Raw genomic sequence first — 144,179 nt, 5'->3', positions numbered from 1 at the left:
CGCCTGAACCTGCCCAGGGCTCAGCTTCAGAAATTGTGTTAATCCATCTCCTGAAACACAAAAGGGAAAAAAGCAATACAGTCAGTCCAATGTAGCATTACACCAGCCTTCCCCACATGGTACTCCAGGTGAATCTAGTCAACTTTTCAACTAGGTAGGTACATCTACAGTAGTTTAGGAGGAAGCGTTACCGCATGCGGGAAAGAAACACGCTTACTAGCTACTTAGAAAGAACAACTGCCCTCAAGTGTTAAGTATTACAGCTCAAGCAAACTCCTCCTTTTTTACTTCCTGGTGTAACTCATTCATTCCAGTATGAACAGAGCAGCAGGTGGGCACTTTGGCATATTTTATGGCCGTAAATCGTTTGCCTAGTAAGCTTTGGGCTGCTGCTCTGGCTCATTGTGAACAAGGAGGGTGGGGCACCTGTTTTCTCCCCTCTCAGCATTGACACAAACAATCAAGGAAGTTTCAATCAATGGAATGATTAACCTCATGTTTGAACAAGTCTTTTAAGATTTATATGAGTTCATTTTTGAAAGGATTAGTGAACTACCACATATCTGGGTGGCATACATTAAAAATAATCATACAATATATTTTTAAACACCGATAGACAACCAATGAAAGGCAATCAAACATACCAAGACCAACCTCTTATTCGAACCAAAAGCCTGGAAAAAGAGTCATGTTTTCAGAACTCTTTGGAACATGGGAATGGTGGGAGCCAGATAACTCTTGGGTGGGTGGGTGGGAACAGCTCAGGAACAGGCAGCATATACTTCCTAGGTCTTATCAGACCTAGTTTATCTGTTTTGTGGATGGGATCTTCAGCATGGCAAATGTGTCCAATCATACAGGCTGGGCAGAGGTCACCAAGGCAGATGGTCTTTAGATAACAAGTCTCTATGCCATGGAGGGTTTATAGCACGGGTGAAATGCTCCCAGTTTGGACCGGATCACCTGATCCGGTAGCGATGGCGGCGGGTGGTTTGGAGAACTGGTAGCAAAAATCCCTGCCCACCCCCACCCCAGCTGAGCCGTGCGATCATCAGAGGTTTTTTTTTTTACTTTTAATAGCATTTTTTCTTTGGCCGAAAAAATGCTTTTAAAAGTAAAAAAAACTCTGATGATCGTGCGGCTCAGCTGGGATCGTCAGAACCCTTTAAAGGCATGTTTTCTACAAGCTCTTTGGCGGAGGAGGTTGTAAAAAAATGCTTTTAAAAGGTTCTGGTGATCAGGCAACTCAGCCGGGATCGTCAGAACCCTTTAAAAGTTTTTTTTTTCCTCAGCGATCCCAGCTGAGTTGCTTGATCATCACAGGCTTTTAAAAGCATTTTTTAAGAACCTCTTCGGCCAAAGAGCTTGTAACAAAAATGCTTTTAAAAGTAAAAAAAAAAAAAAAATTGGCCATGCCCACCCAGTCACATTACCCTCCCATCAAGCCACACCCACAAAACCGCTAGTAACAAATTCTACATTTTACCCCTGCTTCTTAGCCATGGTTTCTACTTGCTCAACACACACAATGTTGAGCAGGAGGCCCACAAGACCCCCAACTTGCATACCAGTCCCAAAAGAAAACCCCATTTAGATTAAAAACAAACCATCCCCTGCCCTGGGGGTAGGGGGTGGAGGGTTTCCAAAAGGCCACAGTAACTCAGTCTTGTCAGGGTTGAGATTAAGCCTACAGTAGCAGTATTGTTCTAGGATCTACAGCACAAATTTGCATGGGAGATAAGATTAAGCTAGTGTTAAAATTTGAGTTCCAATCATCAAGGACTATAGTTAAACATTAATGGCAGTTAAGTACTACACCATACCAATTCATGGTTGGAATCTCCTGCTTTTAGAGATCAAGACTTTCCTTGGTTTTGCCTATCTATTTCAATCTTTAATCTCTTCACATATGTTGTTGTAAGATTATTTTTTGCATCTTCTACCAGCTGTTAAGTTTGTTCTGAAATACAGTAATGTATTTATTGGCTTTGACTTCTTGTGAGTTTTACTGTTTTAGAACTGGTTTCTTCTGTTTTTGGTCTTTGGCAGCTTCTTTTCACATTTATCCCAGTAACTTACTTGATTTCATTCCACAGCTTCCCTAGTTCCCTATCAGTGAAGGTCCAGTACATCAAAGAGATTCCTGAGATTCTTGAAAATGATGAGCTTATGTTCAAGAACATATCATAGAAACCAGTTGGCTTTGTTCTTCCATTTAAGCTTACTTGAATTTTAAACATGAGCAGTTCACAATCTGTTTCAGTCAGCCTCTGGCCATGTCTTTGCTGCTATAACTGACCTCTTTCACCTTTTTGTCTCAAAAATATAATCAATTTAATTATTTCTGCTGTGTAGCATGTTGAATGGCATTTGGCCTGAGGAGCCCATCTTCCAGGGCTATATTATCTATCACTTGTCTAGCCATGTGGTTTTCTTGTTAAAAAATACAGGAGTGATTTATTATTACTTTCTCCTGCATACTGTAATATGAAATGATGCCTTTGTTGTTGTCCTAAAGTTTCCATCTGTCTTCATCAACACTCCAATATAGGTGTCTATTTATTTATTTATTTGTGCCCAATTCCCAGCTGTAAGTTCAGGGCAACCCCTACATAGCACAACAGTCTTGTGAAAGTACAACCTCATCTAAGACCAAGGCTAATTGATCTGTGTCAGGATTGACAGTAAGTCTGTTCCTCCCCATTCAGTTCCAGCCTTCAGACACTCAGTCAGGATTTTGATATTATCTCTTGGGTAATGGGCATGACCACTATGTCTTGGGTGATCCTCCTGGAAGAAAATATCCCTGGTACATTCCAGTATTTTTTAGTCATCCCTCCCAGAAACATCCTGCCATAAAGGGGCTATATAACAAGACTTGCTATGACAATTACAGCTAACTATAAAAATGCTAAGGTCTATTACATGAGAACAGGACGAAACAGAATGTTTGTTCTTATCTTCAGACTCTGCCTTGTTATGGGGCAACTAATCACAAACCTTAACTATGATGTAATGCTAAAATAAATTAGGAGTGAAGATTCCTGGGTACACTTTGTTATTCCTGAGGTGGGAACAAGCCAAGATGCATCAGATTATTAGCAATCGTGCTCATTTATAATAATCCAAACCTCCGGCTTTTTTGAGATATACAAATGTCAGCATTAATTTCATCGCTCTGGACAGGACAATTGTTTATGTAATAGACATGTTCATATTTAAATGTATTCTTACATACATTACATATCAGTTCAGGAAAGACATAAGACTGATCCTGAGCACCCTGTATTTGGAAACTGACTCTGCTGAACCCAATGGACCTTTCATATTGGAAAAAGCCTCCCCCCATCCCCCCCCAAAGTGCATTTATGATGAGGGCAAACAGACACCAATGTAGCATTCTCAACCATATAATTCAGAGGTCTCCAACTTGGCAACTTTAAGACTTGTGGACTTCAACTTCCAGAGTTCCTCAGCCAGGTCTCCAACCTTGGCAAAGCTGGCTGAGGAACTCTGGGAGTTGAAGTTCACAAGTCTTAAAGTTGCCAAGGTTGGAGACCCCTGATATAATTGGTCAGCAATATATCTTTCAAAAGAAAAGCATTCATGATGTCAGTAAGGAAGCTTGTAGGGAGGAGGAAAAAAGGCTTTTTCTTCTCCCAGTTTAGCATAAAGTTATAAAAAATTGACAGCCAGAGAGGGCCATGGATTTATCAATGGTATGCGAGGCCACCCCAAAAGCTCCCAAAAGGCGATTTGGGAATACTTAGCAGCAAACTTAAATTGCTTGACTTGGGTTTCTCTCAAAAAAAGGACCCAGGATTGAACTGTTGAAGAAAGGGCAGTCAGGAAGATGAATAGTATCTCAAAAGAAGCTCATGAAGAAAAGCTTTCACCTTGTCATTATGAAAACCACATGAGCATCTTCTGATCGCTAGGAGTTCCATTTTACTTCTTTGAAGAAACTAGTGAGATAGCCTCCTGAATGAATATGAACAATATTTATGCTGTATTGCTAGTCTAAGGTTAAAAAAAAAAGTAGGGATGAAACCAGATTGGCCTTTGCTGCAAAAAAGCAGATTGTTCCTCCACACTGATTTCTACTCAGTAGTGATCCAGTTTAAGCAAACATTTAATATCTCAATCCTTCCTTTGCTTACTTGGAAGACAATCCCACAACATTTGAAAGGGGAACTAAAGTAAGAATAGGACTATGTTGCATATCCTGTTAAGACCGCAGCGTGCTTAGCCTCTTCTGCTAACTTCCATCTTTTTTTCCTCACTATGTCAATAACCTGGTCACTTACCAGCCAATCCAAAGGATATAAGAAACTGCCCTATAATTCGAGCCACAACAGATAAGGCCGAGGAGATTCCAGAGGAAACTATCCAAAGCATGGCAGACATTTTCTGCAAGGAAAACAAATACACACAGAATTCTTCTACAGGACTTATTATCAAACATTCTAAAAATATATGTCAATTTACCATAAAGGGGATGGTCTTTCACCTGAGCCACATAGCAAATGGTAGGGCTGCAGCTCCCTCCAGTGCTGAAATGAGTTGGGATTAAATCGAGCAGTGATAATAAGGTGCAGATTTAACCGCTGACTAAAACTGTAAACCAAATGGAAAGCATAAAAGCACATGCACTCTGAACGGCAAAAAGTGTTAGGAATCATACGTAAAACTAAGAGACTGCTTGGCTGATATAGTAGCAGATTTGAAGATACCTGTGACTAAAAATATCAGAGCCACTGGAGAATGAAATAGAAGTAGGCTGAATTCCAATGGAAACCTTTCCAGGATGAGACTTCCATCCTGGCCAGCATACTTTTAAAAAGTATAGACTGCTTTTACAAAGTTATGGGCATGGCAATGCTTTCACCCACAGTCTCATCCTCCCACCATCCATGCATTGAAAGTGTCTGTGAAAGACGAATGATCATCAGTACAAACTTTTACACTTAAAAGATTCTGCAGAACCGAGGCCTTATTCCCACAGAACTCCATCTGCATTCGTTTCTCCCCTGTAAACTCCACGTCATTCTCAAACAAAGGAGGGTCAAAGAAGCCAGGAGGTTTTTGTGATATTATTCTAAGGTTATGAGAAAAAAGCGCTCCATGGCTTAGGGCCTGGGTACTTACGGGACCGCCTGCTGTTACCATATGCCTCCCACCGACCCGTACGCTCTCACAGAGAGGGACTTCTCAGGGTGCCGTCCGCCAAGCAATGTCGGCTGGCGGCCCCCAGGGGAAGGTCCTTCTCTGTGGGGGCTCCCACACTCTGGAACGAACTTCCCCCGGGTTTACGCCAAATACCTGACCTTCGGACCTTTCGCCGCGAACTGAAGACACATCTTTTTATTCGCGCGGGGCTGGCTTAAATTTTATGGATTTTATAGTTTTTATTATTAATTTTAAACGGGGTTTTAGTTTCTATACATTTTAAATCTTTAGGCAAATTATAATAAGTTTTTTAATTTTACATTTTATATAATAGTGTCTTGTCTGTTTTTACTTGCCTGTACACCGCCCTGAGTCCTTCGGGAGAAGGGCGGTATAAAAATCAAATAAATGAAATGAAATGAAATAAATGAAAATCTTTTCATGTAATTTAAACAAAATAAGGACACCAGCTATGGCACTATTTCTGAACTTTGGAATAGCTTACATTGAATTGGGAACATACATTGGCATAATCAGGAGTCTGATGTTTGAAAACTTAGCTACGAATCTCTTCTTTAAAAAATCAGATTTGGACTTGACATTCAGAAAATGGTTTATATCTGAAACTTGTAGGAATTTGTAATTGTCATTCATGTGAGGAAACAAATCAATTTATATTTTCTTTCCATACGTTAGTTTCTCATTTATAATATATTACACTGAATAAGCTGTTTAGAATCCCTTTGAATAGAGAAGAAACCACTTCTGAAATCTTTCCAAGCAAATTGCAGGGACTTCTCCAGGCAGTCTCCAGAGGTCAAGACTGACACAAAAGCGCATGCGCGCACACATACACAAAAGATTTCTAGGAGAGTCTAGCTATTCTCCATCTCTAGGAGATGGAGAGTAATTTTTCTTCTACATCTAGGGTATCCTGCATTCACAAAATGTGTCCTTGATGGAATTGATGGACACTTGTGGAGGAATTATGAGAGAAGAGACTCAAGGAAAAGATTTGATGGTGGGACGGAAAGAGAAAAGAATTGCAGGAGAAGAAGAATCTGATTGCACAAATAAGATTTTTAATTTATATACTGCAACTTATATTAAAATTGATGATGGTTATATTAACTCTTTGCAAATATAATATTGAGTTGAATATTATTTGCAAGCTAATACTTGGGGGGGGGGACATGGAGGAGGGAAGACATCAAGAATTTTCATAGACTGCAATCAGCTAACCAAAACTGCAATACAAGACATTTCCTAGGTCCTTTTGTGTGTTTGTGTAAAGAAAAGGTGGGCTGTTTTGAGCCAAAAATCCTATTTAAAAAAATACAAGGGATGTAAATCAATCCTGAATAGTGCTCAGGAGATAATGTATTGGAATACTTCTTCCTGTGAAAAACTGAAAAGACTAGAAAATCAGCTTGAAGGTTATGGAGGTCTTACATACTAGCTATTGGTAGACAAAGTTCTTGTTTAAACAGCATGACTGAGTGTTCTATCTCTGGATAATTTCCTGGCAAACTATATAATTATATATTTTCCCAAATTGTGTCACTCAATTCATAAGTATGTGACTTATTTTCCAAGGATAGCACTGTTGTCATACCTCATTCAGCACCAGAAAGTTCTCTTTACCAACCAAATTCTCCAGTGTCTTCCTTACAGTACGAGTCACTTCAGATAAAAAGTCAGGTTCCACACGCTTCTTTTCCCAAGACGAACTTTGGTGGTGCTGGGCATTGGCAAAACAGGTGTTCACGAGAGAGAGCAATACAATGATGCCCAAAGATGAGGCATATAAGTTAAGTTTCCCTCCGACCATCCTTCCAGTGTTTGTCTTCACACCCAATCTTTCTGCAAGTATGATAAAAAAAAATGAGCAGATTCATTAAGATAAAAGTATATTTTTCTCCATGGAAACATTCAGGTCTCCACACATGGACAGGCTTGTAACAGGAGATGCTTTGGACTATGAGGTCCTACACTGCTTGGGAGTTCAAAGTTAATACTGACACCTTCAACTGCACCTAATAAACAATTGGCCGCTAGCTGTAATCATTCCGCTTCACTGTCATAACACTAGTTAGCAACCAAGCTGCAACTATTTACACTCATTGGAAATTCCAAACAATTTTAAACATTAGTTCCACAGAGTGCTTTACAGTCAGTATGCTGTTACTAAGGCATGGACAATGTAGGTTCCTACTTATTGCTTAGAGAAGATGAAATTACATAACCAGTGATAAATTCAAATGCTGATTGTATTATCATTTTCTACTGCTCCACAAGTATGGCATCTCCCCAGCAAAACTCCCACACAGATTCTTATTAGAAAAAATGAGGATTCAAAGGATGTGAAACTGTTGGCATTCACAATCAAGTTCAGCCTGTACTCAGAAGCACTCCACACTGCAACCTATGTTCCCTTACATTAACTGCTGCTTTGCTTTAAAGCCTCAGTAGCCAGAATTTCCAGATTCATCCAGAAAACAAACCAGATCTCATAAGTCTGAAGTCTGCTTTGGAAAAGCCTACAACTCTACAAATAGAATTTACCTACTCTAGGCAAACTACCGAATATAGATTTATTTAAAAAACCTCTGCTCCAAATAAAGAGGCGGGTACAAGCCAAATTCATCTTCTACACTCTTGGTGTCTCTGTCTCATATATCCTGTTTCCAGAAACGTTAAAACAAATATAACCAATCTCAGGATGTGTATAATCCACGCCGTTTCCACCGCCACAATTTTTCCAGCAAGTTGAAGAAGACCCGATTCTCTTTTTCTAAATTCATATCTCGGCTCAACCAACAACCTACGGGAAAGCCCGAAAATTTTCTGCAAGAGCCTTCGTGAACTGTAGGAAGTGATCCCTCCCCATCTCATTGTCTGAAAGTGAGAAGCTACTTTCGCCCTCCGAAAACTTTAGGTGAGCCGCCTTAAAGGAAGATCCCGTGCGGGAGGGAAGGGCGAGGCGACCCGCAACTTCGGGAATCGGACGCAGCCGCCGAGAAAAGCTGGGTGCATACTTAACCTTGTCCCGAGCTCGAAGAAAAGAAGTGGAATGGCAGCTCCAGCTGTATGGACAATTAATTTCTCTCTCTCTCTCTCTCTTCCTCGGGGGAAATTCAAAAATAGCCTCCAAGTCCAGCTACTTTCTGGGAAATGCAGTCCAAGCAGCGTCGGAAGGCGCTTTAAATCCTACTCCGGAGCATGCTCAGAATTGTACTCCAGAAGTTATTTATTTTGGAATGTATATAATACACGCAATCTTTTTTAAGCTTACCTGCGGAAACGCTCCTCCCACGGAATGCCTTCTCTTCAGAAATTAAGATCTGCGCCTTCCCTCTCGTTATGGAAAACTTGTGAAAACTTGCCCGAAGGGCGGATAGCGGGAAAGTGACCGGAGCTCCATAGGTTTTGATTATTGTATCTGGTACTTGATGGTTCTTTTTATTATTATTTGTATTTGCTTGCGATTATTATAATATGCGTACTGCATACTGCATGATATCGGAATGATTGAAGTGGCATGAGGCACTGTAGTAAATGAAAAACAGCAACAGAAAAATAAAATATCTCTGCACACTGGGCGCTCACAACATGCAAATGTTTCCAAATGTTTCTAAGGCAGCGATGAAAGGTGAACATGGTCAGCCTCTGAAATGTTGTCACCTAACTATTCAACTATATATGGAAATTTCTGTCTCCGATATTGGGCATACAATGGAAATTATTTATTTATTTGTCATAACACCATACATAAGCATAAGCATGAAGCAATAGTAGGACAGGAATGGTAGGCAAGTTTGTGCTCTTATGCACGCCCCTTACAGACCTCTTAGGAAAGGGGTGAGGTCAATAGTAGACATTTTTTTGTTAAAGCTTTGGGGATTCTGAGAAGAGACCACAGAGTTAGGTAGTGTATTCCAAGCATTAACAACTGTTACAAAAGTCATATTTTCTGCAATCAAGATTGAAGCGGTTAACATTAAGTTTAAATCTATTGTTTGCTCTTGTATTGTTGTGATTGAAGCTGAAGTAGTCTTCAACAGGAAGGACATTGCAATAGATGATTCTATAAGTTTTGTTGGTCTATCATCAGCAATCCTTTTCCAACACAACGAAGGGCTATGATTCCAGTCTTTCGAAATCAACTAAAGTTCATATGAGAAGTAATTTGGTTACTTTTGCTGTTTTCCAAGGCTGATTAGATACATTACATAGGTACGGTTTGTTTTTTGTATTCTCCATTATTTCCTGTTCCCTGAGCATGGCAAGTATAAATCTACTTTTCAACCACATTTCGAGACCCACGTTATGCCCAGCAAGTGCATGACGGGAATGGTAGTTTTTCCCCCTCCCCTAGGGTCCTCCGGATCCGGAAATAGATCGTGTTCGCCGGGCGGTTAGGTCACGTGGCGGGGGTTGTGCTTCTAACGGGGCGTGAGCGAGTGGAGAGATTCCGCTTCCGGCCTCTTGCTGGAGGTTCGCGCGCGATTCGTGGCCTGTGGCGTGGTGGCGTTTAAAAAGCTGAACCGAACTACCGAAAGCCGAATCTTCCTCCTCCTCCTCCTCCTCGGCCTTCGTGGCCCCGAAGCCGCCACCAGGGTTAAACCCGGAGGGATTATTATACCATTACAGTAGTCATAGGGGGATTATCCTGCGCGCCATGTCCCTCATATGCTCCAGTGAGTGACCCGTTTTCTCCTCGGCTCTCGTTCTTCCCGCACAGCTGCGGCCTCGCACGGAGGGAGGAGGCTCGAGAGAGGGGCCGCAACCGTTTGGCGGTTAACTGACAGTTCCCAATATTGAGATGTCTGAGGGGTTGTAACGTTTACAGTCGGTGAGAGAGGATTATGGTCACTGTTGTAGACTGCAGGCAGAGAGGTAGGAGACAAGCTGAGAGGTTGTCACAGGAGAAGGAAAGCCCTTTTCTCTCCCTTTCTCCAGAAGGCAGGACCCCAAACAATGGCTTCAATAGTCCATTTAAATGTTAGGGAAAATCGTTCTTCACAATTTGGTACCTGGTCTCTGAACAGTTTATTTCATTTTATTTTTATTTATTTATTTATTTATTTTGTCACAACAGTGTATATAAGCATAAGCGTGAAAGTAACTATATAATATATAAGCATATATATAAGCATAAGTATGCAATAACTATATTAATTGGATATAATGAAAGGAAACAATAGGACAGGAACAGTAGGCAAGTTTGTGCTCTTATGCACGCCCCTTACAGACCTCTTAGGAATGGGGTGAGGTCAATAGTAGACAGTTTTTGGTTAAAGCTTTGGGGATTTTGAGAAGAGACCACAGAGTCAGGTAGTGTGTTCCAAGTATTAACAACTCTGTTACAGAAGTCATATTTTCTGCAATCAAGATTGAATGAATATATGAAGATAATATATATAAATATATATAAAATATATATATATATATATTTTATAATATAATATATATATTATATATATATATATTATATATATATATTTTATAATATATATTTATAATATAATATATATTTTATAATATATATATATATAAATATATATAAAATATATATATATATATAAATATAATAATATAAAATAGATGAAGGTAAAGTTTACACTTCTCAATTGTACATCTTAGGGAGCGTTTTTTTAAAAAAATTGATCACATTTTTTCATAAATAGTGGAGTTTGTTAGAAACAGAAACAGTTTGGTTATAATGAACCATGCAATTGCCTAATCCGTTTAGAGGTGTGAGACAAGGCCAAGCATCTGCTTAGTACAGGAATTTTATATTCATCACATTTTTTGAACCACTCATCTCCCTCACAGAGAATGCAAATTAGTCATCAATTACAAATTACAATCCAGCCTTGCTCTAATATAGATCCAGTGAAGAGGAGCCAGTACCTCGCTAGATAATTAGTTCAAGTGTTCATCTGCTCTGCTAGAATCTGCCTTTCTGCAATGAAGACCATTATTCTTTGTCCTGCATTTTGGAATGATTGGCATCAGTTCTTGACTTGTATTAAAACTATTTCAGATACTTGAAAAATGCTATCTTATTCCATTCATTTATTCTCCCCCGCCCCCAAAAGCTAAACACATCCAGTTCCTTCAGTTTCTCATAAGCATTTATGGTCCTCTGATTTCCTTTTTGACCTTCTCCATACCCATGTAATTTACTTTGAATCTTTTGTTTTTGGGGTCTACAAACAGACAATATTTTAGAGCTACCTGAATCAGAATGTAATGACCTAATTTGAAACTACCATCAAAACAGACTTGCATTTAGTTTTTGGCAACTATATGATTTTTCCTTGGTCATATTTAGCTTACGATTAACAGGTCTTTTTCAAGAATACTGCTATCAACTAGATATCCCACATTCTATAACTTTTTTTCCAATGAAGACATTTGCATTTGTCACTATCACATTTCATCTCTTATTTTCTTCTTAATTTTTTTCTCTATCTTGTTAAATAGAACATTTCTAAATTTTCCTTCCAATTACCTTCTCAGTTTGTTGGATTACATTTATAATTGTATAAAATACAGATTGTGATGTGGGAATACATGGTATTTACACCTTAAGGTCTTGAGAATTGCCTGTGAGTCTGATCTGCATAAATAACATATCCAACAGTAGGTTTTTTTAGATATTATTAAATAATCATTTTGGTTATCTTCTTTTGGGACTTGATATAACCATGTTGTGAAGGTCCAGATTGTGGGAAGTCCTGCTGTTATTACTATATATCTTTAAACCCAAAGACAGTTTAACTTGATTTACAGAAGATGTTTATTTTAGTGATTCTTTTCCTATCCCCGCCTTTTTTCTTGCAGTTTCTAATGAGGTACCAGAGCATCCCTGTCTGTCTCCAGTCTCAAACCATGTTTATGAGCGAAGACTGATTGAAAAGTATATTGCAGAGAATGGGACTGATCCAGTGAACAACCAGCCACTGTCTGAGGAACAGCTGCTAGATATCAAAGGTAAGGAAGATCAGGATAATTAGTTTCTCTCTTACAACTTTGTCTGGAAGTCTTGAAAATATTTGTTAGTTTATAGTAAAAGGTATAAACTAAAGTGATTCCAGGTTTATAGAGAGGATTGTTAAACAGATCCGTTTAGAACAATATTTCAGAAAAGTGCTACATTTATAAATCTTTATTAAATTATATGCTGCCCATCTCCCTAACCAAAACAATGCTTGACTAAAATGTATATCTGGCACTTCTCCCTAATCAGAAATTCCACCTAATGTTTATGTTTGCACTTTTGCATCTTGTACTTTGTCCATTGTTTCCATGTTGCTCTTTCAATCCGATTTGCCAGAACATCTGTCTCTGACTATAATTACATGAATGTCTGGTCACATTTTTATAAAACGTGTCCCTTCTGCAGCTTTTTTCAGCTCCTTGGGTTTTAAAATAGCAATGCATGAATACAGCCTCTTTGCTTTTCCAGTGCCATCCATAGTCTTCAATTCTACCCGCACCTGGAACACACTACAAACCCCCCCACAAAAATAGGCAAAATTAAACAATTCACTAAAATTAAAGCTGTCAAAACTGTCATAGCCACAGTTTAAAGGCTTGTGAGGGTAAATATTGGGGTTCTCTAGAATTAATGCTTGTATATATTTCATTCACAGTTGCTCATCCAATTCGGCCTAAGCCTCCTTCTGCTACCAGTATTCCAGCTATCCTGAAGGCACTACAAGATGAATGGGTATATATATATATATATATATATCTTAATACAATAATCCAGAATTTTTATTTTATCGTGAGCAAGTAAGTTCTACCACTCATGTAACATCAACAATCAGATTTTGTGCTCGTAGAAAAAAGAGTTGTAAAAATCAATAGGCTGGTTTCAAATGTCATGAAAACGATCCATTTTCACTTTATTTTTCCTGTTCACAAGAGTGGGAAGACCAAGGCAGAAATTAATGGACTGCATATGCTGTCATGCTGTCACTAAGCCAGCATGTCCCGATATCATCACATACAATATTAATGTACTGAATTACTTCCTTCAGGATGCTGTCATGCTACACAGCTTCACTTTGCGCCAGCAGCTTCAGACTACACGCCAGGAACTTTCTCACTCTACCAACACGATGCTGCCTGCCGTGTCATTGCTCGTCTCACCAAAGAGGTGACTGCTGCAAGAGAAGGTATAGCACAGAATTTTTATTTTTATTTTTTTTATGGGATGCAAGAAGAGTTTAACTGGGTTAAACCTGCCAAATCATCTCTTTCTTCACAGCTTTGGCAACTCTGAAACCCCAGGCTGGCCTCATTGTTCCCCAAGCTATGCCCTCTTCACAACCAAATCCTATGGTATGTTCCACATACTTTTGTAATTCCCTTCATGCTCTGTCTTCTTTCTCTGTACTAAAATGCTGTATTTGCACTTTTTTCCAGGGTGCTGGTGAACCAATGGATCTAGGAGAGTTGGCAGGAATGACACCAGAAATTATCCAGAAAGTAAGAAATGTTTTACGTTCAGAACTACAGATAAACAGTTATAATACATTGGCCTGAGCTGTTAAATATATAAATCATTGTGACATTTCTGTAGTAGGAATGCACAAAAACATGTGCTTTGAACCACTTTTGAGTATGCAACTTTGCAAAACATCTAATTTCGGGCACTATCACAGCATAGTTTTTCTAATGTTTCTGTTTTTCTGTCTTGCAGCTTCAAGACAAAGCCACAGTGCTGACCACAGAGCGCAAAAAGGCAAGTGCCCCTTTTTACTAAACTGGGCTGGGAATCTGAGGTGATTCTGGGATGTGCACAGCTCTCAGCAGAAGAACCGAGAGATCCAATGTCCTGTCCTAGATAGTTTGTTTCTTGGTGGATGAATTTTGTTTTCTTCTTTTTGCAGAGAGGGAAGACTGTGCCAGAGGAACTGGTGAAACCGGAAGAACTTAATAGATACCGGCAGGTGGCTTCACATGTGGTAAATATACGATTGATTGAGAAGGTTATCCTAAGAATCCAGAAAATTCCTAAATTTCTTTAACAATGCTAGTGAATTTCCTGATTGCTGCCTGATGGGAGGACACTTAAATTAATGATAATTCTCTGTATTTTAGATTTTCTGTACTCTGGAATGTCTGAGAGATTATATACTCTTGGGCCTTTCAAAAAAAAGGAATTTCTGGTATGCACATGCTTCCCCTGCATCTTCAATGTAGCCATACATTTTGGTCTTTACTATCAAACATCCAACAGCAAACAAAATATGGACTATGTACACACATCAACACACCTCACACACAAAAGGAGGATATACCCTCCTTTTGTAAAAAAAAAAAACAACTCCTCCTCCTCTTACATTGCTCGCTGGGCAGTGAATAAAATGAGAAGATTTGGAATGCTAATTGCCATACTTTTTGTGTTTTTAAACAGGGATTGCACAGTGCCAGTATCCCTGGCATACTTGCTCTTGACCTGTGTCCTTCTGACACCAACAAGATCCTCACAGGTATGTTAAGACTTCTGCGTCCTTTAGTTCCCCAGAACGCTATAATAATAATAATAATAATATTTTAATTTGTATACCGCCCTTCTCCCGAAGGACTCAGGGCGGTGAACAGGCAGATAAAATATAAATACACACAATAATTAAAAACATCCCTTAAAAAACTAATTTAAATGCCCAAAATGTTAAAAAACATACTCCCCCATAAAATCACAAAATTTTAAAAACCCATCCAATAAAAATAAAAATCAGGCTAGTCCAGCCATACGAAATAAATAAGTTTTAAGTTCGCGGCGAAAGGTCCTAAGGTCAGGTAATTGTCGAAGTCCGAGGGGAAGTTCGTTCCACAGGGTCGGAGCCCCCACAGTGAAGGCCCTCCCCCTGGGGGCCGCCAGTCGACACTGTTTGGCTGACGGCACCCTGAGGAGTCCCTCTCTGTGGGAACGTACTGGACGATGGGAGATAGAAGCCGGCAGTAGACGGTCCCGTAGATAGCCCGGTCCTAAGCCATGGAGCGCTTTAAAGGTGGTAACCAATACCTTGAAGCGCACCCGGAAAACAACAGGTAGCCAGTGCAGTCTGCGCAGGATAGGTGTTATGTGGGAGCTCCGAGCCGCTCCCTCAATAACCCGCGCAGCTGCGTTCTGAACTAGCTGAAGTCTCCGGGTGCTCTTCAAGGGGAGCCCCATGTAGAGAGCATTGCAGTAGTCCAGGCGAGAGGTAACGAGAGCATGAGTGACTGTGCATAAGGCATCCCGGTCCAGGAAGGGACGCAACTGGCGGACCAGGCGAACCTGGTAAAAAGCCCTCCTGGCGACGGTCGTCAAATGATCTTCGAAAGACAACCGTCCATCCAGGAGGACGCCCAAGTTGCGCACCCTTTCCACTGGGGCCAATGATTCACCCCCAACAGTCAGCCGCGGCTGCAGCTGACTGTACCGGGGTGCCGGCATCCACAGCCACTCCGTCTTGGAGGGATTAAGTTTGAGCCTGTTCCTCCCCATCCAGACCCGTACGGCTTCCAGACACCGGGACAGCACTTCGACAGCTTCATTGGGGTGGCCCGGGGTGGAAAAGTACAGCTGGGTATCATCAGCGTACAGTTGGTATCTCACCCCAAAGCCACTGATGATCTCACCCAGCGGCTTCATATAGATGTTGAACAGGAGGGGTGAGAGAATCGACCCCTGCGGCACCCCACACATGAGGCACCTTGGAGTCGATCTCTGCCCCCTGTCAACACCGTCTGCGTCCGATCAGAAAGGTAGGAGGAGAACCACCGATAAACGGTGCCTCCCACTCCCAACCCCTCCAACCGGCGCAGCAGGATACCATGGTCGATGGTATCAAAAGCCGCTGAGAGGTCTAATAGGACCAGGGCAGAGGAGTAACCCCTATCCCTGGCCCTCCAGAGATCATCCACCAGTGCGACCAAAGCTGTCTCCGTACTGTATCCGGGCGGGCGGACTGGAACGGGTCTAGATAGACAGCTTCATCCAGGTACTGGGGTAGCTGACATGCCACCACACTCTCTACAACCTTCGCCGTGAAGCGAAGATTGGAGACTGGCCGGTAGTTCCCTAAAACAGCTGGGTCCAGGGAAGGCTTCTTGAGGAGGGGTCTCACCACCGCCTCTTTCAAGGCCGCGGGAAAGACCCCCTCCCGCAAAGAAGCATTTGTAATCCCCTGGAGCCAGCCTCGTGTCACCTCCTGAGTAGCCAGTACTAACCAGGAGGGGCACGGATCCAGTAAACATGTGGTGGCGTTCAGCCTACCCAGCAACCTGTCCATGTCCTCGGGAGTTTTTGCTCCATGTTTATATTTGAAAGGATCATAGTTTGCACTTCATTTTCATGTTGCTGAAGTCTGTTTCCATGAAGCTGCAGTAGTAATATTACTGCAATATTACGCCACTAATATGTATTTTAAGTCAACCACTGAAGAATGCTTTCTGTTAATAGATTCTATTGCTGAGCTGCTCTGGTTTCTGGGTTTTATCTTGTTTGCAGGTGGAGCTGATAAAAATGTTGTTGTCTTTGACAAGAGCTCAGAACAGATCCTGGCCACCCTGAAAGGTCACACAAAGAAGGTCACCAGCGTAGTGTTCCATCCATCTCAGGTAAGAGTTCTGGATTTTCTGCAGTCTTTTTCTATGAGAGAATCTCTTACAAGGTTTTCTCATTTATTGAAGGAATCAGGTTTATATGTAGTCTTACAGAATTGGTATTTAAGGAGATGGACTTTTCTTTGCCCTCCAGGAACTGGTGTTCTCAGCATCTCCAGATGCTGCTATCCGGATTTGGTCAGTCTCTGGCGCTTCCTGTGTGCAGGTTGTACGAGCCCATGAAAGTGCTGTCACAGGGCTGAGTCTTCATGCAACTGGCGATTATCTTCTGAGCTCTTCTGATGACCAGGTAAGAGTGAATCCAGAGTATCTTTTAGCTTAGATTTAAAAGTAAAATAAGAATTCAACATATCAGTAAAGAAAGTCACGATCTTCTGGCACCAACGGCTTATGTACCACCTCAATCTTTGCTTTTTATAGTATTGGGCTTTCTCCGACATCCAGACTGGCCGTGTTCTCACCAAGGTCACAGACGAAACTTCTGGCTGCGGTATAGATTTTGCATTTAGAATCTAACTTGAGTATTCTGTGAGACATACTTGAATGAGTGTGGTCTCAATGTGTTGGACACGTGGGAGGGAAGAAGCTGGTTGGAGCTCCCTCACTTATGCGGTGATCCAATATTCTTTCCTGCAGCGCTCACCTGTGCTCAGTTCCATCCTGATGGACTTATTTTTGGGACAGGAACAATGGACTCCCAGATTAAAATCTGGGACTTAAAGGTAAGAATTGGCTTGCATTATGCCAAATAATATAATGCAAGAATGTGGGAAACTTACTTTGTGACCTTGATTATTACGGATTTGCTGACACTGACCATGTTCTAAATATCCTTTTAGAACTTTGAATAAGAAATGCTCTAATGCTATTAACTAGAGCTTGGAGATTTAGAATATTCCAGAAGTCTAGTAAATATATCGGTCATACTTTTATTTGTTGTTTACCTGCTGTTTTAAATTCATAGGATTATCTGCTGCTTTAAGTTCAGCATTATATTTTATCTCAAGGGTACTTAATGTTTTAAAGCCTTGCGATGCATACTGTTTGGAACACCCATAATTAATCTTAATAAATTGAAATATCAACTTAAATATCACTATTGACTATTTAGATTGCTGCTTATTGCTTTTGTGAATTACTAGGTATGGTCCTGTTATGTACTGTTATTTAGAAAGATTTGATGGTGAAATTATAAAAACATGGAACTCTCCTTGGCTTCTTCCTTGTTGCAGGACAAGAATGAGGGCAATATCTAATATGTCTCTTCCCTGGAAGAGATCAATTCAAAGATGGGGATAATTTGAAATAAATCCTCTCTTCATGAGTTATAACCGCCATTCTTTTGAATCAAAATATAGTTGAAACAATTATGTTTATATTTTTATTGCTGTTTTCAATACAAAGATTTAAGGTGTCTAAATGGTTATGTAAAGTGTCTTGAGAAAATGTTTTCTTTCAGAGGTAGCATAAGAGGTTTTTTAATTATCACTGTTGTATCACCTAAGTGTGTAAAAGACTTTGGTGATGTACTATCTTATTTCATTCTCTTTCAAACAGTTTTTTAATCTCTTAAAATCTGGTCTATCTGAAATATCATATTTTTCAGACTATAAGATGCACCTTAGTTTTTCGGGAGGAAAATAAGAAAAAGGCTGATTGGCGGGTGGATGGCCTCCAGGAAAACCCCCAATCAGCTGTTCTCAGAGGTGAACTTTAGCAACAGGTTTGGTTGTGAGCTCTGTGCCTTCCTTTTTTTTTCAGTCTCAAAGCCTCCCTTTAAGGGGTTATTTTTAGCTTCTGAAACCTCCGTTTCAGAGGCTGGGCGGGGCTACATTCGGTGTATAAGACACACCCAAATTTTCACCCTCTTTTAGGGGGAAAAAGGTGTGTCTTATATTTCGAAAAATACGGTATCTTTCCTAGGTATTGCTGTGATTGTTACGTTGAGCTCCAAACATACAGGAATATTATGGAACGGAGAATGAATGCTCACATCTCTGTTCATGTGAAGGCAGAGAAGAGACATGAGTTGCATTTCTTTGGAGAATACAACATCACTCTTAATATCCACTAATTACTTGCCTTCCTCAGGAACGGACTAACGTTGCAAACTTCCCTGGACACTCTGGTCCCATTACTAGCATTGCCTTCTCCGAGAATGGCTACTACTTGGCCACTGCTGCTGATGACTCCTCAGTCAAACTCTGGGATCTCCGCAAACTGAAGAATTTCAAGACGCTGCAGCTGGATAATAACTTTGAGGTTTGCCTAGTTGCATTTTCTTTGTCAGTTCTGTATTTTTTATTCCTCTTTGTTTTAATATAGCCACTGAAATCTCTTCCTTGGAATGGGACAAAACCTATTGTCTCTGTGCTATACAAGAGCTTGGTTTCTTTTGAAATGTGTGCACCCTCCCGCTACAGGTGGCTTACATTATAGCACAATACAAAAACCGTCCAAACGGTAACGAATAGTCAGTAGTTCCCAAATAATCACTGGCTAGGTTCAGTCATGACATAGAATAACATTCCATTGATGAACATTGATAGGGAAGGCATCATCCCTGACATTGGGAAGGCAAACTGGTTCAGTATGTAGGATTCATAGCAGAGACGGTTATTTCAGGGATCCCTTTTCCCTTAAAGTGGGGATTTATGGCATGTTCTCTTGTTTGTATTGGATGGGTAGATTTAATCAAAGTAGATGGTCTCAGAGATGTCCTAGAGCAGAGTTCCCCAACCTTTCCAGGTTGGTGGCACGGGGAGGGGAGATGATTTTATGAGAGGGACAGGCGCAGGTGTGCATAGGAATGCCTGTGACATTCGCAGCAACGCTCGTGCGAGTGGGGCCACAATCACCTGTAACACGGTTTGCATGAGGGGATTGCATGAACAATCGCAGCAATGCTAATGCAACCTGGTGGCAATTGGGCCACCGCTCAGTAGTGGGCCACACCTCATAGGTCAGGGGGCTCTGTCCTAGAGCATATGAACATATCATGCTTTGCTTCTAGAAACCTATTTTCTGTGCCTTTCCTCTTTAGGTGAAGTCTCTCATCTTTGATCAGAGTGGTACCTATCTGGCCCTGGGTGGTACTGATGTCCAAGTATTCATCTGTAAGCAATGGACAGAAGTTCTTCATTTCACAGGTATATGATTGTTGCCTCTGTATCATTCTCCAGAGGCACTGTACAACACTGTCTTTAGTATTGATGGCTAGCATCAGTATTTTGGCTGTTTCTGCTGCCTTCTGTTTCTCTGAAGTGATAATCATAGAGTGAAAATATTTTGTCTGACTGTCCTTCCTTTTTTCTACAGAGCACAGTGGGCTGACTACAGGTGTAGCCTTTGGGCACCATGCTAAGTTTCTCGCTTCCACAGGCATGGACAGAAGCCTGAAATTCTACAGCTTGTAACTTCTGTTTCTAGGATCCAAAGCCGCTGGATCCTGTTCTTTGCTGTAATGAAAAACTATGGGGTAAACATGGGGTGTTGGACTGACGGAACATCGTGTACATTAACTGTCAGTTTTCTGTAGCATGGAAAATTGCCTTCAGTTTTAAATATATTTGTTTTTTTTCATATGGATCTGTAACTGTAAGAATACATAGTCAAAACCCATCCACTGTTCACTCTCTAGTAGGAATAGTGGCAGAGGTGAGGATGAAAGGAAGGGAGGGGGAGATGTGCAAATTTTTGTATGGTGCTCTCTAGTTTCATTAAAGAAAACTTGAACTATAATAATGTCCTTTTGGGTGGTATCTCACATTTCAAACATTTGAATTTTGAACTACATTTTGCCAACACACAAGTTGGCTATATCTCTTACGAATGTTTATGCATCAGAAGATATCACAGTTCAGCAATTTTGATGATGAGTTCCTTAAAGATAGTATTCAATTTATAGGCACATTCTGAAGGCAGAATATTCATTAAAATGGAATTTTTGAAATACAACCTTAAATAGGGAGCATGCATACTTCTTTGAGATATGAAATCTGGTCCTTGTTTTATTAGAATAGACAGTAGTATGCTATGTGGGTCAGGACCTGATAAAGGCCCCTTTCTGTGTCTAGATATCTGTGGTTTTGATCAGCCTTTTTTTCTGGGTCTCATTTCCAAATATTTTCATTTTAATTTCCTTTCATTTCTTTCATAAATATATAAATGTGTACGTTTTATTCCATATAAACATTGTTTTAAGCATCACTTGGTTATATTGGTATAAAACGAAGGCCATAAAGTAGTTAACCATGTTTTAATCTAACATCTGAGGTGAATCCATCCTCTGTTTATGGATCATTGTGTTAGGCCAGAAGATGGAAATAATTCAGCAAACTGGTTAAATTAATCCTGGGAAGTGTATTACATTACTACAGCTCCAGCACTTCAAGAAAAACATACCTTCAGAATTTTTCTGAGAAATTGCATACAGGAACTGTCATGAGACATTAAAACATGTAGTACATTTTAGATATCAATATCAGAGATAGCCATATTTGTCTGTAAATTTGTCATTATATTTAGTCAGAAAAGCTAGATAGAATTTTTTTTACAACTTCTTCATTGAAAACATGGAGCTGCAAGAGTTTCAGTTTTACCTGTATCATATTTTCAGTTCTGAACTGGAAGACAAAATGTTTTCACAGCTCTCACAAGTTGATAGTAAGGTTGCCTCTTATATTCCTGGTGCAAGTAAACAGAAGAGGTTAAGCATATCTCAGTGTAACAGTATCAGAGGGCACAGTCCTATTTTCACTTTATCTCCCCTTTCAAATTTCACTTTATCTCCCCTTTCAAATTTTGTGGGATTGTCTTCCAAGTAAGGAAATGAAGGATTGCAATATTAAATCTTTGCCTAAACTGGTGCAGAGTGCGGCCGCGCGGGGGATTGAGGGAGCCCCTCGTAGCTCCCATGTAACACCTCCTGCGCAGGCTGCACTGGTTGCCGGTGGTCTTCTGGGTGCGTTTCAAGGTGTTGGTTATCACCTTTAAAGCGCTCCATGGCATTGGACCAGGATATTTACGGGACCGCCTGCTGCCGCCAGTTACCTCCCATTGTCCGGTACGTCCAGTGCGCGCTCACAGGGAGGGCCTTCTTAAGGTGCCGTCGGCTAGCCAATGTTGGTTGGCGGCCCCCAGGGGAAGAGCGTTCTCTGTGGGAGCCCCGGCTCTATGGAATGAGCTGCCGGTGGGACTCCGTCTCCTCCCTGATCTCCGGATCTTTAAACGCGAGCTCAAGACTTTCTTTTTTCACCAAGCGGGGCTGGCCTGATTGATTTTAATATGGGGGGTTTTAGCGGATTTTTAATAGTTTTTTAGCTTCTGAAAAATTTTAGCTAATATTTTAAGTATACAGCGGTTGAATCAGATTTTTAAACTTGTTATAGTATTTTAATTTGTTTAGGATTTCTGTTGTTTTATTGGCTGTACACCACCCTGAGTCTTCGGAGAAGGGCGGTATAAAAATATGAATAAATAAATAAAATAAATTATGGTTTTCCTTTATATATGACTGGTCACTTAATGGCTGTTCAAAGTTACAACAGACCACCAGCACCAAGCTACTTATAAACCCATTTCAAAGTTATGATTGCTGCAATGCCCTGGGGGTCATTCACCCTGATGACCGACTGCAGGGACAGAAGCAATGTCATTTTCACTATGCCTGCAAACCTCGGGTGCACCAAAGTGGCAAACATGATGCCACAAAGTCCAGGGACAAACATCTTCATTTTGCTGCCTGTGCAAACTGCATTAAGGCAACAAAATGGAGTGGTTTTCCCTCGTCCATGTGGCAGCGGCCCAGTTATCACTTTGTACACTTTTGCAAAAGCTAAAAGTTCAATTTCATGGAAGTGTATGGTAGCTTCTGTGTTCAGAGATATGTTTCGGTAATCCAAAATAAGAGCACCAGAATGCCTACCGTTCCTGTCCTGTCCACAATTGGTTGTATTCATTTTGTGTGGTTATTTCATGCTTATACTTACATATATTGTTATGTTTGACAAAATAAATAAATAAATCCAGCTCAAAAGAAGCAGCAGTAACTGCATTATAAAGTAGATAGCCTTAATTGTGCTGTTAATCCTTGCCTTATCACAATTTTTGAAAGATTCAGAACAGAATACAACAGAGGCAGTTGATGAGAATACAGCACCCTCCAAAGTCCAGTTTGGACTTTGACATTTGGAAAATAGTTTATATTACAATTTGAAAGTTGTAGGAATGTATAACTTTTTCATGCAAGGAAACAAATCACTTTCTTGCCATCCATTAGATACTAATTATAATAAGCTGTTTAGAATCCCTTTGAATATAGAAGGAATTTTCCGAAGAAAAGTGTAGGGACTTCTCCAGGCAGCTTCCAGGGGTCAAGTCATCTAAATTTCATATGAGAAGTAAATTTGGTTACTTTCGCTGTTTTCCAAAGCTGATTAGATACATTACATAGGTGCGGTTTGTTTTTTGTATTTTCCATTATTGCCTGTTCCCTGAGCACGGCAAGTATAAATCTACAACTCCTCCACTGCAAAAACATGGACTACCAACCTTGATCAAGGAAAAACAATAGATGCAATCTACATAGACTTCTGCAAAGCTTTTGATTCAGTAGTACATGATAAACTACTACTCAAACTAAAATCCTACAGCATTTCGGGAGCTCTTCACAATTGGATAAACGCCTTCCTGTCAAATAGACAACAAGTTGTCAAAATTGGCAACGCTATATCAAATCCTGTTCCTGTCAAAAGTGGCGTTCCCCAAGGTAGTGTTCTTGGACCAACACTCTTCATACTATACATAAATGATCTCTGTGACCTCATCTCAAGCTATTGTGTTCTCTTTGCTGATGATGTCAAACTATTTAATACCACTAATAATACTTCTACCCTTCAAGAAGATCTCGACTTAATTTCCGATTGGTCTAAAACTTGGCAACTCCAAATCTCAACCAGCAAATGCTCAGTCTTACATATTGGAAAAAAGAACCCTAATATCAAGTACAAACTTAATGGACATTACCTAACTGACGACCCCCACCCTGTTAAAGATCTTGGAGTTCTCATATCAAATGACAATGCCAAAGCCCACTGCAACTACATAGCAAAAAAGGCTCTAAGAGTTTTACGCAGCTTCTTTTTTAATTTTACCTAATTTTACGCAGCTTCTTTTCCAAAAATTACACTACTAACTAGAGCATACAAAACATTTGCCAGACCTATTCTTGAATACAGCTCATCCGTCTGGAAACCATACCACATCTCTGACATAAATACAATAGAACGAGTCCAGAAATATTTCACTAGAAGAGTTCTTCACTCCTCCGAAAATAACAAAATACCTTATACCAACAGACTTGAAATCCTGGGATTAGAAAACTTACAACTCCGTCGACTTCGACATGACCTGTGTTTAGCACACAAAATCATCTATTGCAATATCCTTCCTATAAAAGACTACTTCAGCTTCAATCGCAATATTACAAGAGCAAAAAATAGATTCAAACTTAATGTCAACCGCTTCAAACTGGATTGCAGAAAATATGACTTCTGTAACAGAGTTGTTAATGCTTGGAACTCATTACCTGACTCCATAGTCTCTACTCAAAATCCCAAAATCTTCAACCAAAAACTGTCTGCTATTGACCTCACCCCATTCCTAAGAGGACTATAAGGGGCGTGCATAAGAGCACAATAGTGCCTACTGTTCCTGTCCTATTGTTCCCTTCATTATATCAAATTAATATAGTTGATGCATATTTTTACTTATATATTTTCTTCAAGACATGTTGTTTTATCTATGACAATTGTTTGTGTATACTGTTGTGACAAAAGAAATAATAAATAAATAAATAAATAAATGAAAACCACATTTCGAGACCCACGTTATGCCCAGCAAGTGCATGACGGGAATGGTAGTTTTTCCCCCTCCCCTAGGGTCCTCCGGATCCGGAAATAAATCGTGTTCGCCGGGCGGTTAGGTCACGTGGCGGGGGTTGTGCTTCTAACGGGGCGTGAGCGAGTGGAGAGATTCCGCTTCCGGCCTCTTGCTGGAGGTTCGCGCGCGATTCGTGGCCTGTGGCGTGGTGGCGTTTAAAAAGCTGAACCGAACTACCGAAAGCCGAATCTTCCTCCTCCTCCTCCTCGGCCTTCGTGGCCCCGAAGCCGCCACCAGGGTTAAACCCGGAGGGATTATTATACCATTACAGTAGGCATAGGGGGATTATCCTGCGCGCCATGTCCCTCATATGCTCCAGTGAGTGACCCGTTTTCTCCTCGGCTCTCGTTCTTCCCGCACAGCTGCGGCCTCGCACGGAGGGAGGAGGCTCGAGAGAGGGGCCGCAACCGTTTGGCGGTTAACTGACAGTTCCCAATATTGAGATGTCTGAGGGGTTGTAACTTTTACAGTCGGTGAGAGAGGATTATGGTCACTGTTGTAGACTGCAGGCAGAGAGGTAGGAGACAAGCTGAGAGGTTGTCACAGGAGAAGGAAAGCCCTTTTCTCTCCCTCTCTTCAGAAGGCAGGACCCCAAACAATGGCTTCAATAGTCCATTCAGAATAGAATAGAATTCTTTATTGGCCAAGTGTGATTGGACACACAAGGAATTTATCTTGGTGCATATGCTCTCAGTGTACATAAAAGAAAAGATACGTTTGTCAAGAATTATAAGGTACAACATTTAATGATAGAGGGTACAAATAAGCAATCAAATCATACTAGTAAACAATATAAATCGTAAGGATACTGCAACAAGTTACAGTCATAAGTGGGAGGAGATGGGTGATAGGAATGATGACAAGATTAATAGTAATAGTAATGCAGACTTAGTGAATAGTTTGACAGTGTTGAGGGAGTTATTTCTTTAGCAGAGCGATGCGTTTGGGAAAAATTGTTCTTGTGGCTAGTAGTTCTGGTGTGCAGTGCTCTATAGTGTCATTTTGAGGGTAGGAGTTGAAACAATTGATGTCCAGGATGCAAGGGGTCTAGATATTTTCTTTTTGATTCGTGCAGTATACAGGTCCTCAATGGAAGGCAGGTTGGCAGTAATTATTTTTTTCTGCAGTTCTAATTATCCCCTGAAGTCTGTGTCTCTCTTGTTGGGTTGCAGAATTTAAATGTTGGTGGGGGGATCCTTCACAACTTGGTACCTGGTCTCCAAACAGTTATTAGATGAAGATAAAGCTTACACTTCTCAACTGTACATCTTAGGGAGCCTTTTTTAGTTGATCACATTTTTTCATACATAGTGGAATCTGCTGGAAGCAGTATCCCCCCCCCCCCGAAAACTGTTATCCACTATTGTAAGCATCCCACATCTCTAGCCTTTCATTTTGTTTTTCTTCAGTGAATTTGCTTCTGTCATATGTCACCTCTTATTTTCTTACTTTCCCTTTAGCTTGTTAAAGAGAAAGTTTGTATATTTTTATTCCAGTCGTATTCTCATTTGTTTTGACTACATTTTGATTATATAATTTATACATTCAGTGGTGTGGACATAGGCTGCATTTGCATCTTAAGGCTTTAAGAAATGCCTGAGTCTGATTTGCATAGATGTATTTCCAATAGTAGCTTTTTAAAATATATTATTAAATCAATTTTTTACTTCTCTTGATTTGGGACTTAATATTCTAACTGAATATTATGGTTTGTAATCATCTTTTGAAAGCAAATGTTGTGCAAGGTCCTGTTCTATATAGCTTTATATAAAAAGACAATTTAACATGGTTTACAGAATATGTTTGTTTTATTCCCAATTGCTAATCTTGTTTAAAGCTTCATGTCTTCCATTTAATCTTTGGCTTTCCACAAAGGGAAAAATATCTACATATTTTTTTGGAATAGATCAATTATCTAGCTCTATTTGGGCCTAATTAAGGGACTTATTTTAGTTACCTTCATTCTATATGTTGAGATGGGGGGGGAATGGACTCATACATCTGTTTTCTTGATGATTTTCAGTACTAGTATCTGTCAAAAGAGATGATGAAGTTGGTCACTGTTTCTTGATGTGTCCTGCATTTAGACTCCTGTTTGGTGGCTTTAGCATGACTTTATGGCTTTCTTCAGTATCTCGTCTTGTCCTCCATGCTATTTAATATATGTATCAAATTACTGACATCTGGAATTTGGGGAACAAGTATTAGCAATAATTAGTGATACCAAATCCTGTCTCTTTCCAATGAAATTCAAAGAACCTTGCTATTCATCAAGGCTTAATCAAGACAAAACAAAGATATTCCTGATCAGTCAAAATACAGATTGAGCATTAGGGATTTAATCTTGTTTTGAGGATTCGGGTCTGCAGTTTTCATGTATCCGTCGGTGGGGATAGCATCCACATCAGCTCGGGAGTTCATGGCTTCCATGACGGCCTTGAACCTGACCCAATTAGTGAACGACCCCACTCACATCGGGGGAAACACTCTGGATTTGATTTTTGTCTCTGGACAGTGGTTGAATGATCTGGAATTAGGGGAGTTAGTTATTAGACCCTTGTCATGGTCAGATCATTCGCTCCTTCAGCTGGACTTTCGAACCGCCGATCCCCGCCGCAGGGAGACGGAACCGACTCGCTGGTTCCGTCCCAGGCGCCTGATGGACCCTGAAAGGTTCCAGACGGAGCTTGGGCTATTCCCTGAGGATTTGGCCCACAACTCGGCTGGAGCTCTGGTTGCCGCCTGGGATCGGGCGGCGGCTGGCGCTCTAGATCGAGTTGTGCCTTTGCGGCCTCTGACCCGGTGCCGATCTCGTTTAGCCCCTTGGTACTCCGAGGGGCTGAGGGAGATGAAGCGCCGGAAAAGACGCCTAGAGAGTATCTGGAGGGCCAGCCGATCCGAATCTGACGGACACTAGTTAGGTCTCAAATTCAGACCTATCTTGTGGCGATGAGGCTGGCAAAGCGGGAGTATTTTTCCAACCTCATTGCATCAGCAGATAACGCCCAGCCGCCCTGTTTAGGGTGACCGCTCGCTCCTCCATCAGGAGCGGTAGAAGATCCCTTAAAGGGTCGAGCTGAGGAATTTGGACAATATCTGTTTGATAAAATCGCTCAGATTCGGGAAGGGTTGGACACAGACTGGGTGGATCCGGACGGGGTGAGGAGGCAGGTCTTGATGTTATTATCTGGGATGAGTTTGATCCTGTGATCCCTGAGGACATGGACAGGTTAATGGGGAGATTGAATGCGACCACATGTTTATTGGACCCGTGTCCCTCCTGGTTGGTATTGGCCACCGGAGGTGACACGAGGCTGGCTCAGAAAATCGTGAACGCTTCTTTGATGGAGGTGTTTTCCTGCCGCCTTGAAAGAGGCGGTGGTGAGGCCCTCCTCAAGAAGCCTTCCTTGACCCAGCTAGTTTAGCAAATTATCGTCCGGTCTCCAACCTTCGCTTTTGGCAAAGGTTGTCGAGAGTGGTTGCACGACAGTTGCCCCAGTACCTGGATGAAACTGTCTATCTTGATCCATTCCAGTCCGGTTTCCGCCTGGTCACAGCACGGAAACAGCCTTGGTCGCTGGTTGATGATCTCTTGAGGGCTCGGGACAGAGGTTGTTCCTCTGTCTTGGTCCTATTAGATCTCTCAGCGGCTTTTGATACCATCGATCATGGTATCCTGCTGCGCCGACTCGAGGACTTGGAGTGAGTGGCACTGTTCATCGGTGGTTCTCCTCCTACCTCTCCGACCGGTCGCAGACGGTGTTGACCGGGGGACAGAGATCGACCCCAAGGCGCCTCTTATGTGGGGTGCCGCAGGGATCGGTTCTCTCGCCCCTTCTGTTCAACATCTATATGAAGCCGCTGGGTGAGATCATCCGTGGTCTTGGGGTGAGTTGTCATCTATCGCTGATGATACTCAGCTCTATATTTCCACCCCTAACCACCCCAACGAGGCTGTTGAAGTGATGTCCCAGTGCCTGGAGGCCGTACGGGTCTGGATGGGGAGGAACAGACTCAGACTCAATCCCACCAAGACCGAGTGGCTGTGGATGCCGGCGGCCCGGTACAGTCAGCTAATTCCATCACTGACCATTGGGGGCGAACTATTGGCCCCCACGGAAAGGGCTCGTAATCTGGGCGTCCTCCTGGATGCACGGCTGTCTTTAGAAGATCATATGATAGCCGTCACCAGGGGGGCCTTTCATCAGGTTCGCCTGATACGCCAGTTACGCCCCTTTCTGGATCGGGCTTCCTTATGCACGGTCGCTCATGCCCTTGTTACATCCCGCCTGGACTACTGTAATGCTCTCTACATGGGGCTCCCCTTGAAGTGTGCCCGGAGACTCCAACTGGTCCAGAATGCAGCTGCGCGGGTGATAGAGGGAGCACCTTTTGGCTCCCATGTAACACCCCTCCTGCGTAACCTGCACTGGCTCCCAGTGGTCTTCCGGGTTCACTTTAAGGTACTTGTCATCACCTTTAAAACGCTCCATGGCCTAGGGCCGGGATATTTACGGGACCGCCTACTGCCACCATTAGCCTCTCACCGACCAGTGCGCTCTCACAGAGAGGGACTCCTCCGGATACCGTCAGCTAAACAATGTCGGCTGGCGACCTCTAGGGGGAGGGCCTTCTCTGTGGGGGCCCCTACCCTCTGGAACGAGCTCCCTCTGGGGCTTCGTCAACTCCCCGATCTCAAGTCCTTCCGCCGCGAGCTGAAGACGTTGCTGTTTCGAAGAGCAGGACTAGCCTGAATGTAGTTTTTTTAAATTGGGATTTTTAAAAAAGGGGTTTAAATGAGGTTTTAAATTTGTATTCAAAAGTTAGAGCATCAATTGAATTCAACTATCTATTCTTTAGCTGTTTTTAATCTATTATATGTTTTCTGTTGTTTTTGTCTGTGAACCGCCCTGAGTCCTTCGGGAGAAGGGCGGTATACAAATATAATAAATAAATAAATAAATAAATAAAATAATCCCAGATTCAGACTTGAATGTAAATGTCTACAATTTAGTGGTATCCAGAAATGCATTTGCACAACTGAACTTAATACACAAACTGTGCTATTTTTCAGAGTGCCCTGTTTACTAATAGTAACATATATTTTAATTTTATCCCCTTGTTAATATGTGCTCAACGTAGGAATGCTTTGAACAATGCTTGGTAATTTCAGCTATGCTGCACCCACCCCACATTGGGATGGACTTCTAAACATCTAATTCCCTTATTACAGCAATTTTACTGGTCAAGATTCCCATCGCTCAAAAGTCGTCCCTGTAAATGTACTGACCTTGAAACTGTGGGTCATATTTTACTGCACTGTGATTTTTGCAATAATTTTTGGCAGGATATAAATACATATTTTAAAATTGAAACCACAGAGATATATTTTTGAATATGTTAAAATTTTGCTCTCAAAGAAAATTTCTAAAATTACAATGGCAACAGGCAAATTTTTAACTCTGCTAGAAAAATAAGTATCAATAAATTAATAAAATTAAATTTTAAAATGTTTTATGTAATACCTATCAACTTAACTGTTAAACTGTTGTCTTACATCAAACTTTTAAATTATACCTTTACTTGGGTGTTATGGCCACAATAAACATTATTTACTAGTAGCATATTGGTATACATAACAGGTTTTTAATGGGTTTAAAAGTCTTTAACTTTTTATGTGTATTTTATTTTGTCTGAATACCGTGATGGTGAACCATTAGGGCTTGGTATGTCAAAAATTCAAAAAATGCCTAACTTGACTCTCCTGTGTGTCCCCACTCCCAATGAACAAAAGACAAACAATTCTATATCTCTCTTGCCAATCATCTAGGCCACCCTGAACAGGGATAGTTGGCAGCAGTGCTGAGGCTTGGCCAGAAGCACCAAGGATCCCATAGCACAATTTGTTACATATTCATATTTTAAAAAAGAATAGAAAGATACATATTAATATTGTTGATAGAAGACATGCTTGTCAAAAGTTGATATTGTTGTCTGTAAATTACTAAATATAGTATTTTCCCCCCTACCTCCACCTTTTTTCTTGCAGTTTCTAATGAGGTACCAGAGCATCCCTGTCTGTCTCCAGTCTCAAACCATGTTTATGAGCGAAGATTGATTGAAAAGTATATTGCAGAGAATGGGACTGATCCAGTGAACAACCAGCCACTGTCTGAGGAACAACTGCTAGATATCAAAGGTAAGGAAGATCAGGAAAATTAGTTTGTTGAATGCAGAATACCTAATCTGACTGGTCTCCTACAACCTTGTATGGAAGTCTTGAAAATATTTCTAGTTTATAGTAAAAGGTATAAACTAAAGGGATTCCAGAATATCATGGCTACGTTTACAGAGAGGATTGTTAAACAGATCCATTTAGAACAATATTTCAGAAAAGTGCTACATGTATAAATCTTATTTATTAAATTATATGCTGCCCATCTCCCTAACCAAAACAATGCTTGACTAAAATGTATATTTGGCACTTCTCCTTAATCAGAAATCTCACCTATGTTTATGTTTGCATTTTTTCACTTTGTATTTTGTCCATCATTTCCATGTTGCCTTTCAATCCGATTTGCCTGAACATCTGTCTCCAACTATAATTATATGAATGTCTGGACAGATTTTTATAAAACATATGTCCCTTCTGCAGCTTTTTTCAGCTCCTTGGGTTTTAAAATAGCAAGGCATGAATACAGCCTCTTTGCTTTTCCAGTGCCACCCATAGGCTTCAATTCTACCTGCATCTACAACCCCCCCCCCCATAAAAATAGGCAAAATTAAACAATTCACTAAAATTAAAGCTGTCAAAACTGTCATAGCCACAGTTTAAAGGCTTGTGAGGGTAAATATTGGGGTTCTCTAGAATTAATGCTTGTATATATTTCATTCACAGTTGCTCACCCAATTCGGCCTAAGCCTCCTTCTGCTACCAGTATTCCAGCTATCCTGAAGGCACTACAAGATGAATGGGTATATATATATCTATATCTTAATACAATAATCCAGAATTTTTATTTTATCGTGAGCAAGTAAGTTCTACCACTCATGTAACATCAACAATCAGATTTTGTGCTCGTAGAAAAAAGAGTTGTAAAAATCAATAGGCTGGTTTCAAATGTCATGAAAACGATCCATTTTCACTTTATTTTTCCTGTTCACAAGAGTGGGAAGACCAAGGCAGAAATTAATGGACTGCATATGCTGTCATGCTGTCACTAAGCCAGCATGTCCCGATATCATCACATACAATATTAATGTACTGAATTACTTCCTTCAGGATGCTGTCATGCTACACAGCTTCACTTTGCGCCAGCAGCTTCAGACTACACGCCAGGAACTTTCTCACGCACTCTACCAACACGATGCTGCCTGCCGTGTCATTGCTCGTCTCACCAAAGAGGTGACTGCTGCAAGAGAAGGTATAGCACAGAATTTTTATTTTTATTTTTTTTATGGGATGCAAGAAGAGTCCCTGTTTTGCCAACTGGGTTAAACCTGCCAAATCATCTCTTTCTTCACAGCTTTGGCAACTCTGAAACCCCAGGCTGGCCTCATTGTTCCCCAAGCTATGCCCTCTTCACAACCAAATCCTATGGTATGTTCCACATACTTTTGTAATTCCCTTCATGCTCTGTCTTCTTTCTCTGTACTAAAATGCTGTATTTGCACTTTTTTCCAGGGTGCTGGTGAACCAATGGATCTAGGAGAGTTGGCAGGAATGACACCAGAAATTATCCAGAAAGTAAGAAATGTTTTACGTTCAGAACTACAGATAAACAGTTATAATACATTGGCCTGAGCTGTTAAATATATAAATCATTGTGACATTTCTGTAGTAGGAATGCACAAAAACATGTGCTTTGAACCACTTTGAGTATGCAACTTTGCAAAACATCTAATTTCGGGCACTATCACAGCATAGTTTTTCTAATGTTTCTGTTTTTCTGTCTTGCAGCTTCAAGACAAAGCCACAGTGCTGACCACAGAGCGCAAAAAGGCAAGTGCCCCTTTTTATTAAATTGGGCTAGGAATCTGAGGTGATTCTGGGATGTGCACAGCAATTCTCTCAGCAGAAAAACCGAGAGATCCAATGACCTGTCCTAGATAGTTTATTCTTGGTGGATGAATTTTGTTTTCTTCTTTTTGCAGAGAGGGAAGACTGTGCCAGAGGAACTGGTGAAACCGGAAGAACTTAATAGATACCGGCAGGTGGCTTCACATGTGGTAAATATACGATTGATTGAGAAGGTTATCCTAAGAATCCAGAAAATTCCTAAATTTCTTTAACAATGCTAGTGAATTTCCTGATTGCTGCCTGATGGGAGGACACTTAAATTAATGATAATTCTCTGTATTTTAGATTTCCTGTACTCTGGAATGTCTGAGAGATTATATACTCTTGGGCCTTTCAAAAAAAAGGAATTTCTGGTATGCACATGCTTCTCCTGCATCTTCAATGTAGCCATACATTTTGGTCTTTACTATCAAACATCCAACAGCAAACAAAATATGGACTATGTACACACATCAACACACCTCACACACAAAAGGAGGATATACCCTCCTTTTGTAAAAAAAAAAAACAACTCCTCCTCCTCTTACATTGCTCGCTGGGCAGTGAATAAAATGAGAAGATTTGGAATGCTAATTGCCATACTTTTTGTGTTTTTAAACAGGGATTGCACAGTGCCAGTATCCCTGGCATACTTGCTCTTGACCTGTGTCCTTCTGACACCAACAAGATCCTCACAGGTATGTTAAGACTTCTGCGTCCTTTAGTTCCCCAGAACGCTGTTTTTTTGCTCCATGTTTATATTTGAAAGGATCATAGTTTGCACTTCATTTTCATGTTGCTGAAGTCTGTTTCCATGAAGCTGCAGTAGTAATATTACTGCAATATTACGCCACTAATATGTATTTTAAGTCAACCACTGAAGAATGCTTTCTGTTAATAGATTCTATTGCTGAGCTGCTCTGGTTTCTGGGTTTTATCTTGTTTGCAGGTGGAGCTGATAAAAATGTTGTTGTCTTTGACAAGAGCTCAGAACAGATCCTGGCCACCCTGAAAGGTCACACAAAGAAGGTCACCAGCGTAGTGTTCCATCCATCCCAGGTAAGAGTTCTGGATTTTCTGCAGTCTTTTTCTATGAGAGAATCTCTTACAAGGTTTTCTCATTTATTGAAGGAATCAGGTTTATATGTAGTCTTACAGAATTGGTATTTAAGGAGATGGACTTTTCTTTGCCCTCCAGGAACTGGTGTTCTCAGCATCTCCAGATGCTGCTATCCGGATTTGGTCAGTCTCTGGCGCTTCCTGTGTGCAGGTTGTACGAGCCCATGAAAGTGCTGTCACAGGGCTGAGTCTTCATGCAACTGGCGATTATCTTCTGAGCTCTTCTGATGACCAGGTAAGAGTGAATCCAGAGTATCTTTTAGCTTAGATTTAAAAGTAAAATAAGAATTCAACATATCAGTAAAGAAAGTCACGATCTTCTGGCACCAACGGCTTATGTACCACCTCAATCTTTGCTTTTTATAGTATTGGGCTTTCTCCGACATCCAGACTGGCCGTGTTCTCACCAAGGTCACAGACGAAACTTCTGGCTGCGGTATAGATTTTGCATTTAGAATCTAACTTGAGTATTCTGTGAGACATACTTGAATGAGTGTGGTCTCAATGTGTTGGACACGTGGGAGGGAAGAAGCTGGTTGGAGCTCCCTCACTTATGCGGTGATCCAATATTCTTTCCTGCAGCGCTCACCTGTGCTCAGTTCCATCCTGATGGACTTATTTTTGGGACAGGAACAATGGACTCCCAGATTAAAATCTGGGACTTAAAGGTAAGAATTGGCTTGCATTATGCCAAATAATATAATGCAAGAATGTGGGAAACTTACTTTGTGACCTTGATTATTACGGATTTGTTGACACTGACCATGTTCTAAATATCCTTTTAGAACTTTGAATAAGAAATGCTCTAATGCTATTAACTAGAGCTTGGAGATTTAGAATATTCCAGAAGTCTAGTAAATATATCGGTCATACTTTTATTTGTTGTTTACCTGCTGTTTTAAATTCATAGGATTATCTGCTGCTTTAAGTTCAGCATTATATTTTATCTCAAGGGTACTTAATGTTTTAAAGCCTTGCGATGCATACTGTTTGGAACACCATAATTAATCTTAATAAATTGAAATATCAACTTAAATATCACTATTGACTATTTAGATTGCTGCTTATTGCTTTTGTGAATTACTAGGTATGGTCCTGTTATGTACTGTTATTTAGAAAGATTTGATGGTGAAATTATAAAAACATGGAACTCTCCTTGGCTTCTTCCTTGTTGCAGGACAAGAATGAGGGCAATATCTAATATGTCTCTTCCCTGGAAGAGATCAATTCAAAGATGGGGATAATTTGAAATAAATCCTCTCTTCATGAGTTATAACCGCCATTCTTTTGAATCAAAATATAGTTGAAACAATTATGTTTATATTTTTATTGCTGTTTTCAATACAAAGATTTAAGGTGTCTAAATGGTTATGTAAAGTGTCTTGAGAAAATGTTTTCATTCAGAGGTAGCATAAGAGGTTTTTTAATTATCACTGTTGTATCACCTAGGTGTGTAAAAGACTTTGGTGATGTAATAAGGCCTTATTTCATTCTCTTTCAAACAGTTTTTTAATCTCTTAAAATCTGGTCTATCTGAAATACAATATTTTTCGGACTATAACTTAGTTTTTGAGGAGGAAAATAAGAAAAAACCTGATTGGCGGGTGGATGGCCTCCAGGAATACCCCCAATCAGCTGTTCTCAGAGGTGAACTTTAACAACAGGTTTGTTGGTTGTGAGCTCTGTGCCTTCCTTTTTTTTTAGTCTCAAAGCCTCCCTTTAAGGGGCTATTTTTAGCTTCTGAAACCTCTGTTTCAGAGGCTGAGCGGGGCTACATTTGGTGTATAAGACACACCCAAATTTTCACCCTCTTTTAGGGGGAAAAAGGTGTGTCTTATATTTCGAAAAATACGGTATCTTTCCTAGGTATTGCTGTGATTGTTACGTTGAGCTCCAAACATTATACAGGAATATTATGGAATGGAGAATGAATGCTCACATCTCTGTTCATGTGAAGGCAGAGAAGAGACATGAGTTGCATTTCTTTGGAGAATACAACATCACTCTTAATATCCACTAATTACTTGCCTTCCTCAGGAACGGACTAACGTTGCAAACTTCCCTGGACACTCTGGTCCCATTACTAGCATTGCCTTCTCCGAGAATGGCTACTACTTGGCCACTGCTGCTGATGACTCCTCAGTCAAACTCTGGGATCTCCGCAAACTGAAGAATTTCAAGACGCTGCAGCTGGATAATAACTTTGAGGTTTGCCTAGTTGCATTTTCTTTGTCAGTTCTGTATTTTTTATTCCTCTTTGTTTTAATATAGCCACTGAAATCTCTTCCTTGGAATGGGACAAAACCTATTGTCTCTGTGCTATACAAGAGCTTGGTTTCTTTTGAAATGTGTGCACCCTCCCGCTACAGGTGGCTTACATTATAGCACAATACAAAAACCGTCCAAACGGTAACGAATAGTCAGTAGTTCCCAAATAATCACTGGCTAGGTTCAGTCATGACATAGAATAACATTCCATTGATGAACATTGATAGGGAAGGCATCATCCCTGACATTGGGAAGGCAAACTGGTTCAGTATGTAGGATTCATAGCAGAGACGGTTATTTCAGGGATCCCTTTTCCCTTAAAGTGGGGATTTATGGCATGTTCTCTTGTTTGTATTGGATGGGTAGATTTAATCAAAGTAGATGGTCTCAGAGATGTCCTAGAGCAGAGTTCCCCAACCTTTCCAGGTTGGTGGCACGGGGAGGGGAGATGATTTTATGAGAGGGACAGGCGCAGGTGTGCATAGGAATGCCTGTGACATTCGCAGCAACGCTCGTGCGAGTGGGGCCACAATCACCTGTAACACGGTTTGCATGAGGGGATTGCATGAACAATCGCAGCAATGCTAATGCAACCTGGTGGCAATTGGGCCACCGCTCAGTAGTGGGCCACACCTCATAGGTCAGGGGGCTCTGTCCTAGAGCATATGAACATATCATGCTTTGCTTCTAGAAACCTATTTTCTGTGCCTTTCCTCTTTAGGTGAAGTCTCTCATCTTTGATCAGAGTGGTACCTATCTGGCCCTGGGTGGTACTGATGTCCAAGTATTCATCTGTAAGCAATGGACAGAAGTTCTTCATTTCACAGGTATATGATTGTTGCCTCTGTATCATTCTCCAGAGGCACTGTACAACACTGTCTTTAGTATTGATGGCTAGCATCAGTATTTTGGCTGTTTCTGCTGCCTTCTGTTTCTCTGAAGTGATAATCATAGAGTGAAAAATATTTTGTCTGACTGTCCTTCCTTTTTTCTACAGAGCACAGTGGGCTGACTACAGGTGTAGCCTTTGGGCACCATGCTAAGTTTCTCGCTTCCACAGGCATGGACAGAAGCCTGAAATTCTACAGCTTGTAACTTCTGTTTCTAGGATCCAAAGCCGCTGGATCCTGTTCTTTGCTGTAATGAAAAACTATGGGGTAAACATGGGGTGTTGGACTGACGGAACATCGTGTACATTAACTGTCAGTTTTCTGTAGCATGGAAAATTGCCTTCAGTTTTAAATATATTTGTTTTTTTTCATATGGATCTGTAACTGTAAGAATACATAGTCAAAACCCATCCACTGTTCACTCTCTAGTAGGAATAGTGGCAGAGGTGAGGATGAAAGGAAGGGAGGGGGAGATGTGCAAATTTTTGTATGGTGCTCTCTAGTTTCATTAAAGAAAACTTGAACTATAATAATGTCCTTTTGGGTGGTATCTCACATTTCAAACATTTGAATTTTGAACTACATTTTGCCAACACACAAGTTGGCTATATCTCTTACGAATGTTTATGCATCAGATGCTATCACAATTCAGCAATTTTGATGATGAATTCCTTAAAGATAGTATTCAATTTGTATAGATGCAAATGTATACTACTTGGAGATGTGAAATCTAGTACTTGTTTGATTAGAATAGATGGTAGTATGCTATGTGAGCCAGGACCTGATTTGTATAAGGCACCTTTCTGTGTCTAGATATCAGTGTGGTTATGATCATCCTTTTTCTCTGGGTTTCTTATTTCCAAAGACTTTCATTTTAGTTTCATTTCATTTATTTCGTAAATATATAAAAATGTATATTTTATTCTGTATTGTTTTAAGCATCACCTGGCTATATTGGGATAAAACAGGCCACAAAGTAGTAAATCTATCATTTTAAGTGAATTCATTTTGTCTGGTTAGTTTATGGATCATTGTGTTAGAAGTTTGAAATTACTGAGCAAACTGTTTAAATTAATCCTGGCAAGTGTGTTATATATAGCATATAGCAAGTAAAACATACTGTCAGGATTTTTGGGGGGACTTAAAGGAATTGTCACAGGACATTAAAACACCTAGTGCATTTTAGATATCAATACCAGAGGCAGACCATATTTGTCTATAAGCTTGTCATCACATTCAGAAACATTAGGAAAAAAATCATAACTTCATTTAAAGAATGAACTTCATTGAACTACAAAGGCTTCACTTGTATTGCCTCACAGACTCTGAACAGCGACTGCAAAGCAATAGCTAAGATTGAACAGATCAAAGCAAGAGCATGTAAGTCCCATGAAAACAGAATGCTGTTTCAAAAATGCTAGGTGCTTACAAGGTCATTGGAGGATGCTACATTTTCATCACCTGCCACTTTATGGCATTGTGTTGTAAATCTTTCAACAGTTGTGATAAGACCAGGATTAAAACATACCAATTAAGGCTAGCTGCTTCATAATGCAGTTACTGCTGCTTCTGTTAGATTCCCTAAGCAGAAACTAATATACTTTTCCATGAAATTGAACTTTCATCTTTTGCCAAAGAGTGTATAAATCAGCCAATGAAATCATTAATTCATTCTGGATAAAGATCTCAGTAAAATAAGATAATAGCAGAGCATTCATAGTCTTTCTAGGAGCAGAAAAGTTTATTGATAGGTTGATGTAGGGTTGTGAGCTTCACCAATTTGAATATCTGATATAGTTAATTCTATGGAAAAATAGAAGCCGTCAGATGAGCAACGCTGAAAAGTTCAGCATAAATCTGGATAATAGCACAAATATTGCACATTTTGTAGGACTGATTTGATGCTCTTTGACTATCAATCTTCATTGATACAATACTATTGTACATTGACAAGGAACAGAGGACAAAACTTAACAGCTCTTCAAAAGGTAGTTTTTGTTTTGAACCAGAAATAGGGAAGCTACTTGTCATCAGAAAAAATGATAAAAATAGCACTGACCATTTTGGCAACATCTTGTACATCAGAAAGTGCATTCTCATGCCTCTATAGAATAAAATTCTTTTTATACTCAAGCATGAAGTAAGCCAGATTCATTCTTGGGCCTCTTCTGCATAGACATGAATCCCAAAACAGTCTTAAGAGAGTGATTTCATAACCAGTATGTTCTTCTCATTCAGCAAGCATTTTGGTGTGCAGGGGACATCCTAGGTTTCCTTCAGGTGTTGTGTCCCCCACTTCTCTGTACAGCATTAAAATAATGAAATTCAATTTCTACTGTTTTGTATTTTTACCATCAGGTTTTGTTTTTCTCTGACTGCAGCCAACCCACCTACACCCCTACTATTAGAAACAGAAAATTATGCCCCTAGAACAGGCAATTTGCCTTGTAACGCAGAATATTTGGAGTGGGATTGTAAATATCCCAAGTGTGAAACTGACACCCAAGTTTAGTATAACTTAATGTTATTAAGTATTGCTTACTGGTAATATATCCTACTGATACACACTTTAACTCATAAACCAGAAGAGGTCTTGTAGGCCATGATGATTTCTTGGCATAATAGCAGGATGAGTCCTGAAAGAAAGGACTTTTCATACAGAAATAAAATGTTCAGCTTATGAAATAACAAAATTTGAGAGGGGTAGACAATAGAAATAAACAAAAGACATTTACTTACATCTGGGCATTAGGCAACAGATCTTGCTGAGAAAACAGTCATTACAACTTGCTGTGCTCGCCCAGCATGTATAATACTCCCTAGCAAAAATTCAGAAAAAGTAAATTTTCACAATGATCACACTGTCCAAGGGGCACAGCAAACGAGGAACAACAATGTATATTGGTACAAAATCTATGGGACCTGCCTCATGGCTATCTAATTTTTATTTCATTTTCTTACAGTACAGTTAAATCAAACTCAGGTTCATTATTCTCCAAAGCAAGCAGCATTCTAGAGTAGGGGTCCCCAATCTTCCGGACCTCAGGGACCATTAAATTCATAATTTTAAATCCCGTGGACCACTAATATGATCTGCTTAATGACCAGCTGGGTGGGTGTGGTGACTGGGTGGCTACGACCAACTTGATGCCACCCACGTCGAGGGGCACCTCACTGGCCTCTACTCACTCCTCCTCTCCTACCCACTCCTCCCCTGCCTGCCCGGGCTCTTTAGGGCCCCAACAGGAAGCAGTTGTTGGAGCTAAGCAGCCACCATGAGAAACAGTTGGCAAAACAGCTGGCTCAGTTCAAATTGGATCTGACCGAGAAGGAGGCTCAGCAGAAGCACCTCACTGAGGACTACGAGCATAGGCTTTCCAAGCAGAGGGAAGACCTCCAGGAGTGCAAGGCCAGATACCGGCGTCTGGAAGCTCAGCAGGCTGAAATGGTCAGCCAATTCCAGGCCACGATGCAGTCCCATTAGAACAAGGCCCTCCGGCTCTTCGCCACCAGCAGCATTTCCCTCCAGCCTTTGCCCAAAGCCCCACACCAGGAGGCTGAAGCAGACTGCAACCCACACAAAAAGACCCTGAAGGCTGAGACCCTCTGCAGCAACACAAGCATTCATTGCATGTATCCAGTCCAGGGGCCATAGTTTGAGGACCCCTGATTTAGTGCAATATAAAAAATACAAATAATTTTTCTGGGGACCACCAAAATTTTCTTGCAGACCACCAGTTGGTGACTGCTGTTCTAGAGCTCTATATGCAAGCTAGGCAAACTGCTGAGCAATTTTATCCTTTAGGGATAAAATGGGTCATGTTCAAAGTGCAAGATTCAGATTGAAAAGGAAACCCCAAAGTTCTAGGTTTCATAGAAACGGTTAACTGTCAATACCTTCTGCAATTAAAATGAAACTGACTACGAAAGCACCTGATATTTTATCCTTGAATTGACAAATGATCTACAAACATTTTCCCTCTCTTCCCCCTTTTAGACAACCAGTTTCACTCAGACCAGGAGCATGAATATGTAGTTTGTTTACATGGGTATCTACAGAGTGTGCTCAAAAAAGTCAAGGTGGCAGTGACAACAGGGTGACTGAACTTCGACCTGTTTTTGTGTGTTTTTTCATTGAGAGACGCCCATAGTGCAACATAATAGAATAGAATAGAATAGAATTTTTATTGGCCAAGTGTGATTGGACACACAAGGAATTTGTCTTGGTGCTTATGCTCTCAGTGTACATAAAGAAAAGATACGTTCATCAAGGTACAACATTTACAACACAGTTGATGGTCAATATATCAATATAAATCATAAGGATTGCCAGCAACAAGTTATAGATGGGCAACTATACAGGTAGTCCCCAACTTACGACCACAACTGAGCCCAAAATTTATGCTGCTAAGTGAGACATTTGTTAAGTGAGTTTGCCCCATTTTACGACTTCTTGCCGCATTTGTTAAGTGAATCACTGCAGGTAAATTAGTAACACGTTTGTTAAATAAATCTGGCTTCCCCATTGATATGCCTCGTCAGAAGATCTCAAAAGGTGATCACATTACCTCCGGGACACTCCAACCCTCATAAATGTGAATCAGTTATCAAGCATCCAAATGTAAATCATGTGACCATGGGGATGCTGCAAGCAGTCATAAGAATGAAAAATGGTCATAAGTCATTTTTTTCAGTGCTGTTGTAATTTCAAATGGTCACTAAGTGAACTGTTGTAAGTTGAGGACTGTAAATGTTAAATGTGTGTCGTCATCATCTTGACATACAGGATCACTGCCAGTTTGGCAATTAATGCATTTATTAATTGCTAGATTGCGATGCGGGTGGGGAGGTTAAATTGTGGAATTTTAAAATGGGTTTTTAGTGTTGTATGCTGCCCAGAGTCAGTGTGAGATGGGTGGCTGTATAAATTTGTTTAATAAATACACTTTGTCTGTGGGAGAGTGGGGCCATAATAAAACCATTTGCTGTCAGCTAAACAGAAAGAAAATGTCAAATGTCATGAAGAAGAAACCCTGGCCAGGAGAAATGCAGCCCTGTCAATGCTAGTTTGAATAGATTTTTTTTTTTTGTGGTGGTGAACAGTGCAAGTTGTGCTATGAAGCCTGCCTGCCCCTTGAATATTTGCTAAGCTAGCAGAGACAGTTGTTCTGCCAGCATTGCACTGCCAGAAAAATGAGGCCAGGTGAGACTGTCATCTCAAGAAGGCCCCTCACACTAGGACAGGGCTGAGATAGGGGAAAGGGATTGTCAACTTCAACCATCCCTCTTGGTTGACTAGCTGCTTCCTCAGAGGAAGCTAACCCCAGGAGGAGTAAGTCTCATTGGGGAAAGAATGAAGTTTAGCATCCTGGGGACCCTAAGGTTGCTATTACTGCTTTAGCAAAGGTGTTAAAAAGCTGCCTGGGTTCACTGAGGCAGCCCCGGGCCTGTCTGAGCCATGAAGCCTTTTTCTACAGTAACCATTTCAATGAATCCTGCCAAGCACTTTCACGCTCAGGCAGGAAGACTTGATTTCTCTCTTCAGGAAGGTAGACAAGCTGGGTTGGGTTTTTTTGTTTTTGTTTTTTGCTCCTTCTCCTGACTTTGGAAAATAATGCATATCTTTAAAGGAAACCCAGATTTCAGCAACTAGGTTGCTCATCCTTTCCATTAAAATATGAGATTTGGCAAAGAGAGGAATTGGATTTGACCTTGGTCATATCCAAAAGACTGGGGAGGAGAGGATGCAGTCTCAGTTTTGTTAGATTTTTTCCCCCCACTACAATTCCATCCTTTCACTACTTATTCAGTACAAAGCCAGCTGGGTGACCTTGGCCCAGTTCCTCTCTCTCAACCCCAGGAAGTAGGCAAGGACAAACCACTTTTGAAAAACCTTGCCAAGAAAACAGCTAGGAGTCAAAAATTGTCTCAAAGGCAAAAAAGAGAGAAAACTTTATAAAGTGATATGCTGTTACCATTATTTTGAGGTAGATTAAAAGTGGCCTACAGTATCAATTTCTCATCAACTTGAACCCCAATGAAATCCTAGTTTTATTCTTGCAGGTAGGAGGGTATGCACCCAAATTCATTCTCTAGGTCAGGGGTGTCCAAAGTTTTTTGAGTGAGGGCCAAATACAGAAAAATAAGCAAAGGCCCGGGCCACGAGAGGGGGGGGGGGGCGGGCTGAAATTTTTTTGTACCAGTTCTTTGGGCGTGGCTTATTTTGGGGTGTGGCTTGGTGGTCATGTGACTGGTGGGCGTCGGGCACGGCCAGCAGCCACTTTCCCGCTTGCCGCCGCCTCCTCCGCCCCCTCCCTTCGTTATTCCATGCCCAAGGGGTGGAGGCGCGAGGAGCCTCACCAGGCGGCCCGAGGAAGGCGAGGATAGAACTGCTGGGGTCGGGCACGGCCAGCAGCCTCTTTCCCGCTTGCCGCCGCCTCCGCCCCTCCTCCGTTATTCCATGCCCAAGGGGTGGAGGCGCGAGGAGCCTCACCAGGCGGCCCGAGGAAGGCGAGGATAGAACTGCTGGGGTCGGGCACGGCCAGCAGCCACTTTCCCGCTTGCCGCCGCCTCACCTGTTTCTCGATGGCTGTCACTGCTGCCACGCGTGTCCGACATGGGGAGGCGCGAGGAGCCTCGCCAGGCGGCCCGAGGAAGGTGAGGGTAGAACTGCTGGGGTCAGGCACGGCCAGCAGCCTCTTTCCCGCTCACCGCCTCCTCCGCCCCCTCCCTTCATTATTCCCCGCCCATGGGGAGGAGCCGCGAGCCTCGCAGCGCGAAAAGGGCCATATTAAATTATACTTTCAGAATTTGCTGCGGGCCAATAAAAACTGACCCGCGGGCTGCAGTTGGCCCGCGGGCCATAGTTTGGACACCCCTGCTCTAGGTCAACACCCTCCCTGTAGGTTTTTGTCATTTTTAAAACAATATTAGACTAGCCTATATTTTTGCGTTGATATTGATTGTGTATCAGCAAACAAAAATGTAATGGTGTAGACAAAGCGGGCTTCCAACAATTAAGGCCCATCTCTGCCGCAAGTTATGAATACATAACTTGCATAACTTGTTCTATTAACTGTATAGTATAGTATACCCTTTATTGTCATTATACATGATGTACAATGACATTAAAGGCTATACTATACATAATTGGAGCTAAAGTAAGTTCGAAATAAATGTTAAGTATCCCCATGCAACATCAATGGCAGCAAAGATAGGGCAAACTGTAGTTTTTCCAACCACTTCTGGTGATGAAGTTCAGAACGTGTTTTGAAAGACATAAATAATGGGGGAGTTGGAAAATGTGGGAAAGCAAGTATTGCTTTACTGACTGAGATTCCCCTCACCCCAAATATATGCTGCTCCCCTCCTCCTATTGTTGCATTTGTGCAGATCATCTCAGGGCCATGTTTACAAATCTGTAATTCATATAACTCACATGAGTTATTACTACCAATAACTCATTCTGTCTTTATTTCTCAGAAACTCCTTAATTCCTAGAAACGTTTTCTAGAATCTCTCTTATGTGTTTCATTTAATATAGCCGGTGCTTTTAATTTCATCCCTCCTCTTGAAGCAATATTGAGGCACTGGCAATAAGCTTAGAGGATCTCCCACAGGAATCTGTTTGAAATAAGAAACTGTTTCTTTGTACATGCAGTATTTGCGTAAGGGCATAGTTTTTAAAAGAGAATCCATACAATAAAAAAGGGAGTGAAACATGAATTTTGATATCAAAAATGGGTTTCTAGCATTCATAATTGTAGCAATGTGAAGATATCTAACATCTACATAAGAATTGAATTATTACTGGAAGTAATCGCTCAATGGCAGATTTTCTATCTAGTCAATGAAGAACTGAAATATCAAGAGACACTTTAAAAGCTATTGGGTATAGCTTTATTTATATATTTTCTGTATAACAAATTTAGAACTTTGTAATCCTGCTTCTTTTCTTCCAGAGCACTAGCACAGCAATAAATAGGATAATTCCAATGATAGGTAGTACCACCAAAAGCACCAGAGTCAGGTCTTCACTGGAGTTCACATCTGTGGATAAGAAAAAACAGTTTGTAACTCACTTATTGTCATCTCACAAAGCAGTTGTCACTTGGCCAAGCTATTGAAAAACATTTTTCTTGCTATATTATGATTATTCTGTAGGGGCCACAGAAATAGCACTGAATAAAATATAATGATGTCCACCTTTTTTATGAAAGCTCTCTTACTTAATCTTTATGTAACATATTCTATTATAGAATATACAGTGGTTTGAGATCCAGATTATTAGCAAATTCTATCAGCATTACCCCAGCTTGGGATAAAAAGAATGAGGGGAAGAGGATATTTACAGCTTGGATTTTTCTGTAATAATAATGTAGCAGCTTTAGGACAGTCAGTACATTCTGGAATATTAAAGGCAATAATTTTCAGCTGGTACCTATTTATCAATCCAATTTTAAATATTCCTATTTAAATGACTATGCATATCAAGGAGCTGCTGATCCAATTCTACAGAGGAATTATTGAGTCTGTCATTTGCACCTCTATAACTGTCTGGTTCAGTTCTGCAACCCAACAAGAAAAACTCAGACTTCAGAGGATAATTAGAACTGCAGAAAAAATAATTGCTACCAACCTGCCTTCCATTGAGGACCTGTATACTGCACGAATCAAGAAGAGGGCCGTGAAAATATTTGCAGATCCCTCGCATCCTGGACATAAACTGTTTCAACTCCTACCCTCAAAACGACGCTATAGAGCACTGCACACCAGAACAACTAGACACAAGAACAGTTTTTTCCCGAAGGCCATCACTCTGCTAAACAAATAATTCCCTCAACACTGTCAGACTATTTACTGAATCTGCACTACTATTAATCGTTTCATAGTTCCCATCACCAATCTCTTTCCACTTATGACTGTATGACTATAACTTGTTGCTGGCAATCCTTATGATTTATATTGATATATTGATCATCAATTGTGTTGTAAATGTTGTACCTTGATGAACGTATCTTTTCTTTTATGTACACTGAGAGCATATGCACCAAGACAAATTCCTTGTGTGTCCAATCACACTTGGCCAATAAAATTCTATTCTATTCTATTCTATCAAGCATCCACTTTATACAGGAATGTAGTAATCTGAGTTTAGTGTTTTAAGGAAAATATAAACTACATTAAATACATTATTTTAATTCCTGGCTCTTTATTATAATAATTACTTACCACTCTTCCACTCAACTTGTTTCTCATGAATACTCTCTTGAAAAATTACAGCTCCATAAGTGCTTACTAAGTCCAAGGATTCTGTCTCATTCACCTCCTTCAAAACCCGACGGCCTCCTAAGAAACAGAGGACAAGATCTCCAATAAGATACATAGAAATGATAAATTCCCAGCAGGTTGCAATATATTTCCATTTAATTACTAAAGGGGGAAGTTCTAAAAAAATATTAGGGATTGGTGAAAGAAAAGTTCAAAAGACCACTCCCTCAGCTCAATCCACCTCACAGAGTTGTTATGGGGAAAATAAGAGGAGGAATGGGTATTAGGTTTGTTTGCTGCCTTGAGTTATTAATAAAAAAACAATAAAGGAAGGATGGAAATATTTTTTTAATTATTTACATAATCAATTAAACATATACAAATATTTTTTTAAACGAATCCATGGGATAATCAAGAAATTATAAATTAGTAAACTTAATATAAGGCAAACCGGTGAAAACACTATTCAATGAAAAAGAATTGAAGCACACAGAGGCATAAGCCTTACTAAAGAAAAATCTGCACAGATTTTACAATGCTAAATATTGCTTTACCAATATTCCATTTTTTTAGAAAAACCTCCAGGTGAATGAAAATAACCTTGCTCATGTTCAATCTTTGGATTTTCTAAAAGCCTTTAGCAAAACTGGTAATGAAAATACAATTTAGTGGCAATGAGATCAAAGGCTTTGTTCTTTTACATATTGCAAACAGGCAAAACAAAACACAAAACTAATTAGTAATATGTCGAATGGAGACAAACAAGTAGAGTGCCTCAAGAAATTGTTTCAGAACCAGTGCTTTTTAACTTAAACAACACCTAATCAAAGTTGGAAGAGCCCTTAAAACTTTAGCTAGTCTAACTTCTTCTTCAATGAAGGAACTGCTAAACATTTTGGACATGTGACTATGTATCTTCCATTTGAAAACCTCCAATAAAGAATGATATGTCACATCATGAACACCATCAGGAAATCCTTTTTAATATTTAACCACCTGAATCTATGTCCCTCTGATTCTTGCATTGCCCTCTGCCTCTGGGGCGAAAGAGAACAAGTATACTTCCTCCAGTGTATATCTGAAAACTGCTACCATTTCTCCCCTGTCTTCTGCAGGCAAATTATGCTACCTCCTCTAATAATTTCTCATGGGGCTGTATTTGTCAATCCCCTTACCACTTTATAGTCATCCTTGAACTTGCTCCAATGTATCAATGTCTATTTTATACTGCAATGTCCAGAGGTGAACACAGTATTCCAATTGGGGTTTGATCAAGGCAGAGTAGAATGGGACAATTGCTTCTTATGGTCTTCCTTGCTCATACAACTTTATGGGTAAGCAGTGAGCTAGTCAGGTTTATGGGTAATGGGTAAACTATTGAAAATGATTTTTAAAGTCCTTCCTTAGCCTAGATCATGTTTGATTTCTTCATGCATTCCAAGATATGTTGATGTTAACTATTTTTATATATTATGTGCCTCATGAACACCTAAGCAGAGGGAGAAAAGTCCTTTAAAACTGTGGCAGTGAAGCATCCAAACTTACTTGAAGCAACTGGTATTTGACATGCAACTCTGCAGGACTCATGATCGGAAGGATGGCAAACAGATACGCTGCAGAAGAGGTACACCTAGAAAAGATATAACACGAGTCTGTTAACAGAGTAGACCAGCCCCAATCTTGCCAGGTCTAATTTTAGTTAATTTCAATTCAGACAAGAGTATAACTTCTATTAAGATATAGCTCCAAAATATGTACTCAGTAATGCCTTGCTAAAAAAGTCAGTCTTATTTACTCAAATAAACAAGCAATGGGCAGTGCCCTAACAGTTATGGTATTGTATATTTTATCCATCTCTCTTTAGATATAAGATATGCACAGCTTCCATAAGCAGTTTATTAGATACAAGTATTCAGGAAACAAGATTTCTTAAACAGATTTGTAATAAAAGATGACTACAAATAAATATATTGGTCTCACCCCAAAATGCCCATTAAAAATCCAGGTTAATGCCCTCCAGAGATTTGTTTCAGACCTGCTCCTTAGCAACATGTGTGATCTGTGCTAGTATTAAAAACCCGACCACACCATTTTCTTAGGAAAAGTAGTTACTAGATTTTTCCCCTTTACATTCAAGTAGCATGCTATGTACATTGTCCCCTACTCTCTTAGAAGGTAATTTCATTGGAAAAACTGAATACAAAAATAATTATTTTGCTTATCATCTTACCAAACCATCTAGCACCATTTGAGGGGCAGAATCCACAAATGTGAATGTGTAAATGATGAAACGTTGGTAGTGGTTAGGAAAGGGAAGCTCTGACGTAACAGGTCCCATGGATACCAGCTGTGTTCTGTAGTTGTCTCCTTCAATTGGGCACCTGGAAAGAAGACGCATTAGAAAGGCTCTCAAGGCGTGGCTCTTTCTCCTAGCCTTGGGATCATGATGTGTTGAACGTCTAATTGTGTAAGGGTTTCTTTTCCGTTTGCATCAATATTTTATTATTTCATCATTATTAATTGGTTTAACCAGATTTTACAGAATTTTCTGTAAGCCATCCAGAATCACACTGATGGCCGTATAAACTTGTTTTAAATAAAGTGAGTAAAATTTTGCCACTGAAACCACCCAGTGCTATGAGAATTAGCATTTTCCTTTTTTTTATTTACTTACCCATCTACTAGGATTGGCCACTGTAATTGCTCAAGGGGATTTGAATTTGGAGTAGCCCAGCAATCATGGAGAACCAGAACTAGGGATGGGTCCAGTCTCTGTAGGATGCGAATCTCTACGTGCACAGGCTCTCTCAGGATCTTCACAATAGGATACTGTGTATCTGAGTAGTATGAGGTATAGCTCGAATCTAGGGACAAGAGGCAAAATATGGCTGTAGGGGTTTTCAAGGCAAGGAGATGCACAGCAGTCTTGATATTAGACATTAAGGCAGATGTACCTGTGGCAATTCGCAGCTCAAGCCGGAGGGGTCCTACTTGGAAAATTGGAGCTGGGCTGGGAGGTGAGAACACTTCAACCTGAAGTGGCAGGAAATCAGTAGCATTGTAGATACAACGAGCATGAAGCCTACGTGTACAAGAGAGAAGAGACTTTCCTGTAAATCATTTGTTTTGAGTAGAATATTCAAAATTAATCTTAGTTTTAGTAGATAGCTCTCCTTTCTAAGGTTTTGAGTTAACAAATCTCTGTTATAACATGATTATTTATGGCAGTCTAAACAAATGTGAATCAAGCTGCGCTTAACTCTTGGATACTCTGAAAAGAAGAGCTATGGAAAATGGACCTTAGTTTACAAACGATGCACAACCAATCTATGCCAATAGTGGGGATCCTTCTACAATTGGACTTCCATTCCCATTCTAATCAGCTAACGTGGTCAATAGTCTGGAAAAATAGCTACATAAATCAAAAGCTAAAGAAGACCAAGATCAAATCTGTAAAACTTAATTTAGAAGACTAAAAATTTTCATATCTTAAAACTAAAGGGAGAACTATCTCATTGGTACATGGCAAACTGAACATACATGAAGGTACTATCTCGTGTAATAGAGCCATCTGGCCCTTCTAGGATGTCAAGGCCAGAAACGAGCTGGTTTTCGTATATCAATTTGCCACCAGTCACCTAGAAGGACGACAAACACAAGCAAGGCATTTTTATATGGTCTAGGAATTAAATCAAAGATCCTTCAAAATCCAGATAGATTAGCACTTGCCTAGACAGCATCCTCACCTGGACAGTTGTGCCACACTGTGTGAGAGGAAAGCGGAAGATCAGGAAAGATTCTGTTTTCCTGACTGGACTGCAACCTGCTTGGGCATAGGAGAGTCTGACACTCTCCAGGATGATCGGATAATCCAACATATCCCTGGAGAGTACCAAAATGAAGTAGCCATCTCGAAGGCACTGAACAGTGACTGCAAGACACAAAGTGCAGAGATTACAAGCTAAACAGATCAAGAACTCTCGGGGGGGGGGGTATTTATTTATTTTCAGGAAAAGGCAGAAGTGATAGTTCTCTTGCCCACTCTTATCAGACTGGGAGCAGAAAATCTATTGCTCAGCTGCTTTGATGCTTCTCAGATTAAAAATAAAGTGTATCTAGAATAAGCTTCACCAATATGAATCAATGTGTAATCTGCAAAGGGCCCAGTGAATAATTTTTAGAGTTATTGACCATGCTGGAGGAAAACTTGGAAAGTTGTCGCCATGAACAGCTTGGTGTTCCACTATAGTTTGGTGCAGCAGTTAAGGTGTTAGGCCTAGAAACGGAAGATAGTGAATTCTAGTCCCGCTTTAGGCATGAAAAACCAGGTGGATAATGTTGGGCTAGGCGCTCAGTCTCAGCCCAACTCACCTTACCGAGCTGTTATTGTTGTGATAGGAGAAAGGAGGAGTATGAATAAGTTTGCCACTTGGAGTTGTATACGGAAAAAAGGTGGGATAAAAAAAAATCTAACAAAAAATCCTAAACAATATGGAAAACCTTAAAACTGAAACTTGCAAAAGATCTAACTATTGCATATAAACTATAGTGACCAGATGTCCCGCTTTTGGCGGGACACTCCCGCTTTTTAATAATTTGTCCCGCGTCCTGCAGCAATTCCAAAAAGTCCCGATTTTTTTTTTTGTTTCACTCCCATTCTGAAAATGGGAGGCGGCAACGCAAGAAGAGGAGACAGAGAAGGGGGAGTGGCAAAGAAGGGGGCACAAGAGGGAGGAGAGAGTGGCAGAGAAGGGGGCGCGAGAGGGAGGAGAGATGCCGCTTGACTTCACCTGAGAGGAAGAGAAGAGCCGAGAGGAGAGCCGAGCCTGCCTGGAAGAGCGGAGAAGCAGCAGCCGCTCCTCCTCCTTCAGGCAGATGGCAAGACTCAGCACGCATGCGCAGCCCCCCTCCTCCCCCCCCGTCAATGGTGTCCCGCTTTGCCATCGCTGAAATCTGGTCACTTTAATATAAACCCTCTTTTTATGAAAATGATGTTATTTGATAAAATGCTGCAAAGAATGTGAATAAGGGGAAAAAAATTGTCTCAGCAGTGTTCCTGGTTACTGGCTGAGAGCAAACAAGACATTTTACTTTCAAAGTACAGCAATGGCTGGACCCCAGGCTCAGCATTAAGTTTTTGGTTTTTTTTACTTTTTACCTGTGTTGCCATAGTAGCATGGAGTCACCTGATCCCTAGCATCATAACAGCATCCAGTCTGATGACAAGCTGTTGGTCCTTGTACATCTGCACAGGGTATTCTCCCAGAAGAAACCTGGCATTGCTGCTGAGTTAGAGGGCGACCTGGAAGTAAGAGAAATTAGATTGTTTAGAAAATAGAAATATTAGCCCTTAATGATTAGATGCATGTATCATAATAAACCATAATGTTTTTGTCTGGTTTGAGCTTAGCATCACAAACTCATGTGATTCAAGGAACAAAGAGAGAAGGGCAGAAATACACAAGAACCTGAAAACTGGAAGGGCTTTATACCTAAACATAAAGACATCACATGTGACCAGTTAGGTCATTTCAGAGATCTTTCCTTACTGGATTCCTCAATGCCTTCAAAAATAGCAGAGCTTCCAATGGACATCAAGAGTACTTAAAGTATATCCACGGAAAGTAGCCCATGGTGAACTGTATAGGACTCAAACATCAGGAGTTGACATATGAAATGTTTCATGACATTTTGTATTAAGTCGTAAAATACTTTGATAATTTTTATGTTATAAAATGTTTTATAAAACTTGCCAGATTTCAATTACACAGGTGTCATGGGTCCCAGATTTTGGATGCATTCTACAAGTTAGCCCATTTGAGGTAATTTGGTTGAAAACATTTTGGCCTATGAGGCACTGTTTCACCCAGTTAAAGGCCACAGACACACAGGATTTAGTAGTATATAAATAAGAAAAACAAGAAATAGAAAAGCAATATAGAGCAAGAATACCTATATATCAATTTTTTCTCACTGTATCATAAGATCTGCACATTCATAAATGAAACACATAATGCCAGAAACTAAAATAACATTTATCGAGTGATAGTATATGCTCCATATTGCACATGTATGAAACTGGCGATAACAAACATTTAAGTAATAAAAAAAAATCCACATACCTACACTAGATTGGATGACCATTGGATGCACATACTCAGGAAAGGGCTTCCCTGGATAAAAATGGTCTGGAAGTGGAAGAAGCTGGCCAGGTTGCGATTCGCCTGATAACACCAGGCCTGGCTGAAACTGCCCTGGACGCACTAAGCCAGGTTGTGACACAACTGGATGCACTAGGCCAGGCTGGAGTGGGTGTACATGTCCGGGTTGAACTGGGTGCAGGAAGCCAGGCTGGGACTCACCTAGCAGCACTTGTCCTGGCTGGATGGGACGTAATAGGCCGGGTTGAGACTCTCCTGGGCGAACCTGTCCTGGCTCGATGGGACGTACTAGGCCGGATTGAGTCTGTCCTGGGCGAACCTGTCCTGGTTGGATGGGGCGCACTAGGCCGGGTTGAGTCTCTCCTGGGCGAACCTGTCCTGGCTGGATGGGGTGCACTAGGCCGGGTTGAGTCTCTCCTGGGCGAACCTGTCCTGGCTGGATGGGGTGCACTAGGCCGGGTTGAGTTTGTCCTGGGCGAACCTGTCCTGGTTGGATGGGGTGCACTAGGCCTGGCTGGGACTCTGCTGGGTGAACCTGTCCTGGCTGGATGGGACGTACTAGGCCGGGTTGAGTCTCTCCTGGGCGAACCTGTCCTGGCTGGATGGGGTGCACTAGTCCAGGTTGAGTCTCTCCTGGGCGAACCTGTCCTGGTTGGATGGGGTGCACTAGGCCTGGCTGGGACTCTGCTGGGTGAACCTGTCCTGGCTGGATGGGACGTACTAGGCCGGGTTGAGTCTCTCCTGGGCGAACCTGTCCTGGCTGGATGGGGTGCACTAGTCCAGGTTGAGTCTCTCCTGGGCGAACCTGTCCTGGTTGGATGGGTTGCACTAGGCCTGGCTGGGACTCTCCTGGGCGCACCTGTCCTGGCTGGATGGGACGTACTAGGCCGGGTTGAGTCTGTCCGGGGCGAACCTGTCCTGGTTGGATGGGGCGCACTAGGCCTGGCTGGGACTCTCCTGGGCGAACCTGTTCTGGCTGGATGGGGCGGACTAGGCCGGGTTGAGTCTGTCCTGGGTGAACCTGTCCTGGTTGGATGGGGTGCACTAGGCCGGGTTGAGTTTCTCCTGGGCGAACCTGTCCTGGCTGGATGGGATGTATTAGGCCGGGTTGAGTCTGTCCTGGGCGAACCTGTCCTGGTTGGATGGGGTGCACTAGGCCGGGTTGAGTCTGTCCTGGGCGAACCTGTCCTGGTTGGATGGGATGCACTAGGCCTGGCTGGGACTCTCCTGGGCGAACCTGTTCTGGCTGGATGGGACGTACTAGGCCGGTTTGAGTCTGTCCTGGGCGAACCTGTCCTGGTTGGATGGGGTGCACTAGGCCGGGTTGAGTCTGTCCTGGGCGAACCTGTCCTGGTTGGATGGGGCGCACTAGGCCTGGCTGGGACTCTCCTGGGCGAACCTGTTCTGGCTGGATGGGGCGCACTAGGCCTGGCTGGGACTCTCCTGGGCGAACCTGTCCTGGCTGGATGGGGCGCACTAGGCTGGGTTGAGTCTGTCCTGGGCGAACCTGTCCTGGTTGGATGGGGTGCACTAGGCCGGGTTGAGTCTGTCCTGGGCGAACCTGTCCTGGCTGGATGGGATGTATTAGGCCGGGTTGAGTCTGTCCTGGGCGAACCTGTCCTGGTTGGATGGGGTGCACTAGGCCGGGTTGAGTCTGTCCTGGGCGAACCTGTCCTGGCTGGATGGGGTGCACTAGGCCGGGTTGAGTCTGTCCTGGGCGAACCTGTCCTGGCTGGATGGGATGTATTAGGCCGGGTTGAGTCTGTCCTGGGCGAACCTGTCCTGGTTGGATGGGGTGCACTAGGCCAGGTTGAGTCTGTCCTGGCCGAACCTGTCCTGGTTGGATGGGTTGCACTAGGCCTGGCTGGGACTCTCCTGGGCGAACCTGTTCTGGCTGGATGGGATGTATTAGGCCGGGTTGAGTCTGTCCTGGGCGAACCTGTCCTGGCTGGATGGGATGTATTAGGCCGGGTTGAGTCTGTCCTGGGCGAACCTGTCCTGGTTGGATGGGGTGCACTAGGCCGGGTTGAGTCTGTCCTGGGCGAACCTGTCCTGGCTGGATGGGGTGCACTAGGCCGGGTTGAGTCTGTCCTGGGCGAACCTGTCCTGGCTGGATGGGATGTATTAGGCCGGGTTGAGTCTGTCCTGGGCGAACCTGTCCTGGCTGGATGGGGTGCACTAGGCCGGGTTGAGTCTGTCCTGGGCGAACCTGTCCTGGCTGGATGGGGTGCACTAGGCCGGGTTGAGTCTGTCCTGGGCGAACCTGTCCTGGCTGGATGGGATGTATTAGGCCTGTTTGAGTCTGTCCTGGGCGAACCTGTCCTGGTTGGATGGGGTGCACTAGGCCGGGTTGAGTCTGTCCTGGGCGAACCTGTCCTGGTTGGATGGGTTGCACTAGGCCTGGCTGGGACTCTCCTGGGCGAACCTGTTCTGGCTGGATGGGACGTACTAGGCTGGTTTGAGTCTGTCCTGGGCGAACCTGTCCTGGTTGGATGGGGCGCACTAGGCCTGGCTGGGACTCTCCTGGGCGAACCTGTTCTGGATGGATGGGGCGCACTAGGCCGGGTTGAGTCTGTCCTGGGCGAACCTGTCCTGGCTGGATGGGATGTATTAGGCTGGGTTGAGTCTGTCCTGGGCGAACCTGTCCTGGTTGGATGGGTCGCACTAGGCCTGGCTGGGACTCTCCCGGGCGAACCTGTCCTGGCTGGATGGGACGTACTAGGCCAGTTTGAGTCTGTCCTGGGCGAACCTGTCCTGGTTGGATGGGGCGCACTAGGCCGGATTGAGTCTCTCCTGGGCGAAAGTGTCCTGGTTGGATGGGGTGCACTAGGCCTGGCTGGGACTTTCCTGGGCGAACCTGTCCTGGCTGGATGGGGTGCACTAGGCCGGGTTGAGTCTCTCCTGGTCGAACCTGTCCTGGCTGGATGGGATATATTAGGCCGGGTTGAGTCTGTCCTGGGCGAACCTGTCCTGGTTGGATGGGGTGCACTAGGTCTGGCTGGGACTCTCCTGGGCGAATCTGTCCTGGCTGGATGGGACGTACAAGGCCGGGTTGAGTCTGTCCTGGGCGAACCTGTCCTGGCTGGATGGGGTGCACTAGGCTGGGTTGAGTCTGTCCTGGGCGAACCTGTCCTGGTTGGATGGGTCGCACTAGGCCTGGCTGGGACTCTCCCGGGCGAACCTGTCCTGGCTGGATGGGACGTACTAGGCCAGTTTGAGTCTGTCCTGGGCGAACCTGTCCTGGTTGGATGGGGCGCACTAGGCCGGATTGAGTCTCTCCTGGGCGAAAGTGTCCTGGTTGGATGGGGTGCACTAGGCCTGGCTGGGACTTTCCTGGGCGAACCTGTCCTGGCTGGATGGGGTGCACTAGGCCGGGTTGAGTCTCTCCTGGTCGAACCTGTCCTGGCTGGATGGGATATATTAGGCCGGGTTGAGTCTGTCCTGGGCGAACCTGTCCTGGTTGGATGGGGTGCACTAGGTCTGGCTGGGACTCTCCTGGGCGAATCTGTCCTGGCTGGATGGGACGTACAAGGCCGGGTTGAGTCTGTCCTGGGCGAACCTGTCCTGGCTGGATGGGGTGCACTAGGCTGGGTTGAGTCTCTCCTGGATGTACCTGTCCTGGTTGGATGGGGTACACTAGGCCGGGTTGAGTCTCTCCCGGGCGAACCTGTCCTGGTTGGATGGGGCGCACTAAGCCGGGTTGAGTCTGTCCTGGGCGAACCTGTCCTGGTTGGATGGGGCGCACTAGGCCGGATTCAGTCTCTCCTGGGCGAACGTGTCCTGGCTGGATGGGGTGTACTAGGCCTGGCTGGGACTCTCCCGGGCGAACCTGTCCTGGTTGGATGGGGCGCACTAGGCCGGATTCAGTCTCTCCTGGGCGAACGTGTCCTGGCTGGATGGGACGCACTAGGCCGGTTTGAGTCTGTCCTGGGCGAACCTGTTCTGGCTGGATGGGGCGCACTAGGCCGGGTTGAGTCTGTCCTGGGCGAACCTGTCCTGGTTGGATGGGATGCACTAGGCTGGGTTGAGTCTCTCCTGGGCGAACCTGTCCTGGCTGGATGGGGTGCACTAGGCCGGGTTGAGTCTGTCCTGGGCAAACCTGTCCTGGTTGGATGGGGCGCACTAGGCTGGGTTGAGTCTGTCCTGGGCGAACCTGTCCTGGTTGGATGGGGTGCACTAGGCCTTGCTGGGACTCTCCTGGGTGAACCTGTCCTGGCTGGATGGGACATACTAGGCCGGGTGGAGACTCTCCTGGGTGAACCTGTCCTGGTTGAATTGGGCGCACTAGTCCAGGCTGAGACTCCCCTGGGCGTACGTGTCCTGGTAGGATGGGGTGCACTAGTCCAGGCTGAGACTCCCCTGGGCGTACTTGTCCTGGTTGGATTGGGCGCACTAGGCCTGGCTGGGACTTTTCTGGGCGAACCTGTCCTGGCTGGATGGGGTGCACTAGGCCGGGTTGAGTCTCTCCTGGTCGAACCTGTCCTGGCTGGATGGGATATATTAGGCCGGGTTGAGTCTGTCCTGGGCGAACCTGTCCTGGTTGGATGGGGTGCACTAGGTCTGGCTGGGACTCTCCTGGGCGAATCTGTCCTGGCTGGATGGGACGTACAAGGCCGGGTTGAGTCTGTCCTGGGCGAACCTGTCCTGGCTGGATGGGGTGCACTAGGCTGGGTTGAGTCTCTCCTGGATGTACCTGTCCTGGTTGGATGGGGTACACTAGGCCGGGTTGAGTCTCTCCCGGGCGAACCTGTCCTGGTTGGATGGGGCGCACTAAGCCGGGTTGAGTCTGTCCTGGGCGAACCTGTCCTGGTTGGATGGGGCGCACTAGGCCGGATTCAGTCTCTCCTGGGCGAACGTGTCCTGGCTGGATGGGGTGTACTAGGCCTGGCTGGGACTCTCCCGGGCGAACCTGTCCTGGTTGGATGGGGCGCACTAGGCCGGATTCAGTCTCTCCTGGGCGAACGTGTCCTGGCTGGATGGGACGCACTAGGCCGGTTTGAGTCTGTCCTGGGCGAACCTGTTCTGGCTGGATGGGGCGCACTAGGCCGGGTTGAGTCTGTCCTGGGCGAACCTGTCCTGGTTGGATGGGATGCACTAGGCTGGGTTGAGTCTCTCCTGGGCGAACCTGTCCTGGCTGGATGGGGTGCACTAGGCCGGGTTGAGTCTGTCCTGGGCAAACCTGTCCTGGTTGGATGGGGCGCACTAGGCCGGGTTGAGTCTGTCCTGGGCGAACCTGTCCTGGTTGGATGGGGTGCACTAGGCCTTGCTGGGACTCTCCTGGGTGAACCTGTCCTGGCTGGATGGGACATACTAGGCCGGGTGGAGACTCTCCTGGGTGAACCTGTCCTGGTTGAATTGGGCGCACTAGTCCAGGCTGAGACTCCCCTGGGCGTACGTGTCCTGGTAGGATGGGGTGCACTAGTCCAGGCTGAGACTCCCCTGGGCGTACTTGTCCTGGTTGGATTGGGCGCACTAGGCCTGGCTGGGACTTTTCTGGGCGTACCTGTCCTGGTAGGATTGGGCGCACGAGACTGGGCTGAGACTCTCCTGGGTGCACCTGTCCTTGGTATACTTGGCCAGGCAAGAGTGGGAGAAGTTGACCAGTTTGAGATTGCCCTGGACGCACTTGACTGGGCTGGTGTGGGAGAAGACCACCAGGCTGGGACTGCCCATGGTGCACCTGGGATAGCTGGGACCCTCCTGTAAGCACTAGAACAGATTGAGACTGGTTCACACGGCGCATGTTGTTCTCTGGGGTTGTGACACGCTCCTGCGGCTTGGGACAGATCATGCTGATGTTATGAGCAGCTACTGTTCGGTTCTTTTTTAGTTCTTCTAAATGGACTTTCAAGTAATGTATGCCATCCTAGAAAAACATTAATCCAAAATGTTACAATATAGGCTTTTAGTAGATAGAGTCAGATAGATAGATAGATAGATAGATAGATAGATAGATAGATAGATAGATAGATAGATAGATAGATAGATAGATAGATAGATAGATAGATAGATATATTATGGGTCCTTAAATTTTATCTAAATCTTTTTGGGTGTTTTTACATTAATTGCTGTGCTTCAGAAAATGTTTTAACAGTAAAATTGGCCTCTCCCATCTTTTAGGATTAAGATTTCCAAATCACAGTACTTTGCAAGTATGGAATTTTCCTTCCATTATTTTTTTTAACAGAACTTGTTCCTCTTTGTAATATGTGAATAAAGGGAGCCTGTAGGTGACCTGTAAGCCCTATAGCAGGGGTCTCCAACCTTGGCAACTTTAAGACTTGAGGACTTCAAGTCCCAGAGTTCCTCAGCCAGCTTTGCTGGCTGAGGAATTCTGGGAGTTGAAGTCCCCAAGTCTTAAAGTTACCAAGGTTGGAGACCCCTGCCCTATAGCATAGGGCAGACTAAGAAACTACTTCTATGTAGGGCTAAAAACACAACAGTGTAGTAACAGAATTCCCCACTTTACCTTGATGTTAATTACGGAGGGGGTTGTCTGATATGTTTTCTCCCTTTAGTTTCTTAGAATGGTCTGAAGCCCTACTTGTCGGTTTAGTTTGGTAGCAACTGTAGCTTCTGTGCTTCAAAAATCATTCTGTGTGCTTTTTGCATTGTCTTTGAATTTGGTGGGGTGGGTGGGGTGGGTGGGGTGGGTGGTGGGTGGGAATGCAGACCCAGGTGTCTACATAAATTATATTTCTGCCTTTCCCAGCCTGGGGCCTTGCTGAGATTTGGGGTGGCAATTCTCCTAATTTCTAGCCAACATTGTTTTTGGTTGTTACAAATTTAAGCCTAAAATATCTGATAGGGAAAGATTTGGAAAACCTCTTCTAAGTAGAAATTCTGAAATACAATACAAATATCTACAGCTCCCCCCACCCACCCACCCAGCATTTTCCAGCAAAGCCTCACCTTCTTTATTACACCGCAGCCACCATAGCCAGCAAAGAAGGCAACTGTCCTATTATCTGACATGATCAAGTGACGACAGATGGGACAATTCGCAACTTCAAAGATTTTCCCAGATTCATCTGTTGACAAAAATTAATGCCTTACTGTAACTATCAAAGGCTATTTATTCAAAAAGATTCCAAAGGCAGTAGCATTAACAGGCTCTGCAAATATGTGTTCTTTGGATTACTTACATGGTCTTCATAACAACACCCCACCATTACTGAAGAGATAGAAAGGCTAGAAGCAGATTAAAGAATTTAATTTCTGTAATTTGTATTTGTCATAGATTCTGTGAATTCTTTGAGCTTCCTGTACAGTAGTTAAATAAAAACTAACTTTGGACTACAATTTACAGAATTCTCTCCAATAACCATACCGACTGGAGAATTCTGGGTGTTAAGTTACCTCCCAGAAAGAGGAGGCTACAATAGTCACAAATTAGTTTGTTTGATCCTATGGCTAATTCCAGCCATGATGGTTTGTAAATCATACCATAGTTTATTGTAGGAACTGACCAATTATAGTTTATTTGTTAAACCTCATTTAGATAACCCAAGCTTACAATATGTGAATCAGGACATAGGCTCTGAGCTGACATTTTTATAGGAGAGGTTTATCTGAAAACAAATTCCACAAGAATTGGACACTAGATTAAATTATATCAAGAAAGAAACTACAGAAATCTTAGCAAGTAATAGCAAGCAGCTTCATTTAAAAAGCCAAGATTTGTGAATAGCTTTCCTGGCTTTGCATTTCTAAATCTCCAATTTCACTCCCCAAGGACACATTCCTACAAGTTGCTAATCTTTCCTAGTGCTCTAATTTCCTTGTAAAATTTCACACCAGATTATCTAGCCAAAATTAGTTAGAAGAAAGCTACTTGTGAACCATGGATTGGCAATAGTTTGTTTTCTCCTTCCTCTTTTCACTACAATTTCATGCTAATTGCCTTACAAGTTCACTAATTGTAGGGCAATTAGCATGTCATACAAGACCCAGGGCAATATGGGTTTAAATCCCTTTAACCACAATACTCTTTGGGTGACCCTGGCCAATAAACAACTGAGAATAAAATATGAGAGGTGAAAGAAGGCTTAAGGTGATGCCTTTTAATAAAGTTTGTTAGTTGGAAAAAGTGTTGCCAAGTTCCTTCTGATTGCTGGCTTCTTTAGATCAACATGTCTCTCCTTCCTAGAATGCCAGCAGAAGTTGTTAGGAAACCTACATTTATTCTAAGTTGTAGAAATGGCAATTATATACTCTGAGTCAACTTAATATCAACTCTTCACTCACAGGGAGAAAGTTGTCTAACTTCCTTTTGCTCAGTGATAGAGAGCATATAGCAGTAGCCCCCACACCCACCCTAAAAAGGATTACCATGTGTTGTAAGCATAAAGTCCCCTGCAGCCCCAAGTGTCCTCTTGTTACAAGAGATTTTACAACTCCAATTTAGTATCTTGCAGGAAAACAGACTATTGTCCTTACCAACAACTTTAAAGCGGACCTCTTGGCCATGACGGGGGTACACAAGCAATTGCAAACCATGGTCTCCGCAGTTATAGCGATACTGGATGGCTTCTGTGCCAGTTTTCCAGAAGTCTGCTTGCCCGTGACATAAGCCTAGAATCACCAGGATTACTAAACCTAGAGAGCCACTACAACCCCACCCCATGGTTGTAGCGGCCAAATTAACAAATGCTGCACTAAGAAGCTGCTACTGCTGGTAAAAACAGAAGGGTGGAAGAACTGGCCCTATAAAAGAGCAAGTGGGGAGGTGGATTGGCTGAATGATAATTCACCCAGCAGTGTCTGCACCTGGGGATCTGCAGAGGCCAAATGAGGGATAGGGTCAAAAGAACAAAACTCAACCAAAAGAGAAACATGCCTAGTATTCATCCAACAGGCACTTCCTTCCCACTTTTGTCTCTCATCCTTTCTTGGACTGGGCTGTAAAAATAATTGACTTATCGCTGATTAGAGAATGAGGCAATCACACATATACTAACTTGGAAGCCAGTTCCACTAAATTCGGTAGGGCTATCTAAACTAAGTTTTGCATAGACTTTAGTAGCAGATGTTCTGTCTCAGTTGTTTACATGTTTTTCCTATGCTGTCTCCTTTTCTGAGACTGCATGCTTTCGTTTTCTTTGAAGTGTTTAGGGTAAACAGAAATTTAGCTAGATAAAATTGGTATAGCTTCTCCAGTTGAATTTCATCCAATTATACAGTGCAGCTGTTAAAGAAAAAATACGCACTGCAGGGAAATTATATCTACCAGAAATTTGTTATGAAGGGTGCAGGTTTAATTATTTTTATGGTGTATATAGGTTTTTTAAGAAATTAAACAGCAGCCCGCAATGTTATAATGTACAATTTCAAAGTACTCCACACCATGCTTTTTGCCACTCATAGCTTTCCATTTTTCTTTGTCTTGACATTAATCTAGTCTTGATTAGGCAGTTTTAGGTTTCATCCCTGAGTTTTTCCTTTTCCTTGAATCTCTCTTTGTCTTTCTGCAAACTTTAGAGTAACCAATCTACTCATACCTCCCTTTTGTGATAAACAGAGCCCAAAGATTGGAAGATGAAAACATTATTAGCTTGGAAATGAAATAAGTGTTTCAGCCTCTATTTTTTGACTGGTGGGACGTTGTTTATTGTATTCTTTCCATTATATTCATGGATTTTATAATCTACCATTTGGGCATATGGTCATATTACTTACTAATTTATATTGCTTTTCTCTGCCTTATACTAAGTTGCATTAACTTTACTGTTACACTTAATTCTATTCTGATCCTAAATACGTCTCTATCAATAAAACACCACTGAGGTAAATGATTTAGTATGTTTGGTATGTTTGTTCAAGTCATGAATTGGGCTGCAAAAATGCAGGGGACCACTAGATGGTCCAAAGATATATGACTAAAAGCCTAAATGCTAATAAACACAGTCATAATTACTATCAGAGTTTCTAAAGTTCTTAAAGAACAGAGGATCCAAACTTTGGAGAAGATGGGCAAAAAAATTAATGTTAAAAAACTAAAAATTATCACCTTCTCTGGAGGAGATTTTCAAGTGCAATAAAAAAGACACAGATTCACAGCATGAGTTACACATATTTCCCATGATCCCTGCATTTATTATCACAATGTTCTCATTTCATGTCCACTCACACATATTTAGATTGTTAAGAGTGTTTTGCAATGTGAGGTTACAAGGGATGAATCTTTCATTTTAATAGTGCTCCTAGGAACCTCCAACCATCATTATCTTTAATTCTGCTTCTTCTCAAATAATGTTACCACTAGAATCTGGCGAACCTTCACATGTCTGTTAGTTATATCATACTTCTACTCCCAAATGAGGTCAACCCTGACTGCTCTTTAGAAGGGCAGATCCTGAAGATGAAACTCAAATATTTTGGCTGCCTAATGAGAAGGAAGGACTTGCTGGAGAAGAGCCTAATCCTGGGAAAGATTGAGGGCAAAAGAAGAAGGGGACAACAGAGAATGAGGTGGCTGGATGGAGTCACTGAAGCTGTAAGTGTGAACTTAAATGGAATCTGGGGGATGGTAGAGGACAGGAAGGCCTGGAGGAACGTTGTCCATGGAGTTGAGATGGGTCAGACAAGACTTTACAACTAACAACTCCCATATGCCTTGCCAGGAAGTGAGTCTGTTAAACCAATGTGAGAATGGATCTTACTGAAAGTTTTGGGAAGCAGGGACCATCAATCCAATAATGGTGTATTGTACTAAAGATGCCCTTCTCTGAAGTATTAATTATTCAGGTAATTCTTCCACAACTTATACAGAGTTTGCAGAATTTCAGAATTTCCAGTGGTTGCTTTCAACAATCTGTTGCTTCCTAAACCAGTGATAGCAGGATGAAATGATCACTTCCTACCTCCTCACTTTCAGAGGAATTTAACTTCTCTAAAATGCTAGATTTAGAATAACAAGAGTTGGAAGGAAGGGGCCTTGGAAGTCTCCTAGTTCAACCCCCTGCTTAGGCAGGAAACCCTACACCACTTCAGACAAATAGTTATCCAATCTCTTCTTAAAAACTTCCAGTGTTGACTGGAATGGGGGCATATTTTTGCTTCAAAAAGTTTACAATTATGTCTCCTGTATATCTGGCTATTGCTCTGGATTTATGGAAAGTGTTTGCTAAATAGCTATTCCCCCACCCCCGTCCGTTTCTTTCCCCCAGAATGCAGCCATTCTTAATTTCATAATATGCTTATACTTTCTAGCAAAGCGTCTTTCTGTTTAGACAACTGCTTCTTTTCCAGTAAAACAAATTTGTTTCGCTCTGGAATTTATATAAAAAGAATGTGAGAGCTGCTACAAACATGCTGGAATCAGATAATATTTTTTCCAGTGAAAAATTGTATCATTGTTCAAAGATATACTCTCTTTTGAAGATGGAGGGATCAGCAATAAAGTTCTAACTTCAATTGCAAAGATGTTTGCTAGCCAGCAAGGCAGAGGTAGGTTTTTATATTGCATTTATCCTCTCCCATTCCCCCAGCTCCACCATTTAAGGTAAAACAACATTTTATTTTTCTTCAATATCTTGACATGCACCATGGTTGCAATTTGATTTTGGCAAAATATTTGACAAAGAATTCCATGACATTTTGGATAGCAAAGAAGCTTACTGCAGGTTAAGTGGATTTGTGTCAGGTTGGAAAACATGTTGAAAGAGTAAAGGAATATCTTCTATTAGTAAAATTACTAATTTTCTTATAGATGTTTCATTAGGTTACATCACCAGTACTAGTAGAGAGCAGTGTTTGCAAGAGTCAGCCCCAAGGACCCCACAGAGTATAAAGTTAACCCTGGTTCTTCAACAGACTGGAAAGAGGAAGCTTGCGTTCTATTGCTGCAAGACTCCATCCTAAGTTTCACATTATTCAGTGTTTGTTTTTATCAAATATGCAGCTGATAGTAGTAGTTTCTAAATTCTATAATGGAATGAAAAATTGACCAAAATCAAACAGCCTATTATGTAGCTGCATAAACGATATTTCAGTTTAAGACTACAGCAGTATGTTGAATGATTAGCAATTTGGCAAGGAAATTATTCCACATGAGTAATTATGGAGCTGCTTAGGGAAAAAAGGGGGGAGAATATAAAACATCTCCTAAAGTACAAGAAAATATATGAAATTATTATTTAGCACTCTCTCCTGACTGCCATAGATTTTAAAAACACAGCATTATTCTGAAAAGCCAATTTAGATGACGATTGAAATACTTCTAGAGAATCCAAAAATGAATGGGAGAATCATTACAATAGATTGTTTGCTTCCTATTCCATGCAGGACAATTCTCTGATTAATCCAAATCTTTTTCTCTAGCCCCCCTCTCTCTAAAAGAAATTGAACTTCTGATTCTAACTTTGTCTCAGGCAAAGCCCCAGGAGAAGATTATATCCATGGAGATTCATTAAAAGTTAATACTGTTTGGTGGAAGCCTATTTTGGTTGAACTTTTTAATAATGTTAACTCCTCACACCAACTCCCTCAAGAGGAGTTGCAATGCAAGCTCTAGTGATCCCAATATGAAAAAAAGGTAATCCTCTGGGAAATTATAGACCAATTAGGCTGATTAACATCACAGCCAGATGTATGCAAAACATCTAGCTAACAAATTGGAGGATTGGATCACTGAAACAATGTATTTGCAGGATAGCAGGCAAGGTTTAGAGTAGGATACTCAACAATTTTGTATTGTATGATTTGATAAATAAATATGTAAAACATGCCTTCAGGAAATAGTTGCCCTTGTCGATTTTTGTGAAGCTTTTGATTTTATCCGTAGAAATAAGCTATGGGTTAAATTAGATAGAAGGTTATTGATATTAACCATGATTGTGTTTAATACATCAGCATTCAAACTCAGATTAGAGTCATCCCAGGAGGACATCTGACCACCTCTAACAAAATAAAGATTTCTAAAGGATGTGTGCTTGGCCTGCTCCTCTTTCATCTATGTATTACGGTAATTACCGTAGGTCATCCCAGCTCTGAATGGAGAATTTTGTTTCCCCAGGAAATGTGGGAAATGGCAACTTGTCCATATTACCTTATGCAGATGATTTCTTGCTTACATCTTACTCTCAGATAAGCTTGTCCAGATAGTTAAGGGCACTGGATTGTTATGGCTCTTCAAATGTTTGAATCCTGAAAAAGCAAAAGTGTTGGAATAGGGGAGGTGGGGAGGTGTATGTTAAGTGCATGTGTAGAGCAATTGATGTGATAGAATGTGCCTTTGGCAACCCAGTGATTTATTTATTTATTTATTTATTTATTTTATTCGATTTTTATACCGCCCTTCTCCCGAAGGACTCAGGGCGGTGTACAGCCAAATAAAAATCCACAATATACACTTTAAAACAAGACTAAAACAAAACATATTACAAAATGGCCAAAATTTAAAACAGTTTAAAATCCTAAAATATAAATAGCCCCAGTTAAAATTTAGTAAAACTTCTAAGCCAGTCCTGCTTGAATAAATAGGTGCGTTTTCAGCTCACGGCGAAAAGTCTGAAGATCAGGCACTTGACGTAAACCAGGGGGAAGTTCATTCCAAAGCGTAGGAGCGCCAACAGAGAAGGCCCTACCCCTGGGGGCCGCCAGCCGACATTGTCTGGCGGACGGCACCCTGAGAAGGCCCTCTCTGTGTGAGCGTACGGGTCGGTGGGAGGCATAGGGTAACAGCAGGCGGTCCCGTAAGTATCCGGGCCCTAAGCCATGGCGCGCTTTAAAGGTGGTAACCAGAATCTTAAAGTGCACCCGAAAGACCACAGGAAGCCAGTGCAAACTGCGCAGGATTGGTGTTACATGGGAGCAACGAGTTGCTCCCACTATTACCCGTGCAGATGCATTCTGGACTAGCTGCAGCCTTCGGGTGCACTTCAAGGGCAGCCCCATGTAGAGAGCATTGCAATAATCCAAACGGGAAGTGACCAGAGCATGAGTGACCGTGAGAGAGAGGCCTGGATTAAGACACTTAATCTAGCTTGTGGTCCCAAGCTAGAGAGGGAGGGGGGAAGAGGTTTAGGGAAGCCTCTTCCTAGAAACTTTCAGGATATATCTAGTAAGTTAAATCTGGTTTGGCAAGCTTCTTCCCATTGTTGGAAGAAAAGTCCATCTGGGTTCAATTCCAAGTGGGGAAAAAGACACTGGAAACATGGAGATTGCTTGGAAAGATGGTTTAATGGTGGACCTCACCCCATTCCTAAAATGACTATAAAGGGTGTGTATAAGAGCACAAAAGTGCCTACCGTTCCTGTCCTATTGTTCCCTTTCATTATATCAAATTAACATAGTTGTTGCATACTTTTGCTTATATATATGTTTTTCTTCTATGGTGTGTTGTTGTTTTATGTCGATGTTTAAGTATACTGTTGTGACAAAAAAAAAAAGGATCACATGGTTTGAGTTCCTGAACAGAAAAGGACCGAGATGCTGAGCGCGCCCTGGCTTTATGCTTTCTCTGAACTTTGAACTTCCTGGGCCACAGGAAGAGTGCCCTGATTGGTTGTCAGACTCCTGGGGGGGTGGGTCTTAGCTAGCCTTGCTGGCTGATGTAATCTTCCCAGGTGCCATGTGGTGAGTTTCTGTTGCTAGATGGGTTCTATTGTGTTGCAGATGATGGTCCATTGGCAAAGGTGAGGGGGGGGATTGGGTTTCTGCCTCTGGCCTATTAACAAAGGTGGGCGGGGGAGCCAGGAAGGTGGGAGTGGCTTTGTCTTTAAAACACGTTTCTCCATTTCTTATCCAGGGAAATATATTCTGCCTTTTAATATTTCCTAAAATATTTCATTCTTCTAGGAGAGGGGTGGGTGCTAACTTCCTAAACTATTAAGTGTGAGTAAATAAAGAACTGAACTCAATTGGACCCCACTGTCTTGCCTCTGGGCTTGGGCCTGATCATTTGTATATGCAAATAGAGGGTATTTCTTGTACTGTATACACAAAGGGAAAAGGGATCCACATCACTAACTCTTTCCTCATCTTCTACAGTACTGTTGGAAGAAAAATCTGTTCGTTCCAAGCTGGGAGAAAGATACAAGAGTCAATGAATTTGGAGGCAGGCTCCATTTATTTAGGAATCAGAAGCAAAGTGTCTTAGCATCAGTTCTGGGACAGTTGACCACCTGGCATGAGAAGTAGAGTGATTTTTATACCCTTTTGGACCTTTGAGATTGAGATGCCTGATGGGATTATATGATTAGATTAGATTCTCTATTCTAATTGTCCCTATTTGGTTTCCTGGGTGGTGGTCAGGGTCAAGGCTGGGGAAAGGTGGGGAATGTAAATTCTGTGTGGCTTTGTGTTCACTGACTTAATCCTTAATCCTGTCAATTCGGCCTGACTCAGTCTTCTAATTGGGGTTACTTGAGGCCATTCTAGTTGGGAGGCAGGGATTGCTTTAGTGTCTATGGATAGTTTTTCTTCATCTTCTCTGGGGGCATGGAAATAAAGAGGGTGGGTGCAGTGGTGGGATTCAACCAGTTCGCACCACTTCGGGAGAACCAGTTGTTAACTTTCTGAGCAGTTTGGTGAACTGGTTGTTGGAAGAAATCATTAGGGCAGAGAACCGGTTGTTAAATTATTTGAATCCCACCACTGGGTGGGTGTACCAATACCCAGAATATGTACTGCACATAAAAATAAAGTAAAACTATTTCAGCAAATTGCATCAGGCTCAATGGGACCTGACATGCTCATGCTTCCTCGGATCCTGGGCCCAGGCTTGCTTACCTCAGCCCTGCTGCTCTGAGAGCTGTAAGCAAAGATTTTCAGGTCTGGGTCTGGCCTTCAGCCCTGGATGCATTAGACGTAGTCCTCAACTTATGATCACAACTGAACCCAAAATTTCTGTTGCTAAGCAAGATAATAGTTAAGGGAGTTTTGCCCCATTTTATGACCTTTCTTGCCACAGTTGTTAGGTAAATCATTGCAATTGTTAAGTTAGTAACACGGTTAAGGGAAACCCATTTACTTTGCTTATCAGAAGGTCACAAAAGGTGATCGCGGGTTCGGGTGAACCAGTAGTATTGGCAGTTGGAGGTTCCACCCACCCACCCAGATGTCATCATGGATGTTCTGCACATGCACAGAAGGTTCTGTGCATGTGCAGAAGAGTGCGCATGTGAGCGAGCGCTCCCGCTTCCAAACCAGCAGCGAAGGTAAGTGGAACCCACTATTGGGCCGTAAGTGTGAAAAACTGTCATAAGTCACTTTTTTCAGTGCTGTTTTAACCTCAAATGGTCATTAAACAAATGGTTGTAAGTTGAGGATCAGCTATACTATTTAGCCTTCTACCTTCAGCCTTGAGCAAGTGGAAGATCAGCTGGCGATGGCAATGCTAATGATAGATGCAGTGATGGTGGCTACCACCACCTTTTCTACCTGTGATTAAATTTAAGGATCCCACTAAGCCATAATGTGGTTCATTGGGAGGAAGGGAGGAAGGGGTTGGGGTATTAAATATTCCCAGCAAAATGCAGTTTATAGATTCAATAAATGTACTCATATAAAGTTGCAAAGCAAATATGGTGGGAGAATCTACCAATTGGTTTCTTCCAGTTTAGATGTGTGGGAAGACTGTGAGGATATCACAACAGCTTCTTACGCTCAGAATTTTGCAGTATATTTCACTTGATAGTTCTTGAAAGTGCACAAATTCCAGTTCATTTAAAATTGTATATATAACAAGTGAAAGAGATTCAAACGCCTGTATACTGTACATGCTGATTTACAGCACTCAGGTCATAAACAGGTCTCCTCTAAAAACAGCCAGCAGTTTGACATCATTGTTAAAATAATTGGGCTGATGGTCACTTGTGGCTTTTCCGGATTATTTGCATTTGTCTGTCATTTTTATGTTTTAAAATTCTGGGGTGAAACAGAGTTTTCCTTTGCCTCCATCCAACCACACATTGGATATAATAGTCATCATATTAACATAACAGGTATGTTTCTTCTGTTGCGTGTATATATAATGCAGAGAAGTATTGCACAATTTATTTTAACTGGCATGCAAATAGGCCTCCACTTCAACCTACTCAAAGTGTATATTTACCTATCTAATCAAAGTGAATTTTTAAAAATAAAGATCAGCCATCCCTAAATTGAGGCCATGCAGTTGTATAGGAATTACAACTTCCAGCCAGGAATGCTGACATTCATGTATGGTTGAGTTCATTCACACAATGCAATGGTAGACTTTTTAAAACTATGATTTGTTGCACAAGCCATACCATTACACAAGGTTGCATTCATACATCATGCTACACAAAAACTAGGAAATCACATTGTGGTTTAGCATAATTTGCTATCCCAGCCAATATAAGATTCTTTAGGCTTGAAGAGGCTGCATGTTGAGTGTGGACAGGATTATTTCTGAAATAAAACAGGAAATACAAGAAAGGAGAAAGGAGATATTAGACCAGGAGGTCACGGAGGATGAATGAGAATTTGTTTAAATATGAACAAAATGTAAATGAATGTAAAATTCAAATGAAGGAATTTTTTTCTATGAATATGAATAAGGGTACACCTATAGAGATGGTTTGGGATGGGAATAAGACTTATATGAGGGGAATCCTACTGCATATGAATACTAAATATAGAAATAGATTGCAGAAAAAGAGAAAGGAATTAGAAGAGGAAATTAAAATGAAAGAGCAGTTATTGATATGTAATCCAGGAGATAGAAAAATAAAAGAGTCAATAAATATATTAAGAGGTCAGTTTAATATGATGATGGCAGATCAAGTGGCAACTAACTTACAATATGCAAAGCACAATTTGTTTAATAATGCTAATATGCCTGGAAGGTGGTTAGCATATTTATTAAGGAAGAAACAGAAGCAACGTACAATTGATAAAATAGAATATAGAGGTAGGGAAGTAAAACTTAAAAAAGCTTTTTTAGAATTTTATATTGTGATATGCCAGAGATGTGATTAATGATAAAGATATAGATAGATATATACAAGACCAAGGTATTCTTGAACTTACAGTAGATCAAAGGGAAGAGTTGAACCAATTAATTTCTTCAGAGGAAATACTGTTTGCAATTAAGCAGCTTAAAGCGAATAAAGCACCAGGGACAGATGGTTTAACAACTATTTATTATAAAAATTTACAAAATGAGATGATTGAACCACTTAAGGAGTTATTTAATAGAATACAAATGGGAGGGAAAGTTCCTCCTTCATGGAGGACAGCTTTTATTTCATTAATACCTAAAGAAGACCGAGAAGGCACTAAACCAGAGAATTATAGGCCAATATCGCTTTTAAACATTGATTACAAGATATTTGCTAAGATATTAGTGAATAGATTGATGCCATTGATGACTCAAATAATACATAATGACCAATCAGGATTTATCAAGAGGAGGCAGATGAGATATAACATGAGACAATTGTAAATTTACTTGAGTATTTGGAAAGAAACAGCCAGGTCTCAGCAGCACTCCTTTTTTTGGATGCAGAAAAAGCTTTCAATTGATTGGATTGGCAGTTTTTATTTAAAGTAATAGAAAAAATGCAATTTGGGGATTATTTTAAAATTACTGGATATGAAGCAGTTAAAAAGGTTAAATATTTAGGAGTATATATTACAGCATCGAATGTGAAATTATATAAAAATAATTATGAGGTATTGTGGCAGAAAGTAATTAAAGAAATGGAGAATTGGAAGAAATTACAACTATCACTGTTGGGAAGAGTGGCAGCTATAAAAATGAATGTTTTGCCTAGATTTTTATTCTTGTTTCAAATGATACCAATATTGAAGAAAGATGCAAATTTACAGGAATGGCAAAAAGGGATTAGTAATTTTGTATGGAAGGGTAAAAAACCAAGAATAAAGCTAAAAATAATGCAAGATATTAGGGAAAGAGGGGGTTTAAAAATGCCTAATTTGAAATTGTATTATGAAGCAGTCGCCTTATCCTTAATTTCTGATTGGATTAATTTAACAGAGGAAAGGGTTCTGAATATAGAAGGTTATGGTTTGTTATATGGTTGGCATGCATATATACTATATGATAAGAAAATTGATAAGACATTTAAGAATAATATAGTTAGAAGTGTTTTGTTGAGGGTTTGGAAAAAATATCAATACAAGTTAGATGGTAAGATACCAATATGGGCAATCCCCAGACATATGATAGAGAATATAAATATACTTCAAAAAGTGGAGGTAATTACTTATAAAGAACTTTTGATTATAGAAAAGGGGGAATTACAATTAAAATCTAGGGATAAACTGAGGGACGAAGGGAGGAATTATACGTGGTTTCAGTATGGACAATTGCAAGCTAGATGGAAAATAGATCAGAAAATTGGTATTAGGCAAAGTGATGATAACTTGGTAAAACAAATAAAAGATCAAGGCCAACAGCATATTACGAGATTATATAATGTATTGGTAGAAACTGATTCAGAAACAAAGTTGGTTAAAGACTGTATGGTAAGATGGGCACAAAATTTTCAATAACCTATAATGTTAGAAACATGGGGAAAAAATTGGGTGAGGAATGTTAAATTTACACAAGCACAAAACCTAAGAGAAAAATTTTATAAAATGTTTTATAGGTGGCATTTTGATCCGAAAAAATTTTCATGTATGTATCCAAATGTGGGCCTGTAAAAAAGTTAAAGCTTTTTGGATTAAAATATGGTGGATTATGCAGAACATCTTGAAAAAGAAGATTAAGTTTACTCCACAGTTCTTCTTATTAGGAATAATACCAGACTCTACAGCAATAGAGACTAAATTGATTTTGAATTTAATAACTGCTGCGAGATTATTGATTGCACAATACTGGAAGAAAGAAGATTTACCTACAATTGGAGAATGGACAAGTAAAGTATCAAATCTAGCAGAAATGGCAAAAATTTCTGCGTATTTGAAAGACCATACACAAGAAAAATATATTTTGGAATGGAGAATGTGGATTGATTATATTCAAAATAAGTATCAGATAAAAATATATCAATTAGTTTTTCAGTGAAGCTAGGATTTGTTTTGTATTAGTATGTTTAAGAAAGAGGGGAATTGATAGTGTGAAGGTGTGAGTGATTGAGGATTCTGTTTTATGTTTTATTTTAGATTATGTTTGTTAGACATTATACCCTGTATTCTGTTCTGGGAAGTCGCGGGGGGGAGGGGGAAAGAGGGGGGGAGGGGGAAGATTACAAACTGATTGATTGCCAAGGTACAGGAATAATTGAAGAATTAATAAGTTGGAATGGTGCAAAGTCGGGGCTGCTCAGCAACCACCCCAGAAGGGAAAGGGTAGGGAGAGAGGAGAAGTAAGAAGGAAGAAAGTAGGTAGGTAGGTAGGAAAGAAGGGAGGGGGAAGAAGGGATAGGAGGAGAAGAAGGAGGGGAAGTGAGAGCATTAGAAAGGGTGGAAGTGAGAAGTGGGAAGGAGGAGAGGAAGTAGGAAAGTGAGGTAGAGGAAGAAGAAAGGAGATATTGTTTGCCTAATGTTGTATGGTATCTTCCAAAGATACAATACTAACAATATCTGAATGGGCTTTAAAATTGGAAAATACACAGCGATGGCAAAACTAGCAGCATATATCCATAACAGACACTTAACTAAATTTAACCAAGAATGGCTTCCATATATATACAACACAATACACACAAAAAGGCAAATACAAACATTGCTAATATGATTTTAAAGTGACTTTGAATGTTCATATAATCTGCAAATTGGTTGCAGTACAGAGACGGGAAGTTAGAGATTAAAATTAAATACCTATGTATTATTTCCAAGCAAGACACCCTTTTTCTTTTCTTCCTCCCCACGTTTTAGTACTTATAAATAACAATAAAAAATAACAGAGATTTTATAAAGTTCAAAAATATAAACTTTTTTTATATGACAAAATCATGCAATACATTTTGCAATTTATCGATGCCATATTTTGCATCAACTGTATAAGCAATCCATGCTTGTTTTATATTAGAAATATTATATTTAACATTGATACAAATTTGCTGTTTGAAGGTTTAATTTATGTTAATTATCAGAGTTAACAGCTTTCAGTTTCTTTTGCAGACAGCACTGCATTTAAAAATATAACCTTTTTAACATTTTTACCTAAATCATACTAAAATAGTAAAAAGGTAAAAAGGGAAATAAGTGATTGAATAATTTTATAATGCATGTAAGTCAGTATCCCAATAGAACCAAGCATGGTTTACATATGTCCTACCCTGAGATTAATTAGGAATCCTGTTAAGTTCGGGCAATGAAGAGGCAGGAGACGATACAAGTGATAACAAGTATCATAGTAACAAGTATTATAACGATACAAGTACAACAGCTCTTTAGTTTATTGTGACCCAGCAAAAACCAACAGGCAAAAACCCCTCTTTAAATACTATTTTGGCTGAGGCATCAGCCAATCAGCAACGTGCTTGTTCCCGCCCAAACTTCCCTCCTAAAGTCCAAATACATAACAAATCCTGCAGATGATTTGCTTATGAAGCAAATTGTTTACAACAATAGATGCAACATGTTGAGAATTTATGGAGATTTTTGTACACAAGAGGCCAAAGCCAACATATTTATAATTAGCTCATCATTTTATTTGAAATAGAAATTTATAGAAATACTCTGAAATTCACAATAGACCAAACAAGGGAAGTACGTTAATCTTTTTGCATTTCCAGAGTCTTGTCATGGCACATGATTCTTACTTTCTAGTTATCTTTATGATGCCTGCATTATGACAACCTAATTTCTATCTTCTGAGTAGACTTTTTTGATAATATCTGTGGACCCAAAGAACCTATGAAACTTGCACTTTTTTCTGATATCATTACTTTCCAGCTGGGCCAAGATGGAGCTCAAAAAATTTCAGGACCTCTTTCCAGAAGTGTTCCTCAGCTTTGGCATGAGGCTTCATCTCCCCTCCCCATACTGTGGGTATAGGACTACCCCGGATAGAAGAGATTAAGCAAATTGGGGATCCTGGTGGTTCTATCATATGTCCAGCCCCAGGGTAACATAATAAGCTACAGTTAGTTCGCCCATATTTCTTTGCACGGTCCAAGGCTACTTCAGCAAACATCTTGCTGTTCAAGCTTTGGTCAGCTTCTCCTACCACAAGGAGAATGTGACCCTGGGCTTTTTCCACGGGAATGGCAGAGACTACATGAACTGGATCCAGAGGATCTCCCATGACATTGAAACTGGACATCAATCCTATTTCATTGATAAGAACTGCCTCTGCTGAGTAGGGAACAGCAGGGATGTTGATATTGCGAAAATGGAGGGGTGCACCATTCATACTTGTGGCACCGTTGATGCAAACTGCAGCTGCTATTTCCTCTAAGAAGGTTCCCATGGCTAATGCAACTTCAGCTCCTTTGGACAACCCAATGACTCCAATTTTAGGGCCTTTTACCTGGGTGAATAAGGGGAGAAATACATAGCCAAGGTTAACAAATAGTTCACAGAAGCTTGAAAAGTGGTTATTAGATTAGATTAGAATTCTTTATTGGCCAAGTGTGATTGGACACACAAGGAATTTGTCTTTGGTGCATATGCTCTCAGTGTATTTAGGCTTTTGTGATAAATGTTTGGATCAGGATTAAGAATTTCCATTTTCCCTGGGTTATGTTTGTACATAAGGACACTGTTATGTGCAAACATAACCCAGGGAAAATGGAAATTCTTAATCCTGATCCAAACATTTATCACAAAAGCCTAAATACACAGAATGAATTTGTCAAAGAAAGTGATGGAATTCTACTGGGCAAAATATAAACTTGCCCAGTGTTTGGTTTTAAAATTTGGCACTTAATATGATGCCTTTTCTGCCATCAAAATCCTCCTGTCTTGTGTAGTCATAAATAAGACTATTAGATACCTCTTGTAAAGATAACTGAGTCTTGTTTGAAGATTTAATCCCTTTTATTGTTTCCCGCTTAATATGGTTGAACAATTATCGATGAATATTCAAGAGTTTCCAATCAGATGGGCGCGCTTCTGTCAGTCTGAATCCGGTCAATTTAGCCCTCTGGTGGCTATGACATTGTCCATAGCACTGTCCAGTCTTGAAGTGCCCTCAGCAAGAGCTCCCTGAAGTTCCCAATCTGCTTTTACCAGGCTATTCGATTCCGCTTGGCTCACTAGTAGTGTGCTAAATAACATCTTTCTCACCTATCCAAACAAAGTTGCTTCTCCTTATTCTCACTGTTGTCAACTGGTGAAGAGAGTGCTGCTCTAGCAAGCCAGTTTCAGCTAAACTGTATTATGTTTTCCATTAGACTCTACTTTCCTAGACTATTAGTGAGCAGAGCCAAGCAGCCACTGACTTAGTTTTGTGGGACCCCAGGGGAGTGATAGATCTGACCCTCACTGCTTCACAGACATTTTGTTGCACTCTAAGGCAAGAACTGACTTGTGCACATTATCTCTTTAAAAAACTAACAATAGGATGAATTTTCATTTTCAGATTACTACAACAATTTTTATGTTTAGACTGTTCATCCTCCTAACTATCTGTAATTTGTCTCTCTGGGCACCTAAATAAATTATAGAATTAGAATAATAATGCTATGATTCCTTACAATAAATATAGTTATTATCTTAATACAATAGGGTTAATCCTGAACCCTAATTTCTTTTTCCTAATCATGATTCTTAAAGTCCTGTTTTCAAAACTGACTGCCTTATCTTGATATTATAAAGTTCATTATGCAAAAGAAGGAATGAAAGGATAGAAAAATAAATAAATAAAAACATTTGGCCCTGCTTTCTTCCCAATTTTTCCAGTTTTTTTCCAGGCTTTCCTATCTCTACTTATGACCTGGATTTTAAATTCCAATGGCTTCCCCCACCCCCCCAGGTCATGTGATCACATTTTGGGCGCTTCACAACTTGCCCATATTTAGGGCTGTTTACAGCAGCCTGTGTTTCCATGAGCACAATTTATGACATTTTTTGCCAGAAACTGGGATTTATTTCCAATGGGTTCCCTTAACAACCACCACTGCAAAAAAAGTTACAAAATCAAGTTGTTCATGTGATGACCTGCTTAATGACTGGCATATCTTACAACCATAATCTGGGCTCAGTCACAATCCTAGGTTGAGGACTAACTGCATTGCCCTGAATTTTCCTGGTTGGCTCCTATCTAAGTACTGAACATCTTACCCTACTTAGCATTTTTTTGAGATCAGCCAAGGTCAGCTAGGTGTTGTCATCTAGATGGGTTACTTAGATACATCCAGTTCTAAATCAGATCCTTCACAATAACTTAGAGCAACACCCTTTTTTAAAATGGTGGAGGAAATGAATTTGAAAGATGTATGGAGAGAAAGGAATCAGCAGAGTAGACAATATAACTTTACTCAAGTAGACATTTATCCTGGTCTAGAATAGATATGATATGGATGGCAACAGAAATGAGCTTCAATATAAGAAAAATTGATACAGAAGCCAATACCTGGGCAGACCACAGCCTTATGATGTTGCTATGGAAAGGCCAAAGGAAAAGATCTAGATGGATTTTAAATACGATAATTCTAAAAGATAGAGAACTTACACAAAAAATAGAGAAGGAACTGACCTTTTTCTTCAAAGAAAACAAAAAAGAAGATACCTCAAAACCGTTGGGATGCGATGAAAGCATATAAGAGGTTTGTTCACAGACTATGTAGGGAAAAGGAACCGTAAGAAAAAACAAACCTTTTAACATATTAGAAAATGACTTTAAAAAATGGGAACAAGAATTACAAAGATTTCCAGAGAAGATAGATATTAAGATGAGAATGGATTTAATTAAACACAAAATGGCTTTGCTTGAAAAGGAAGAGTTAGCACAAAAAATCAAAGGGGCAAAACAGAATTATTTTGAAAATGCTAACAAACCAGGTAGATGGCTAGCTTATAAACTTAAAAAAGAGAAAGAAAAACATAGAATTTCACATTTAGAAAATTGCAACGGCCAGATTCAGTTTATGAATGACGAGAAGAAAAGAATTGTTCAGAACTTTTATACACAATTATATAAAGAAGAGGGAATCGATAAGGAAAATGTGAAACAAATTTGAATAAAGCAAATTTACCTCAGATTCCTAAAGATATTGAAGTTATGTTGGAGGGAAATATAACAATGATGGAATTAATGCAAGCACTGAAAAAACAAAAAAAAAGGGAAAGCTCCAGGCTCAGATGGATTGCCAGTTGAATACTATGTAACATTTCAAGAACAACTGGGTCTCCCATTTTTAGAGATTATGAATGAAGTGATGAGAAAGGGAAAATACCTGAGACCTGGACAGAGGGTTATATTACTTTGATTCCAAAAGAGGACTCTGACTTAAATCAAGTTAAAAATTACAGACCTGTTGAACTATAGTCTGTTGAACTCAGACTATAAAATATTTGCTTTAATACTTGCAGAACGTCTTAAAAGATATTTGAATGAATTTATACATTCGGATCAAAATGGATTTCTGCCTAAAAGACAAATTAGGAATAATATGAAACTAGTCTTGGATACTTTAGAATATTATGAGTCTCATCCCGAAAAACAGATGGCGTTGATCTTTTTAGATGCACAAAAAGCATTTGACAACGTTAATTGGCATTTTATCTTCCTACAATTGAAGCAAATGGGCTTCGGTGAAAGATTTATTAAAGCAATAGAAACAATATACTATAAACAATCAGCTAAGATAATGATAAACGGTGAATTGACAGGTGCGATTCAAATTGGAAAAGGTACAAGACAAGGCTGTCCACTGTCATCGCTGCTGTTTGTGTTGACCTTGGAAATATTGAATAGAAATATTAGAGAGGAAAGGGGAATAAAAGGCATGAAAATTCAGAAGAATACAAACTTCAAGCTTTTGCTGATGATTTGGTTTTTATTGTTGAGGATCCTTTGGAATCTATAATTTGTTTTTTAGAAAGAATTGATGAATATGGGAAAGTGGCAGGCTTGAAAATTAATAGAGACAAAACGAAAATTTTGACAAAAAATATGTTGATGAAGCAAAAAAAATGAGTTGATAAAATATTCTGGGATGCAGATTGCAAGTAAAGTTAAATATTTGGGGATATATCTTACTCCAAGGTGTAGCACTTTAAAAGAAAATAACTATGGTAAACTCAAACAGCAGATTGTGGTGGATTTGACTAAGTGGGAACATCTACAATTGTCTTTGTTGGGAAGAATATCAACAAGAATATATTACCTAGAATTCTGTATTTGTTTCAGACTATACCTATTAAATTGACCAGAGGGTACTTTGAGGAGCTGAACAAAGCGATCCTAAAGTGCATTTGGCAAGGGAAAAAAGCAAGGATAAAAATAAAACTATTACAAGATAAGAGAGTTAGAGGCGGTTTTGGGCTACCCAATTGGGAACTACATTATCAAGCAGCGAATATGATGTGGATTAAAGAATGGATAACCCTAAAAAATAATAGAATATTAACTCTGGAAGGCCATGATTTGTTGTTGGGATGGCACGCCTTTTTATGGTATGGACAAGCTAAATCACAGGGCTATTTTAGAAGACATATAGTCAGAGAAACGTTATTAAATTGGGAAAAGATTTAAGAAAAGTCACTTCTTAAAAATTCCAATGTGGGTTTCACCAATTGAGGCATTCTCTTAATAAAATTTAAAAAGGAACATATTGTTAGATATAATGAATTGTTGAATGAAAAGGGTGAGTTAAAATCCAAATTAGAATTAGAGGCAGAGGGTATAACAATGAATTGGTTTGCATACTTGCAAATACAATCCAGATATGATAATGATGTTAAAAAAGAAGGCTTTTATAATAACCTAACGAGTTTTGATGAGATTTTAACAGGTTCAGATAACAACCTGATAAAGAGACTGTATGGATTCTAGTACTAGAGGTGAAGTTAGAGGAAGAACAGGTTAAAGAGACAATGATTGCTTGGTCATGGGATAGATCTAGATGACTGGCAGAAATTGTGGAAGTATAATTATAAAATGATGATGTTGACAGCATTTAAAGAGAATTTGTATAAGATGTTTTACAGGTGGCATCTACCTCCGACAAGAATTGCTAGAATGTCTAAGGACAAATCTGAAAAATGTTGGAAATGTCATCAGATACCTGGATCATATTACCACATGGGGTGGACATGCACTGAAGCTAAAAAATATTGGACTAAAATACACACGTAGCTGGAAAAAATGATTAAAAAGCATATTGACTTTAAGCCAGAAATTTTTCTGTTGGGAATTATACCGGAGATATATACTAGACATATAAAATATTTGATTGTGAATATTACTACAGCAGCTAGGATTGTATTTGCAAAAAATTGGAAAAATGAAAAGTTACCTTTGCAAGATGAAATAATTAGAAAAATGTTGGAATGTGCAGAGATGAGTAAATTAACATTTGAAATTAGAGAACAAGAAAAACAATAGTATAAAATATGGGATTTATTCTATAATTGGTTAAATGGAAAGATATGTTAGGAAAAATGAGTATAAAATATATGTATGGAAGAGATGATTATTTTGCGAATACACAGGAAGATATGTTAACACCCTTACAGCACGTTGTAATGGAATTGATTTGATGAGGGGTTTTTTATTTTATGTTTAAAAATAAAAATTTTCTAAAACAAAACAAAACAATAGCTTAGAGCAATTGACCAACCACATTTCATTGATAATCCCAGGTTTTCTTGATGCCATTTTTAAATATGCAAATCTGGGAGAAAGACGCCTTGCACACATAGGCCGCCTATTTCCAGAAGTCATCCATTCCACTCCACATTTTTGTGACAATGGTCAGTTTATTTTTTGGACACGGAGTATGACTGATACTTTTGTATTTGGTGTCTGTTTGCCTCAAAAAGAGGTATGCTCTGTCTACACAACTTTTCCTTGGATATTTCCATAATCAGGTTCAAGTATATTTGGCTTCCAAGGACAATTAGGTGTCCTTGGAAGCCAAGGACTTGCTAAGATGGGATCTGATCCAAGCAACGAAATAAACTTTCAAAATTTAATATAAGATATGAACAATTGGTTTTGGGCTTGGTTGAGAAGCCTTTTTTGTTTATATTGTAAGTGGGCTAGCCTAGGGTTGGTTGAGGCTTCCTTTGGGATAGGAATGGGGGCGACACATTATTGACTTCATTTTACAGTTGAGCACTTGTATTAAAGCAATACCAATCAATCTTATGGAAGCGTGAGACAAATAGAAACCTGGAAATTATACATATTTTTGCCCTTTACTACAAAGTTATATTTCTGATATGTACTTTACAGAATAAACCATGTCATAAGGATATTTTCATCCAGACTGAGTATGGTGGGATGTAATCCAGAATTGCAGGAGGATAAGCTCCTTCCCGAGTATCAATGAGACATCATCATATCATCATCATCATCATCATCATCATCATCATTATTATTGTTATTATTATTTAATTAAATTTTTATATCGCCCTTCTCCCGAAGGACTCAGGGCGGTTCACAGCCAAATAAAACCACAATGAATAAATACAGAATAAAAACAATAATTAAAAAACTTATTAAATATGGCCTCCAATTTAAAATGCATTTAAAACAGTAAAACCCACTTTAAAATTTAAAACCGAATAATAAAAACTTCTAAAAATTCTATGCCAGTCCTGCGTGAATAAATAAAAATGTCTTCAGCTCGTGGCGGAAGGTTCGAAGGTCAGGAAGTTGACGAAGTCCTGGGGGAAGTTAGTTCCAGAGGGTGGGAGCCCCACAGAGAAGGCCCTTCCCCTGGGGGCCGCCAGCCGACATTGCTTGGCTGACAGTACCCTGGGGAGTCCTTCTCTGTGAGAGCGCATGGGTCGGTGGGAAGCAAATGGTGGCAGCAGGCGGTCCCGTAAGTAAGCCGGTCCTAAGGCATGGAGCGCTTTAAAGGTGGTAACCAACACCTTGAAGTGCACCCGAAAGACCACAGGCAGCCAGTGCAGCTTGCGCAGGAGTGGTGTTACATGGGAGCCATGAGTGGCTCCCTCTATCACCCGTGCAGCTGCATTCTGAACCAACTGGAGCCTTCGGGTGCTCTTCAAGGGGAGCCCCATGTAGAGAGCATTGCAGTAGTCCAGGCGAGAGGTAACAAGAGCATGAGTGACTGTACATAAGGCATCCCGGTCCAGGAAGGGGCGCAACTGGCGAATCAGGCGGACCTGATAAAAAGCTCTCTTGGAGACAGTCTTCAAATGTTCTTCAAAAAACATAACTTTGGATCTTTGTTTTGTAGGAAATGGGCAAAGGCAGACCCTGCCTAGCAGTTCATAGAATAAATCTAATAATCACACAGAGAAGTGCTTTAGTCTGGCAAAAGTTCTGTCTATTGGCAAGTAACAGTAGAGAAAGTACTCTTAAATAGTGTACTCAGTGTCTGTGGAGATTCTCAATCATCCAGGTCATAGTTGTCGCATAGTTTTAGTTTCTTACTGAATTTTATTTGTTAGCCAAATTGAATAAGTCTTTTAATAATGTTTTTAATTTTTATATTCTTGTTTTATTCGGCTGTAAACTGCCCTGAGTCCTTTGGGAGAAGGGCGGTATACAAATCAAATCAAATCAAATCAATCAATCAATCAATCAATCAATCAATCAATAAATAAAGGTGTTTTTTTGAAAAGGCAACTGGACTGAAGAACTGAAGGAAGAAGAACAAAATGTTTCGTTTCTCATCCATGAGACATCATCATCATATGTGATGGCAGGGGACGGGATGAAAGGATAAGTACTGACAGTTGAGACTGGATGATGGTGGTGGGGGAATGTAAAGTTAGGTTCTGACCAGATGGTGAAGTACTCTGAATACTCTGAAGTAGCTCCTTGGGTCATTCTTGGTTCCTTGGGGCTGACAATGAGTTCCCACATCACACTAAGCAAATCCAAGCAAATCACATTATGTTTTATCATGGTTTGTGAACTTTAAAAGGTTGATGGTTTGTCTTCTATGGTCATTGGCATTTTATACTAATCAAGCAGCAATGGCTTATCCAACAAACTATGGATCTAACCAACTATGGATCAGTAAACCCTGTGAATGAGCTTTTTTCTGGTTACAATTACTGCCAAATTATCACATTTTCAGATGACATAAGCCTGGTTGAGAGCTGAATAGAAATACAATTCAGAATTATCGAGAAAGGTCAAATAAACCGGTGGTAAAAAAAAAATATTAAGAGAACCAAAGGTGAAATTAAACATTTAGAAAGCAGAATTCAGATGCATACTTATGGAAGATATTTGACATTAGTATTAAAAAAAACCAAAAAAAAACCCCCCACCTGCCCTGGCATTTGAACCAGGAAGTAACCTGTTTTTGACCCTCTGCGCATATGACTATACAACAGAAAGAAAAATTAGAGGAAACAATAGGATTTGAAATTGTAAAAAAGGTCAAATACCTAGGGGTTCATATTACTTCTTCAAATGTGAAATGGTATAAGAATAACTTTGAGGTATTATGGCAAAAAGTTCAGAAGGAAATGTTCAGTTGGAATGGGCACAAAATATTCAAGAACCAATATTTTTGGAAACTTGGGAAAAAATTTGGATTAGAAATGTTAAATTTACGCAAGCACAGAATTTGAGGGAAAATTTTTATAAAATGTTTTATAGGTGGCACTTAGACCCTAAGAAATTGTATGTATCCAGATATGCAAGCGAAATGTTGGAGATGTAATTGTGATGATGCTACATATTTTCATATTTGGTGGACTTGTATGAAGATTAAGGTTTCACACAAGCTGTTGGATATGACAATGCGCGCACTTCCGAATCGGTAGAGAAGGTAAGTAGATTTCACCCCTGGGCAAATGTAATTTACTTTGCACCAGAAAAAAAATGTAAGTTCCAAATTTCAGGCGGAAATGTTCCACCCTTTAAGAATTTACACAAGCTGTTGTAGTTTCAGAGAATGCCAAGTAAATTCTTTGAAGGCAGAATGAAGAATCTTGACATGTAGACTTCCAGTGGCACTGCTTTCTTCATTGGACGCCCCATGCTGAGGTATCTAAAAGCCGGGGAAAACAGCTAAAATCAGCTGCTCCCTGGCTTGAAGTACCTTCCCTGGGAGAAAGGGAAGGGAAAGAGCAACGGAAAAGTGGTAGAACTCCCCAGAAGCTTTGCTTTGTGAAAGTGAAGCCTTGGAGGGTCGAGTCCCGCATAACTCCGCTGAGCTCCAAATCCAGCATGCTTCTGCAGTAGCAGGAAAAGAAGAAAGCGACCACCTCTTCTCAAGTGATTTTTCTTTGGATTTCTGGATGCAGACGGAACAAACACAAATGATCGATCATTGGGATTGCAAGTATTGAACCTGTCTTCTACCCTTTGAGAAAAGAAACTTTCTATTGTTTTAATTAAGATTGCTGAAAATGGCGTCTGAGAGGAAGTGAAAATTGGAAGCTGTTTGTGTAATCAAGTGGAGACTGTATTTGTGGATTGTAACAAAGTGGAGGCTCTCCTATATTGAAAGGAAGAAAGATAGAAAAAGTTTTTTATTTTATTTTATATCTTTGATTCTGACTTTACAACTGAATTTTAACTTGGAAATTGAAATGGCTTCTAAGCCACCTAAACCTACAACAAGAAGGGGATCTGAAGTGGGTATGGAAGATATGTTTAAAGAACAGACCAAAATATTTGAAGAAAGATTTAAAGAAGTTATGAACCATATTGAACTTACTAGAGAGGAAATGAAAGAAAATAATAAAAAAATAAGAAATGATATTTTGATGGCTTTTCAAGGTTTGGAAAAGAATTTGGAGGTTTTGGAAGAGAAAGTGGAAGAAATTAATCAATCTAATCAGCACTTGGAAAATAAAATGGAAGAAGTGCAAATAAAAGTGGATAAAAGCGAAGATCAGGTGGTGGTGTTACAATACAGGGTGATAGAAACTGCTTTGAGAATCAGAGGCTTGCAGGAAGTAAAGGATGAGTATCTTAAGAAAATCCTATCAGAAGCTTTGGCTGAAATGCTAGGACGTGATCCACAAGAGGTTGCTTTTCAAATTGATAAAGTATATAGGGTTAATTCATGGATTGCTAGACAAAAAAAATTGCCAAGAGACATTGTGGTTTATTTCTTGACAAGAACAATGAGAAATCAAATTCTGCAAGCCACGTATCAGAAAAAGTTGCAAATCGGAGAACAAGAGGTGATGGTTCTGAAAGAGATTCCCCCTAAGATGTTAAAAGACAGGAAAGAGTTTATATTTTTTACACAAGAGCTCAAGAATCGTCAGATTCAATTTAGATGGGAGGTTCCAGCTGATCTCACAGTGTTTTCTCAAGGAAGGAGATATCGTACTGAAACTGTGTTGAAAGCGAAAGACTTCCTTTTTAATGTGCTGGAAGTTGATCCCGAAGCAACAGATAAAAGCCTATGAGAGAGGCAAATAAGTATGGAAGCTGACGTGGCCCCTTTGATGTTATTATCCCAAGAACAGCCACAAGAACAAAGGATGACAAGGACGGCTACTAAGCGTAAAGAAAAGGAGGATCAACTTCAAAGTAAAAGTCAGGATTCTACTACAGAAGCAGAAGCAGTGGGAGAAGCGAGGCCGAAGACAAAGGGGAGTGAGGATCTTCAGCTGATTGCTCAAAAACTTCGTGAGGCCATTGATGGCAAATAAATTCCTGACTTAGAATGTTAATGGTTTGATTTCAGCACAGAAAAGAAGAAAAATATTCCATTATTTGAGACAATTTAAAAATGATGTGATTTGTTTACAAGAGACACATATTAAACTATCAGATCAAAAATACCTAATAAACTCAAAACTAGGTAAACACTTTGTTGCTTTAGCTTTAGATAAGAAAAATGGTATAGTGGTATATTTGAGAAAAGATATATCAGCTAAATTAATTGAAGCAGATATCCAAGGGAGATATATCGCTATTGAACTGGTATTAGAAGGAAAAAAGACACTCTTGATTGGTATATATGCACCTAACCAGCAACAAGAAAAATTCTATAGAATGTTGCATGATAAACTGACTCTTTGGGATTATAAATCGTTTATTATACTAGGGGATTGGAATGGTGTAATAGATACCCGAAAGGATAAGAGAATTTTCTCTAAGAAAATCTCTACACATGCAAAGCTGCCCAAATCTTTTTTTAAGATGATGGAAGATTTTGAGATGAGAGATGTATGGAGAATGCGGAATCTTGAAGATAGAGATTTTACTTTTTTTTCTGATAGGCATCAATCTTTTTCACGTATTGACTTTATATTAATCACTAATGATTTGCTTCTTAGGGTGAAGAAAACGAAGATATTTCCAAGGTGCTTATCTGACCATAGTCCAGTATGATTGGAATTGCAACAAGAAAAAGGTGGTAGAAAATCGTGGAGAATAAATGAAAATTTGTTTAGATATGAAGATAATGTAAATCAATGCAAAAAACAAATGAAAGAATTTTTTGATGATAATTTGAATAGGGAACATCGATAGAAATGGTTTGGGACGCGAGTAAGGCTTTTATGAGAGGAGTTTTAATATATATGAATAATAAACAGAGAAGTAAACAACAAAAACAGCTTAGGTATTTAGAAGAGGAAATCCAAAAGAAGCAACAATTATTAATACATAGTCCACATGATCAAAAACTTAAAGATGCAATAAAGATATTACAGAGTCAATTTAATATGATAATGGCAGACCAGGTGGCAACAAACATACAGTACACTAAACATAATACTTTTTGCAATGCAAATAGACCTGGTAGGTGGTTAGCATATATGTTAAGGAAAAAACAAAAAGCACGTATTATAGAAAAAATAGAATATGAAGGTAAAGAGAGATATCAACAGAATAAAATTAAGAAAGCTTTTTTAGAATATTATACAAATTTATATGCTAAAGATACAATCTTGAACATGGATATTGATACAAATTTGAAAGAGTACAAGGCTAAAGGTTTAACCTTAGAACAAAGGGAAGAATTGAATTGGCCTATACTACTGAAGAAATTATTTTGACAATAAAACAATTAAAAATGGGGAAAAAAACCCGGTACGGATGGACTTACAGCAATTTATTATAAAAATTTACAGAATGAGATAGTAGGTCCACTTAAGGAATTATTTAATCAGATACAATTAGGAGGGGGAATACCCCATTATGGAGAACTACTTTCATCTCATTGATACCAAAAGAAGAACAGGACTGCTCCAAACCTGGGAATTATAGGCTGATTTCACTTTTGAATAACGATTATAAGATTTTTGCTAAAATAATAGCAAATAGATTAATGTTAGTTCTGCAACAAAGAATTCATACTGATCAATCTGGATTTATAAAGGGGAGGCAGATGAGGAATAATGTTAGACAGATTGTAAATTTATTGGAATATTTAGAAAAGAACAATCAGATTTCTGCAGCATTTATTTTTTTGGATGCAGAGAAAGCCTTTGATCGACTGCATTGGGAATTTTTATTTAAATTAATAGATAAAATGAAATTTGGAAATTGTTTTATGAGAATAATTAGAACGTTTTATGGAGAGCAAACAGCCCAGATAATAGTTAATGGTAGTTTGACAGAAGTTTTTAAGATTGCGAAAGGAACAAGACAGGGGTGCCCCTTATCACCATTATTGTTTATTTTAACTCTGGAGCCATTACTGGATAAAATAAGAGAGGTAAAGGAGGTGGAGGGAATTAAAATTAGACAACATGAGTATAAAGTGAGAGTGTTTGCTGATGATTTGGTGATTATTTTATCAAATCCTATAAATTCAAGTGTATGTTTGTTGGAAATAATTGATCAATATGGAAAAGTTTCAGGGTTTAAAGTAAATCAGAATAAAACAAAAGTGATAACAAAAAATATGACTAGACAACAGAAAGAAAAATTAGAGGAAACAATAGGATTTGAAATTGTAAAAAAGGTCAAATACCTAGGGGTTTATATTACTTCTTCAAATGTGAAATGGTATAAGAATAACTTTGAGGTATTATGGCAAAAAGTTCAGAAGGAAATGTTCAGTTGGAATGGGCACAAAATATTCAAGAACCAATATTTTTGGAAACTTGGGAAAAAATTTGGGTTAGAAATGTTAAATTTACGCAAGCACAGAATTTGAGGGAAAATTTTTATAAAATGTTTTATAGGTGGCACTTAGACCCTAAGAAATTATCATGTATGTATCCAGATATGCAAGCGAAATGTTGGAGATGTAATTGTGATGATGCTACATATTTTCATATTTGGTGGACTTGTAAGAAGATTAAGGTTTCACACAAGCTGTTGGATGTGACGATGTGCGCACTTTCAAACCGGTAGAGAAGGTAAGTAGATTTCACCCCTGGGCAAATGTAATTTATTTTGCACCAGAAAAAAATGTAAGTTCCAAATTTCAGGAGGAAATGTTCCACCCTTTAAGAATTCACACAAGCTGTTGTAGTTTCAGAGAATGCCAAGTAAATTCTTTGAAGGCAGAATGAAGAATCTTGACATGTATACCCGTAGCTTTATGAAAAGCAAATGATGGATGAAAGAGCATTAAGAAGCTCCCAGAGAATGCTAATGTCTGTTTTCTTCTTAGACTGTGGGACATTGAAACATGTGAGGAAGACTTTATTTGAATGTTCTGAAAAATTTCCCTAGCAGATGCCAGGGACTGGAAAGGTGGCACACCCACAGACATCGGGTAGCCAACAACAACAGGGCAGGTGCCCACCCAGAATTGTGAGACTGGCTGTTCAGCATGGCTTATGGTGGCAGAAGCTGGCAAATTTCTGAAATGGAACAAGGTTGAACAGAGGCCGTGTTCACAAGAGTGGCCTGAGGATGATGTTGCACCTTCACATTCTCAACAAATGTGTAATGCTGGAGAAGCAATCAGTTCCTTATATTGAGAAACACTGTTTAGCAAGCACAGAAAAGGCTTTTTAGAGATGACTGTGAATGTTCTAATGACATCACAAGACCAACATTTTAAAGCTATAAATCAAGGTTTCTTGCTGTGCAATTGTTCAGTCATTTCCATCTCTTCATGGACATCTAATTAGTTGAAGAGCTAGAGAGGCCCCCTTCATCTAAAGGAGATATTTTAACTTTAACCTGCACAGGGTAAGAAGATTGGAGTTCATGGCCTCAACGGCTCGATCCAAATGCATAATTCTAAAGGAAGCTAAACAACTGGGCCTTTCTTTTATCATAAATTGCTATTCTGAAGTGGCCCAAGATGAAGCTTAAAAAAAATCAGGATCTCATTCCAAGAGTGCTCCTGGGCTTTAGCATGAGGCTTCACTTCCCCTCCCCACTGGATTGGGATGGGAGCAAACCGAAGTGGATAGGCATAGCAAACTGGTGATCCAGGGGGTTCTATTAAATGTCCAGCTCCTGGATAAGACAACAGGCTACAATTATTTTTCCCATGTTTCTTTGCTCGAGCCATGGCTGCTTCAGCAAACACTTTGCTATCGAAGCTTTTGTCAGCTTCTCCCACCACAAAGAGGATGTGCCCTTGAGCCTTCTCCACAGGGATGGTAGATACTTCAAGTGATTGATCCAGAGGATGTCCCAAGCAATAGAAAGTGGATAACAATCCCATTTCATTAATGACTATCTTCTCATATGGGTAGGAAGCTGCAGGGATACTGATATCATGAAAGTGGAGTGGTGTACCACTCATTCTTGTTGGGCCATTGATGCACACTGAAGCCACTATTTCCTTTAAGAAGGTACCCATGGCCAATGCAATTTCTGCTCCTTTGGATAAACCAATAATTCCAAGTCCCGGACCTCTTACCTAGAGGAACAAACACAGTGAGACATACAAAAGTTTAATCAGTTTCTTCTTTAAAACAATGAGGGGCAATATCAAAGCTATTAAAAAAATGACAGTCTTTTAGTGCACATGCTATATTATCGCAGATCTACACCATTCAAAAATGAAAAATTGGTCACCTTGTCTTTCTGCCAGCCAACCAATATGTGACAAGAAAATATGAGAGAGAGAGAAGGAAGGAAAGAAGCCTAACAAATACGTTGCTGCTTTTATGAATCATCTCTTTAAAGCAGTGCACTTTTAGCATGACTCTTAATTACATATTTTTGCATGTTTTTCAGCTACACATAAGGAAGCCTAAGGAAAAAAATTGTATGCTTTAATCAAAACCAAATGGGGTGGGTGTCAGGGTGTCCACAAAATGGCAAAAGAGCACTGTGGCATTGAGGGGTCAGCCCTGCACCTTTTATATGTGCATGGGATATCACAATGCACACACAAAAGGTGGCAATGCAATGCTGCTCTCATCATTCTGCCCTCAGGAATAATGCTACTGATCTGTGCTGTGCTCATGCCAGGCCCAAAATGCCTTTAGCTTGTTATATCTGATGGGTGCATAGCCCACCTGCTTTGTATGAAGTATTCTACATAGCAAATAGAGAATAAGCTCTAGGATCTTTCCTGAGTCTCAACAAGAAGTTTAAGAAACAATATAATCTCAGGCATACCTTAGGATTTTTCAAGAGCAGTCTGGATGCTTCCTCAAAATACTCCAGATCTATTACTTCGAGAGTCTGTGGTAAATCATCATATGCAAAGAAAGCCAAAGCCAGAACTGCAAAGCCCTTACTAGCCAATAAGCCAGCTCGAAATTCGATTAGTCCTCCAGCTCCACCAAACAAGTCGATCAGTCCTGGAAAGGGCCCAGGGCCTGGTGAGGCAGAAAGGGAGAAAAACCAAGGATAAGTTAAAAAGATGAAAAACAAAGAGTAATATCCTTTTATCAAATACCGGTACATTACTTTTTCTGATTTGGAAACAATGCTTTTAATGATGTTTAAAACTGTGTTTCTTTTCTTTTCTTTTCTTTTCTTTTCTTTTCTTTTCTTTTCTCTTTTCCTTTCCTTTCCTTTCCTTTCCTTTCCTTTCCTTTCCTTTCCTTTCCTGCGCAGCTATGTCACACTGCTGGGCCAAATTTAATTTTCACTCAGCTACTGTTGCAAAATCTTTTTCATAGGGATAGTTAGCAAGCTTTGCATCTCACATCTTATTTGTGAGGTGCATGAAAGACTTTTTGTTGTCTCAATTAAGTTTCTTTCTGTCATTTTTGTTCCATTTCTCTGAACTATTACATCTATGTTCGATTTTATCTGTATCTTCTAGGGCATCAGCTATTTCACCTAATTCTATGTCATCTGCAGATGTGAAGAGCATTCCCTGTACCTCTTCATCAAATACAACTTCTCCACTGCAAAAACATATGGACTACTAACCTTGATCAAGGAAAAGCAATAGATGCAATCTATGTAGACTTCTGCAAAGTTTTTGACTCAGTAGTACATGATAAACTTCTCCTAAAACTAAAATCCTACAGCATTTCAGGACCTCTTCACAATTGGAATAATGCCTTCCTATCAAACAGACATCAAGTTGTCAAAATTGGCAACGCTTTATCAAATCCTGCTCCTGTCAAAAGTGGCGTTCCCCAAGGCAGCGTTCTTGGACCAACGCTCTTCATACTATACATAAATGATCTCTGTGACCTTATCTCAAGTTATTGTGTTCTCTTTGCTGACGATGTCAAATTATTTAACACCACTAACAATACTTCTACCCTTCAAAAAGACCTTGACTCTGTATCCGATTGGTCTAAAACTTGGCAACTTCAAATCTCAACCAGCAAATGCTCAGTCTTACATATTGGGAAAAAGAACCCTAACAATAAGTACAAGCTTGATGGACATTACCTTATAGATGACCCCCACCCTGTTAAAGACCTTGGAGTTTTCATATCAAATGACTTAAGTGCCAAAGCCCACTGCAACTACATAGCAAAAAAGGCTCTAAGAGTTGTAAACCTAATTTTACGGAGCTTCTTTTCCAAAAACTCTACACTACTAACCAGAGTGTACAAAACATTTGCTAGATCTATTCTTGAATACAGCTCACCTGTCTGGAACCCATACCACATCTAAGACATTAATACAATAGAACATGTCCAGAAATATTTTACAAGAAGAGTTCTCCACTCCTCTGAAAGCAACAAAATAACTTATAACACCAGAGTTCAAATCCTGGGATTAGAAAATTTAGAACTCTGCCGACTCCGACATGACCTGTGTTTAACACACAAAATTATCTATTGCAATATCCTTCCTGTAAAAGACTACTTCAGCTTCAATCGCAATAATAAAAGAGCAAACAATAGATTCAAACTTAATGTCAACCTCTTCAAACTTGATTCCAGAAAATATGACTTCTGTAACAGAATTGTTAACGCTTGGAACTCACTACCTGACTCTATAATCTCTACTCAAAATTCCAAAATCTTCAACCAAAAACTGTCTACTATTGACCTCACCCCATTCCTAAGAGGACTATAAGGGGTGTGCATAAGAGCACAAAAGTGCCTACCGTTCCTGTCCTATTGTTCCCTTTCATTATATCTAATTAATTTAGTTGATACATACTTTTGCTCATTTATATGTTCTTTTCTTTTATGATGTGTTGTTGTTTTATGTCGATGTTTACGTATACTGTTGTGACAAAATAAATAAATAAATAAATAAATAAATAAATAAATAAAAATACATTAATATAAAATATTAAATTGTGTAAGTTCCACGGTGAAGTTGGCAGCCCTGAATTCAGTATCTCACATCAGTTTCATGAAGAATCATGATTAAATGATTCTGATTCTGAATATTATTTTTGAATCACTATCTATCCAAATTGACATGTCACTCAATTGCAATCATCCTGGCTGCTGATGAGAATGTTATAGATACTTTGTCAAATGCATTGGTATACAGTGTTGTATCTACAGCACTTCTATAATCTATGAAAGACGTTAATAGAAAGTAAAGATTAGTCTGATACATGCTAACTTATAGTGGTGGGTAGTAACAGACTCTCATAACTGGGGCAGTCTACAAATATTGTAAATTAATACTACTGCAAATATATAAAGTTCAAATATTTCTTCAAGATGCTAACAAGTAAATTCTTTCATGGTTTGCTCTAGAATCTTCCCAAATATTGATGCCAAATTGACTGATTTATAGTTCCCCAGTTTCTCCTTTCTGACAATATTTTTGTCCTTTAGTCATTTAGTATTTCACATATTCTCCAAGATAATTTCAAAGATAATGATTTGACCAGATCATCAGCAAGTATTTTCAGTGGTCTAGGAATCATCTAGACCCAAAGACTGAATTCCTTTAAAGTCAGTAAGTGTTCCCTGACCATATTTCTGTCCAATGGAGTGTTTCTCAGAAAACTGGGCCAAAGAATGAGATGGGTAGTTCTCATAGCTCATATATCAATTATTGTTTTTTGTCTTTGGGCATATATGATGAATACTTTTTGTTGTCCTTACCAACTTTATTTATTTATTTATTTATTTATTTATTTATTTATTTATTTATTTATAACTTTCATTAACTTCGACTCATTCTCTTCTTTAGTTTTCCCAACAACATCTGTGCATATCTGGGTGACAAATTTGTTCCCCTCCTTGTGACATGACATACCTTTCTATTTTTTTGTGCCCCTTTTTCAAAAAGTGTTCAGATCTTCACTTGCTTTGTGCATGGGCACATTGTTTCTTTTATCAGTATCATGATCCAATTTAGATAAAAGTGCTCTGTGTTCATATCCACAGAACAGCCAAAGCAGAAAGGCAGAGGTGGAGAAGGAGATCAGACCTTTCAATCTAGCCAACAGAAGATGAACACTTCAGGAATTTTACACAATGTAACACAATGTAAGCCGCCCTGAGTCTTTGGAGAAGGGCGGGATATAAATTCAAAAAAAAAATATTAATATTAGAAATCCACATGAGAATGCCAGGGGTACCAGTAACCAAGAAATTTTGGAAGATATGACGGTTATCAATAAAATATAGATCCAGACAAACTTGTGAAGATAGTTTCCTGGTCTGGCTAATCTCAAAAGGCTAACAGATTATGGGATTGCCCTTCCAAGCACAAATCAACAGTGCTTCCATGCTGGCACTACCACCCTAAATACATTTGGAGGCACCATCCTTTGCAAGCAAGAGATAGAGGCAATAAAGAGAAGTGGAGAGAAAACAATTCAGTTTCCTTACCTGGAGGCAAGAAGAGGGCTCCCCGGACCCGGCCGGACTTAATGGGAATGCGTTCCACTCCAGGGGCTGCATACCATCGTTCCACAGTGCAAGTAGCCAGTGGTTCATGCATCGCCAAGGGCATAATCAGAATAAAATCAAAGAGGCTAATCTGAACATAGAAGGGGCTGCCTGTCACATCACGTTTGAGCAGCCTGTGGAACATCTTCTCAGCCTTTAGAGTGTAGAAGAGGCCCATGGGCCACACACCTGTATAGTTGCCTCCCAGAGCAGAAGCCTGTGCCACATCCACTTCTCCATTCTGATTGGCTTGGTAAAAGGCTCTGGCTACAAACTTTATTCCCCTTTCATCTGTCAGTGATGCATGTAAGGTCACAAGCTGGGAGGGCGCCAGGCCAGAGGCATAAATCTTCACTGGCGAGTCAGCAAGGGAGACTTCAGGAGTGACACTGAGGTGGACCATAGCAGCCAGTTCTTGAGAATATCTGGGGAGAATATCTTGAGAAAGTCAGGTTCTAATCATATAAATTTGGGACTTGTTCAGTCTCCTTACCACTCCCCTCTCAAATCATGCTGGTCCTCAGTCTGTGGTCAAAATGTCATCTACATTTTGATCACAAAATGTAGATGACAGTCCTGTGTTACAATGCTGAAGTATTTCAGAGGTGTCTATTTCATTAACTTGTTCAGACAGTTCTTAATCTCAGAACCCAACTCTGGGACCAATTGGAGGATTTTATAAATGCTCTTAAGTTTTCAATTCAATGCGATTCAAATGCATCTGATTTAATCTACTTTGGATATCTTTTGTGAACCTGCATCTACAATTTCCTACTTTGAAATTATTGGGATCAACAGGTTTGTGCTGCAGATCACTTTGCAAGATTATCAAAGTGTTGTTAAAACCAGCAGGAGAGAAAAGGAACAATAATACACACCTGTGTGAGATCATCTTTCCATAGGCCAGGGGTCTGCAAACTTGGCTCTTTTAAGACTTGTGGACTTCAACTCCCAGAGTTCAACTTCAACTCTGGGAGTTGAAGTCCATAAATCTTAAAAGAGCCAAGTCTGCAGACCCCTGCCATAAGCAATTCCTAACTTGATGTTTTTGCAGTTCACTAAGAACACATCAAGACAGTTAAACAAATTTTCTATTAAGCCAACTCCCTCCCATGGAGCAGAAGAGGGGAGGGCAAGGCAAAGCTTGCCAGCATTTTGCATGTCCCTTTACCTTCCAGTTCCTGCTCCTCAAAGTGAGCCTCTGAATTTGCCAGATTGTAGAACCAGCCTCATGTAGCAACCTTCTCTTCTCTCAACCATAATGGAGAGGCACAGTGCAATTTTCTCTCTCGCCCACAACAAATACAATACCTCTCAGTTCCAAATGACTTCAAAATAAAGGCTTGCTCTGTCAGCTGACTGCTAAGGAAAAAATAGACTTTGGGCAGAACTCTTTTCTGCACTCTTCTCTGAAGCAAACAGTGGCTTAAAGAAAATCCAGCGAAGATTTTAGAAAATAAGGAGCTGGATTCTCTCCATATAACTTGAACTAATTCCCAGGATGATATAAAAGTTGGAATGGAATTTAAGAACAAGTTTAGAAAGAAGGGAACATACTATTCTATTTGTAACTGTTTTTTGCCCAGAGTCACTTTACTGAGTGTTTAAATAAATAATGTCTTCTTTTAACCTTTTAATGCCTTAAAATATACTATACCTAAAACAAGGAGGAATTGCCTGAAACACTTTCTGTAAAACAGACAAAACTCTGCAGTTATGTGTCCCAAGAAAACATTTACCTCAAAAGAGCTCACATTTCTGGTTTCACACAAGAATCACAATTTTAGGAAGCAGTTAGAAATATTACCTCCTACCCAGCCAGACCAATGAATCTCACCAGACACATAGTGCACCAGAAGGCTTTAATGCCAAAAGAATCAGGCTTCCATCAGGAAACGAGGGTATATTTTCAGTAAAAATCTGTACTGTTTAAAAATGGTCCATCTAGTCATACTAATGAAATTCACAGTCACATATAATAAATGGCATTGATGAAAAAGCTTAAAATATTCCATGAAAACAACGTTCCCCAGCACATTCCAGGCAAACTCCTATATTTCCAAAATTAGCACAGAATGACCCACTTCCCATCCCCCAAACTAAACAATTTAACAGTAGATCACAGGAATAGGACGCAAAAACCTTCTTTAGAAAACTGTATATTTTGGAAACTATTTGGAATAGTATCCCACTCAGCTAAAACAAATTCACTTTTTAGATAAGAATAAGTGACCACGTTGTACTATCACCCAAAATGTTCAAGGGCACCACGGTTTTTGTCATCTATTCTAGGCAAGATAACATGAAATTGGGGTGTTTATATATATATATATATATATATATATATATATATATATATATATATATATATATATATGTATGTATGTATGTATGTATGTATGTATGTATGTATGTATGTATGTATTTGTTTGTTTTCTGAGGTTTTCGCGGGTGTTTGTATGTAGGTCTTTGGTTATTCGGGTTTTCTCCCGTGTAAAATTGGAAGTGTCTTGGCAACGTTTCGACCAGAAGAAAATACTACCAGAAGAAAACACACACAAACCGCTATCTGCACGCACTCTCACACCACCACCCAGCACAAATCAACTCCGTAGCCAAGACACTCATCTCTAGAACAAAACGCTTAGCTGACGAACAACACCTAAAAACCGAACTACACACTCTCACAACTTACTAACATCCAATGGATTCCAGAGAAATAAGATTACCAAACTAATCCAAAAAGAACCCCCCAATAAAATCCAAGACAGAGAACAAGAAAACGGCACAGCCCTCCTCCCATATATAAAAGGCACCACAGACAGAATCAGCAAGATCCTCCACAAACATAACATCAAGACAGCATTCTGCACAAACCAAAAAATATCCACCATCCTAATAAACCCCAAAGACAAAATTGAGTTAGAAAATCAAGGAGTATATGAAATCCCATGCACCGCCTGCCCCACCACATACATCGGACAAACCAACAGAAGAATAAGTGCACGCATTGAAGAACACAAGAACTCAGTCAAAAAAGAGGAACCAACTTCTTCCCTGGTCCAACACCTTAAAGCCGCAGGACATGATATTGACTTTAAAAAGATCAGAACTATCGCCAAAACTGAACACTTTAACAACAGAATAATCAGAGAGGCCATCGAGATAGAAAAACACCCACACAGCATGAACAAACGAGATGATACCTCCCGCCTACCAGCCATTTGGAAACCCGCCCTTATTGACAAATGAGTCCCTAACACGAGGAATGATACCAGACCCACACTCACGAGGTCCACATAGGATGTCATCACCACACCTCCACCCAGAAAGCAGACCCAAACCCACACTGATCATGAAGCACGACCAAGGACCAGAAGCCAGACTGCAGCTGCATCATTAGCCATTTCAAACCCCTCCAATCCATACATGCAGCAGACTGACACCCACTATTTACCCACTATTTACCACGTGCAGCTGTAGGACACTCTGATCATTGCATGATTCACCTTGTACCTGCTTACAGGCAAAGACTTAAAGCCATAAAACCAATAATTAAATCAGTGAAAACCTGGACGGAGAAATCAGAATTAAAGCTAAAGGCATGTTTTGACTGCACTGATTGGAATATTTTTAAAGATACCTCTGCAGACCTGGATGAACTCACAGATACTGTAACATCATATGTCAGCTTCTGTGAAGACCTATGTGTACCTACAAGGAACTTGCGAATACACAGTAATAACAAACCTTGGTTTACACCTAAACTTAAGCAGCTACGACATTCCAAAGAGGAAGCCTACAGAAAAGGTGATAAAATGCTGTACAATCAGGCCAGAAATGCACTAACAAGGGAGATAAGAGCAGCAAAAAGAAGCTACTCTGAAAAGCTAAAGAATCAACTTTCAGCAAATGAACCAGCAAACATGTGGAAAACTCTTAAAAATATCACCGGCTATGGCAAACCTCCTTCCCAGGCTGAAGGTAATCAACAACTGGCAGACGACCTGAATGAGTTTTACTGCAGGTTTGAAAGGAAACTACAGCCACCTATCTCCACAACCCCCATCTCAGACACACCAACAACAGCCAAGCCTCCTACAACTGACCCCATTTCATTGGGTTCACAACCCCTAGTGATCACAGAAAAGGAAGTGCAGGACCTATTTCACAGACAAAAGCCAGGAAAAGCTCCAGGCCCAGACAAGATAACTCCTTCTTGCTTAAAAGTCTGTGCTGACCAATTGGCCCCCATCTTCACCCATATTTTCAATAAATCACTAGAGATGTGCTATGTTCCTTCTTGCTTCAAACGCTCTACCATCATCCCAGTGCCGAAGAAGCCCACCATCAAGGAACTGAATGACTACAGACCAGTTGCTCTAACATCTGTAGTCATGAAAACCTTTGAAAGGCTAGTGCTTTCCTACCTGAAAACCATCACGGATCCGCTGTTAGACCCCTTGCAATTTGCATACCGAGCAAATAGATCAACAGATGATGCTGTTAATATGGCTCTGCACTACATCCTACAACATCTTGAGTCTCCAAAGACCTATGCAAGGGTCCTTTTTGTAGACTTTAGTTCAGCATTCAATACCATCATTCCAGACATTCTTCTAACTAAGCTAAACCAGTTACAGACTTGTAAGTGGATCACAAGCTTCCTAACAAACAGGAAGCAGCAGGGGAAGCTAAGCAAGATCACATCAAATACCTGTACAATTAGCACAGGGGGCCCCCAAGGCTGTGTGCTCTCCCCACTTCTCTTCTCTCTGTATACCAATGACTGCATCTCCAATGATCCATTTGTTAAGCTACTGAAGTTCGCAGATGACACAACAGTGATTGGTCTCATTCGAGACAATGACGAATCCGCATATAGACGAGAAGTCGAACGACTAGCCTTGTGGTGCAACCAAAACAATCTGGAACTGAACACACACAAAACCGTAGAAATGGTGGTAGACTTTAGGAAAAACCCTTCCATACTTCCACCTCTCACAATACTTGACAACACAGTATCAACAGTAGAAACCTTCAAATTTCTGGGTTCTATCATATCGCAAGATCTCAAATGGACAGCTAACATCAAAACATCATTAAAAAGGACAACAAAGAATGTTCTTTCTCGCCAACTCAGTAAGCTCAAACTGCCCAAGGAGCTGCTGATCCAATTCTACAGAGGAATTATTGAGTCTGTCATTTGCACCTCTATAACTGTCTGGTTCGGTTCTGCAACCCAACAAGAAAAACACAGACTTCAGAGGATAATTAGAACTGCAGAAAAAATAATTGCTACCAACTTGCCTTCCATTGAGGACCTGTATACTGCACGAATCAAGAAGAGGGCCATGAAAATATTTGCAGATCCCTCGCATCCTGGACATAAACTGTTTCAACTCCTACCCTCAAAGCAGCTATAGAGCACTGCACACCAGAACAACTAGACACAAGAACAGTTTTTTCCCAAAGGCCATCACTCTGCTAAACAAATAATTCCCTCAACACTGTCAGACTATTTACTGAATCTGCACTACTATTAATCGTTTCATAGTTCCCATCACCAATCTCTTTCCACTTATGACTGTATGACTATAACTTGTTGCTGGCAATCCTTATGATTTATATTGCTATATTGATCATCAATTGTGTTGTAAATGTTGTACCTTGATGAATGTATCTTTTCTTTTATGTACACTGAGAGCATATGCACCAAGACAAATTCCTTGTGTGTCCAATCACACTTGGCCAATAAAATTCTATTCTATTCTATTCTATTCTATTCTATGAAGATGCAGCACGACCACGACCACGAAGCCAAACAACAGCAATGCAGCTCACCAGCTCAAATCCCACTGCAACTCAAACTAATCTGAGCACAACCAAGCCCCCATCCAAACAGGACACACCCCCAGCCAATCAGAGCACACAAAAAACCCCTCCAATCAGAGCACAGCCAAGCTCCCACCCAATCAGTTCAAACCCCCTCTAGCAGTTAAAAGGAAGAAACAGCTGTGATCACACATTGCTCCCAGAACCACAAAGCTGAAGCCTGAAGATGACGAATGAAACTTTGTCAAAACGTCAGCAAGACACTTCCAATTTTAAGTGGGAGAAAACCCGAATAACCAAAGACCTACACACACACACCCGCAAAAGTCTCAGAAAACAAATATATATATATATTCATCATTTTCTGTAACTGGTAGTTTTGGTTAGTTCGGTTGATTAGGAAATTGGCATTTTGCATAGTTTTCTAAACAAAATTTTGCTTGGAATAGAGTTTGAGATGAGATAATTGGATAATTTTTATCTTAAAATCTACTTCAGGTTTTTTTCCCAGGTGGGCAATATTTCATAAATTGGCTGAGATAATGGTATTCCTACTAAAATTCTAGTTCTTTTGAACTTAATGTTGGGTGAGCTTAAGTCACTGTGAGATACAATTCCTTTGTTTCCAACATTTTAAAGAACAAGGTGATTAATGAAGTTCAATTTTATTCCCATTTATTTTCAATATATTCCAGAGCATTAGTCTATTTCAACCTATTTTGCTTTTAATCTTGCTTCCATGTAATCTCTTTCTGCTTCATTTGAAGTTTAGAGCCATAGACAAGCAGATAAACAGGAGGACAAATGATTCTGGATTATCAATTCTCCTCGCCACATCTCCAGACTAATTTTTCAGATTCCAAAAAAAAAAGTCATCCATAATCAGAAATTACAGGTCATATCTGGAAAGGCTTAAATCCATCTCTGTAGTTAATGTACTAAAAAAATTCCCATTTTTATAGTACTCATGACATTTGATCATTTTTAATCTCATCCTGATGGGGAAGGGAATATTGGGATGCACCCCACAACTTCATGTTTTCTAAAATCCAGAAAAAGGCCTAGAGGTCCAATTTTAATATTTAAAGGATACAGAAATAAGAGGAGTATAAATGAGGAATCCTGTATCCCTGCTATTTAATAGCCTTCTCAACAGATTCCCTCCCATGGTTTTTATGCAGTAAAGATTATTGTCATCATTACTGCTGAACTAAGCATTCTTTTCCAAATAGCTTCCTTTATGGCCCTTTGACTTCTATCACTTCTGTTCTACTTATGGACATCCATGGGGAAAGGGAGATTTCCTTGCCTTTTGAGGTAATATTCTCAGACACGACCATTCTCCAAGATACTTGACCCTGCTATTATTGCATCTCCATAGGCCTCATCCCTCAATTTCCACAGCCTCAAATGTCCAATTTCCCCTGATTTCTAAAATCAAGGCTAAGCACACCTTTCCTGTTTCTGAATGATACCCTCAGCAAAATACTGAATGGCTTATACAAAACTGCCTCTTTCCATTGCACTTTATCGCTGATTTTTATTACTTTTTTTTTTTAGCTTGAGGGCTGCTTTCCTATCAGAAGGTGTGCGGGGGAGGGGGAGTGAAAGAAGAGAAGAAACATCTTTCCTAAATACTGCAAACTTTTAAATGTTCCATTCTGTTTGCAAAGGATACTTCACCTGGCTTTCAGTTTAACATTAACAGCACAGGTTGCAAAACAATATCACATAAATAAAACGGAGCAATGGACTCTCTTGTCTGTTTAACTTAGTGTTGAAACCTCCCCGGTGAGATTGAGATACTTCAGCAGCTACCCTTCCACTCAAGCCTGGATGTTTCTTTCACTCTGGAACATGAACACCTTGAGAATACGATGAGCTTTTCAGCAGAGTAGCTATTGGCTGTACCGTACATAAGATCAATTGCTCAATCTGCACCACCAAAGCTCTTCCCATGAAAAAGCAGTTCCCCAAATGGTAGGCAAGTTTAGGCAAAGAACTCCAAACTCACTTTTCTCCAGTGCTTTTTCACAATTCTCACGTCTCTCTGCTTGCTATTTCTGTTCGTTTGCTTGGGATCCAACCTTTTCTTAACGCCACTTTATAAATTAAAATCCAAGAATGAGGTCTTGGTTCATACAATTGACTAACATGGCCTGTTTATATTGGCTTATCAAAACCGCCTAGTGGTAATCATTAACTGAAAGAGATAAACTATATCTAATTTACCCACTGTAAAATACAGTATGACTGTGGGGACAATGGCCTTTCCTTCTTAAATGTACCATTTAAACTTAGCTACTCCTAGATCCCCGCTTTTTTTACAGCTCTGCTTGAATTATTTTTCCAAGTCATCATATTTACGAGAAAGCAAACTGGGAAATAAGAAATGGTGTCTCTAGACATTCTAGATAGCATTGATTACATCATTATAATATCATGCAAACATTGCATAGACTTTTGATTGGCTAATATCTGACAGTCAGACTGGATCTGGAAGTCTTACAGTATCTTAGCCCTTTTATTCCCCATGACTTTCTGTGAAGTCTCCCATCTGGACCTGGGAGGACCAGATGTTCCTATACAGAATACCAGCTACTTAGTCATGCTGTTCAACATATGCTGTTCCTATCTTATACCCTGCTAGTAGGTGTTGGATTGTCTTTGAGGCCTCTCTGCACAATCTGCACCTTGGGTCCTGTCTATGGTAGACCACAGCTTTTATGGATCTGGTGCTTAATGCAAGTACTTGTGCAGCTATTATCAGTGTTTCAATCCAGCCCTTTCTAACTGCCTGGAGGATTTCCCAAGCCAACTCAGCTACAGTATGTCACAGAAGCGAGTACACCCCCTCACATTTTGTAAATATTTAAGTATATCTTTTCATGTGACCACACTGAAGAAATGACACTTGGCTACAATGTAAAATAGTGAGTATATAACTTGTATAACAGCGTGAATGTGCTGTCCCCTCAAAATAATGCAAGACACAGCCATTAATGTCTACACTGCTGGCAACTTGTAACTTTGAATGGTTGTTAAATGAAAGATTGTAAGTTGAGGACTACCTGTGACAGCTTGTTAGCCACCCCAGAACTAATTTGGAAACAAAGCCATTCAAAATTACTGTGAATTAAACAAAATGTACATAAGCTTGGTTATAGTACTCAGGACAGTGTATTATGATGATGTTTTGATGTGCTTAGGACTACACATCCAGGCAGTCCTTATTTAGGAACCACAATTGGGACTGACAACTTGGTCATTAAGAGAAACAGTGACTGGGCTGATGATGTTGCTTCAGCTTTCCTTTGCTTTTCAAATGTGTGAGGGTAATAAATGTAAGACCGGTCTTAAGGTTACTGTTTCTTTATCACCATAACTGTGAGTCACTAAATGAGGCACTTGCTAAGCCAGGTCAGTCAGTCCCCCTGGGTAAACCAGATAGGAAACCTGACCAGGCAAGCCACTTACAGTTTATTGTAAAGATATATTAACAGAACCTTGACATTCTGAAAGTACAAATCTCCTTACTGTTTGTTTGTTTGTTTGTTTGTTTCTTTCTTTCTTTCTCTACAGTCAGATCAATTTAGGGTGTGTCCTTCCTAAGTTTCTTTGTGTGATCATTAAGTAGATTTTATCTGATAGCGCTTTTGGCTGCCTTTCTTCCCCTCCTCCCTCAAAGTCATTCCCACATACTATTCCAACATGAAATACAAGGGAAAAAAATGCTGAAATAAAAGGTCATTCTTATTGTATAAGAGCCAATTTGGTATAGTGGTGAAGGTGTTGGCCTGGGAGACTGTTTAGGAATAAAAGCTAGCTGGGTGACTTTGAGCTACTCACTCTGTCAGCCTACCAACTTCACAGAGTTGCTGTTGTTGGGAAAATAGGAGCCAGGTCTTAGGTGGGCTTGCTAGCCTTGATTTCAACTTTTATTTAGCTGAAAAACAACAACAGACCTATAACTATCCTCTGATAAAACAAATCTTAGCAGGGGAGTTGCCAAACTGAAAAACTATGTGTAGGAAGCAATTACTTCTTTTTCCTAATGAAAGGAGTATTCTTATTCTTGTTATTATAACATATTAAGAAATTCTTCAGGTGTGCCTTACAAGGCCAAAAAAAGGTTGTTGTGCCTCGTCCGCTTTCCCCGCAGCCGGGGCCTTCTTATCTGCTTCCGAACGCTGAGGAATGTCCTAGCATGCCTCCCGGCCCCAGCCCTGGCTCCATGCCCAGACAGGCTGAGGAAGAAGAAGTGCCTCCAGCCCCCAGCCCTGGCTCCATGCCCAGGCAAACGGAGCAACTAGACCCCTCCCCCTCCTCCACAGCATGTGAGCCTGAGGAAGGTCAATTACCAACAGCTGCAGACTGGAGTGACCCTCGCTTCAGGAGAATTGATAAGCGGCGTCAACAGAAGGAAGGGAGGGGCATGCCGGGATAAGTGCTAAGTCATGGAGCCACACCCCATGGCCTATATAAAGGATCTGCTTTCTGGCATTCTCTGAGTCAGGCAAAGTCTACCTTAGTATTATTATTTATTCAGTTTATTCAATTTTCAATTTTATCTTGCTGAAATCACTTTCTGGTCTCCTGCCTGACTTGAGAACTTTGCTAGGACTTTGGCAGAGCTGCAGAGGCACGCCTGATTCGGATTTCCCTGACCCGGCCGTCAGCAGAGGAGTGGGACATGACAAAGGTAAACCGGTTATCACTTGAACCAATAGCTTGTATGAACTGGCGCCAGGTTTCTAGACCTCATTTTTATAAACTCTGAAAGATACAACTAGCATTTGCTCCCACGCACAAATAATTTCTTATCTTCAGGGAAACAGTTCAGTAATCTGCATTTTGTTTTGATATTCTCATTATCTTTCATTCTTCTACCGGTAGTTAAAAAAAGCACCACATTTACCTAGAAAATGTTATGTATGTATGAATTCATTCATATATAGCTTGGCCATTCTCAATGATCTAATCTTTGTACATCTTCAGATACTAAAAGAAATCACCTTCACATTGCACCTTCTGTTTGTGTAAAATGTTTGTGCATTGTTCAATCTAGCAAGGCCCAGCAGATAAAATTGTCACAAGTAGATATAACTTTATTCTGAATAATGTTCTACCATAGAAGTAATCCTTGATTTACAACTACAGTTGAATCCAAAATTTCCATTGCTAAGCTAGACACTTGAGTTTTGCCTGTTTACTTTTCTTGCCACGAAGTGAATTACTGCCGTTCAGTTAGTAACCAAGTTGTTAAGTGAATCTGGCTTCCCCATTGACTTTGCTTGTCAGAAGATCACAAAAGGTGATCACATGACCCCGGAACATTGCAAGTATCATAAATACATGCCGGTTTCCAAGTTTTTGAATTCTGATCACATGACCATGGGTATGCTACTATGGGTCGTAAGTGTGGAAAACAGTCATATGCCACTTTTTTTCAATGCTGTAATAACTTCAGTCACTAAATGAATGGTTGTAAATCCAGGACTATCTCTAAAAGGAACGATCCTGAAAGTAATTATTTTACTATTCTGGCTTAAGAACTCGCAGGGAAATTTCAAATGCTGTATATCTCATAGGCAAAGCCAGAAGAAACATCATAATAAGATTTATATACATACCGGTAGATTAAAATAAATATTAAGCAATATAACCACAGTTAGTTTTGTTTTTTAAAATGGATAAAAACAGGTGTATACTTTCATCTTTATACAGCAATGGTTATAACCCAGTAAATCATTTGCTGTAAAATTGCTTCCTTGGTGAATAGTTGACAAGGAAGTGCAGGATAAAAAAAAATGAAGAATGTGATATGGATTACATTTTCTCACAATACTCAAATGTCTAATCCTTAGAAAAAGATTCAGTTGTAAATGTATTTCTATATCAGATTTCCCTTAATTAAGTATATATTCTTCATATTTCGTTATACCTGCTATAGAGCAGACAATGTTGAAAAACATTAAAATTTGCACATAAATACAGCCAAAAGCCTGTCCCCGCTCCCCAAATTCCCTACGTGCCATGATGCAAGTTGAAACTGACACAAGTAAGTGACATCCACCATTCTCTATGCAGGTAGTCCTCGAATTAACAGTTCATTTAGTGACCGTTCAAAGTTACGGCACTGAAAAAAGTGACTTGTCTGTTTTTCACACTTACAACCACGGCAGCATGGTCATCTGATCAAAATTTCGACACTTGGCAATTGACTCATATTTATGATGGCTGCAGTGTCCCGGAATCATGTGATCACCTTTTGCAACCTTCTGACAAGCAAAGTTAATGGGGAAGCCAGATTCACTTAACCGTGTTTCTAATTTAACTGTAGTGATTCACTTAACTGTGGCAAGGTTGTAAAAGGGGGGCAACATTCACTTAACAAATGTCTCACTTAGCAACAGAAATTTTGGGCTCAATTGTGGTTATTAAGTTGAGGTCTACCTGTATTCCACAGAGTAAGCACATTTTATTTATGATAGTGTAAATAAGAAACCTAACATCCTTTGTTTCTAGCTTGTGTGTATTACTTCTATGTATTACATAATATATGTCTTGTCCTTTATCTAGTAAAGATCAGAATTCTGATATAGGATGAAAGTCAGAGGGAAACGCAGAGTTGTTGTTTTTTAATCTCATAGACAATTCCAGTAAAAAACCCAACCCAAACTACCCAGATTTTACCTCCACAATCAACATAACCCATGAAGAGATGTGATGAACCATGTATTTTTCCTCAAAGTAGGTTTTTTTATTATTATTTTCTTTTCATGGTTAAAGAAGAAATATAAGTTCTGGAAATTACAAATCATCCAGAAGTTGTAGATTTTGCAATAACTCCTTTAGGGCTTTCATTTTGTTTGAAAATGAAGCTGCCCTCCCCACATTTGTTCTTTTAATACCAAAGCTATAAGATGAGAAATTATTGGGATACAATAGCATATTTTGCAGGGAAGGTCCTATTGCTGATTGCAAGAGGAGCCAAATAAAAAGTTGTAATATGGCAACGTCTCTTTCATACACTGGATTCTGTCTCTCAACTTTTGCACTTCAAAAAGTCTTTCAATGTGCTACAAAAGAGACTTCTGCTCTCTTATTGCTTGGCTGCTTTAAGTTGTGCCTGGGAGTTCTGCAGCAAGGCCAGTGTGTCTCGCTTCTCAATTCGCCGCAAATGTTTCTTCTTTGCACGCTTCAGTTTCAAGGGATTTCGAATCTTTTTTAAAAAAAACAAAGAGAGAGAAATATGATCTTATCTCATGCTCATCTAAGACTTAAAAAGTTTCTGAATAGCAATCAACCAAGCTAGAGTCTTCCAGAATATTATTGCTATTAGTTTACGAAACTCCCACAACAGAACCAAACAGTTTTTCCATAGAAAACACAGTTTTTCCACAGAAAGGAATTACTAAATCTTGCCAAAGGTGCCTAAATCTAAAGAAAGCAACAAATTAAACTCTACACATGCAAGGGGAAGACAAAGAAAATGTAGAAGTAGGATTGGCATGTGCCTGCACCACCACAAACAACCTCCGCCGTTTTGTCATCTGGCAACTGACATTCCATTTGTCAACAGTAAATGAAAAAACAAGAAAGACAACCAGCCCATCATATCCACATTTTTGTATCCCCAAATAGCTACTATAACACATTGTAAATAAAAAGCATACGTCTTCTTTCTTTGCTTCTAACTTTTTATGCAGAAAGCAGGGAAAAATCATTTAAATATATCAGACCCTTAATAAAAACTAAAATAGAGATTTACAATCATGTTCCTATGGTATCGGCCTGCCTTTGATGATCCACGTGTACTGCTATATGATTTCCCATGTTTGTATGCCTTTGACTTTTTCTATGTTGCAAAGTTGATAATTACGATCTCACAATAGTATGGAACTCTGAATAATCTTGGTAGTAAAATATTAACAATGAAACATAGCTGTTGGTGTGGACTCTGAAACTAGCTTTCACTTGGATCAGAGCCCGGATAATTGAAAGAAGGGGCCAGATGAACTCCAGAGACACACTATCATCAATTTAATTCAACTCAATTCAATTCGAGAAGTAGATGTTTTCTATAATGGATCTTATCAAATGCCCTTGAAGCTCCCTTATTCATGGCTTGGTCCAAAACCTAGCATGCATCTCATCATGTTGGCTCATTCTCAAAAGGAATCTCTGTAGCAAAAATGTAGAAACTTGGTTCAAGCACATTTACATGCAAAGTTAGCAAATCATGTTTCCATTTAAACTCAGGCTAGGGGACGAACCTATCCTCCAGGATCCTATCCATCTTCCTAATGCTTCAGGCTGGGAAGGAGGCAAAGTCCTTCAATCATGGCTGCCAAAAACCAGCAGCACATCAATATCTTGATTCCAGACCAGAAAATCTATTTACATACAACTATTGTATCATTTTACTTGTTTTGGATTGTCTGTACTGAGGCACTTGTGCACTTCTTCCACAAGAAAAAATAAATGCAGGATTTCCCATCTGAGGCAACAGAGTGATATAAAATTTGTGTAGTTACAGAATCAATAATTCAGCCTCCAATTCTCAAATGTTCCTCCTTAATTGCAACAAAGAAGCATAACTTATTATATAGTGCTGTTGATCCAAACCTATTATAATGTACTACCAAGTTAAGTAAAACATTAATTACGAAATACACTCCACTCTTCTTCAACTAAGGAAAGAGATTTTCTTTCTAGATGAAAATTATTTGATCCAAAACTCACCACTTGTACAACCTCCGCTTTCCTCTCATTTTCTAGCCTTCTTTTTAAGTTATCCCTCCTTCGCTGTTTTTTCTCCTGAAAAAGAAAAAAAAACTTTTATGCATACTATATGTAACAGTCCTGTCAAAAATATGACCAAATAATTCCATAAAAATACAAGAATACAAATACTGACAGAAAAAACAGCATATGCAAACAGCTTTATGAACCCAAAAGCTGAATTTATTACTAGCTCTCAAAAATAAGTAGCAAAGTATGTAACACCAGAAGAATGTTTTATTGAGTTGCTAAACACTTTAAAAGTTCTCACTCATCAAACTTTTCCAGACTGATAAAATGGAATAAGTTATCATTTTATGAGGTCCTCTCAAAAAAATTTTTTAAGCAAAAGGTGACTCTAGAATCTATGTGTTGAGACATTCACTGAAGTGAACAGAATATTTGTGGGATTTACGTAACAAAAAGGCAACAATTTTTGAATAAAGTATTTGTAAATTGGCTCTAATTATTTTATTTGAATTGACTGAATTTGGGGGGTGTTTTTTCACACTGGCACATAGCAACATCCGAGTAGCAGCAGTATCAAATACAAAAATTGTGGCATAACATCTAATGCAAATGTCATCATTTGTCTATCTTTTCCCTATGGGTGGCCATGTTGTATATTATGTCATTTTGTTTACGACATAAATAAAAGAAGCATCAAGGTCTGGTAGTATATCTTCACTCAATCTTTCTTAATATATAAGTAGGATCCTCATGAAGCTCTATTAAACGTTCAACAGCAAAGATATGCAGAAATTCATACTCTGCTTTATAAAATAGTAGCATCATCAAAGTTATGCATGTATGCTTGAATAAAATCCTATTTTAAACTTTCAATAGACGAAATAAGTACAAAACCTTTTAGATGCCAAATTCAAAATAGCTATAACATATCAATCTGCAGGCTAAAGGTATATGCTATATCTAATCCATATGCTTTTGTGAATTCTGTTCTGCCTTTGTAAATTCTGTTCACAATTCTTGTGCAGTATCAGAACAGAAGATGTGAGTTCAACAGACTTAGCACTAGTCCTTTCCTGCTAATTCAGTCCATAACGTAATTAGAGTGACAAAAAATATCAGTGAAGATGGTGTCTGGGTAGAGATGCTTAGGGATACATTATAGTTACTTAATATTATGGACACATTGCTTTCATTTGAGACAAACATATTTTACTTACCTCACGCTCTCTTTGTTTTTGTTCCTTCAGCTCCTGGGCAAAATCTTTGATCAACTTCTTTTCCTGACGTATTTTCATTTTATGTTGCCAGGAAGTATGTAAAGGCTTATCCTGGATCATGTAGGAAAACCTGGGGAGATGGGGAAATTTACATCTTCAGCTTAGTTTAGTTTAGAGCTTAGTTTCAGCACTAGATGGTATCACCTTAGAAGGCAGCCATAGTTTGGCTTAATAAAGCCTTACTGAATAAAGCCTTACTGAATAACTAATAGTCAAATTGGTGCAATACACTGAGCCATAAATTGCAACTAAACCAAACAATCATAGTAACATTTAGCATATTGTATGAAGCAGATCTAGGATAAGAGTCCTGCATAATCTTACTTGGCAAGGTGTTCCAAGGAAACAAAAACCTACTTTTGCACATCAAAAGCATTACCGTAACAAATAAGAATGATTTTAAAAACACCCTATGATTTTAATTTGTGTTCGTTGGTTATTTAATACAAACCCTCTAAAATTTACACTCAACTTGAACCGAGGATGAATACCTTTTTTGGTTACATTTTAGTGTGCACAGTAGATACGCATGAAGTGCATAAAATGAACTCTGCCTAGGAGAACTAACCAATACACAGTATTTCTGTCTAACAAAGCGGTATAAAATACACATAAACGGCAGCCCATTTCTCTTTAAACTCAAAGCAGCTTTCAGATGGGTGGACTTCAACTCCCAGAATCCTTGCTGGGAATTTCTGGGAGTTGAAGTCCATGTATCCTAAAAGTTGCTGATGTGGAGAAAACTTCTCCCCAAGATGCTGCGTCCGATCACCTGGCGACCAAAATCGCATTCTTACCGCTTTTTGCCGGGATCTTTCCATACCCGCCCAGATTTAGGCTTTCCTTTGGGGATAGGTGTTGCCTCCTTCCGCTTCTTACCCAAAGCAGTTACTTGCAGCTTCCCAGATCCAGCTTCCACTAAGGCGGCAGCCCCTTCCTCATTCCCCAGCTGCTGAAGTTGCTCACCCCGTTCCGGCTCTGGAGACAGTCGATCGGCTTGCAGCTGCTCCTCGGGGATAAGCGCTGCCATTTCCTTCCTTTTTGTCTCTTCGCTACACGCTCCCAGCTCCCTTCGCTACACGCTCTCCCTCCCTCCTTCTCCCACCCCACGAGGAAGACTCCAGTTGGGCCCTTTCGGATGACGCCCCATATGCGACGGACGCGGATGCGCAGAACTACGAGTTGCTAGATAACGTTCTTTGCGGCGAATGCAGTATTCATTGGAAGTTAGGTAAGCTAGAGCGGTTCCTTGGCTAGAAAGAGGGTAAGTTTCACTTGTTCTTGAATACAACTTCCGGTATCCTCTGCGTTTAGTGGAATCCATATGCGGGGCAAGAGTGGTAAAAATTCAGTACAATAGTCTTCGCTATGTGATACCCTGTAAATATTTTGGGAACAGTATGGCCAGAATTCCGAAATGCTTGCTGGCTGGGCATTCTGGGCTTTGCAGTATAGATACATCTGGAAAGCATTTAGTTGGGGAAGATCCATTAAAAATACCATTAGATACTTAATTAAAGCAGGCTTTTAAACAATTGTCTAGAATTAGCATAAAGGGCTTTTGATTGGGGTATTGCTTATTTTCTCCCTTTTTTAGTAGAAAAATATGGTGAAATATTTTTGGTGAATAACTAATAATTGAACAGTGACAGTACAGTACTATCAAAATTATACATATTTTAATGGCCATTAATATAACTTTTTGTTACTTTATAGTATATTTAGTATATTTTATTTATTTTCATTTGACTGAAGTCTAAATTTAAAGGTCTGCTTTTAGCAGTTACATTTTCCTTACTTGATTCCTAATTACTAACTGAATTAGGAAAATACAGTTAGAAAAAAATATTTTTGTTTATTTGATCAACTCTTAAACCAGTAACATCTAGTCATCCCTGAGCCTACTACTTCTGTTTCTTGGCTGTGGAAGATAGTTATGGAGAAACATAAGCATATTAAAGACTTTAAGCAATGATTGATGTCCTTAGCCATAGTTACTGTTGCATTTATATATATTTATATAATATATGCAAAATAGTATTTTGAATAACATAAATGCTATAAATGTCTAAGAAAAGACAGTTCCTGTAGCTTTGGCAAGCTAGTTCAAACTTAAAAGTTAAAATTTGAACTAATTCATTTATTGAAAGGAGCACCTGGGTATACAATTCCTTATCTGTTTTTAATACAAAATTTGCCTTTGAATTCATTGAGTTTGCTACCTGTTTGAAAAAGCAAAGAATGTAAATTTGTTTTGAAAATTTGCCAAATCTGATCAAGTACCGTATGATGAGGCAGATCCTGTTTTCTGTATCGAATATAAGAAATGTATATGTGAACTTGTGAAAAGAAAATGAATTTAACATTTTGATATTCTAATATTTCAAATGCTCAGTGCTTAAAAATAGCACAGAGACTAATGTGTCACAAAGAATAATAAACTCTTTGTATAAATTTCTATGGTCCACATTATGAGATGCATGCATTTGCTGTGTTGTTACATATTATGTCTAATTCCCTGGAATAAAGTTATTAAGATAACTAGAAGTATCTTTTAATTTATTTTTGATTTTTAACCTCTTTCTGTTTATATCAATCTAAAGTTGTCATACATATTAAAAATAGAACATAAAATAATGCAATCAAAATAAATACTGAAACTAAATTCTGTATCATTACCATTTCCTTGAGAACCTTTAATCATGCTTCTGACGAAGAGAATCTTCAGAAACATGTTTCTCATTGATTTAAGTACTTGATCAGATTAATTAACAGGAGAAGCAATTGCCTGAATGAGCCATTGAACAGCAAATTATGATTTGTCAGATTATCATATTTCTTTCCTTATTTGAGATAATCTATTTTTGGTTTATTGTGGCACATTTTGATTCATTCGGGTACATTAGGGTGGTTTATAACTGCAGCTCAGTAAATAAATAAAATTGTAGCCATAAGGCAGTATAGAATACATGCATATCTCTCAGTTTGTGCATTGTATGATAGCTATGACCTGCTATTCATTAGAAACCTGCTGGCCAAGCTTTTACATCAACTGCAATTTCGAAGTATAGCAGTTAGATCAGGGGTGAAATCCAGCAAGTTCTAACAGGTTCTGGAGAACCGGTAGCAGAAATTTTGAGTTCAGAGAACCGGCAAATACCACCTCTGGCTGGCCCCAGAGTGGGGTGGGAATGGAGATTTTGCAGTATCCTTCCCTGGAGTGGGGTGGGAATGGAGATTTTGCAATATCCTTCCCCCGCCACACTCACCAAGCCACGCCCACAGAACCAGTAGGGAAAAATTTTGGATTTCATCCCTGGTTGAGATGTTGCAAAGACTCAAGAAGAGTCAGCTGACACACTCGCTGTACTTACATAAATTTGCTCTTTGATGACACTATGACCTCTAAATTCAGTGACAGTGAGTGAGTGAGAACCTTTAATCATGCTCTGGCAAAGGGAATCTTCAGAAATGTGTTTCCTGTTGATTTAAGTAATTGGTCAGATTAATTAACAAGGAGAAGCAATTGCCTGAATAATGAGTCATAGAAGAGTACTGGGCCTAAGATGGAACCTTGTGGTACTCCACTGCTTACTTTCCTCCAGATGTACCGTAGTATCATTAAGACCTACTTGTTAAGTACAGTTTGTCAGCAAGTTACAACTCCATATGGTGATGATGGTGTCTTCCCCGCATTTTTCTAGTTTGCCAAGAAGTAGGTTGTGGTCTACTTTGTTGAATGCCTTACTGAAATCTAAGTATACTATGTCCACAGCATTTCACTGGTCCACTAATTTAGTCACTTGCTCAAAGAATGAAATAAGATTGGTTCAGCATGATCTGTTTTTAGCAAACCCATGCTGGCTTCTAGTCATAACTTTGTTTCTAGATGTTCACAGACTTGTTTTTTTAATTATCTTTTCCAATATCTTCCTGGGTATTGATGTTAGGCTGATTGGTCTGCCGTTTCCAGGGTCTGTATATTTTTTTCTTTTTTTGGAGATGGGAACCACATCAGCTGTTTTACAATCCTCAGATAGATCCTTCCAGGATTTTTGAAAGATATGGTATGATTCAGAGAGAACATCTGTCAGCTCCTTCAGAACTGTGATGTAATCTGTCAGGTCCCTGTGATTTATATTAATCAAGATCAGACAGGTGTTCTCTTACCATTTTCTTGCTTATTTTAATTTTTATTTCTAGTCTGTCTTTTAGAGTTATGTTTTTGGTAGGTTGGGCTATAGTTTCTTTTTTGTGTGAAGACTCATGCAAAGAATGAGTTAAGCAACTCTGCTTTCTCTCTACTATCTGTTACGTCCTTGCAATCTTCTCTCTTTAGTGGACCTTTTCCTTGACTTTTGTCTTGTTATTTGTATGTTGAAATAAACTTTTTTTATTATCTTTGACTTTTGTTGCAAGTCTTTGTTCATTCTGAGCCTTTGCTTTCCTAATTTCATCTTTGTAGATTCAGGCTAGTGGCTGTTATTCTGCCTTACTTATGTGTTCCTCTTTCCATTAATATAAGTTAATGATTGAGTTAACACAATGTGTCTGTCTCATCCCATTAAAGCTAATTTAACATGTACAGATTGCACTCTTGGGGGTAGGGGAAACAGCAAATTTCTCCAACATACTGAATGCTTTTATAAGGCAGTAAAACAGTATGGTGGACAAGACAGAACTCTGAAACACCATGGATCAATTATCTAGGTCAGCGGTCTCCAACCTTTGCAGCTGGGCGGCCCAGCTGGGCTGGATGCAGTTTCAGGAACATACTCTAAATACACCTCTTACTGAATTTGCTCTGAAAATCAGTTTCATTCAAATGTATCTGGAACTTTGGGGCTTCCACAGTCTCAATTATCATACCCAAGAATAAAATATTTTAAATTGGTCCATAATTATTATAAGAAAATCTTCTCTTTTTCATATATTTTCATATTCTTATAACTATCTCTTTTGAGCAGCTAGGAACACATTCCACATTCTGAGACATTGGTTGCCCTTCTTAATCATGGTACCTGAACTAGAATGGCCAATTAGGAAGGAAAAGTGTTAAGCAAATTGATGAGCACCTCATCTATTTATCTATACCCTCTCAATGTCCTCAAAAGCGGCAAGCTACATGAACTGGGCAAGCAGTTGTCAAACTTACCTGTGATCTGGAATGCAAATTGAGATAAATCCAGCTTATTTAGCTTGCAAATACAGATGAAAATTGCTTACAATTAGCTTCTGAAAGTTTTAGCTCTTTCCCCCTTACATTTTGCTGGAGATGCTGTGCAGTTTAAAAAAACAGCAGTGGCCTGTTTGTCTATATATTATGGAGGCAAGTAAGCTCTGCATCCACTACTCTGGGTTGGGGTTTCAAATGGGCTTAAAATAGGGTCCATTTTCTATTCAATTTGATTCATTATAAGAATCCCTCATGCAGTTACAATCTAGATAGATAGATAGATAGGTAGATAGATAGGTAGGTAGGTAGGTAGGTAGGCAGATAGATAGATAGATAGATAGATAGATAGATAGATAGATAGATAGATAGATAGATAGATAGATAGATAGATAGAATTTTTTACTGGCCAAGTGTGATTGGACACACAGGAATTTGTCTTGGTGCATATGCTCTCAGTGTACATAAAAGAAAAGATACATTCGTCAAGAATCATAAGGTACAACACTTAATAATACTTAAAGGGTACAAATAAGCAATCAGGAAACCATCAATCTACATTACAAATGCTCTTTTATATTTGAGCTATTATGATTAATATGATTGGGATATTATTTTACTTAAAGCTGTCTCTATGAAGAAACAAGAGGATATGGATTGCATTACAAGATTTATTACGTGGTTTGAATTTTGTAGCACCAGATTTCATTGTATTGTGGATCTACTGGCTATAACAGGAATTATTGGAACATGAACTTGCAGAGAGGGGGAAAAATCCTCGGGAAGTTTCTACCTTACATTTATTAGCATACTTACTCACATCAAGAAATTTGGTTTTGTAATCTGAATACAAAAAAAATCAAATGACCACTTAATGTAATACAATTATTCAGGAATAGTATATAGAAACATAGGATTCTACAGTACAGAGAACCTGATTCAAAAATGCCTGGGAGATTATTGTATGTAGCATGTACACAGCACCTGCTGGGAATATCTTAAAGCAACTGTATCTTTTGTTAGGTCCTGGTCCATAACCGATATACAAACCTGGGAAAAGATTATTTAATTTACAGTATTAAGTGCTACAAAAGCAGGCACACATTCCATAAACCATGTTTTCCGTTCAGAGCTGGATCTTTACATAATCCTAATAAGAGACTAGAAAATTGACTTACATTAAGTACAAGAAATATTTCTGATAATTACATAAATGTTAACATACATTCTCCAAAGTAGTATTAATGCAACTGTTAAGAATAGTTATTTCAATGCAAATATCAATGTGAACATGACAAGTCATATTTACATAGTTTAGAAATCCAAAGGCACTTGTTTCACTTTTTTCCATTACAATAAGCACCCATTACTATATTAAACAAACAAACAAACGAAGAGTAGAAATGGAAGTACTCATAATGTTTGCACAAGCACTATATGCAGCTATGCAGTCACTCTGAGATCTGTCTTATTCCAAAAGAGATCTACAAAAACTCCCTAAAATTCATGATGATTTTGAGTAGAAGCACAGAATACATGGTGAAACAGCTCTTTGTTTCACGGCTTTACAAGTAAAGCTGTAAACATAATAGGGTCATTTTATTTGCATCAAAGTGCTTGTAATAGATGTCATGGAATCTAGGAGGGAAAGGATGCAGTCCAGAGGTGTTAAGAGGCAACTCGGTCCGTTTACATGTGAGAGAAAGATGGTGAAAACAGCCCTTCCCTAAAATTGTTCATGGAGTATATGGTTGATGCAGATAGTAGCGTCCTCAATCTGGCAAGATTCTGTCTATAAGTCAGTGGTGGGTTTCAAAATTTTTTACTACTGGTTCTGTGGGCTTGGTGGGCGGGGCATGGCTTGTGGGTGTGGCTTAATGAGCATAACAGAAGAAGGATACTGTAAAATCTCCATTTTCTCCTGATCAGCTGGGACTAGGGAGGCAGAGAATAGATGGGGGTGGGGCCAGTCAGAATTTTTACTATCAGTTCTCCTAACGACTCAAAATTTCTGTTACCGGTTCTCCAGAACTGTTCAGAACCTGCTGAAACCCACCTCTGATATAAGTATGAAATAATAACGAATTCAGTTTGGAAGGATCGCCATATGTCATTCTTATATCACTTCTGTATTTATCAGCTGTGAAATTTAATCATGGGCGGGTACTTCTAAGAAGCAGAGTGGGCACAAAAGTTTCTCTAAAATGGATAAATTAAAAAGTAAGCATTTCATATGGTTTGTGAAGGCAAAATGACTAAGACCTTGCGAAACAGCAGAAAAAAATGATCTGATAAAAATAGACATTATCAACCTGAGTGGATAAATGGGATCTATGAAACTGTGGAAAACATTTAATTCTAATGTGTTCATTAGAATTAAATGCTAAGCCTTCGCTACAAAAAGTGGAGATACTAAAGTAAATGGCATATGCTGGACCAAGATAAGTGTTTAGGCTATTCTTTATTTGCTGAATGCACAAGCTGGCCAATAACCATTTGTTTCTTTTGCCTTCAGAAATAATTCTGTATCATATCACAGTGTGATCAGGGTTTAAGTTCCTGATAGGTTGCTTCTCTGCCATGAATTGAACGATTCCTACTTTGGCAGGGGTAGTTTCCTTTTTTCCTAAAGGCAGCATATCCCTGGTAATTAGTTGGTAACATAGCTTCAATTCTCTTTTACTACGGTATCTTTAATAAAATAAAGTAAAACTCAACTCCAGGCAACAAAAATAAACTAATTTAGCAGAACAACTCTCTCTGCTTTCAGTACAAACCACCTTTCTGATTCCTAATCAATGCATTTCTTATAGTATAGCCCAGTGCTGATTGGACTTTTTATGTGAAACTTAAAAAAATGAAATTACCATGCATGGTTTGGATCATTAGAAGATAAAATAATTATTTAAAAAATGTAAACAGTGTTGTAACTGTAGGGTAAAAGCTAATGTACCTTTATGCTTATAATTGCTATAAAAATAGCAATAGCACTTAAACTTACATACTGCTTTACAGTGCTGTACAGCCCTCTCTAAGTGGTTAACAGAGTCAGCTTATTGCCCCCAACAATCTGGGTCCTCATTTCACCAACCTCGGAAGGATGGAAGGCTGAGTCAACCTTTAGCTGCTCAGAATCTAACTCCTGGAGTGGGCAGTGAGTTATACCTGCAATACTGCATTCTAACCACTGCGCCACACCACGACTCTATAAAATCAGAAATAATTTCTTTATATTTCTTTTCTGCATTTTTTCTGTGATTTTCTTATTTTCTTTCTTTCTTCCTTTTTATTCTAAATGTTAGTTCTTGATAGTGTCTGTCATCTTTAAATTGTAATATTATGTATAAAAAGGAAAAGTGAAGTTGAAAAAACTCAGAAGCCTACTTAGGAAAAGCTCTCCCTAGTACAAACACACAGAGGAAAATATACAAATTTAAGGCAATTCCAAACAGATGGCCTCTTATGGGGCGGGGGGGATGGGAGACCACTTACAGATAATCTATCTCTTCTTCATGAAGACCCCAAAGAGTTCCAAATGGGAGTGATGGTAAAGCCCTTGTATTATAAAATTTAGACCCGCCAGCACACATCACAATTGGTGCTTTTCAGGATGTGAACATTGATGAAACTACAGAGGATGCTTCATAATGCAGGAAATGTGACAGGCCTTGCATTTAGTATGAACTTGTGGCTGTCCTGTATAGAAGACGCTCATATTAAACAATTACAAAACTTGTTTTCCATTTCTAGGCTGAGGCAGATTTTTGAGATTTAGCAAGAGAAGTAAGGGTAAAGATAGAAAGCTCACACTCATATAGCTTCAAGCCAGGGAAGCATCTAGAGTAAATATTCAGCATTGTGTGACAGAAGAAGAGAAACCACCTGTCTTCATGATGCCTGGAAAACACACACAATAAAGATTAATCTAGCATCTGTAAAGGTTTTTAACTACTTAATTGATCAGGAATAACAAATTGATTTTTCTGAATAATTCCCAAAATAGTAGAATCAAAATGCCTAGAGAACATTTGGGAATCTCTAAACGGTAACAGAAAGAAGTTCAGGATTTGAGACTCCCCAGAGCTTGAAAATCAGAAGGAAGTTCTGGTGCACCTTTTCCAACTAACATATTTTATCACAAGACATAAGCTTTCATGAGCTGTAGCTTATTTCATCATTAGTATAGAGTGATGTGGATTTAATATTTGTTAGATGGGGAAATTACTATCAAACTTTTCTGATTTTTTTGCTATTCTGGATTATACAGAATTCCAACAGAGTTGGAAGGGGCCTTGGAGGTCTTCTAATCCAAACCCCGTGCTCAAGAAGAAAAACCCTATACCCGTGATGGTGAACCCGTGGCATGCATGCCACAGGTGGCATGCGTAGCCATATCAGTGGGCATGCGAGCTCAGCTCCTACATGTATGCATGCACCAGCCAGCTAATTTTTGCGCTTTCTGGGCCCACCAGAAGTAGGGAAACAGGCTGTTTCCTGCCTTCGGAGACCCTGGGGGTGGTGGTGGGGAAGGCCCATTTTTCTCTCACACCTGATTCCAGAGCCTCTTTATGAGTCTGGGGAGGGCGAAAACGCCTTCCCCACCCCATTCCAGGCCCTCCGGAGGCAAGAAACGGCCCATTTCCCAACTTCCGGTTGGACAGGAAGTGACTTTTTTGCTGTCCCCAGCCTCCAGAGCCTCTCTAGGAGTCTCTGGAGGCTGGGGACAGCAAAAAAGTCACTTCCTATCCAACCAGAAGTTGGGAAACAGACCATTTTTGGGCCTCCAGGGGGGTGGGGAAGGCTGTTTTCACCCTCCCCAGACTCATAGAGAGGCTCTGGAGCCAGGTGAGAAAGAAAAACAGGCCTACCGGGCCATCGTGTGCCAAGAGCGGGGGAGGGAGGGGGGTCATGCACACATGCGCGGGGGCAGGGCGCATAGAATTATGGGTGTGGACATGTGCACATGCGACCCCCCCTTCCTGGCAGGTGATGGCATAAAGGTTAGCCATCACTGCCCTATACCATTTCAAACAAATGGCCCTCCAACCTCTTCTTAATAACCTCCAATGATGGAATATCCACAACTTCTGGAGGCGGGCTCTTCCACTGATTAATTATTCTCACTGTCAGGAAATTTCTCTTTAGTTTTAGGTTGGATCTCTCATTGATAACACAGTTTATCTAGCTCATTGATTAACTTGGCTCTCCTCCTTTATAGCCCTCAAAACTCTTGCTTTAAGACTACATTTGCTACATTAGTAACCCAGACAAAAGTTTTTATTCTCACCATTGGTTGATAGATCTGTTGCTTTTGAGTCTTGAGCCTAATCATGGCCGTGATAGCTAAGGGTACTTCAATAAGCACAAAGATGAGGAACACAGAGTTCAGGCCAAATGACAGTATCTGTGGGCAAAAATCACATGCAATTGTGCTGATTACCACCACTCCACCTGACTGTAAATTCTTCTGTTATATAAACAATAGAATTGAAAACATTATCATCACAGTTGTTTGGGAACTACAGGAATTTATATTTCAGTGAAGTGAAGAGCAATTAATCAACTTAAAACCCAAATATTACTCAATTATTTAATTTAGTTACACTTGATATAAATGTAACTTATATGTTGATAACTCGGAGCTTATTTGCTCTTTTTGTACCACCTCACTCAGGAGTATTACCTGAGCCCCTCTGAAATAAAAAGGGAGGTAAGGTGAAGATTACAGGAGTCATCTACTGTGATCCTCAGTCAGGAAGTCAGAGGAGATGGGCTTCTGCTTGCCTCAGCTTTATCTTTCCCATGCGAGACAAGAGCTTTTCCAGACTTTTGCCTAGGGTACCACCTTCCTTGAATAGGCAGGTGGTGACCACATTAGGCTTCTTTGCTTCTTTTTAGTTTCTTTTTATAGCAATAGCAGACTTATATCCCAGTGTTTTCCAGCCCTCTCTAAGCGGTTTACAGAGTCAGCCTATTTCACCCAACAATCTGGGTCCTCATTTTACTGACTTCGGAAAGATGGAAGGCTGAGTCAACCTTGAACCTGGTAAGATTCAAACTGTCAAATTGCAGGCAGCCAGGAGGCAGCAGAAGTAACTTGCAGTACTGCATTCTAACCACTGCACCACCACGGCTCTTGTGTTAATTTCTTCCTTGTATTTCTAGTTTTCCAATTTTTTTCTGCCTACAAATCTATCGAGGAAATTTTTATGATGAATATGAAGACTGAAAAAGCAGTAAGCCATCAGGATGCATGTCCCTCCCTTCAAATGAGATGTTTTCTTTAAGCTAGCAACTGAACAGTGCAGGCAGCAAAGAGTTGCATAGAACGTGCACGGTTATACTCATAATAATTACTGCTCCATTCAGGGAGATGATAAGCAGGGAAGTGTTGCAAAGAAATAAACGCTAAGATGGCAAGGTTGAATAAATCAAAATTCAAAAAATGATATCATGAGTTTCTCAATATAGAAAGAATACATTAATTGGATTTAGACACTATACTCAGAAATAATGTTTAATTTTGACTGTGTGAACCCAACCACTATGAATTGTTAACACTAATTTGTGTCTTAGGATGTTGTATGTATTTAGTTATTTGCAGTTTACTTATCAAATTATGGTAAATCATTAAGGAAATCATGGCTTAATGTATGTTAACTCAGTCAGTGCATTTGTTTCCAATTAAAAATACCTGTGTAGCACAATTTAATTATAGTTCTGCAAGTGACACAAAAACAGTACAAAACAAAAGAAATCTCATAACAGAGAACAGGGCTCATATCTATATCAAATTCAGACAAGTTGAAGAGTCTTGTAAGGTCTGAATCTTACTATGTCAGAATCATTTCAATTGCTGCTACGTACACATGAAGGTAGTTCAGGAATTTACCTGATGATAATTTCGGCAGTAGTGACTGGAGTTTGAGTCACATGGCTTTTCTTCTTTAACAGTTTGTGCAATCTCAATACCATGTAGGATTATTGCAACCAGTCCAACTACACAAAATATCATGTTGACAAAGAAAGCAGTTTTCACCTACATCAATATATTAGATAAAGGTTAGTTGCATAACTCTTAGAAGCATCTTTCTATATACTACTAAAACTCTTGTTGTCATGATCTTTAACCAGGCAAAATGAGGCATCATAGGGCAACAATTTTTGAACCAACGTACCTCAAATGGACTAACAGAATGAATCCAAAATATAGGACTCATGACTCCTGAATGAAATTTGAGAAAGCTGCTTCATGCTACTGGCTGGTACTCTAATGATTGGCTGGTGCTCCGGTCATATTATTCTTACTTTCAACATTTTGTGACCAGACAGACTTGCAATCCTTTGCTCCCTCCCCCTCCCCTGGCAGCACCCATTTACCTGTCTGGTGAAATGGGAAAGGGGAAGGAAGGAAGGCAATGAGGGAGTGAGAAAGGAGAAAGAATAAACCCCCACACATCTTCCCCAGCCCACCCACCTGTATTTCTCCTGAGCTGAGCTGCCTATTCAACACCTTCCATGACTCACACCATCCTTCTCCCTCCTCCACCTGGCATTCCGTTCCTTTTCTCCTGCATATTGTCTCTTCTCGCCTCTTACAAGCTAAAATAGTGAAATTATAGCATGCCAGTAATTCTGATTTCTACTAATAGGAAGAAACTATATCATCCATAAGCTCATTGGAGCAACCATAATTTAAAGGGAGAAAACGGTTTTGCTTCAGTTTCAACTAAAACAACGCAGAGCTAGGAAGACATTGACCTAGTTCCCCAAAACAGGTTGGCATATGATTAAATGTCCAGAGCTGATTCTAAACTGGTGCAAACTCTTCATACAGACATTCCTTTACTTATCTTGGTCAGATGTGAGTCTTTTCCCATTTCAATCTAATTGCAGCACAAAGGCACCAGTGACTTTCCCCCCCCTCATGATATTGCTTTCAAATAACCTCCATCTGAGATGTGAGGCAGCTGTGAGTTTTCTTTAACTATATTGGTATTAAATTAAAGTAGTGTTCCTTCCCTTAATCCAATACAGGTTTTCCTGTAGATATAATCTAACATGTGTCACTAACCGTTCTCTTGGTGGCAAATCAGAAAATTCCTTGAATTTGCTTAAACCAGAGGTCTTCAAACTTGGCAGCTTTAAGACTTGTGGACTTCAACTCCCAGAATTATCCAGCTATGCTGGCTGGAGAATTCTGGGAGTTGAAGTCCACAAGTCTTAAAGCTGCCAAGTTTGAAGACCTCTGGCTTAGACACTTTATATTAGTGTGGGCAAGCGTCTTTCCCTCTGTTCTCAGGCACTGTCTTCCAAGAATATTTTGCTTTGGGCTGCAGGATGATCCAGTTCTTTCAAGGGGCCTTTCCTCAGTACTTACTAAATCTCTAAGTCAATCCCCATCCCAGAGACCTGAATCAGCCCAAACAGGATTTTTTTAGTGGGCTGCAAGGGTGGATGAGAGCAATGAAGTAGTGAAACCAGCTCTCTCTTTATTACCGTACTTCATGCTAAGATGGCTTTACCTGAGGGAGAGAAAACAAAGCCAGACTGATAAATCTGGCAACATACTCACTAGCAGATCAGACTGTCTTTTCTCAACTTCTAACAACAAGGGCCCAGTGATCAAGAGCTACAAAAGCAAAGAAAAACAAACAGCAGGTATAAGGATGAGCCTATTTTACATTGCAGAACCAGTGCTCCTAGAACCAGGCTGTTCCTACTAGAGATTTATTAATTAACTCGATTTACATCCCTCTTCCTTTCTCAAGCACTAAATGCTGAAGGAAACTAAAAGATGAAAAAAAACCTATTCCAGTTTCCCTTATGGGTAGGTCAAGGCATGCCAGTTGAATTTGTGTGAAATATGCTCAGAAACTGACAAGTCCTCTATATCAAAGTATGTATCCTTTAACCTGGTGTCTTTGCCTTGCATTGGATTTTAACTTCACTGCTTTCTAACCAGCATTGATAATATGGGAACTGAATTCTAAGATATCTGGAAAGCACCAAGTTGGGAAAAAAAATGTGTAAGGAAAAGTTTGTGCTGAACAAACATATTGTCTACTGGGGAGTGGTTCTATGTCTCTCCCTGATTCTGAAACTATACAGAACCCTGCAGAAGCTTCCAAAGACTCAAGATTGGTAAACCTTTGTGCCTCTCAAAAAGTTTGCTTACCAGGATCCCAATCCAGAAGTAAATGCCACTTTGCACAGTGATGGTGAATTGAGCTGCTGTCAGGGCAATGCCAAAGCTCACCTGGGTAACTCCAAAAACAATCTGTATGATCTGAAGGAAAAAAGACAAGAGGGTGCGAGTAGGATATTTAGATATCTAAAGCATTAACATCACCATCTAACAAACCCAAGGCGTATTTTGTGCTACGCAATCCCAAATATGTCAAACATTTTAATGAGAAATTTCCTACAAAATCAAGTTTTTCCTCTATTAGAGTATTTTGGATAAGACAGCAATATTAAAAAAAGGAAATTGGGGTGGGGGGAGATGAAAACCACACTCAGAATTATAAATAAAACCAGTACCATCATTTCAACTAAATGGTTAATGATTAACTCCTTAAATATGTTCTTGGGATTTCAGCAGAGATGATTTGCAAAGGCTGTAGCTGGAGAGAGACCATCCAGTGCCCTCCTTGTGTTGCCTCCTCCTTTGGCTTTCCTTTTCTTTTTTAAATACAATCCTCACTTTAAAAAAAAAGAAAAAAAAAGAAATGTAGAATGGACTTTGAGCATTGGTTAAGGAAAAACCAAGCCATTAAGAGGGGTCTAGCGATACTAACTCCTTTAGGGATGCCATACTAAAAAGTAGAAGTTTGTCTCCAAGGCCCTCCAAAACCAAAAATCTTTCTACGTTTGCAAGCAGTCCAAGGTTATTCTTATATATCTGATTACCAACAATCCCAATAGAAGTAGTACAATAGCAAAAATATCCACTAAAGCCATATTAATACAAAAATAACTGTAATGTCTTCGAGGTATAAGCTTCTTATTTAGGGATTATGCAGAAAATGTAGGTGTAGCATTCCAGGTAGTAGGTTCTACTAGAATAGAACTCGGGAATGGGGAGAGGAAGGATTAAGCCATGTTCTCCCTCTACATAAGGAACTCCCAATAAAAATGTAGTGTACCTTTCAGTCGCTAGCATAATCACATAAAAATGAAAATCTGTAATTCTACTTATAATTCAATTTGTTAACAAGTCTTTCCTGAATGGTCTTGAGGACCTGAGTTGTCTCACACAGAGAAATGGAGAGGCCTTCACAGAATTTGGGCTTAATTGGACAAGTCTAGAGGCCTTACCCCAATCACATTGAGCAGAGTATTCTTGATCTTTTTGTTATGGGTTAGTAGGAACTGAGATGCCGCAGAAGCAGAGTCAACCACTCTGACTGTAGCTGTCGGTCTTGGCAGAGAACCTGTCTGTGGGACCGTTTGAGTGATGATCCTCACATTTCCATGCTCTGTCACAGTGCTGGCCATTTCTAAAGAAAACCAAATGCATAATTAGCAAGAGCCAAAATGAATGTGTTCCAGTTGATAAGAATCCCAGTGAACTGATATTTAAAATGAATCTGATCAATTCAAAAAATAGAGGAATGGTTTCCCCGTTATATTAGATACATTACCCCACTTTCTAGCCTAGTGCCTTAGCCATTAGAACAAATTGGCTCAGATTCCAATTAACTACTATTCAAGGAATGTTTCACAAATACTGTTACCAAGCCTAACCCCACCCCCCTATATCTGTTTGTTTGATTTCTGTTTCTGAGAATTTTATACTAGTTTTCATTACAGTAAATACAATTTTATTATTTTTAGCCCATTTATCTAACCTTACCTAGATGATTTTCAGTTTTTTTGAGCAGGGTTATATACTTTTTGCATCATTTACAAATTTGATAAGCATTTCTGCTACTTGTTTACCAAAGTCATTAACAGAGTGGAAAGAATGGTAGGTCCAGGACTGAACTGACATCCAACTTAATAAGCCACGTCAGTTTCGCAACCAAGTGTCTACCTAAACAAGAAGCATCAGCTTCACTAAACCATAGTAGCAAGTTCCAAAGCTGATCACCAGTTGATTACTTTTAGGAGTGATTGGTGCTTCCAATCAAAAGCAATTTTATTGTGCAATTTTGTTACTGCATTCATAGGAATCCAGAGGGTTTCTATATTTCATTATTTTCCATGTGCAACTGATCCTTCATATGTGTATCAATTAACAACCATGGCATAAAAGATTATAAAACAGGGTATGACTCACTTCATGATATCATTTAGCAAAGACGTTCCGGTCCTAATTGTGATTGTAAGTCAAGAACTACCTGTATTGAATAAGGGGCAATTTCGTGGGTTCAGCCAGCATGCTAAACTCAGACTAAACATTTTGGCTTAATGAAATGTAGGAATCCAGCCTATATTTATGGTGCTTCAATCAAAGGTTTATTGTGCAATTTCTTACTGCATTCGTAGGAATCCGGAAGGTTTCCACATTTCATTATTTTTCATGTGTAACTGACCCACATCCTTCATATTATATTCAGAAACCTTCCATCTGGAAGTTTAAGAGAATTACAGTGTGTTTCTTAGCCCTTTTATTAACGATAAAGCAAAATAAGTTTTTAGAAAGAACGTTTTCTATTTCTTCCTCTTTAGCAGTTGATTTCACCCTCTCCACAGACATTTCATGCTTTGTGTTTTGGCATTAAGGGAAAATGCTCCAGTCAACCTGTTCATCATGTATGTGAATTGCTTGATTCATTCTTGCATTGTACAACTGAAAGGAAATGAAAATAGCAGTATGTGACTGGAAATCTGGCAGAACCTTAGAGTCGAGCTGGAAAAGATGCTATTAACACAAAGAGCCACTATATTAATGGATTTTTCATAGCAAGTAGCAAAACCCAATCCAGATGGACAGCTTGGATATGGAATAGAGCAGGGGTCTCCAACCTTGGCAACTTTAAGACTTGTGGACTTCAACTCCCAGAATTCCCTAGCCAGTTTTGCTGGTTTGCTGGCTGGGGAATTCTGGGAGTTGAAGCCACAAGTCTTAAAGTTGCCAAGGTTGGAGACCCCTGTAATAAAGGACCCCATCAGTGCTTCAAAGTGGAGCTAGGACCTCACACCTGCGGATGCGATCTCCGCACAGCCGAGATCAGATTTTTAAAATAATCAACCTAGGAACGACCTTGTTGCAAAAGAACGACCCTGAAGGACAAACTGCCAAAACTGAAATTCCAGCTTGGATACCTGTGTGCAAAACGCGGAACCCTTTCCCTGTTCACCTGCCAATACCTCTGTATTGGCCTCTGTGCTTTTGCTGCCTCCTCTGAAGAAGAGGACAACCGAAATCCGTACTCCTCCTCCACTACACTCTTGCTAATAAATAAAAAAAATCTAATAAAGAAGATCATAGCTGAATGTCTACGTCTGTGCTCTGACTCGGCTTTGTCTCCAGGGAATCTGATCCCGCGCAGTTTCTTGTTTTCATCACGCCCGCTCCTTCCTCCCACCGAAAAACACACCGCCGATCTATAAGAGCCGGGGCGACACTCACCCGCGAGAGATGCTTCTTCCCTTCTCTAAGCTTGCAGTCCTTGGCCGGCAGTTGCCGCAGACAGAAAACTCTTTCGTTCGCCGCTTCGGCTTCTCAATCCCGAGACCAGGCAGCTACGAGCGGTAGCCCTTGCGGACAGTTTTGCTGGCATCGCTTTTCCGGGAAAGAAAGCGGAACGGAAAGAAAACAACAGGGGTGTCGAAACACCGAATCTCGGCTCTGCGCGCGCGCAAAGAGGTTGCGGTTGCTTCCCAGCTCCGGAGTACTTCTAAAGCGGCAAGTTTGGGGACATTTCTCAGAATGGTTCCTAATGTAGCGTCGCCAAAGATTGTAATTTACCGGTAGAAAAGGAGGAGGAAGAGGACGTGGGAAGCAGCTGCTTCCGATGGAGAAATGACTTTATTCCTAATAAAAGTGTATGTGCTGTTTTAGGGAAATGTTGCTTTAAAAAAATGGATACATGGATGGATCTCTCTCTCTCTCTCTCTCCTAATTTCCTAATTCTTAACCACCCTTTCCTTTCAGGGACTGTGGGCAGTGTGCAATATAATTAATACAAATTAACATTAAAATCAGACTTGATTTAAGATTTAAAAGTTTTAAAATTACAAAAATAACATTACATTTCAAAAGGGAGAAATTCCAAGATGGGGGTGGGGGAGGTTAGCAGTTGTTAATACAGGTGGTGGGGAGGGAGGAGTTTTCCTGGGGTGAGCCAGCCCCATGGTTTTATGGGCCTCTGTATCCCTCAAGCAAGGCCCACCAACCAAGTTTTCATCCCTTTGCAATAAGCATGTAGGCACCTAATGGGGTGAAAATTAATTTTTGCAATTTTTTTCAATGAGGGGTTCTAAAAATATGTGTTTTTACACTGAGAATTTAAATCTGCTGTTATTTTTGCAATTGCACAATGTTTAGTTGATATGGTAAATCCACATCTGATCATATACCCCACAAATATTGTTAAGTTTATCTTCTCAAAACTACATCTTGTGCAACAAAAATCAGAGTTATTTTTCTGCATGAATTTTATATAGCTAAGCAAAAAATAATCCATGGAATCATAAACTGACATCAGAAAGCAATTATCTAGGTTACAAAAATGTTTAAGCGAGTTTCATCAAATCTTGTTTTGATTCATTCTTCGACATCAGCCGCCAATTTGCTTCTTGGCCTCTGATCATGTTTCTCATGTGAATACCCTCTGCTTGCTGCCTCTGTAACCTGTTTCACACATCTCTCTATTGATTGGGCATGACAGAGCCATTGTGGTACTTGCACTGGTTCCACAATGAGCTTCTTTATTTCCACTGCAGTCAGTTTGCATGTCAAAGGTGGCTCATATACACCTTCAGACTAGCCAATCAGCCCCAGCAGAATGGATGCTCTGGCTTGACCTCTACCCAGTGCATGGCACCACCTTCACAGCCGGTATTAACATTTGTAGAATCTCCTCCAATGGCCTTCAGTGCCTTTCTTCTTCATGAAATACACCAGATGATCTGGAATCACTTGCGCTGGTTTTCCTGTTTTTGAGCTTTTCTTTGGAGTGAAATGATAAAGGTATCTTCCACCCAGCTCACTGCACACAGAATAATGTTCTTCTTTGATGGTACTGGGGAATTGATCTGAATGGCTTGCTGGGGAATTGCTGGTCTGAAAAGTTACACTATGTAGTTATTTACCAAGCACATCTAACTTATATTAAAGTAACCAAAATACCTTTACAACTCCCAAGGGATGTTACAATTTTTGAGCACCCCTAATGTTTGAAAATTGAAAGTTGAAAAATGTGACCTGTCCTAATAGGCAGCTGCCCATCAGCTCTCCGTATAATTGAATATTATCATGCTGAGCAATGGGGTAGCTGTTAGGGTGGAGAGAGGGACTCTTGCCCAAGGATTTCCCAACAAGCTGCATTGTTGAGCCAGGTTCTGCCTTCCAGCTCAGAAATATTGTTTCTTCACTTTGTAAGCTATCACAATCATGCAAGTCAGGGTTGCATGATTGTGAATGGATTGTGAATGGATTTGAAAGCTGCCAAAAGTTGAAAAATGTGACCTGTCCTAATAGGCAGCTGCCCATCAGCTATCTTGAATATTATCATGCTGAGGCAATGGGGTAGCTGTTAGGCTGGAGAGAGGGAGTCTTGCCCAAGGATTTCCCAACAAGCTCCATTGCTGAGCCAGGTTCTGCCTTCCAGCTCAGAAATATTGTTTCTTCACTTTGTAAGCTATCACAATCATGCAAGTCAGGGTTGCATGATTGTGAATGGATTGTGAATGGATTTGAAAGCTGCCAAAAGTTGAAAAATACTGATCTAAGTGACTCTAGGCTGCATACAGCATGTTAAAGCAATGAAATAAGTCAAAAACGATGATAAGCAAGATCTGTTTATCAGGGAAGGAAATAACAAGTACCAAGGAATAAAATCCAAAATCCCTGTAGCAAGAGGCCTGCTGGGGGAGAAAAAAGGATTTTAAAGGCTTCTCTAAACAAAAACGGGACGCGGTGGCTCAGGGGCCAGGATGTTGAGCTTGTCGATCAAAAGGTCGGCAGCTCAGCGGTTCGAATCCCTAGTGCTGCCGTGTAACGGGGTGAGCTCCCGTTATTTGTCCCAGCTTCTGCCAACCTAGCAGTTTCGAAAGCACGTAAAAAAGCAAGTAGAAAAAATAGGGACCACCTTTGGTGGGAAGGTAACAGCATTCCGTGCGCCTTTGGCGTTGAGTCATGCCGGCCACATGACCACAGAGATGTCTTCGGACAGCACTGGCTCTTCGGTTTTGAAACGGAGATGAGCACCGGCCCCTAGAGTCGGCAACGACTAGCACGTATGTGCGAGGGGAACCTTTACCTTTACTTAAACAAGGACAAAGCTATTTAAATTTTGGAGAAGATACAATCTCAGGTTGCAGTAGGGGAGAGGCCCACACACAAAGAGCCCATCTCCAAGGTCCACAAGATGACATGTTGTTGTGAGGGTATGTGGAAATGGAAGACGTGCGGAAGAGATATTGCCTTGGGAAAGATCAGCTAAGAGAGGGCAGAGCCCACAGTTACATAAGGAATGGAGAATCAGGCTCAGAAGGAACACACCCCACCAAACCCACAGGCTGTAAAGGAGATGGTGAGAGATTGTATAGGTCAATGTTGGCGAACCTATGGCACGTGTGCCGGAAGTGGCACGTGAAACCGTCCCAAGACAAATGCGCGCCCTCACCGGCTCCTCATCGCGTTCCTGTGCTCAGTGCAGAAATGCGCGCCGGTCAGCTGGCTGTCGGGTGTGCGCACTGCTGGCGGACCACGCATATGTGATGTGGTACGCATGCCAGAGGTTCTCCAACACGCATGCGCGATGGACCGCCGCACTTCCGGGGTTGCCAGCACCGCATGTGCAACAGCCAGCTGGCTGGCGCACATTTGAGCACAGGAACGTGATGGGAGCCAGCGAGGCCGTGCATTTGCCTCGGGACGGTTTCGCGTGCCACTTCCAGCACGCGAGTGGCACACAAGAACGTGAAAGGTTTGCCAACACTGGTATAGGTGGTCCTCGATGTACGACCACAACTGAGCCCCAAATTTCTGTTGCTAAGTGAGACATTTGTTAAGTGAGCTTTGACCTATTTTACTACCTTTCTTGCCATAGTTGTTAAGTGAATCGTTGCAGTTGTTGAATTGTAGCATGGCTGTTAAGTGAATTTGATTTCCCCATTGACTTTGCTTGTCCGAAGTTCGCAAAAGGTGATCACATGACCCCGGGACACTGCAACCGTCATAAATATGAACCAGCTGCCAAGCATCCAATTTTTGATCACATGACCATGGGTATGCTACAACGGTCATAAGCATGAAAAATGCTTATAAGTCATTTTTTTCAGTGCCATTGTAACTTTGAACTGTCATTAAATGAACTGCTGTAAGTCAAGGATTACTTGTACTTTTAGACTTGCAAGATTATGTTCATGTAGCCTTACAATAAATCAGAAGTAGCTTATCTGATAAAATTTCCTGTCCTAGGGAAGCTGATACATGTTAACCATAGGACCTGATGTAAGTCTAATGTCCTAGATCTAATCAGATGTTAGGTATCATTGAACAAGGCAGTCCTGCAGAGAACTAGGCCATGAGCTTAGAAAGGCCTTAAACATTAACCAATAATGTAGTTATTCTGTAAATACATTTAATATGGCTTTAATTTTTTTAAATGAAAAGATTCATAGTCCCATTCTAGATATTAGCCTTCTGCAACTTGGCATTCTCCAAATGTGACACTTCCCAGCCAGAATGGTGAAAATGTTTATTATCTGAACTATTTGAACCACTGAGGTTCTGAAAAGATCTGGAGAATGTTCTGCTAGAAAAATTTGAAATTTGGAATAGGCATTTATTGAGAAGTGAACTCTGCTGTTTATTTATTTGTATTCATATTTACAAATAACTCAAGATGGCGAACATACCTTCCTTCTCCTATTTTCCCCACAACAACCACCCTGCGAGGTGAGTTGGGCTGAGAGAGAATGACTGGCCCAAAATCGTCCACCTGGTTTTCATGGTCTAAGGCAGGACTAGAACTCACAGTCTCTCATTTTCTAGCTTGGTGCCTTAATCACTAGATCAGACTGGCTCCCGTGTTGCTCGGAGAGTGCTTTCTAATAATTGGTTTAAGGAAATTCCAGAGACAGCTTTCATTGTTCCATTATGTAATTTTACGAGGAACTCAGATATTGCTCAACTATACAGCATTAAATATTGCATAAACCTTATGTTATCCTGATATGCTTCCCTTCCTAAGAAGTATTCAATGCGCACTTCTCCTTATTATCTCTGGAAGATAGTCCATGTGAGGGATATTAGGTTAAAAAACAGTGAATGAACCAAAGCTCATAGTCATTGAAGGATGGTTTGCCCTGCTACTGGGAATCTTAATAACACCATCAAAGTATTGCAAGATATTACAATATTGCAATATTAGATTGTATTGCAATACAATCCGTATAAGGGAATGTCTTAGTACCATGATGGCAAACCTATGGCACACGTGCCACAGCTGGCATGTAGAGCCATATCTGTGGGCATGCGAGCATTGCCCTTGCTCAGCTCCAGCGTGCCTGCTGATTTTTGGGCCTTCCGGTCCCATCGAAAGTCAGAAAATGTGTTGTTTCCGGCCTCCAGAGGGTGTTCTGTTTCCCTCCCCCCAATACTCCCAGCAAAGAGTCAGTCAGAAGCCTCCTTTTCTAATTTATTTACATAGATAAATGTCCTGGCCACGTCTACCCATGGGCCTGCCAAGTTTCTGGAGATAACGAGGAAATTACAGATAAGGCCAGAATTACTCACGAATATATTCTTCCCTCCATTGATACAGTTTTGCATTGCTTTGTCCAAGACAAAAAACCAGGAAGTCCCGCCTCCTATTTATAATCTCTGCAGATGTCACTGCATGACAATCATTACTTGGCTTTATCCCAACACTGCTTCTGCTGCGCGCGCCGGTCACGTCTGCGCAGTCTTGCATCACTCCAAAACTGTTCTTGGGGCGTTGCCAAATCAGAAGAAGGCTTCAGAGAATCAGGCCTTGCCGGCCCCTCCTCCTCCCTTTGAGTGGGTGCCAGGGAGGGAGAGGGCTCAAGAGAAGCAGGGCTTGCCAGGTCTTCTCCCTCACTTTCTGAATCATCCGAGTCCAGGAGTCCGGGTCCAGGAACCTGGGTCACAACAGAGGGCCTCCGTGTGTGTGTGTGTGTGAGGAAGGCCGTTTTCACTCTTTCCAGACTCCAAGAAAGCCTCTGGAGCCTAGGGAGGGTGAAAAATAGGTCTACTGGGCCCACCGATAACCTTTTTGCCATTGCGTGCCAAAAGCGGGGGGACGACGACGACATTGAATTATGGGTGTGGGCATGCGCACGCACGACCCACCCCCCCGTGCTTCCCCTGCTTTGGCACATGATGGCAAAAAGGTTAGCCATCCCTGTCTTAGTACATGTAAGAGCCCAGACTGTGAAATGCAGGAAGAAAACCAAGACCTTCCATTTCAGCTATATCTTTCACAATGTGGTCTTTATGCTTTGAATTGTCCTTTCATACTACTCGTTTCCCTTTAAAGAGGCAAACAGTGGAAATGAGGTTTGGAAAACTTGGGTCCAATACTATATTCTTGGATGAAAAGACCTGCCATTTCTCACTGCTGCAAGCTGCTTCTTTCAACAGCAGAGATCCGTGAGTGGGGGGGGGAGGAGGAAGAGGGGGAGATTAACTGGTTGCACAAACAATGAAAGTGCATGAGAAAAGGGAAGGGAAGAATCAGCAGATTTCTATTCCTCTTTCTGAAAAGGATCCAAGTAAATCAACAAGCAAAGCAATTGTCCAATTTACCCTCTTGTGAAAGTCTTCAGGAAGACTTCTCCCTACATGACAGACTTCTTTTCCTTAATCCTGAGCTTCCTTTCTTTCTCCAACTAATATAAGCCTCCCTCAACATAGTGCCCTCAAAATCTCATACATTAAGAATGAGTTTGTACATTTTACTATGACACAGTTTACTTAAAGATGGCTTGTGGAACACACACACACCCATGTATTACTTTTGTAAGTGAGCAACTATGGTTTACAAACTAACCTGGCTACTTTCTCATCATACTTCGGGATGTTCTGTGTGGATCAGATCCCACCAGGAGGATTTAGAGAAACGTCACATTAAAACCAAAAACAATAAAGTTGGCTAAACTTACAGAGGCAAAAGAAGAGCACTGCTAAAATCTGTGCTTGGCTTCCCCTTTTGTCCGCGCAAAGCAGCTAGTGCCTTCCTAGGCAAGCAGGAAGTGACCTTTGAAAGCACTCTTACTTTACCTGCACAAGGCCCATCGAGCATGAGCAGAGCCACCAAAGTGGAGAACTCTGTGACAGATGCTTAAAAAGTCAATGATGAAAAGCAGCTAGCCTATTTATTACTTCCCTAACTCTATCCCCAATACAGCAGATTTTTTTTGCAGTGCTTGTCAGTTATCTTCCCCCTTCCCCATGTGACTTTCTCTTCCCTTCCTTTCCTAAAAACTGAGAACTATGACTCAGACAGAGCTCCAGAGGACTCTACTGCTGCCTAGGCTGAGGAGGAGAAGTCGGCGGCGGCAAAGAACCTAGGACAGTGGTTCTCAACCTTTATAATGCTGCAACCCCTTTAATACAATTCCCCACGATGTGGTGACCCCAACCACAAAATTATTTTCATTTTGAATTTATCGCGCCTGAAGCCGTATTGGCTAGCGATCTGAACTGCTTGCGATTGCCTTGAGGACGGAGGCATTAAAAGCGGAGACTCCTCCCCTATTAAATTTATTGCGCCTGAAGCCAGATTAGGCTAGCGATTGGGAGTGATTGCAGCTGGCTTGAGAGGGAGACATCAGAGTAAAGGTTTCTCTCTTTTTTAATTCGTGCCTGAAGCTGAATTCGGCTAGTGATTTGAAGAGCCTGCAGCTGGCTTGTGGAGTCAACCATTGGAGCGCGATTCTTTGACTCGCAAGTATACTTCCCATATTTCCGATGGTCTTAGGAGACCCCTGGCAAATCGTCATTTGACCCCCAACGGGGTCCCGACCCACAGGTTGAGAACCGCTGACCTAGGAGAAGTGTTAGGAAGCGCTAGCAGTGAGGAGGGTTGCAGCGGACGCAAACACTGCAACGGATTTGCATGCTCAACTTTAATGATTTTAAATTTCAGAACAAATCTATTCATTCATTTTCATAATTTGAGGCCATAGATTCTTGGATTCTTGTTATTTAAGTTGCCTTCCCCCCCTCCCCCCAGCATTATGCATCTTTTACTTGCTGGTCTCTTTCTACCTGTGTTTATATATTTAAATAAGCCACTCACAAATAATTTCAGTTGGAGTAGCTTATAAGCCTTGTAAAATGAATGAGAGGGATGGATGATAAGTAAGAAAGATACCATATTGGGGAGAAAAATGGCTTGACACAACTTTGTGCTACATCTGATATTAAAGATGCAATTTGGGTACAAGAGACTTTCTTTGGTTTTTCACTAGAAGGGAAAAGGAAACTCATGGCATCTTTTTTCCTCCCAGTGAAGGTGAAAAAAGTCATTGCAGAAAAATTGAACAATTGTGACCCTTTGCTGCTGCACAAGTGTCTCCCTCTTATCTTCCAGTGAAAGCCACTAGATTATAGATCTCTCTGTCTTTGTGGGGACATGTGTGTATCTTTGTAGGTCAGGAAGGACTATCTGGATAGATATTTGCGCATAGAGATCTATCTCAAAACTCCCTTTTTCTTACTCAGAATTAACCCCATCTTCTTCAGCATATCCTTCAAATGTTTAAAGATGCTATCAGATTTCATTTTGTATCTTACATTCTCCAGGCAAATATGGCCAACTGTTTCCAATTGAACTTCTTAAGTCCAGTTTTGGAAACTTTTAAATGAAGATGCCCAGCAATAGACATCACTGGTCTTTGTAGTGAAGTTTTGTCAAAGCAGAGTAGAACTGTGTCTATGCTGGCTGTTGATTCACTTATTTATCCTGTCCTTTCATTCTGGAGATCAAGACAGTATACATAAGGTTCTTCCTCTTTCTCCCTATGGACACCACTTTGTGAGATGGAGAAGATGGTCCAAAGTCACTCAGTAAGCTAATATATTGCTCTTGAAGAAGCCAAATAATGTATCTTTTGTGACCAAAATATTTCTAGTACAAACGTTTCACTATAACACAAATGAATGAACTTATTTGCCACATTGCTTCCTTTTTGTGGTGGTGTGTGATTGGGAAAAAGCAAGGTACTGTTTTCATCACATCACAGTATCAAATTATTCTCAAGGATTTGTATTATTATGCAATTGTTAAGCATGAAAGCTTGCTGTTTGTAACATTGTTTGTTATTTTATTGTTTTATTACTATTTATTTCTTAATTGAAATATGATGATTTGGACCATGAGTGCTTTAGAATCCAATTTACGGAACCCCAGGGCCCCCTGATCATCATTCCCATCAGAATTCAATAGAATTGGACAGCTATAACAAATTTAAATAAATAAATAATTTTCCCAAAAGCATCAGCAGTTTTTGCCAAAATGAAAACTGTCATTTTGACTCATGAAATCACTGAGAACAGCAGTGGGTTTAAAGTAGTTCTTTATAAATGAAAAATCTTTCTGCCCAAGAATCTGCAACAACAACAACAACGAAAATGTAGTTCTTTTTGCCCACAATGCTGCATTCACTATAGCCAGCTATTTTTAATCATCTATTGGTTTTTTCAATAAAACAATAAAATGTGCACGCATTGGTATTCCAATATAAATATACTGAAGAAAAAAAGAGAATCTGAACTCATAATGAATTGCTAAATAGTGAAAGATACAAAGTGATTTGAGCCATGATTTAATATTAATATTCTGAGGACCCAGATTGCCCCCATTTAGAGAGGGCTGTAAAAAAGCACTATGAAGTGGTATATAAGTCTAAGTCCTATTGCTATGATGATACTGTAAACCACTTAGAGAGTGTTGAGTTCGGGCAATGACGAGGCAGGAGATGATACAAGTGACAACAGCTCTTTGATTTATTGTGATCCCAGCAAAAGCCAACAGGCAAAACCCCTCTTTAAATAGTATCTTGGCTGAGGCATCAGCCAATCAGCAACGTGCATGTTCCCGCCCAAATTTCCCTCCTAAAGTTCAAATACATTACAGAGAGTGCTGTCAAGGAGTATGGAACAATACTGTATATGTTTGATTGCCAGCAGTGTCCAACCTTCAAAGTCTTTTTTTATCATGTTTTTTTTATTAATCTACAATACGTTCCCACAAGAAGACCTCTTACGCTTAAAATTCAAATTCAAAATCTTCACGTTTTAATAAGATTTTAAGAAATCCTATTAATTAATTAATTAATTAATTAATTAGGATTGTTCTAATTAATTTCAAAATCTTATTTCCAGATCAGCTGACCCATGGTTTTATAATTTTCCAAAATCAAAATTCTAATCAATCTTTTGCTATTTATTTTTTTAAAAAATCCTTAAACTTGTATTTAAACTTCTTTCACTAAGGATTGAAAGAAACTCACTTGATGTTTTCAGAATTCCTGATTCAAAGGTTTCTAATAGCTGAAAAACAATTTCTGAAAGTGATTAGAAAAGGAGGTATCCAGTGTCTTTTGGAAAGTGCCAATTTTGGTTTGAACAAGATGTCTATTTTTTTCATTTCCTTGAACTCTAAACCTGCCAGAGAACACTGTTTTGCAGACTCCTCCTAAGGAGAAACTGCACAGAGTATTTGGGGGGCATGAAGTCTTTTTTTTGTCTGGAGAAGATTACAAAGAACCAATCTATTCACCAGCTCTTCATTCCACCATGGTGGCACTGTCTTCTGTTCACTATTATTTACCTGAAAGGCAAACTTTTCTTCCAGTTTATCATTGTCTAATTATTTCATTTCGATCATGCCTATTCTTAGTAATCTCTCCGGTCTACTGCCTCTCTCCACCAGAAAGAAGGAAGGAAGGAAGGAAGGAAGAAAAGGAAGAAATGAACAAACAAACGAAGGAAGGAACAAAGGAAGGAAGGAAGAAAGAAAGCAGGAAGGGCTTAAATTTTCTGTAATCCAGTCTGGAGAAATATAGTATCAGTGTCATTCATTTGCATGCTAGAAATCTCACCCAGACTTTCTTGAAGGCTGCCTTCACATCTTTGTTGCGTAAACTGTAAATTAAAGGGTTGACCAAAGGGTTGATTACTGTATAAAACAATGCATTTGCCTTGTCTGAATTTGGAGTGTGTTGAGAGTGGGGTCTACAGTACATGATAAAAATGGAACCATAGAAGAGGGTGACTGAAGCCAAGTGAGCAGAGCAAGTGAAGAAGGCTTTGCGTCTCTCTGCAGCTGAGCGGATGCGCACTATGACTGCCCCAATACCAATATAGGAACTCAGGATCACAACTGTGGTTATTAACATATTACTACCAGTAATAGCAGCAAGAATGAATTCATATACTTGTGTGTCATCACAGGCCATCTTCACAAGTGGCACCACATCACAGAAGTAATGGTTGATGATATTTTTCCCACAAAAGTGTAGCCGAAAGGTGTTACCAGTGTGGGCAATGGCATTGGCAAAGCCAGCTACATAGGAACCCACCACCAGCTGGATGCAGAGCTTCTTGGGCATGGCAATAGCATAAAGGAGTGGGTTACAGATGGCCACAAAGCGGTCATAGGCCATGAAGGCCAGTAAGAAGCATTCACTGAAGCCTAATCCAGCAGAGAAGAAGAACTGGGCTGTACAACCAGCAAGGGACATGTGGTTGTTTGTCGACACACAGTCAGACAAGATCCGAGGAGTGTAGACCGTGGAGTACCAGACATCCAGGAAAGAAAGGCTGCCCACAAAGAAGTACATGGGTGTGTGCAAACGGGAGTCTAGGTAGATCAGGGTCATGAGACCGAAATTACCAATCAATGTTAGGGCGTAGGAAAGTGAGAACAGCACAAAGAAGATTATTCGTAGAAATGGGTCTGTTGTAAACCCAACCAAGACAAAATCGGTAACCAATGTCCAATTGCCTTCCACTTCTGTCATTTTTATAAGCGTAACCTGTTTAGAAAGGAAAGTGAAGTAAAAATTCTGCAGTTCTCAGCCCAGGAATAGAAAATTTCTTTACAATTTTTTGAAAGGTTTGTTGAACTCTCAAGACCTTTGTTACAATTTTGTCAATGATGCCCCAAACTGATTTTGCTTCTACTTTTTAAATGTCCTATACACGTTTATAGGATGCAGGTCAAAATCATACGCACTCTGTGAGCTTTTCCAACTCTTTCTGAACGTAGATCTCAGTATATTTGAATACTTGGATGATGTTATTGGCTGTCTGACCTTTAGGACAGGGGTCTCCAACCTTGGTCCCTTTAAGACTTGTGGACTTCAACTCCCAGAGTCCCTCAGCCAGCAAAGCTGGCTGAGGATCTCTGGGAGTTGAAGTCCACAAGTCTTAAAGGGACCAAGGTTGGAGACCCCTGCTTTAAGAGGCTTGGAATTAAGAAGAATTTTGAGGAAGACTAATCTGTGAAGTTAGAGATACATCCTAGGACAGATAATGTGTAGCCACTTCTACATATTTGCCAAGATAACTACATAGACTTGCTCATATAAAAATAAAGAGTCAACCTTGAAGGAAACATTGGCTTTTCCAACAGGACACAGAAAAATGGAGGCATGGATTCTTTCTCCTAAGGGGATATAGCAATAGCACATAGACTTTTTACAGCCCCCTCTAAGTGGTTTACAGAGTCAGCCTATTGCCCCAACAATCTGGGTCCTCATTTTACCCACCTCTGAAGGATGGAAGCCTGAGTCAACCTTGAGCCTGGTGAGATTCGATTTGCCAAATTGCAGGCAGATGGCAGGCAGCAGAAGTAGCCTGCAGTACTGCACTGTAACCACTGTTACAGTTGGGCAATGATTTCCCATAATGAGGTTGTGTCTGGATTATTTAAGGGAGAATAAAGTGTAGGAGTTTCCTTAGTGGACTCAAGACATTTCAATCAGCTGATTTAGGGATGGTTACATTGTGATATGATTAATTGAAGAGACCCACTCAGGTCTTTGGGGCTACATTGCCATCTGCTCAAATAGCAGTATTGACAGGGAACATTTTTCTTCTCCTGGGCATTCATCTCCAGCCAAGAGTTGGCTTTAAGAGTCTGTGAGATGATAAATTAGTTTTCATATATACTACATATAAATTAAACTCCATGGTTTTACCAAGGCTCAGAAGAGAGAGAGGGTAAATCTGAATGTCTGCCGAGAATTAAACTCCTGCTCCTAACAAGACTAACAAAATCATATGTATGCAGAAAATAATGATATGTTTGCAACTGCAAAAAAACTACATTTTAAAAAAGAGAATGGCTTAAATTATAAAATCACTTTTAAATCTATGTAACCCAGATCTTTTTAATAAGATATTTGCTATGGGCATATGTGGGGGAAGGGGGGGGGGAAGAAAAGAACAAATTAAAATTAAAATGATCCAAAATCTACCATCCCAAACTGAAATAAACAAAAGCATCCTGGTAACTTTTATTGGGCTGAGATGGAGAAGTCTTTTGAGCACTCGGCAGAAGAAACAGCAAAGCCTAATAATATTCTTACTGCAATACAGATCAGGTGAGGGGTGGGCTTGATAGTTAGGAGAGCAGGAATAACACTGTTTAAAGTTTGGGCTCCAGACAGGAAGCGGCCACTGTATTGTAATGTGGGTAGAGCTACATGCTGTTAACATGAATTGCAAGAGAAGAAAGGTCATACATAAATACCTGAGCATCTGAAGTTTTGCACGTGAAATTTTGAACCTGTGGATTTTACAATGATAGATGCATTTTCAGTCTGTAAAAATCAAAGAAGGGAAAATGAGGTATAATTTTTGATATCAACACCTCACAAAGCAAGTTTGGGGCGGGGGGGCTAGGATAATTCAAATTTACTCAAAATATTTTAAATGTTGCAAAAACAATTCAATACTATGCACTCTGTCAACTGACCATCAGAGGAAACATTTCTTCATAATTGTCAAGGAATTGCTGCATCCATAGTGTAACTTTTTAAACAGATAATATATTTTTAGAAAATCTGCAGCTTGCTAAATGAACTTGTGTGGATCATCATGCTAATTGGGAATTCTAACTTTAATTGATCTGTTGTTAATATCTTTTCAATCTGGAAAGAATTGGTCCTTCCCCATACCAAAGATGCTACATCACATATGAATTGTTTTAAACTCAACACAATTGGCTGGAGAGCAATTCCTCCAAAGCAGATTTATTTCAAAATTGAAGAGAGAGAAAGCTTAGACTGGCTGGAGCTGTAAATCTAAAACATATAGCAGAAAGTCCAAATAGGGAAAGAAAGAGTTAATGGATTTCAAGAACGCAGAGTGATATTAGTGATCATGATTAATATTTGCACTGTAGTAATGACTGTTTCTCTATTGTGCTATTGAAATACAGGTAGTCCTCAACTTACAACCACAATTGAGCCCAAAATTATGTTGGTAAGTGAGAAATGTGTTAAGTAAGTTTTGCCCCATTTTACAACTTTTCTAGCCACATTTATTAAGTGAATCACTGCAGTTGTTCAGTTAGTAACACAGTTGTTAAATGAATCTGGTTTCCCCATTGACTTTGCTTGTCAGAAGGTTGCAAATGGTGTTTATGTAACTCCAGGACATTGCAATTGTCATAAATGTGAGTCAGTTGCCAAGCATCCGAATGTAAATCACATGACCATAGGGATGCTTCAATGGTCATAAGTGTGAAAAATGGTCATAAGTCACTTTTTTCAGTGCCATTGTAACTTCGAATGATCTAAGTGAATTGTTGTAAGTGGAGGACTAACTGTACACTGCTTTATTCTGTGACACCTACAGTGTTCAGTCTTTTACAGCTTCCTTGCTTAATGAATTCAGATTCCCTAGTTAGCCTGAGTCACCCCATGCCTAAACCCTGTAATCCCGAAAATATTCTGATCTCTAAATTATCTCATATGATGCAACTCTTTATTGAAATACTCTCCAATTTTCTGGACCTTTGAAATCCCCCTTCAGAAAATTGGACCACTCAAACATTTCTTGTATCTTTTCAAAAGCCCCTCTGTGAGGAAGATGGATGGATAAGAAGTTAGATAGAGATAGATAGATAGATAGATAGATAGATGATAGATAGATAGATAGATAGATAGATAGATAGATAGATAGAGATAGATAGATAGATAGATAGATAGATAGATAGATAGATAGATAGATAGATCTTTTTCTCAGCCATACAACCGCCTAGCTTTTCAGAGCACTGATAGCTTGATTTCACTATTCTGCACTGCTCTTTGTCTACAAAATTTCATAAAACTAAGTTTCTACCAACTTAGATTCAGTTGTTCTCTTGGAGGTACATCTTCTCTAACCAGATTTCACCAGAATAACCAGGCACACACCAAGGAGAAATAAAAAAAAAATATTTTCAAATATTAATTACCTAAACTGCTGTCTTCTATGAAGTGGAAAGAGAATTTGGGAAAAAAGAAAAAAGAAGAAAGATTTTCTCACTTTTTAATGAGAATCCCAACTTTGCTGCCTGAAGTTGGTCGCTCCACTCTGACAAAGTCCAGGTAGGGCTCTCCTTAAAAGCTGTCCTTAAAATGACATCGCTTAAGTACAAGCAACAAAATAAAGCAGGTGGGGGGCAGTGATATGTAGACTGCATGCATCTTTGAAGACTTTTTCTGTATCAGAAAGAGCATATGCACCCCTCTTCCTGTTGTTACTGAGTGACTTCATTTCCAGCCAAGATCTGCCCTCTTTCCTCATGTTTTTCATCCAAGATTCTTCCTGAGACTCATCTCAACAGGGGGTGCCATCTTCTGCTTAGATCCAAATTATTGTCCCCTTTCCTCAGAGGTGGACGTAATTCTCTTTCCACTTCATAGAAGACAGCAGTTTAGGTAATTAAACATTCTAAAGATGTGCTGTGAAAAGCTTTCTCAGTCTTTTCTCAGAGCTCTACCTGGACTTTGTTTTTCAAATCCTGTTTTAAGGCATGTGTCAGAGGCAGGTTTGACTCCTACCTGCTTGTTAGAGAAAGTGAGAAGAAATTGAAGGCTCACCATGCATGGATGCATGGACCTGCTTCTGGGGTGAATCGGAAGTCAGAAAAGTAATTTGCCTTTGAACACTTTAGAATTAGTTAAGTTCCAGCTGGGGAAATTAAAATCTTGGTGGGAATCTCCCTAAATCAGAGGTTTTCAAACTTGGCAACTTTAAGATTTGTGGACTTCAAATTCCAGAATTCTCTGGCTGGAGAATTCTGGGAGTTGAAGTCCACAAGTCTTAAAGTTGCCAAGTTTGGGGACCCCTGCCCTAAATTAAACCTGGAGATGCCAAACTTACCTGAATGAAATGGAGTATGTCTTCCCACTAAGTCTGTTTGGACGAGCTAACAGATCACCATAAATGGGAGCCTTGTTTTCCTAAATAGGGTGAGCACAATATACCTTCAAATTAAGTAGCCTCAGTTCCCAGTGGAAGTACTTAGACTGAGTCTTTCCTCTGATGATCTGAAAATGGAACATTAGTATCATGCCAAACGTTTTTTCTTAAATTTACCAAAGGGAATTTCATCTAAGAAAAGATTGGGGAAAAACCACCATTCCCTACTCGAGATCTTCAAGTAAACAATCATCTTCCACATTAGAAGTTCAGTCATTTTATGTATTTATTTAGTATTCCACCTTATATCACTTGTCTCAGGGCCCTTTCTGGAAGAAACAGTGGTGTTTATACTTGATAATAGCCAACCTTTTTATTATTATAATAAAAAACTATTTATTTGTTTAAATAGATTTTAGAGAAAAACATAAAAAGGAAAAGAAAAGAAAATAGCAAAGACAACAGAGAGAAAAAAACCAGATCAATAAGAAAGCTGCTAGTTAGAGTGGACGGTTAACCTGATTTGAGTCCTGGTTCTAAGCCTATACAGATTCAAATCAAAACTAACTAAAGAGAATAATTATGGCTTCATCATATTCTGCATTATGAAATAAAGAAAACCCTAAAAATATATTAAATATTGTGGATTTTTTTAAAAAATTGGTGCCTTACACCTCAGTAAGCTCAAACTGCCCAAGGAGCTGCTGATTCAGTTCTACAGAGGAATTATTGAGTCTGTCATTTGCACCTCTATAACTGTCTGGTTCGGTTCTGCAACCCAACAAGTAAGACACAGACTTCAGAGGATAATTAGAACTGCAGAAAAAATAATTGCTACCAACCTGCCTTCCATTGAGGACCTGTATACTGCACGAATCAAGAAGAGGACCGTGAAAATATTTACA

At 40.1% G+C, this 144,179-nt stretch overlaps 7 protein-coding genes across 14 annotated transcripts in view; 2 read left to right on the top strand and 5 right to left on the bottom strand.

Moving 5' to 3' along the window:
* Window positions 1-8,609, bottom strand: part of TMEM109 (transmembrane protein 109) — a 9,923-nt gene extending 1,314 nt beyond the window's left edge. Inside the window, exons 1-4 of one of the 3 annotated variants that reach the window (XM_058155177.1) lie at window positions 8,465-8,609; window positions 6,785-7,032; window positions 4,308-4,410; window positions 1-50 (exon numbers count right to left, since the gene is read on the bottom strand). The exon at window positions 1-50 is cut by the window's left edge and continues 1,314 nt beyond it. In XM_058155177.1, the coding sequence (XP_058011160.1) occupies window positions 1-50; window positions 4,308-4,410; window positions 6,785-7,000 (369 nt within the window). In that variant the 5' untranslated portion in view covers window positions 7,001-7,032; window positions 8,465-8,609. The other 2 variants (XM_058155186.1, XM_058155173.1) reach the window with 2 other exon arrangements.
* A 1,019-nt stretch (window positions 8,610-9,628) lies between these two features.
* On the top strand, window positions 9,629-22,311 carry LOC131184138 (pre-mRNA-processing factor 19-like). Its single transcript, XM_058155160.1, is given in 17 exon segments — window positions 9,629-9,869; window positions 12,022-12,171; window positions 12,834-12,910; window positions 13,224-13,290; window positions 13,293-13,361; window positions 13,454-13,527; window positions 13,612-13,674; window positions 13,889-13,930; window positions 14,079-14,153; window positions 14,606-14,681; window positions 16,688-16,797; window positions 16,937-17,092; window positions 17,224-17,293; window positions 17,440-17,525; window positions 18,895-19,065; window positions 19,847-19,952; window positions 20,122-22,311. Coding segments are annotated over 17 exon segments (1,509 nt in total). The 5' UTR covers window positions 9,629-9,850; the 3' UTR covers window positions 20,220-22,311.
* Window positions 22,312-24,832: 2,521 nt separating this feature from the next.
* On the top strand, window positions 24,833-37,610 carry PRPF19 (pre-mRNA processing factor 19). Its single transcript, XM_058155148.1, has 16 exons — window positions 24,833-25,062; window positions 30,794-30,943; window positions 31,643-31,719; window positions 32,027-32,168; window positions 32,271-32,344; window positions 32,429-32,491; window positions 32,705-32,746; window positions 32,899-32,973; window positions 33,426-33,501; window positions 33,753-33,862; window positions 34,002-34,157; window positions 34,289-34,358; window positions 34,505-34,590; window positions 35,960-36,130; window positions 36,912-37,017; window positions 37,188-37,610. The coding sequence occupies exons 1-16, from the start codon at window positions 25,044-25,046 to the stop codon at window positions 37,283-37,285; spliced, it is 1,515 nt and encodes a 504-aa protein (XP_058011131.1). The 5' UTR covers window positions 24,833-25,043; the 3' UTR covers window positions 37,286-37,610.
* Window positions 37,611-73,449: 35,839 nt separating this feature from the next.
* BAAT (bile acid-CoA:amino acid N-acyltransferase) lies at window positions 73,450-95,022 on the bottom strand. 3 transcript variants are annotated; one of them, XM_058155116.1, is made up of 5 exons: window positions 94,837-95,022; window positions 93,606-94,090; window positions 90,004-90,206; window positions 88,994-89,296; window positions 73,450-74,925 (listed from the first exon to the last, which is right to left on the bottom strand). In XM_058155116.1, exons 2-5 carry the CDS (start codon window positions 94,066-94,068, stop codon window positions 74,338-74,340), a joined length of 1,557 nt encoding a protein of 518 aa, XP_058011099.1. In that variant the 5' UTR covers window positions 94,069-94,090; window positions 94,837-95,022; the 3' UTR covers window positions 73,450-74,337. The 3 variants fall into 3 exon arrangements, with proteins under 3 accessions (XP_058011099.1, XP_058011118.1, XP_058011109.1); XM_058155135.1 differs by lacking the exon at window positions 88,994-89,296 and having other exon boundaries at window positions 73,452-74,925; XM_058155126.1 differs by lacking the exon at window positions 73,450-74,925 and having other exon boundaries at window positions 86,113-89,296.
* Window positions 95,023-106,241: 11,219 nt separating this feature from the next.
* On the bottom strand, window positions 106,242-110,650 carry CCDC86 (coiled-coil domain containing 86). The gene is made up of 4 exons (XM_058155102.1): window positions 110,332-110,650; window positions 109,475-109,604; window positions 108,249-108,323; window positions 106,242-106,725 (listed from the first exon to the last, which is right to left on the bottom strand). The coding sequence occupies exons 1-4, from the start codon at window positions 110,562-110,564 to the stop codon at window positions 106,606-106,608; spliced, it is 558 nt and encodes a 185-aa protein (XP_058011085.1). The 5' UTR covers window positions 110,565-110,650; the 3' UTR covers window positions 106,242-106,605.
* Window positions 110,651-115,756: 5,106 nt separating this feature from the next.
* LOC131184098 (uncharacterized) lies at window positions 115,757-127,551 on the bottom strand. Of its 4 annotated transcripts, none has more exons than XM_058155058.1 (7): window positions 127,288-127,527; window positions 125,028-125,209; window positions 123,886-123,996; window positions 123,283-123,339; window positions 121,600-121,746; window positions 119,995-120,111; window positions 115,757-118,604 (listed from the first exon to the last, which is right to left on the bottom strand). In XM_058155058.1, exons 2-7 carry the CDS (start codon window positions 125,205-125,207, stop codon window positions 118,596-118,598), a joined length of 621 nt encoding a protein of 206 aa, XP_058011041.1. In that variant the 5' UTR covers window positions 125,208-125,209; window positions 127,288-127,527; the 3' UTR covers window positions 115,757-118,595. The 4 variants fall into 4 exon arrangements, with proteins under 4 accessions (XP_058011041.1, XP_058011070.1, XP_058011060.1 ...); XM_058155087.1 differs by lacking the exon at window positions 127,288-127,527 and adding an exon at window positions 124,251-124,412 and having other exon boundaries at window positions 125,028-125,165; XM_058155077.1 differs by lacking the exon at window positions 121,600-121,746 and having other exon boundaries at window positions 127,288-127,551.
* A 746-nt stretch (window positions 127,552-128,297) lies between these two features.
* LOC131185486 (olfactory receptor 9G4-like) lies at window positions 128,298-138,878 on the bottom strand. Its single transcript, XM_058158015.1, has 2 exons — window positions 137,964-138,878; window positions 128,298-128,324 (listed from the first exon to the last, which is right to left on the bottom strand). The coding sequence occupies exons 1-2, from the start codon at window positions 138,876-138,878 to the stop codon at window positions 128,298-128,300; spliced, it is 942 nt and encodes a 313-aa protein (XP_058013998.1).
* Between the last annotated feature and the right edge of the window lie 5,301 nt (window positions 138,879-144,179).

The sequence above is a fragment of the Ahaetulla prasina genome, chromosome 1 (genome assembly GCF_028640845.1).
Source record: "Ahaetulla prasina isolate Xishuangbanna chromosome 1, ASM2864084v1, whole genome shotgun sequence".
NCBI lineage: Eukaryota > Metazoa > Chordata > Lepidosauria > Squamata > Colubridae > Ahaetulla > Ahaetulla prasina.
Note: the sequence above shows the minus strand (reverse complement) of the source record. Positions and strands in the feature narration are given on the sequence as shown.

Excerpts from the sequence above, each read along its gene's own strand:
- LOC131184098 (XM_058155058.1), bottom strand. The coding sequence starts at position 125,207 with ATGGCCAGCACTGTGACAGAGCATGGAAATGTGAGGATCATCACTCAA. Across the intron at positions 123,997-125,027 it reads CTCTGCTCAATGTGATTGGG|ATCATACAGATTGTTTTTGG; the intron begins GTAAGGCCTCTA and ends TTTTTCCTTCAG. Across the intron at positions 121,747-123,282 it reads AAAGACAGTCTGATCTGCTA|GTGAAAACTGCTTTCTTTGT; the intron begins GTGAGTATGTTG and ends ATATTGATGTAG.
- PRPF19 (XM_058155148.1), top strand. Across the intron at positions 30,944-31,642 it reads ACAACTGCTAGATATCAAAG|TTGCTCACCCAATTCGGCCT; the intron begins GTAAGGAAGATC and ends TTTCATTCACAG. Across the intron at positions 34,359-34,504 it reads AGACGAAACTTCTGGCTGCG|CGCTCACCTGTGCTCAGTTC; the intron begins GTATAGATTTTG and ends TCTTTCCTGCAG.
- CCDC86 (XM_058155102.1), bottom strand. The coding sequence starts at position 110,564 with ATGGCAGCGCTTATCCCCGAGGAGCAGCTGCAAGCCGATCGACTGTCT. Across the intron at positions 108,324-109,474 it reads AAAAACAAAGAGAGCGTGAG|GAGAAAAAACAGCGAAGGAG; the intron begins GTAAGTAAAATA and ends TTTCTTTTTCAG. Across the intron at positions 106,726-108,248 it reads AAGCGGAGGTTGTACAAGTG|ATTCGAAATCCCTTGAAACT; the intron begins GTGAGTTTTGGA and ends TTTTTAAAAAAG.
- BAAT (XM_058155116.1), bottom strand. The coding sequence starts at position 94,068 with ATGGTCCACCTCAGTGTCACTCCTGAAGTCTCCCTTGCTGACTCGCCA. Across the intron at positions 90,207-93,605 it reads AGCCCTCTTCTTGCCTCCAG|GCCCTGGGCCCTTTCCAGGA; the intron begins GTAAGGAAACTG and ends CTGCCTCACCAG. Across the intron at positions 89,297-90,003 it reads TGCTCTTGAAAAATCCTAAG|GTAAGAGGTCCGGGACTTGG; the intron begins GTATGCCTGAGA and ends TTGTTCCTCTAG.
- LOC131185486 (XM_058158015.1), bottom strand. The coding sequence starts at position 138,878 with ATGACAGAAGTGGAAGGCAATTGGACATTGGTTACCGATTTTGTCTTG. Across the intron at positions 128,325-137,963 it reads TGAAGGCAGCCTTCAAGAAA|CTATATAAAATTCATGCAGA; the intron begins GTCTGGGTGAGA and ends TTTTTTGCTTAG.